Consider the following 144,179-nt stretch of genomic DNA (forward strand, 5'->3'; position numbering starts at 1 on the left):
TCGTAAAGAGAAGGAAGTTGTTGACGTATTCGCATTATTAATGCGAAAATGACAAGACACCACCGTTAATATAGTCATGTTGTTTAATTCGTATTTTATGTTTAAAAAAAAAAATATTAAACGTTTGCAGCTGCATATAAAAATGAAGAAGAAAACTATGCTAAATAAACCAACACTTAAAAAATTAAAATGAAAAAAAAATTTAGAAAAAAAATTAAAGGACTTTCTAAAAAAAAAAGAAAAATAATTTTTTTTTGTAAAATTTAAAAAACAAGTACTTATGTTCATGCGTGTACTCCACTCCTCTCATAAATATTTAAATAATTTTCGACATTTGATATGAGGTGTTGTTAGTTAAATGCATCGCCAAAAAGCATTTTCTACTTACGTATAATTATCACATACATACATATACAATATACATATCAAATAAGAAATGAATTATGTAAGCTCTCTAATATTTTCATACTCTAATGTTTTTATGGACTTCAAAAATTTTAATTACAATCATTTCTTTCACTCCATTCTATCGTTACAATGCGTTTTTAATATTAAATTGTAGAAGAAATTTTAACCAAACTAATTATAACTCCAAAGTTTCCTCTGACTCTTAAACATATGTGATCTCCATATAAAATATGGAGATACTAATTTTTACAATTTCAAACTCGACACCAGCATTTAAACCCAGTCTCCTCGAATCTAGTCCTAAATCTTCTAGTATATTTAACAATTTGAAAATTAAACAAATCTCTCAAAGTTCAAAATTAAAATTCTTAAAACTGCTGTTTAGAAAAATTTTGAAATTTTAAATTTTTGTTATACCGAAACTCTATTGTAAGTTGGAATGTATTGCATTAAACTTTACAAAAATTATAATAATTACGAGTATAACAATTATAACAGTTATGTTTGCCTTTTTCACAAAATTTAATTTTAATAAAGTAAATAGCTTTTTAATTTAGATTTATTTCGCATAAATTTAAGAAATTCCCATATTTTATATTGCATTTACAATAATATCTTAAGGTTGACAGAATAATAATTTTTTTTTCAAATGCATTTTCTTTTTCTTTTCTTATCCCTTTTTCATTTTTTGTTTTTAAACATAAATTTTATCTATCTTCAATTTTTATAGTGGCTTCTTCTAATTAATTTTTAAGATGATGATGACATTTTAAATGGGAATTTAATTTTCAAAAGCTATCATTCCCTTTTTATACCATTTTGACACAATTTTTTCCACTTAAACTTTAAGTTTTTTCTCTTAATTGATTTAGAAACACAGAAAAATAAAATAATATTTATTTTTGTATATGTATATCTGCTACATCTATATCTACTATATATATATATATATATATATATACATGTATATAGTATACGTACATATATATGTGTATGTATATATACGTATAAAAATTCATTTAATTAAAATCACATTGAATTAGTCATATTACTCCTTTAATATAGAAAAAGTTTATCTACTTAAAAAATGAAAAATACATATAGTTAGCAGGCTATATCACACCAAATACATAACTAGAATATAGAATAGAATATAGATAATCTCTCAACATATTATATAAAATATAAAAATTGCATAGAAAATGTCATCATTTTACCAAATTAATTTAAGTTTTCTGAAGTAGTTTTTATGAATTAAACGAGTGATAACAAAAAAAAATAAGCGCAAAAACTCAAATGGGAGTTGCTTGCTCACTTAAAAATAATTGAATGATTTTCTTTTAAGTAAAATTGGAATATGAATATTAATTAGAGAATAAACAAACACTTAATTTTTGTTTTTCACTTTAATTCTCGTACTTTTAATTATATTTAAAATGTAATTGTTTTGAGTAGGTTTTATAAGAATTAATTTAAATTAGGTGTTAGAAAAAAGGTTTTATACACATACATATATGTATACAATACAATGAAGATAATAAAACTTTAGATTCGCTTTTGAGGTTAGAATAGGAAGATCCACGTAGCTAGTAATTACATCTTTTGAAATTTTAAATCAATAAAAGCAATCAAATTTAGGAGAAACATTGATTGGTGTTAAGGCGAATTTTGTTTTGTAGATTGAATTATCTTTGACCTGGTTTTCTCAATATTTAAGAATTGATGTTATTCAAATTTCCTAAGAATGCCTCTGAACACTCATTGAAATGAATTCTCATCCAGAATTGGATTTTAACTTTATATGCAGAACACGAACCAATTCAGCAGATTTTTCGTTGACCTTTGAAAAGATAACTAAGTTTGAATGTGTCTCGACTCAAAAAATTAGTTAATTAACAAGTAAGTTTAGTAATTTGCGACTATATTTATATTCTAAATTTAAAGAACTATAAAACTGAGTCGTTTTTCACTTTTCGTACACAAAACGCAAAAAATTCTAAACTGGTATTCACAAAAATGTTTTTATTAATTTTAAATTCAACAAACAATATTACATAATAAATAACAATATACCATATTAATATAAGTATATATGCACGTACCGTATACAGATTTCTTTAATTAGCACAATTTTACAAATGTGTATTAATTTTTATTACAATAACGTAATCGCATCCATCTCATAAAATTAATTGTTGACATTTCTATTACATTAAACTGCATATATTTTAACTTTCATGTATATATAGGTTCATATATAATAAATGTAAATGCAAATGTATGAAAAGCGATGAAGTAGATCACGATTTTTCATTAAATTTATTTATCCTATATAAAACGCTCTTTAAACTTTTAATAAACACACATATGAAATTAATTCGCCATCATTATACATTTAAGTTACTTCATATTTTGTGACTGCTAACACACACAAACACAATTTTTGTAACATTTATGTATTTATTCAAAATTTTGTAGTTACTAACCCAGTACAATGAATATCATCTTAGTTTTTAAATTTTCTAATTTTGTACACACAATTTTTTTTTATATTCCTTTTATTCTAAAAATGATATGAGGGAGCAGAAAAAATAAGAATTTTAATAAAAATCATTTCGTTCATTTTTCGTTTTATTTTGTATTCTATTAATCGCATATTTGAGTACCTACATATGTATATATTAAGTATATGTCAATGTTCATATGTATATTTAAACACATACACTTATTCATTTGCACAAAATGTTATTAGGCTTCAAATAAAAAATACAAAGGCCAAAAATTTTCAAATAAAGAAAATAAAAATAATAAGAGAAAAAATTTGAACCCACCCTAAAATATTTAAGAGTGTTTGTATTCAGCTTTCATAAAATTCCTATGTTCTTTAGAAACGAAAACTCAGAAAAAAATAAAAGTTTTTTTTTCAGTACATGTGAGAAATTTTGTTTTAGACAGAAGTAGATCAATATTTTTGTGCTCAACATAAATGCCTTCCAACAAATATGTATAATTAGTTATGCTCAGCCATGTAAGTATATAGTTAGACTTTAGAAATCACAATGAAAATATGACATAAATTTTGAATTGTCAGGCTACTCAATATGTCAACATGTATGTAAATATGTACAAATTAAGTAAGTTAGTAATGAAATCATTTTATGTTCCTTATTATTTCTGCTTTATTTTCGCTTTGTTCACTGATTATTTCAAAAAATTATTTTTATCCAGCAAAAATTAATAGTAGCACCATATTAAACAAAATGTAAGGCACAAAACCCTCAACAATTTAAAATGTTGACATAAAATTGAAGAAACATGAAATAAATTCAAATAAAACAAGGAATCTCTGGTAATCAAAACAAGTAATTTCAAATATAAAATGTTTAATGTTCAAAATGGCATATTTACTATAAGACAACATGCAATTACTTGAGATATGAGTGCAAATTCCGTTACTCTTATACCATTTTATAATAATACACATTAATATACTCAATATCGTGGAAATTTTAAAATTAAAAAGAACGAAATTCGCATTAAATTATGCAATATTTTTGAAATTTATTTTGTGTTTTAAATTGTTGCCAATTTTCCAAGCTTTATGTTTAGAAAGGCTTTATACTTATGTAGATCAGTTAATTAAATACTAATTTCTTAAGTATTGAACAATGTGCAACTAAATCTTATTGATTATAACATTAAACAAAATTAAGACCTAATTTTGAAGGGTCACTTCAATTTACTGTGGTTTTTTCCATTATATGAAATGGGGTCTAATTCTAATATCTTTAGCTCTACTAGCATATTATTTTTAATAAAGAAAAATTTGCAAAATAATTAATTAGAAACTGAACATAAAAAAAGTAAAATTAAAGAGAATAGAATTATTAAAATAAGAAATAATATTCTTAAAACGTAAAAAAAATCATTGTATACGTTATTTGATTACAATTCAGTTAGTCTGGATATGTTCAGATTAATTCATGATTCAAGAATTATTTAAAATACTTTTGCTACACCAAACCAAAAATTAACTGTTAACAACCCTACTTAGTCAATCATTAATATTCTTATAGTAAAAGTAATCATGAATATTAAATATGTCTACATATGTCTGTGTATTACAAAAAAAAAATTAAAAAATTCCCAAAAAATTTCTTAATATTTATGCGATAGCTTAACATCATGGTTGACATTTCGTGACTTAATGAACCTTGCGTGTCATTAACTAATCAGAAAAATGAAAATCAGAAAAAAAAACAAAACAAGGTTCTAAAATTATAAAGAAGAAACTACATTAGAAAAAATTAGCGAACATAGAAAATTCTAATAAAAAAAAATAATAATTGTCGGACGTATAATCATTAGACTATACGTAAGTACCTATATTTATGAAATAATGAATAAATATTTGAAATTAAATGAGTTTTAGTTTTATGCTAAACCGCATCATGAATACAAGTACGTATAAACATGTGATTTACAAAGTACCGAACACTTAAGTATAATTAAGTTTATCATGTCTAGTTTAAGACGAGCAATTTATCTTTACAATATTAGAAACTGAAATAACTTAATAAAATCATAACTTTTCATAGAAATGAAAGAACATATGTACGTACTATATACATATATATGTATTATCAAAATTAAAGCACTTGTGACATAATAATTGTTTTACATTTTCATAGACTCAATGCTTAATATAAATAAAAGTGTCGTACAATAAAGCCTAAATATATCGCACCTATGAAATATCATAGTGACAACGTAATATACGAAAAAAGTGAAATAATGTTAAGATGAATTACGCATTCTAATGAACTTTACGTAGACAATTATTGATCAATTAAATAAATTATCTATAATCCAAGAAAATTTTCTGATTTGCCAACTTGTGAATAAATTTCTTTGCCATGATTTTAGTAAAATATCATTCCTGAAATTGAATGTATTTTAGTTATAGTAATAAAAAACCCCATCTCAATATGTGGCAGTCTCGAGGAGAAAAATTTTTTAATTAATTTTTCTGCCTTTAACTCGTTCATTTATCCATTTGTTCTGCAGTTGCATGAAGAAATTTCCATTAAGCTAAATGTGGCAGTCTTTTAATGTCTTAAAAATATTTTTTTTATAAACGTAAAAATCTTAAAATAAAATTTTTGGACATATAGCATTATTGTTTTACAGGTGCGATATAATGAATATTAAATTTGAAATTATTTTCTATTTCTATACATTCTAAGTACATACTTAAATATGTATATAAAATACAATACTTTACGTAAATTTACATATATATGTATATATATATACACATATACTCATACATATTTTGAAAAAGAAATTTAGAACTTAGGATTAGCGTTAGAATTTTAAAATTCTTTCAAATTCTAAATAAGTAATGTATTTGCTATATTCCATCCTATATACATATATAATATATAAATGTAGGTGTATGCATTTATATATTTTTACTTAAATGTTATACATACTCGTATATGTTGTCATACTTTTTCTACCAGACAGCAATCATAAAAAGCAACGACGAATAAGCCGTCAGTCAGTTGATCTAATCTAGTTATTTTAAATAGCAGTCAAAATGTTGGAGGTTTTGTTTTTAATTTTCTTCGTTTTTATATATTTTTTTTTATTTTTATTATTATTTTTTCATGGGACTAAATTATATTACAAGTATATCTAAGCTCTAAAATTATTTTTAGAAGGAAAACATGGTAGAAAAGAAAGTAAAATTCATAGCACACTTAATATAGTTGTATATTCAAATATTAGCAATATTTGTGTGTTTGCATATATTATGCAAGTATACTGAAAACATTGTATGTATATATATACACGTTTTTATATAATTAATAAGTGGTATTAAAGTTGAAACAAAATAACAGTAAAAGGTGTGAGGTGAAATAAATATGTTTTTAGTTCTTACGTTTTGCTACACAAATGTTGCAATGAACGGTGTACATATCAAAAGTAAAAACCATAAATAGTTAGTTAATAGGCAAATTCATATTATAAAATAAGAAAAATAACTATATAAATTTCAATAGACTATAGAAATTTCAATACAACTATGAGATTATTAGATTTAATTTTTCTTTTTTTTTCCGCTTTACATGTAATATTCTCATAATATAGATCAGAAACTTATGTAATACGGCACATTGCACACATTAGAACGATGAAGCATATATACGTCAATATTAGTCTTCTCTACTTACATATGTGCTTTACATATACATATGTATATATCATTTATATTAACTTACTTTGCGGTAGAATTTAATTGAAGCATGAACGTCTATACTCTAAAAAGAAAAGTCAATTTTACCCGTTGTATGATTGTCGTCTATTAAGCTTTGGCAAAAAGATGTTTTTCAAAATCTATTGAATTTTTGTTACAGATTGTGTGAGAAAATTATAGAAAAAACTCAATAACAATAACAATGCAAATTACTAAAAATACTTATTTGTATTTCTGAAAAAGTTACTTAAAAAAAGTTTGATTTTTGAGAAAATTTTGTTTATTGAAATTAAAGTTCTACATTTTTTTAATGAGAACAAAGCTTTAAAATTTGCAAAATGTTGAAAATTTTTCTCAAAATTTTTTTGAATTATAGGTATATGGTGAATCATAATTTACTTAAAATCAAAATGTAATTACATACGAACGCCGCAGTATATGCAAATATAAGATTTTCGAAGCAAAATATAAAATTTTTTATAAGGTTTTATAAGCATGAGATATTCACCAAATTCTCGAACTCACTTAAATTAGCAAATTATTTAGGAATTTGTAATTATATATAAGTATTAATTGTTTTTCACGCAATGGCAGTATTTTATTGCATTGACAGTATTTTAAAGTAAACTGTCACAAAAAAATTCGTCATATTTTTGACAAATTCGGTAACTTGTCACATTATTTTTTTCATTCGACAGATTTTTTCATGATTCCGCCATGAACTATAAATTTATTGTCTTTTATTTATTTTTAAACCTATTCCAATAATATTTATTTAAATTTAAGTCAAATTTCGAAATTTATCAGAAGTGTGGAAATTAAAATTGAGAAAACGCATTGTTATATTTTAGAATTTGAAATATTCATACGTAAATTTTCTAATAAGTTAATCGAATTTTTAAGTATTGAAACAAAAAGCAGAATTATTTATTAATTATTATCTTCGAAAAAAAAAATTGTCAGCTAAATGTACATTCTGTGTCAATGTCAATTCTATAATATGTTTGTAGGTCAATTTCAAATTATCAAATGTAACATTATAATCAAAATTCCTTCATAATAACAGAGACAATTTTAAAAATATTGTGTACTTATCAATTAAGTGCTCAATTATATTATTAAAAAATTTAAATATATTCCAAATTTAGAAAATTTTTTTAATAAATTTTAATTAAGTATGTTAAAAATTTAAGAGCTTTTTTTATAATTATTAAAAATAAATATCATTAAAATTAAATAAATTGTTATTTAAAAATTAATTACCATATTTGTTACAAATTCTTTCACATACCTGAAAATATACAAAAAAAAAAAAATCAAAAATTAGACAAATATTTTTTTAAATAAATGCAAAGAAATAAAGGTTTATTAAAAAAATTATTTTGAGTAGGTGAAAAAAAAACTTAAAAATATGCTCTTACAACTTAAATGTACTCAACCCTGTATAGTTAATAATAACATTTTAATAATTTTTATAAGAAGTCAATTAAATAATAATTGACAAAAAAAAAAAAAAATTCTCGAAAATGACATTTTAGTTTTCAAAAATTCAATCAACCATAGAAAACAAAAATACAACAAAAAACCTCGAAAACCTTATAGCGCAAGAAAATATAAGAAAAATTTAAAACAAGAATAAGAAACAAAAAACTATTGCAATTTTTCTTCACAGTAAATTTAACTGACCATAAAATACACGAAAAAAAAACAACAAAAATAAAATCCAAGTAATTTTTATTGACCTTATTAAACACAACAAGAACGAAACAACCAATTTTTTTTTATACAATCCAATTTATCAAAAAAAAACAAAAATAAACAAACAATCAAAATAACTTAAGAAATAACTCACCTTCAATTACAACTCTTCAACACAAGAATACCTACCAAGTAGATAAAAAGAAAAAGAAAAACATAAAAAGTGGCTACAAAATCAAAATAATCAACTTTGAAATTTATAAAAACAAAAAAAAAATAATAATAATAATGAAACTATATTGTAGCCGCGAAAAACCAACAAAAATAACAATAACTACAACAAAAAATAATGTTCAAGTACTCTAAGTACATATTTACAAAATGTACAAAAGTAATCAGAAGAAGTAATCATAAAAAAAAATTAAGTAAAATGTCAACATTTTCATTTAATTTAGTCATTTATCTATCGACAAACACGCAAACATATGCACATTCATTTCCAAATATGTACATATACATACATCAAATATACAAACATACATAAAAATATCCACATTGATAATTAATAAAATGTACAAAAATAAACATAGTACCTATAATAAGGTAATTTTACAATATTAACAGTTTCTTTTTACAATAATGTCCAATATAAATACACACACAAGTATATGTATATGGATATATATGAGTGTGTATATTTAATAAATCACGAATCGCGACCGCCATAATACCGCTATCATCATCATTCATATTTACAATATTTTCAAGTAAAAAAAATTTTAAGTGTAATTTTTATTTTTAATTTTTCAATTATTTTTTTTTTTTTGTTCTATTTTCGGTTATTGCCGCTAATAATGACGGCGACGACAACGACGACGTCGACCTTTGTTAACAAAGCATGAAAATTTTCTTATACAAAAAAAAACAAAAATAGCAAGAAAAATAATATTTTTAATTTTTTTAATTTTTTTTTTCCATTTTTTTTTGAAGCGCATGAATGCAAAACTCGGTCAATATTCACACATACATACATACTACATGCATACTTGTATGTACAACAGAACAATATAAAAAACAAAATACATATATTTTGCTCAATTTTTATATTACTTAATTTTGTTAATAAGACCATAATAAAAATAAAATTATATATAAAAAAAATAATAGTATAACAATAACAATATTAGTACAAGAAGGTACAATGACTTTAATGTCTCTCTGGCTCTGAATGCCTTTTAATCAAACACAAATGTAAGTAAACAAGTAAAGTATGTATGTATGAATTTTAATGAAGAAAATATAAAAAAAAAATTTTAACAAAATATAATTATAAAAAAAAATTTACAATTTCTTTACTTCAAATAAGTATGAGTATATAAGAAAAAGCCCTTGAAAAGCAAAAGTTTTCGGAAAATATTTTTATTTTTATTAAATTTTGTTTTTTTTTTATTATAACGTACACACATACAATTTTTGTTGTTTTATACATTTTGCAATATTCAACACGTTCTTTATTTTATAAAAAATAATATAAAACTACTTGATATTTGTATATATGTATGTATGTACTTGCACATACAATAAATATTATGCCATTGAACACGATTTTATATTACAGTTTTACTATTAATACCGCTTTAAAATATTTTATTACAATAGATTAAACAGTACTGTAAATATAAATAATATTATTGTATAATTTATATAATGTTGAAATAATTTCAGAAATACAGTAGAAATTATTTTTTTAAAAACTTTATAATTTTATGACAATACTGAATTCAAATTTTACTCTCCATTAATTTTAATTCATTCAAACAAAATAAATGGATCGAACAAAAACAAACACAGATCAAACAAAATTATATTAAACGATATTCGAACGAACATGTTTGATTAAACAAAATAAATCGATTTCATTAACGAACTTTATCATTTGTAAAATATTGTGTATAAAACACAATTTTAATATTCTACAAATATTAGTTATCACACTGAAATCAAACATGTTCAAATGAAATCAAAATTTCAGTTCAAAAGGATTAGTCATACAAATTCACAAGGAATTTGATTCATAAGGAATTCCGATTTTGCGCTTGCTATTTAATAAACTATTACCAAATTTTATTTTTTAAGGAAAACTAATAATATTTTTAAATTAAGTATGAAATAATAAATGTATTGCAAATCATTATTAACATACAGAGCGCAATATACATAAATTTATGTTACTTAATAAATGAGCTTCTAAAAAATATGCATTAATTTCAGCATCGGAAAAAACGGATTAAACTAGTTAGTAATATTAAATGTTTTTCAGTAATTTGACTAATATTTCATTATTTTAAAAATTTCGAAACATTGCAGTTCTACTGTATATAGAAGAATAAAAATTACTTTTGTAATTAGACAAGACGGAGTTGTTTTGCTCAGTACACTTTTTGTGCTCTTTTAAATTAATGTGCATAAATATTTGTGTATAAATATCATGTAGTTAAATAAAGAAGTATATTTGTTTGTATGATTGTTCGTATACTAAATGAATTAAAACAGCAGCTTAACCATAGAATTGAGCAATTTTTTTTTCTGATCCATGTTTTTGTCTTTATATTGCGGGTTAAAAATTTTCTTGTTTCTTTTTCTTCGTTTTAATTTTTTCCTTTTTGTTATTTGTTAAGTTATCAGTTCATTACCGCAAAGCTCAGCTCATATTTTAATGCAATTTTTTACTTTTAATCTTTATATATCTTTTTTTTTTCTTCTTTTTTTAAGTAGTCTGCAAAAATATTAAAAATTTCGTAATTATCTTAATGAGTTGTTGAGTTTCCTAATTTGTTTTTTTTTTCTGCTATTTAGAAGTTTGTTTTTAAATTGTGTTTTAACATTGAATTTTCAATAGTTTGTTTAAGAGAGAATGTTTATGACAACTAGTTATAAATTAGGTAAAGAAGTTGTAGTTAGCCACCCAACATTATTTTTAATGAAAATATGCAGGGTCAATAACTGAAAATATTCATATTTAAGAGAATTAAGAAATAAATTTGATAACAATTAAGTCATTTTTTGAAATTCTTTGAATTTATAAGTATTTGATTTTCTTTTTCAAAATTGCATCTGCTTGTAATCGACAAAATAATTTACTTATTATTTACAAAATTGATTATACATATTTATGTAATTACTATTTTGATTTGTGTGTTTTAAAAGTAGCAAAAAATAAACCTTAATTTTAAAGTATTTACGATAATTTATAGATATTTGCATATTTCTAGGAGCATCTGACTGAACTTTAGTTTAGAAGGCAAGCAAACATGTACACGCATTATAAATATGGGTAACATGCAAATCTCTTCGATTTTTAAAATTAAATTTAAATTATTGCATATTTTTAGGGATTATTGATTTATTGCGAGACACTAATATTTTTAGGGATTGGTTAAGACTAAGCATTTACAAACCCCTTTATTCCTTAAATATTCAATGTTTGCATATTTTTTAAGATTATTTTGTTTTTAAATTAAAATGGTTCAATACATAAAATCATGATATTTTATGTTATAGACTAAAGCTGTTACAAAATAATCTTAATTGAAAATATAATACAAAAAACAGCAAAAATAATTATAAATTTTAGCTAGACCCATGGCCAACAATTATTATTAAAATCAATTTACACATTTTACATCTAATTTACATATATGTATGTATTCATCTATACGAGTTAACTAAATAAAATTACAAGTTATTAAGCTAGACAAAATATAAAGTTGCGGTTTTAAATATGAAATACTATTCCAATTTTCTATTTTGTAAAAGGGTATTACATTTCATCAACATATGTACAAACATCATAATGATCTGTATAATGTAAATTATATAGTTTGATTAGTGGTTTTTGTTAATTAAAAAACCAAAAAGAATAACATGCAATAAATAATTACAAAAGTAATACAATAACAATAATATTATCACTATTATTTGATATCTTAATTTAAGATCTTTAGAATTACGAATGAATTTAATTTAAATTAATTGTACCTGTAAGTATGTACATACATATATAGATGATATGAAATAAGTATATTTATTTCAGTAATGATGTATTTAGTACGATGATCTCACAATTAACACACATATATATATATATATATATATATACAAGAGTAATTCAATATATATGTATTTGTTGATGTTCAACAAAATGTTGTAAATATGATCTTTTCGCTTCATAATGATCACAGTAATTATTTTAGATCTTGAATTTCTGTGAAAAATATGGCTATGTACATACTTATATATCTATGTATTTATAAAAATTATTTTGCAAATTGATTGCAATTGATTATTAACTATAACGCTTCAGAACTTGCAATGAAATCGTTCTATATGTACACCTATAATTCCAATTTTTTCAATTAAAATTAAAATTAAAATATTTACGTATAATTATAGAATAAAATCTGAGTTCACATATAAGCTAATCTCCTTTTGAGTTAAAAATTTCAAAAGACCCTTTTTTAGTTAATTTCCAAAAGCATTACGCATTCATTATAAAATAGTTTTCCATTCGAAAAGTAAGGCTCGTAGTTTCTTTTGTTTTACGAAATAACTTTTAAATTTTAAGTTATTTTAAAAAAATTACTTATATAGAAAAAATGTGGTTGTTAGCATACAAGTTGTAATCCTATTTCTGATAGAAAGTAACCACTTGCCAAAATACTATAATAACAACAAATACGAAAAAAACAAACAAGATTTTTAATTATTTTTATACTCGTATTTTCCTTTAATTTCTTTGTAAAATTCCAATTATTCGAAGAACTCTTCGAATTTCAAACAGTAAACAGAAATTTGCGCGCGCATTTTTTTCTTTTTTACTATTTAAATTTTCTTTTCCATTTCTTGTTTTTTTTTCATCGATTCCATCTTGAAAGATTTTTTTTTGCTTGGATTCTTTTTGTTACAGGATTGGCGTTTGTTTGTATAAATTCTTTAAACCGCTAAATTTTTTCTTCTTTAAAGAGAATAAAAATTTAAGAGATTTAAAAGAGAAATGCTCAAATAGAATTAATTTTTTTTTATTGTTTTATATAAAGCTAAATCTTAACGCAATTAATTTTAAGATATAGAATTATTTTTGCTGGTTTTGCTTTCCGAAATTGAAATTTAGAGTATAAGCTAAATGTTACAGAGCTATAAAGTAATTCCATTTCATAAAAATCAAGATTTTCAAGTCCTGATTCTAATTAATAATGCAGTTTTTTTTTTATTCCTACTTTGCTTCTGGGAGGAGCATAGGTCTGGTGTCCGATATTGTAGATAACCATGAACACCAGTTTCTTACGTCATTGAGTTTACTAGGTAGGTGACGAGCCTAATGTAATTAATTATGCAGTAGCACACGTTAATTCGAACATACTTAGGTTAGCCGTACCTATACAAAATATTCTACATTTTCTAACAATCTATCTACAACACAATATAGATTATGTGTTATGGCTACGCAGTATACATATAATAGTTATGTTCATCTTGTAAATAAATATGAATGTGAGTAAGTATATATCTCAAACATTATTATTATTATTATTATCAAGCGTCACAACATAATACCGGTTATATATGTAGTAATTTTATATTATCATTATTGTCGTTGTTTTTTTCTACATATACCCAACCAATATGATGACGATGACAATGATAATGATTACAATATTGACGATGATGATGATGATGATGTTTACTGATCTGAGATGCTGCTTACTGCTACAATTATTCATATTTTTATATTAATATAAAATATAGTAAATATTAATGATGATAAAAAAAAAACGCAGAATTTTTGTTTTTTTTTAATATATGCAAGTAACCCGGCAAAGTTAAGAGTGCACAAATAAGTATAATGAATATGTATATATATATATATGTATATATATGTACCTACGTATAAAATATACATAATTCTGTTTTCAATAGAGTGTAATTGAATAGGGTGTTTTTGTTTGTTTTAAAATACTTAAAGAACAAAGGGTCTAATATTTAAAGTAATACGGTATAAGTAAACAATTTTTTCTTTTACTTTACATATAAAAAATAATTATTAAAAGAAGTATTTGTATAAGAATTTTAATAGGTATGAGTTATTATAAAAAAATTATTATTGCGTGAATGAAATAAATTGTAAAAAATAAAATATTTAAATATAAAAATTGATATTAAGAGCTTAATAATGACCTGGAGTTTGACTACCCTAGCAAGTTAAAAAAAAAATGATGCCCACTCTTTTTCATTTAAATTGTAATTTAGCATTTATTTTTTTAAATTACTTTGCAAATACTTAAATAGTAATCATAATTTTTGAATTTTGCTTCACATAATCACATATGATGTACATAAGTGCATACAATCATACATGTTATTCAAAATATTTCTAAATTTTCTAAAGTTTAATTACATGTTAAGTAAATTTGTATGCGTAAATCAAGATATAAATGTATATAAAATTCAATAAAATGCCTGTTTAAAATTTAAAAATCTTCGAGTAATCTTAATTAAATTTTGTTTTTAGGTGACTTATAGTTGCGGAACTAAAACTCTCTTAAAGAGAGGATCTGCTCGCGCCACTTAGTAAAGTAATTTTAGCAGATAAATAATTTTATTTCATGACCCCTGTGATTCTCTAAGTTATCCGATCTGCATTTCGATTTCTTCGGCATGATTAAACTTACCATGCACAGTTTTAAAATGGATTCACCGCTTAGTCGTGTTTGAATCAATATCATATGCAAAAGTATTAACACTTTAACATTTTGAATTAAATTTAAAATGAATTAAGCTTTAGTCTACTATGATGTCAAAATAAGAATGTTTGTTTAGAATATGAAATATTAGTACTGCACAAACAACCTGTACACGTACATAATATATTTTATCTACACACAAGCACAAATATCATGATATACAAACAAAAAAATCTCTCTGTTCAAAACTTTTATAGCTTTGCTACCTAACTATTGTTTTTATTGTTATTTTTTCATTTTGATTTTATTTTCTTTGTTTTGTTCATTTTTATCAACTTTTTTAAATAAAAAAAAAAAAAACGTTTGTCCGTTCACTAAATAAATATAACAGTGTACAATATTTATATATGTATTTATATATATATCCATATATATAATGTATAATATTAGCACAACATCCGAAAAATACATGTAGTATAAACAACATTTGCTTTTTTTTTGTCGCTGCTATTACTTTTGTTTTGCTTCAATTCTGATTTTACTCCTCATTGCCTCTAGCAAGACACTGGAAGAACAACTTTTTTTTTTATATACATACATACATACATTATTTTTATGCTAAATTTTTTTTGTAGATGAAATTAAAGTGATATGACAAACATCAAGAGAGAATATCATCAATAATGATCAACATCATTAATATACATTCATCATCAGAATCATCTTTATAGAGTCGCAATAATTATATTGATATGTATAGAACTGTATATATGTACATATATATAAATACATACATACATACATAATAAATATAATTTTTTATATAAAGTTATTATTTTGGAGAGAAATATATTCAAATATATGGTATATTTTAATTTTAATATTGATGAATTATTATGAACTGAATTTGGATGTATAAACATACATAATGTATACGTAAGTAAGTATATTTAGTCATATAGTGTGATATATTTACATAGTATAGTTATATATTAGAAATATAATGATAAATCGTATTAGTTTTATATAAATAAAAATGTATACACAAGATATTAAAAAATATTGTGCAAAAAATAAATATTAAAATAAAATTCATAAACATTACACTCAGAAAAAATCTATAGTTACATATATCATGTTTTAAATACGTATATGGTCTCCTATTATGTTCATATGACAAAACTATAAATAAATTAGAGATAAGAAAAATTTGAACAATAAATAAAGACAAAAATCATTTTTGGAAAAATAATAAAATTAATTTTTCTTTTTATTTATTTATTTGTATGCATGTATGTGTCAATAGAAATTTACCATTAATACAATATATGTTTGTTTTAAAATGTATTATGTTACTTTTTTGTATACAATTATTTATTTAATAATTAAATTGTATTAGTATGCAGTCGCCAAAATCCATTTATCATACGTATGTATGTACGTAGGTAGGTATGTATTATGTATAATATAGTTTGTTTTTTCTAAATAAATGTATATTCTAAATTTAATATTGAAGGCCATTTTTATAATAATTTTATCATCGTAAGCAATAAATAATTAGATTACAGGAAATTATTATGTCTCTTATTAAAAATCAAAAATATTCAAAATTTAAATTTAAATAAGAAATCAAAAATACAAAAGAATTTTTTTTATATTTCATTTAATAAATTTGAAAATAAGCGTTTTTTAATTGCATGTAATTGGTTAATCGTAAATGATATCGTATACGGTATTAATAAATAATTTTTTTTTATTGAGAAAACTGATAACAATTGAATGTTCGTAAGGTTAAAATAAAATTTTTGTATTTTTTTTAATTAAATATTTAATTTTTTCAATGCAATCACGGGTTTTTTCTCAAAAAATATAGAATAAAATTTGCAACTTTAAAAAAAAATATATAGAATAATGATCAAATTCTGTATAGATTTTGGAAAACACCAGATATGCAATACGAAAAAAAAATTTTTCAGTCGAATATTGTACATTATACAAATATTTAATGACTCTACAATTGAAGCACCCGGGAAACAAAATCAAGTCTTGAAATATTTATTTTGTATTAAAAATTGAACTTTTTACAATAGCTATTTTTTAATGAATGCAAAAAACTACTGAATGAAAATTAAATAATTTTCGTCTTCTTTCACACGAATCCGTTACACTCAAATTCTTATTCTAACAATGTCATTTTACTGAATTTTTAATATTAAATGTAGGAAGAATACAATTTCCTAAAAATATTAATCAACTTTTGCCAAAAAAAAAATATTATTATAGAATAACATGAAATAAGGATAAGATATTATGTTGTTATTATGTAGAATATAGTGAAAATTGAAAATATAGAAAACAATTTTCTAAAATAATCAAAAATTACAAAATTATTTTTTGTATCAAAGGTTACTGCTTCGCCTTAGTACTCGTAATAAGAAATATTAAAAATCTTATTTAAGACATAAAATTTCTAATGTAATTAAATGTACATATACAATGCATACATATATACATATATGTATATGTATATAGAACGTAGTAATTAATATTCGAATGATTCACAACAAAATTTTTGAAATAGATTTTAAATTTAATAGTGGTTTTTTCTTAATAAATCCTTTATAAAATGGTATAAAAATATAAAAATCACTATAAAATTTAATTTTAAAAAAAAATTTAAAATTTAAAAAAACCAAATATAAATTTAATATGTTTGTTAACATTTTATATGATTTCCGTTTTAAAAATTAAATGTCACTTTCTGTCAGATGATTCATTAATATAAATTCACTGAATTTATGTGGCGCTTTTTTCAAAAAAAAAAAAAGAAAAAAAAAAAGAAATAATATTTCCAGAAAAAGTTGCAGATTTTTCTTTTTAAAAACGATAATAATAATAATAAAAAAAGCCCATTTAACAAAATAAAATAAAGTAAAAAATACAAATTATAACAAAGTATAAATAATGAAATGAAATACAGATTCCACCTATGTACGATGAATTAAAACCAAAAAAAAAATACGAAAAAAGAAAACAAATATACATATATACAAATAAAAAGGAAAAGAAATTGAAGATAAACAACCACACATACACATTCATTTATATATACATAGAAATCCCCATACATTTACAAATAATTGTACAGTCGAATCCGATTACATTGAAATTCAAATAAATTTTAATTTAAAATAACATGTTTAAAGCAATTTACTAAAAGTTTAATATTTATCAAACCTTGTCGACAAATCAAGGATAACACAATAAATCTGAACAAAATTTAAAACTGCAACTTGAGTGATATTAGAATCCTTACGAGTAATTATGTAAATGCCTATATACAGAGTTACGAAAAATTTTAGAACACAACATTTTTAAAACTTCACTTAAAACTAACTTATCGCAACTGATTATGAAGTTAGAGTTTTTCAGTATCAAGAGTCGATAATGGATTCTGTTTGATTTTATTAAAATTTTATGGAAGTTTCTAATATTCTCTCTTACTAGTAATTATGAAAAACTTTTTATTAACAATATTTAACCGAAAATCCTTCAGAATATTTGACACTATAATATTTATATTGTATTCAATATAATTTTGAAATAATACTTTTGGTAATTCAACGAATACCAATTCAAATTACTTGAATTTCACTGTAATCGTCATTCATAAACCAAATAAAACTACTTATAAAATTAAACTGAAAAAAAGTCTTGATTTTATATAAAAATATTTTAATGAAGATGGGTAAAAAAACAAAATGATTTATAGAGCAAAAAATTGATGTGATCAGTAAATAACCGATTTGATTCCAAATTTTTTTAATAATATGTGATTTTTATTTTTATAAACTCAACGAAATTGTAAAATTTACCATAATAAAAAAAAAACAGTTTCATAACGTATAAGAATACTCCACAGTCTCAAAAATTTTGAAAAATTTGTCATCTGATTCCATTAGTGTACAGAGCTCGAATATTCAAGAAAATTAATTGACTTTTTCATTACTTATTAATCTTATGTATACTACTAAAAACTGATTGACCACATTAAAAACGAATTCAATTGATTTCTAGGACAAAAGCTATCCCCATAACAACTGCAAGTTGGTTTCATTCGCAAACGAAAATCATCAAAATAATAAACGATCATTTCTGTTAAATGTAATAAACGATCAAACAAATTTGTACGATTTTTTGTAATTCTTCAACATAGCGCGAATCACTAATTATTATGTGAATATAAAATTTGATGCAAAAACAATACCTCCTTTATAGAATATAAGTAATATTGTTTTTGTATACAATATTCTTGTACAATACCGGCGGTCAAAAAGAAAAAATTACATACAAGGGAAATGCATACATACATAGAATTTATCCACTTACCACAAAATTGTATCATAAAAATGTGAAACAGTTTAGAACACCTTACGTTTATTTGAAATTCATCATATACATATTTAGATCATTATTGAGGAAAGTTGAAATTCGGCAAAGTTGTGATTTAATAGATAAATAAATTTAAGTTAAGTTCTTGCTTTTGTAATTTTAAAATCATTAATTTTAATCAGAGTACAATGTAATTGTTTTTATTAAAAAGTTTGATTTCTATAAAGAATATGAAGAGGAGGACATTCAGTTAAACGCAAATTCGTAACTCATCAAGTGTATGTATGTACACATATATATTAATGCAAATTATTTAAGTTTTTATAATAATTCATAACATAAAATCAGAATTGAGGAGCTCCGCGTACCTACATAAATACATACATACATATATTTCTTAATGATATTCTACATAGCATAAATAAGTATAATGTAAATAAAAAGGTGTCCTACATACCTATACTATTCCATATAAATCTGCGTATGTACATATATAATGCAGAATTATGAATACAAGAGCTTGTACATTAATAGTATAAAAATCACCACCCAACAAACGACACTTTACAAAAAAAAAAAAAAGAAAATAAAAAATAAAAAAAAAAAAAATAAAATTTCTATTTTATTTATATCCTCTCCAAATATATATATATATATGTGTGAATATGTATGTAGAGATGTATGCATACGAAATATTCTCTATAAATGTACATTTTTCCGGTGTATATATAGGTATCGCTATTTATAAATTAAAAACTGTAGATATTCGCTAAATATAGTCGCCTATATAAACTTACTATAATTTTATATACACATAACATGTGTATATAAGGTACAATAATAATAATAATAATAATCTTAGTAGATATATATATACATACATATGTACATATACTTGAGTTTGAGTATAAAATGAGTCTTTACAATATAATTCTCATTCTAAAAGAAACAAAAAACAAAACAAAAGAAATGCAAAACAACAAACAAAAAAATAAATGAAAAAAAAATCAAAAAGCACAGAACACATAAAAAAAGCAAAAACAATAACAACAACACTAAAATAAAGCAAAATTTTCAGATAAAATAGAAAATGAATTCTATGAAATCTAAGAAACAGCTTGAAAATTTATGAATTATATATGTTACGTACATACACACACACTCATATACGTTTATAACACAAATGTATGCACATACAGAAGAATTAAATTTATACATAAAAATCCATTGTTTTTTTTTTTTTTTTTTTTTATTAATTTTTTAACTATTATGCAAACGTCGTCATCATCTTTGAGTATTAAATTTAAAATTTTATATAAAATATACCTACAACAAGATCTATAATATATTATTACGTATCTAACTACAAATCTACAAACATCCATGCATACATTTAATAGCATACTTATAATATAATTCGCTTTTTATCATACACACAACCAACTACATATATAATCATATTGTATGTTACACACACCCTAATACTTCATTTGAAAGTATATACCTACATATATGTTGTATCTATAAAATATTTTAGTATTATACACAAATACAAATTTTAATATAAAAACAAAAAAAAAAGAAACGATAAAAAAAAAACATAGAAATAGTTTTTGCCATATGCACTGCGACATGCGGTAAGCCAAGGCCACCATCAGTTGTTTAGTCAAGTGTGGTATACAGCTATGTATATATCAAATATAAAAGTATGATATTATTGTATAATATACATGTATGATATGGAAGTACATATTATGTATATATAAAATACTAATGGAAAAAAATACTCAAATAAAATGAATACATATAATTTATAAAAATAGTTATAATGTTATATAAAAGTGTATATAAGTTTAAAAAAAAAAAACTAAAAAAATAGAACTTTTATAATAATATTATTAATGTATACGAAATATAACACAAAAAAAAAATGTATTATAAAAGAAAATAAAAATATTGTATGTAATTTTATAATACAAAACTTTTTGACACGGTATTTATTACAGGGCAATTTAATATACATATATGAGTACGTAATCTATGTAGACATGTATGTATTTTTGACATTATAGAATTGTATAAAAGATTTAAAATATGTAATGTAATAAATGTACCTTTAAGTAAAATTTTGACTAAAACTTCCATTTCTTTTCTCAAATTAGTTTAAATCTAAATAAATAGGTGCAATTAACTATAATTTATAATATATTATTAGTTTACCAACTAATGTTATGAGAGATTTTTCGGTTTTTGTGACCTTAAATTCCAATAATTCTAAACCTTACATGTGGATTGAAAGCACTTCTCTACATGCCGTACAGTGAGTTATATTTTATATGGTAATTATTGACATTTCGGATTTTCCAATCAAATTTATATGTAAATAATATTCTAAAAGGGAATAAAAAGCTCTAATAACTTTAAATTTACCAATTGTGAAAAAATTGAACTTGTAAAATAAGACAGGTTTAATACAGATTAAATGTAGAAAAACTTCGTACAGCACATGAACCTCTCCAACAAAGTTCAATTTTTAAGACTACTTTGATGGCCATGACTACTTTGAAAGCCCATATATAGTCAAAGTATATATGAAATGTCATGACTACTTTAAAAGCTCAAAGAAATCAAACATACGTCAAAACTTTTTGATCACTTCATATTTTCATTTTCCCAAATCTATTTTGAGTGACTAATTCATAATTATAAACTAAAAGCTTACAGTTTACTCTGCAGTATCCGTCTACCAACATTTTCTAATTTAAAAACTTGAGCCGAACACAACAAAATATAAAAATTATTCGAAACTTGAGCACACCAACAAAGGCGGAAATAAAATTCTTTGTCGCACATTATATCAAATGCCAAATGTTGTGCAAGTTATAAAAAGAGAGCCAAATTACTTTATATAAAAAGAGATTGTCCCAATTACATATGTACTTACATATTAGTAAGATAGAATTTTAAAACTGAAAAGCAAAACAAAAGTTAGAGACGACTGAAAATTTTTTTTTTCTCTTTTTCAAAAGTAACTTTTGAACTTTGAATAGGAAAAAAAAAATTTGAAATGAAACAAAACTTTTTTTTCAATTTTATTTTCAGTTTCTCTTGATTCTATTGTGTAAAAAATGCTTTAGTTTTTTTTTATTACGTTTTCCCCTCTCTCTCCCCCCCTTCAACTGACATGTACCTTTGTTACTTTCAGTTAGTCATCTATATTCAATTTTATATCTAATAGGTTGATTTTTATTTTCTGTTTTCCTTTTTAATTCTATTCTATTCTATTGCATGAATACTGTACTGAACAGTCCTGCAATATTTAGTACTTTAGATTTTACACAGAAAAGATACTTAAGTAAGTACTTATTTAAAAGAATTTTTGCTAGAAATTGACTAAGTATAATATAAAAATTTTGTGAAATTTTTTTTACATTTAAAATTTAAGACGGATCGCTCTTTACAAGTACAAATTATGAAACACAAGTTTTACTAGTTTTTTAACCTCATGGGGAACAATATCCCTTTCCAATGCTCCATACAGAACAAGGCATACATAGTCCAATGTTTAAAAAATCAAATTTGCTAGAAATCGCTGAAATTATAGCTAGAATTAGCTAGAGTTCTACATTTCTTGAAATATTTTTTATTTGCAACTAGACTATTGGCATTAAAATTAGTTTAAGAATCCAGTTGGTACTATTTTATTTAGTACTAACTTAAATTTTAGAAAAATGCACTACTTTTCAATATTTATTCAAAACATCACTGTTCTCTCATCAAATTTTATGTGCGTTTTTTTTTGTTTTCTTTTTAGTTTTTTTGTTGTCTTTTGTCTTGTTATAATAATACTGAAGTCAAAATGTCTACTTTGAAAATGAAAAAGAGCATTTTTAACGATATTAAATAATGCTCTATATAAAAATAGTTTTATCTACCTACCTACGTATATGTGCATAAGTATATAACAATAATACATTATGTACAATCATACATACATATATGAATATATTTACAAAATAAATAAATAATACATGGGAGAAAAAAATAAAAAGAAAAGCCTTTCTTTTTTTTTACTTGTCAAAGTATTGGTTCTGACAGATGACATTGTTCGTATAGAAGATATTGGCTTTCAGTAGATGTTATATAGAAAGAAAAAGACAGAAAAATCTAAAATAAAAAATTGTCAAAAATAATTTTTAGGCGAACAAAATAAACAAAAAATTATTTTTTTCCCATATATTTGACACTAAAATTATTTACGGTAAGCTACACAGAAAGCTTACTTTTGTTTCTAATGCAAAAAAATTAAAAATTATTTATACATACTCGTATAAATGAAAATCGAATAATACAAAAACTAACGAAATGGGGGAGGAAAAGACACAAAAAAAAGAAAAAGAAACAAACAACAACGGAATGCATTAAAAACTTTTATAATAAAACTTTTGACAAATTAAAATTAATTTGACAATCACTGAAAATTAAAATATCTAAATGAATATGTACAGAAAAATATATAGTTTTTATGTATTATATATACATGTGTGTGTTAATTTTCATATGAGAGCAATACACAATTCATATTATATTTTGAATTAGGGTGGGTCATTTAAAATGCAAAATTAATTATTCTATATTTTTTATTTTTGGATTGAATTAAAAATTTTTACGATAAAAGAATATTTTTAAATTCTATTGATATTGTATTCTATATTATGAATTAAGCACGTAAAGAGGTTAAAATAATTAAGTGTGAGGTGAGAATCAAAAAATTCTAATAAATTGATAAATATGTAATTATGTATGTCCGTTTTAATAAAATATTATTTAAAAAAATTATTCTGGAAAATTTTCTGTAATTATTGTTATTTACATAAGTTTTAGAAATATTTCGTGAGTAAATCATATTAAGCATATCAAATCAGTTCAGTCATATATACTATATTTTTCTCGATTGTCACGTCCTGAGTACAACCAAGTAAATTTTGCAAATAACGTATTCATTTCATATTTCTGGAAAAAAAAATTCATCAATATGCAAACGGTTAATGACTAAAAATTATTATCGCTTGTAATTTATATTAAGAGAGACATGTGATATTGAACTCTCCAATCTATCTTTCAGTGAGTGAAATAGTTTGATGGAAAATTTGGCTCATTTAACTCCAATCTATTTAAATACTTTTTTATAAAATTTTACAATACTTTTGTAAAATTCGTATATAATATACACAATTATCAAAATTGAAGGTGGTATGCAAAAATTTTAGAAAAAAAAAGAAATCAATTTCAAAATAAAATCTAAATATTGTACCTATACCCATTAGTTCTGAATTTGAATTGAACATCACAAATTGAAAAATGAAGTTTCCAAATGCAAAATAGAATTTTTATACACATTAATTTTTTTAACACACATAATTACTATGTACTCCTATGGGCACTCTAACGCATCAAATAAAACAAAATATATAAAAATATCAGCATATTTTTAGCCTAATTAATTAATCAGGAATACACTTAATGCGCTATTTTGAATCTCTTATGCTATATAAAGAAAAAAAAATGATACATTGTTGTACGAAATTTTATATTTTAATTACAAAAACTTAAGATATTGGAAGATGCTTATCTATACATTATTAAAAAATGCATATATGTACATATATATATATATATATATATTATGTACATTAACTGTAATATGTAAACTTGTATTCCACCAAGTTATTTGCATCATTATTGGGTATAACGTATACGTAGATACAAAGTTAAAGAGATCAGAAAAACAAAATAATTTAATTTGTCTAAAATTAGAAAAAAAAATATTTAAATTATTTAACGGCATTCCCCAAGTACACATGCACATTCATATACATGTATGTATGTATAAATATTGAAAAAATTCTATTTATGTATACTATTAATTCCAAAATAACAAAATTCTGCGATTCTACTTTTCTTATATTTATATTTGGTATATAAAGTACTTCAAAAAAAAAAAAATAGAAAAAATATAGAAAATTTCACGAATTCCAATCAAGGTATGTATAATATGTACATATACGCAATACGCACTATTTAAAATAATCAAAATAACAGAAAAATCGAAATAAACCAAAAACTCTCCACTAGGCCATTATTCACATTCCAAGAAAATTTTCTATTTTCCTTTTTTTTTCTATTTTCAAATTATTGAACTCAATTAGTGTTACCGAAGCATTTAAAGTATGCTTTCTTCCAGCTGTAGTTAAATTTTGTGTAGCGCTATCAAAAATAACAGAAAGACTGAATTTTCTAAAACAAAATAGTTAGTTTTTAAATAGACCTTTCACTAACAGGTTAAAATTTTAAATGATGCCACAAATCTAATAATAAAACTGATCAAATATTAATTTGATCAAACTCTGATTATAAACTACAATAAATTGATTTAATTGATTTAGATAAAATTAATTTCTATTAAAAAAACATCAAAATTTAGCAAATTTAAAATGAAATTTAATTGAGAAAAAAAATTATTTTAATATGCTAATTGCAGTGTTAAAAAAATAATTGGTAACACTACACATACATATTAGAAAATTGACCGCAAACAAATCGATATGTATTAAACCGTGTGCATGTACGAGTATAAGTATGTATGTAAATATTAAAATAATTTGAATAACACAACTGTGAATTTGAATATATGTATGTATTTTCATTTTGAAACGATGATTAAAATTTACGAATAAACAATTTTAATATAAACAATAAACAACAATAAAATAATTTCTGTATATGAAAACAATAATTATTTATGTATTTACAATAAAAAAAATATTATACTCGTATATATAAAATTAAAATACAACTACAAGTTCTATACATATCCATACAAACTTGTATGTAAAATTAAAGTAGATTAGTTCTAAAATACGTAGTGCGTACTTACAATATTTAAAAAAAAAACCTAGGTTAACTCCAGAAGGCCACGAAGTAACTTAATTTATTGGAAGTGTAGTTGAATGTTTCTAATTCTGTTTTACAATTGTGATTCGTGTAATGGAAGTTAGATTGTATTCTTAGTGAAAATTATGATTTTCTTTTAAATGATTAGTTTTTAAAGAAATTTAAGTAGTGAAATCAGGAGCCATACTATGTAATTCGATTTTCGTGAAACGCTTTTCGTATTCGAATACTATATACAGTGAGATCTCTATAAAATGAATACCTTATTTAACGAAAAATTTGTTTGACATAACGGAATTTTGTTTTCATTCTGAAAATCTTTTCAAATAATTTGAACAGAATTCATAAGATTTTAATCACTCATTATGAGTAAATGGCTGCTGTTAATTCTTAAAAATCTATGTAAATTAAAATTACATATTTTGAAATGTAAAGGGCCAAATAATCAATAAAAGAGAATGGAAAAAAGAATAATACAAATAATATAAATTTTAACCAATTATTTCAAAATGATTCTATTCAATAATCTACCAATTCATAATGAGAGTAACTGTAGTAACTAGTAACAAACGACCCTGTCGCGTCTACTGTCTACCAATGTCGTCTATACATTATTCAAAAATAAATGAGGGAAACAAAAGGTTTCTTTACTCATTTTTTTTCCATTTATTTTTTTTTTTTTGTACAAATTTTCCTTGATTTATAAAAAATTTTTCCTCTTCATTTTGTTAAATTATATTTTTTATTTATTACATACTTACCGACGTCTAGCCTATGGGCGCATATTTTTTATACAGTTTTTTTTTTTTGCTTATTTTTTGTTAAACATTATGAAAGTCTTGTAAACAAAAGTAAAAATAATAAAAAAAAAATTTGCGAAAAAAAAAATTTTTTAAAGAAGACGATTTAAAAAATGAAACTTTAATAGTTATGATTTATGAATAATAGTTAAAAGAAAATATAAGTAGGTAGACAGGTAGATAAACAAAAAAAAAACAGAACAAAAAAATTTTCATAATATTCTTTTTTTACAAGTAAATAGAAATAGGTGTTCATACTTAACTTTCTAACATCGTTCTTAGCTCTATATTAAAGGTTTGAGTAATTATTAATTGAATGGATGTGATAAAAGTAATTAAGTTTTATTTTTTAATTTAAATTTTATTCTACGCCATTTTTGTACACAGCTTGATAACAATGTTTTTAAAAATTGTAAGATACAGCAACTTAAGTATTTATTGACAATTAAATTCAATGAAATTCATGAGGTTTTGATTTGTAATTAAATATTTTATTTTGCAAATATTCTAGGCACCTAATGAGCTTTAATAAAAAAAATATCTGATATTTATTTTTAAAATAAATATTGCAATACTAAGTTGCCAACAAATTATTTTCAACAATAAATTTTTATATTAAACTGAAATTAACAACTTATTAAAATATTTAATAAAATAACACTTAATACAATTCAAAAACTTAATAGATGCGAAAATGTTAGAGCGTAATTCAGACAAATAAAATTAGTTTCTTCCAGTTGATCATCATGATGGTCAGAAATTTACTGAGGATGTTAAGAAAAGCTTCAATAATCTCTGTTTCACTTCAAATAAGAAAAACATAAAAAATTTCAATAGTCATGGAATATTCAGGGAGATTGTGTAGGAAAAACAATATAATCACCATCGTTTAATTCTAGAAGACTTTTAGAAAATGAAAAATTATATCGAAGTTCATATTCCAAGACATAATGACTTTGTAACAAAAACTTTAAAGGCTGGTAGTTTGTTCTAGCCTACCAAAAATTCAGCAATAATGCACAGATGTAAAAAAAAGACACAAATATCTACTAAACGTACGTACATAATTTCGTTTTCCTCCCCCATTTTTTATGAAAAATGGAAGAAAAATTTCAAATTACAAAGTTTTTCAAAATAATTTTTTTTTCAATATTTTTTATAAAAATTCTTTTTTCTTCATTAATGAAAAGAAATTTCATTTAAAGATGTCCACCCAAAAAATTAACAATAAAATAAATAAATAAAATCTGTGGCCTTAAGACAAAATCGATTAAGTCGATTTTCGAACAAATTAAGTTAAAAACATTTTTTTTTTTGACGTGTCTTAATTTAAAACTTGTCTCTATCGATTGATTTTTTGCAGTGCTGACTGAGATTAAGACTAGGTTGAAAATTTTAAAGTCTTCAGCAAAATTCTGTGTTTGTGCGTTTTCAAAAACGATAAGGTAAAATCGTATGTAAAATCAAGTCGAGAAGATTTTGGTTCAATTCTATTGTGCAATTTCATTTTTCATTGTATAGCCATTTAAATTTCACGGAAATTACTTAAAGATCTTTGCGCTTGATGACACTACAAATTCTGACTTTGGTAATTTTATTTACGTTTACAACAGAAATCTGTAGAAGAAAAAATTTTCTATGTCAAAAAAAAAAAATAAAAAATAAAATTTTAGTTACACCTCATGACTTTGGCAATCAATATAAAAATAACAATATCAAATTAAAATTAAAGGTAATCAAAGAAATACACCATTAAAAGAAAAACAAAAACAATAAAGAAAATTTCCAGAATCCATTAAAAGTTGTATGTCTCTTTTTCTCTTCTTTTTCACTTACATAGTGGATTAGTGAAGAAAGAACCTTCACAAACACATATGCACATATTTGTAACGTAACTTCAATTTGAATGACCCGAACCGTCTATATCAGATAATTTTTTTTTTAGTCTTATTTTATTTTTTTATTTACATGAGGTATTTATTAATGGTACGGATGGTTAAACTGGCAATAAGCCACAAAAATTATAAGAAAAAAAATTTATAAGGCATTTTTTAAATTTCTTAACTTAATATTTACTACATGATTGCTTTTTTTATAGGCCCATTACAAGAGGAACACAGCAGACAGCATATAAAAAAAAACAACAAAAAAGCAACAACAACCACAATAAGAACAGTAACGGCAAAGAAAAAAACACTCATGCTACTTAAAAATCCAAGCCAACAACAGCTTACAAAATCCAAGATGGAGCAAAAAAAAAGACAAGAAAAACAAAATGTAAAAGTAAAAAAAAAAAAATGTTTACAAAATCACATTTCCTATACAGACGAGGACGACGGCGACTAAAAATGATACGTTAGTCAGTTGGCTCACAATGCAGGAAAAAGATTGCCAACTTAGAGTTAAACAAGAGACTTTACAAATGAACACCACCGAAAAAATTTCCTTCTTCCGTGCAATTTCTATTTAAATCTTAGTATTAGTCTGGCTATAATCCGTTCTTTTCTGATTCTGTTTTCAACAAAATAAAGTTTACGCATTTTTAATCAAATTGAATAATATATTCAAAATAAATAAAAACTTTAAATATGTAGACCGGTTAATAATCATGATGTTAAGTATTGATTTAGTATGTAGTAAAGTAAAGAAAAGTGGACCTAGTTCTAGTAAAAAGGAAGACTTTATTTTATTCAATTATTTATCAATAAATTAGAAAATTATGTTAAATGGTATTACGGTCTTGTTATGGCAGAACCCTAATGATAACAAAGTCATTGCCCTTTTACCAAACAAGGAAATTTTCAAATAACCAGAACCAGGATGCTCAAAACTAGTTGAGTATAGGAATGAACCAAGGAGTTTTTGTAGAATTTAAAATCAAATAATGGCTTTTTCTATATTTTTACAAAAGGCAGATGGCAACTCATAGATGAATTATTGATAATGGGTTTTAGGGAATTATTTTTATTTTTTTAAATAAATGCTTCCCTGCATCAAAACTAACCTGATCGACTATACAAGTAACAGAAATAAAAGAAAAAAAAATCAAAAAAGAAAACGAATGATCCAAGTCACTTTTTTTTTTGTGAGAGGAGTCGGGCAAAAAAAAGAACCCCACGACCAACAAAAAATTTTTAGCTTGATCTTTATTTTAGTTCTTTTTCATTTATTTTAGTTCTTTTTCCTTAAAGATGAAAATTCATTTTGACCATTTGATAAAAACCATAACAAAAATATATAAAAAAAAAATTAAAAAAAAATTCAAAAAAAAAAAAAGTCGCAACATAACCTTTTAGAGGCAATAAAATAGCGCATTGCATGCCTGGATAAATTTTTAGGCGTTCGTTTTTAATTTTGATTTTTTTTTTTGCTTATTTATTTTTTTCTCGAATTTTAGTCTGTTTTTAAAGATTTATTTTAGATTTTTATTTACTTGTATATGTAGGTACTCAAAAGTAATGGCAATGATAACCATGAATTATCCACCTATACATATGTGTGTAAGTAGATTTTCTGTACGTTTATATTTACACTATTATTATTCTTCGTACCTTGAAAAGAAGAAAAAGTATGTGTTTTAAGTAAATATGTAATGCATTAGTGGACAGAGGATTTTAAAAAGTGGGTAATCTTCTACTGACAGGTAAATTTGGGATCGCGTAAATCATTTACATGTCACGCATCAAAGCGTGCGTTAAAAACGGAATATCTAGTTTTGTATTACGTATCACAATTTTATACATATATAGATACTCTATATATGTATGTAGATAAGTATGTACTACCCAATCGTTCCGAATTATATTAGAATTTTTTTGAAATTTTGCTTTTAACTTTACCCATACGGAATTTAAATTACCTGGGGCCTTACTATTTAATTCGATTTTCGTATACAAACTGATTTTTACTGCCTTATGAACACGAAAATCGAATTACATAGTAAAGTCCCTGAATTACAAATTACTCTGTACAAATACCTACACAAATTCATAGATGCACATACAAAACCACACAATATAACTTTTAAGCAATAGCAAACATTGGCAAACCAAAAATTTACAAAAAAAAAAGTAAGATTGAAAAGAATCATTAAAGACAAAAACAGCATTAAAACTTGAAAAAAAAGAGTGCACATAAGACAGGAAGAGTGTGTTGAGCTGCGGTATTAACAAAAAAACAAAAACAACAAAATTGGAGTAAAAGATAAAAAGAGAGAAAAAAAAATGTTATGAAATCTTTGACCTTTGTTAAATGCGTCATGAGCATGACACAAGGAAAAACTGAACACGAAACCTAAAAATGATTTTTTTTCTTGTTCTTTTTGTTTTTATTTACGTCTGCAACATTAATTTGTTTTTTTACATATTTTTTTTTTTTTTTGTTTTGCATTTAGGCTCTTGACTCTTTGTAAATAAAAACAGAAATACCAAAAGAAAAAAAAGAACAAAAATAACGTTTTCCTTTTGATTATACAATTTAACTATAGAATGGTACGAGAAAACTCCAGAACTGAACCTTAAAACAAAACATTGAAAATTTCACAACATGTGAGATTTTCAAAGATGAAGACAACTATCATGTCGACGACGACAACGTATAGTCGTCGTTGTTACCCGTCATTAAAATTATTACAGTCGTCTTCATCAATTCACTGTTGTGCACATTCATCAGTACACGCATATTCATTTTAAATAAACCAATTATCTTACTCAAGTTTTTTTTTTCGTTTTCAATTCACTTTATTCTGGTCATTGTTCGTTTTTTTTTTGGCCCTCTGCATTCTACAATACAAAATTTCAATTTAAATAATAAAAAAAAAATTTAATTTAAAAAAAATAAAACGCCGAATAAACAGAAAAAGAATCGCTTCAAGTTTGGTAAAATCAGAACTTGATTTCATTGAATTTTATAGAGGAAGATTTACAAATACATTCATGTAAGTAGGGATATGTGTAGATGGATGAATGACATTAGCATGCCAATTGCTTAAAATGTATATGTACCTTATATGCATACTCCTACAAAATATGCCGTACATTTAGTTTATGTATTGAAGAAAAATTTATGTATGTATGTATATATATATATACATAATAATTTGAAGTGAAAATAAAAGGGGGAGACACAGTGGTATTTTAAATAAAAACTAACAATCAAAATGAATTTTAAATATAATGGCAGTTATGTATGTATGTATGTATGTGGTAAGTATGAATAATTAAGAATATTATTATTGTAAACATACTTAAGTACGTGTATATGTAATTTTATGTAAATCAAATATAAGTATATACCAGTATATGTATACATAAATAAATTCATGCATATTCTTAGTCTACTTAAGGTCTTCTACCTTTTTATTAAAATTTTTTTTACCTTGCTTTTTGGTTTAGGTCATCTACATTATAAATAACTATAGATACATACATATGTACATATATCCACATATAATATTTAAATAGACTTTATTTAGTGTTGTAATTAAAAAGAAAAATGAAAAATAGTTATAAGAATAATTTGAATAATGAAAAGTGTATGTGATGGAAACGATTGTAATTATTCTTAAAATATAAATGAAGATTTTTAACATAATGATGTTCAAGACAATCATAAAGATAATGATTATACGATGGTATGATGATAATGAGAAAAATTATTATGATTTTTAGTACTTAATGATAACACAATCTGTATAATATTATATAAGAGTTATTGTATTCTAAAGAAAATTATAAAAGTGTTATACATTATATATGTAAGTATGCAATAGTGTAACTGTCTTCCTCTTTTTTTTCTTCTTTAATTTTCTCATTTTGTTCCATTTTCAAGCTAAGTATTTGAATATTCTAAGTATATATGTATATAGGCACCTAGATATTACATTTATGAGAATTTATGTATGTATGTACACATAAATTACTTCAGATTTGTGGGAGTTTTAATTAAATATAAAATAAATTTTCGAATGTTTATGTGATCAGACCATAAAATTGTAAGGAAATTATAAGAAAATTATGGCAATGAAAATACATACACATGTACATAAATAATTTGATAAGTGATAAGGTGCATAAAGAAATAATTTGTTAAATTTGAAGTATATATTAAAAACAAACAAACCTTGAACTTTTCTTTACAATTTATTTAATCCTATATAAAATGGTAGTATGAATTTTAAATCACAAAATGTGTGATCTTCAAATAATTCTATTAAAACATATTTTTTAATTAGTTATTACTTTAAATACTTCCTCTCACCTACAATTATCAGATAATTTTTGTCTTAACATATTTTACTAATTATATAAGTAATCTTAAACAATTCCAATAATTAAACATAAACTAGTGACTTTACTTAATATACTAAAGAAAACAATCAATATAGGTATCAAATCAATCAGTCTTAAAGGTTAATTAACGAAATAGAATTATAGCGAAATTTTGATTTTGACGTGTCCTCTGAGTAGGTTTCAACACCCCTTTGAAATCAAATATTGTTTGGATCAATTTGATCCAAAATTTTTATTCCCCCAAGAAGTATGCAACAGAGAAATGAAATAAAATATTTTGATTTTTAATCCTTAGACAAGTAAATGATATAGGATGTAATAAGAACATTTCATAAAAACTTTGTTTTAATCGATTATGCAGGATTATGCTTTTTTAATCGATTATGCAGGAACAGAATTAAATTAAAGTTCTTTAAGGAGGATGTATACGTATACCTGTATTATACAAATTATTCCGAATTTACATATTATTTACATACTTTGTATTTACGAATATTTGTTCAGAAAAATTTCCTTTAAAATTACTTCTATTTCCCAATTTTTATAAACGGCTATTATAGAAATTACAAAAAACTGACCTATAAAACTTATATATACAATGTCAAGTGCACAATGTAAATATGTATACACTCATATGACAAACCTTGTAAAATTACTACATTATAAATAAGTGCAATTAAAAGATTATATGCCCATCTAAATAATTATGTCTTTGGAATACACGTATATAAAAATATTATAGTAAAATTAATACATAAAATTTTCTACTATTTTAAGATTTTTCTTATTCTAAATTTCCTAAATAAATTTCCGAAATGAAATTTAACAATTTTATTAAAAGAACAACTTACAAGTTTTATATGTATTTTTAAAATAGTATTTATAAGTATGTATATATGTAAGTACAAATAAATAAATTAAAAGATATTTTCGCATATACCTATATAAAACAATCACATTTACATTTTATGCAAAGAATTTTTATTTTTCGTTTTCTTTATTTACTCAATATTGTAAATAAAAATCATCTCATACATATATTATATATATATATATATATATATACATATATGTATATATACATATTGCGCACCTCTATATACCTACATACTACATGTATATATAAGTATATATAATAAATTTTAGATAAAGATTACAATGCGCACGTAAGAATTTCACGGTTGACTGATGATAATAATAATGTGCAAGCCAGCAACATCAACTCATTATAGTGTGACGTAAAATACAAAACCAAAAAAAAAAAAAAACAAAGAGAAGCAAAACAAAAAAATGTCAAAACAATATGAGAAAATACAAAAAAAAAATGAGTAAAGAGACAAAACGAATCCTAAGAGAATGAAAACCTCAGATAGAAAAGTAAAATCAAAAAAAATCATAACAAAAAAAAAAAAAGTCGAATAGAATAAAAAATATTAAAAATAGAAAAATTTTGCTTTTGAAATTTTCTTCTCCATTTTTCTTTCTTTTTCTCTTTTTTTTTTGCATACAATTTTTAAATTTATTTCTGCATCAGTAGATTTATGTGCATACCTTAAGATGTACGTATATATGAACGTGTATATACCTACGATAGTTCTGATAATTGCAATTTCATCTAAACTTATTTAAGAAAATAATAAAAAAATCTATATAGAAAAAATATTTCAGCATAGAGAATATCACACATATCGCACAAGCAGGTATTTAAATTTGTAAGGCATAGTAAAATTGTCGCCATTATTTGTCGACATTCAATATCATTTATTGTCTACGTATTATACTACATTTGTACATACATATATACAAGAACATTAATAAAAATGCCATCATTACTTACTTAAACATACATATATGTTCATATATATATTTACATATACATACATATATAGACATGACTTTTTATAAAAATTTTCTTTTGTACATTATAAATTTTAAAAATTGTTTATAATGCGGATAATATAAGGGAAAATAAAGTAATAATTAGGTATGTCAGTTGTTGGAACATTAAAATTGAGTTGATTTAGGTAAATTAAAATGGTATTTGTTTATATTATAAATATTCTTTGATTACTACTTAGACAATACTTGTAAGAATAACATAACATAAGAATGTTAAATAAAAAATTTTATTAAATTGTTCAGAAATTATTTAATTAAGAATATAATTTTGAGAATATCAAAGAGGAAACATCAAGGAGATCAAGTTTATATTATTGAAATTTAGTAGTTGTATGAATATGCTGCCACATGATTTGCTAGATTCTTTGGCTCGCCGTGTTGTCAAATTAAAGTTATTCGAAAATATGAATTTTCAAGAATATAATTTAAATATTTTCTCCAGAATGTTTAAAAAAAATATCAGATTCTAAACACTTTAAGGAACATTAAAAAGGTAATTGATCAGAAAAAAAAATGAAACATACTTAACAGATTCTAAATTAATATAAAAATATACCCGATATCGAATCTAGTAATAAAGAAGTACGTATATGTAAATACATTAGTAAATTCCATAAGATTCATGTCCCGTCAATAAAAATTAGTTTCATAAATTCCCTTTATAAAAATTAGAATTTTTTTCAAAACAATATAATTCTTGAATTATTTGACATTTATTCTAATTGGAATACTATAGTTTTAATTGGATTCTAATTAGTATCCTATAGTTTTAATTGCAATCAATTAAAATCAATGGTTTAATCCCTTTTTTTCCCTCTAAATCTGGTAATATTTTTGTTTCCATAATTACCATTATAGTTTTCTATATTTTCCTTTTTCTTTTTACTCCTAATACGCCACTATTTAAAATAATTTCGGAATCATTAAGATGAAAATTCCATATATAAAGTTGAATTTAATGAAAAAAAAAAATAAAAAAATTTTTCAAACTTCTTTGATGTGGGTTATGCCATGATTCAGAACATGAATTTTTTCTATAATGCCATGATTTTTCTGCAATAAAATATGCTCTTTTTTTATGCATTTTTCTGTTTTTTTCCCCTTTTCTTTCCTACTTTTTGGTGCCTTACATATTCATTTTAATTCATTTCGGCAACAACAAGAATTAAAATGATGTCGTAACAATATGGGAGGTTGTTTTTTTTTTGTTTTTTTACATTTTGGGTTTGGTTTCTTCATTAAAAAGAAAAACAATATAAAATTTAAATAAATTAAATAAATAAATGTACATACATAATATTTATTTATTTTAACATAAAATTTAATGTTGTATAATCGCAACACACTAATTTTGTAAATTAGAAGGAAAAGAAAAAATGTCAAAGTGGGCATCATATACTTGTTAGGGGCTTTAATACTGTTTGAGATAAGAATATAAATTAGAATTGCAATTCATGGAAATTTTTTACACATGCACATACATAAATGAAAATTTTATTTAATAATTGTAGCTATAGTAGAAAATTTAACATAAATGCAAATTATAAGGAGTGTATAATTTAATACAGGACCTCTGAGTTTTGAACATACATGTGATTTGTAAGTTTTTTTTTAAATATTCATTCGAAATTTGATAAATCATTCTAACTGGCCTTATAATGTTAAATCGGTTATTGTCACAGAGCCTGCTAATTTCTCTGAATCAAAATATTGCATCGCAATAAATTCCTTTGGGTAACAAATGATATTATGTCAACTAGGTACATATATTGCACATGTTATACATAACATATTAACATATCATTCTGCATAAACTCTTTGGAAATGAAAATAAAAACCACCAACTCACAATATACACAGTTCTAAGCATTCTTATATAATATTCTAATCATGAAACATAATTGCAATTTTTACTAACAACACGACAACATAACAAAAATTGTTTCTAAACATCTTAATCCATAATTTTTCTATTTCTTGTTTTTTTTTTCAAATAAAAATATTTTATGTAAGTATGTAGGTATGTTGTTAAGTTATATTTGAATATTATAATCTTTGTATACGTAAGTTTGCACATAAATATTTTTATTTTTGACATAAACATACTGAAATATGAATAAGTAATACTAAAATATAAAATTTAAAAAATAAAGAAAAAAAAAATAAATAACATGTGCACTTACAATATAATTTAGAGAGAAAAATCACAAAAAGTCTAAATCAAGAAATAGAAAAGTCAAAAAATATAAAAAAAATTTTGTTAAATCTTTTTCTTTTTTATTAAAACAAGCAAAAAAAAAAAAGAGAAAAACAAAAATCGTTTTTCATTTTTTCATTTTTTAACTTGGCATTGTGCCAATTCTTTGTGCCATGCTTGCACAAAAACAGTAATTTATATAGTCACGCTGATACCATGCAATACCCATAATATTGCAATATACTAGCACACCCGCAATCATCTACATATTATAATCTAAAAAGTTAAAATATAAAATACAAATATATAGTGTGTATGTTTGTATATAAACGAATGAATATGTATACATGTACCCGTTTACAAACTTATAAGTACATAAAAGAAAAATGAGTGAACAGTAAAATGACACACGAAATAATAAAATTTAAAAATAAAACATACGAAATGAAAATTAAAAATATTATGGAATAGTTGGAAATGAAACACAATTGAACAAAATGAGAATATTAAAATTTTAAGTCTACTCAAAAATGTTATTATTCTAGCCTTAGCCTACAACAGTTCAACTTTGGTATAAAAAAAACTAAATACTCGTAGGTGTTAAGATGGGAACTGGACTTTAACTGGAGGTGTTAAGAAGGGAATTTGGTGTCCTGATTTTGAAATTTATTAACCAAATCTGATTCTAAATTATTTTAAAGCTTCAGTCCTCTAGAATTAAAGATAATAGAATTTCAAATTCAACTCAAGCAAAGAATTTCTTTAATATTATTTTAACTGCCTAAAACACTTTCACTTTTGTTAACCCGACTAGTTGAAGGTAATATAGTAAACCTTTTAACAAATTTTAAAAATTATTAAGTAGCGAATTTAATGCTATCTAGCACAATTGTGTTTAAAAAACCCATATACTTACAGCAATCCCTTCTTTGACCGTAACCTCTTAGCACATAATTTCGATTTTCATTTAAAGTAATTTTTACCTCGTTTAACGTTAAAAAAATAAAATCATTTAATATCTAACTTTTTTTTTAATTTTAAACTTCCCTCTATATGTACATATACTTACATACATTTTGTAAATTGTAGTTTAGGTAAGTATATAATTTTATATTTTACTTAAATTTTACTCAGCGTAATTTTACTTAAAGTAAAAATTTTCTCGGTCACAAAAATTACGATATAGGAGGAATTGCTGCATACACAATTGTTTACATTGTTTTTAAGTATATATACGCTAATTAAAAAACAGTAAATTTTTGTTAATAAATGTAAGTATACACATATACATATATATATATACGAAATTTAATAGCCTTTTTAAAAATTGTTTCAAAATTTTTAGTCAGTATTAAATTAAAACTATCAACTAAAGTGTTAAAATAAATATGTAGAATGTAAAATTTAAAGTTTTAAAAAATTGTGCAATTTTTTATGAATTACATTTCAACTAATTGAAGCCAGGTATTCATTATATAACTATTCATTATAAATATTAGATTAACAGAGATGTGCAGGTACGTCTATATAGGTAAGTAATATTGAACAAGACAAAAAAGAGACAGTTTACAAGCGCTAATTATACTACTTTTTCAATTTTTCTGCCCAAATAAATAGCATCAGGAATTTTGTTTGCTAACAAATTCATCAGAAAAAATTTTATGAAATTCATATTGAACATGTTGAAAATGAAATGCTACTCAAAACTTCATTTTATTTAATTTTAAATCAGCTGTTCAAAAAGCTTAGTATTTTCGTATTTTAAACAAAAAAATAAGAATTATGCAACATTAGTTAAATTTAAAAATTTAATAATTGTTATTTAATTAATTCAAATCTTTAAGATTAATTCTCTTCAATATTGCTATAAAATAAAAAAATAAAATCTTTTCGTCTTCATTCTTCTGACAGCTAAAATTAGCGCCTGAAATCTGATCAAGAAAAAAGATCACAAAAACCGTCATTTACAACAAAAATGTAAAGATTTTGAACTATCAAAAGAACATCAAAACTTTGTAAAAGATTTATTGAAAAAAGAACACTGAAATATACATATGTATATAGCAAAATGAGAAGAGAATTTTTGAAGATGACAGGGATTTAAAATAGACAACTCAGTACTGCTGTTGACATAAAAGAGAAGGTTAATGCTCATCTATCTATAATCAGAATTATTTTCTATAATCAGAACTAAATTTTAGAACTAAACTTTAATGAACACAATGATTTCAATCGCTATGTTTTACAAACAGAAAATTTCTTTAATTTTGAAGTTTTTATAGTTTCTTCCTATTATAAATACGAAAAAATACAATAATAAACAATTTATATGAAAGTAATAAAATTATTATAAAGCTTTAAACTTTGAATATTATGAGAATAATAATGGAAAGTGTTCTACGTGAGTATAAATATGTACAGGATGGTATAAAATAGATTTTTGCTCATTATATGTACATATGTATGTATTAAAAAAAAAAAGTTCCTCCGTCATTTATATACATTTGCATTCTCTAAATTTTAGAATATATGGGATATTAATCAAAAAATCCCATGTAAGGGCAAATATGAAAAGACACAATTCATAAATTTATCAAAGATGACTGAGGTATAGCTTGAAAATAAAAACAATATTTACTTGTGACCTAACAATTCGTTAACTTTTTTTAAGCACTTTAATCGGACCGCCTAGTTGCAGAGCATATAATAAATTTGCAGGAAAAATTGTTTTAACCTTTCTTTTCATCACCCTGTATAACGTAACAAATACATACATATGTACAGACATTTTTTAAACATGTCCAAGCTTGAAATATAACTGTAACCTAAATTTTTTTTTTTTCGTTATTTTTTCTCTTTTTTTTTTCGTTAACTTTTACTATTTTCATTTTTAATTTTTTATTAGCAAAGGTCAAGCTTTTTATTTACTCATTTATACTGTTCTATACAACTTATTGTACATAGAAACTAAACACAGAACTTGTATATACTTACATACATACATACTATATATAATTATATTATGTGAATATTAGTATTGTATATTTCATATTTTATTTATTTAAATTAGTTTATTTTTAGTTTCATTTTATTAAGTTTATTATCAAACTCATCTCTTAATTTTTTGTTTTAATTTTTGAAAATGATGGAAGAGACAAACAAAACAATATTATAATCTTAAATACACAGTTAATTTTCTACATATGTATGTATGTATATATACATATACATATGCATGTATGCAATACTGTGTAGATATCGCAATTTATAAATAGGTAGTAGATATGAAATTTAAAATGTTAATTGAATATAAAAATTTAAATAGAAAACAAACAAATAGAAACAAGAATAAAAAGAAAAATTAAATACAAAATTATTATTTTTATTATTTTTTTTAATTCAATAAATAAAATATTAGACTAGAGAACAGTGAGCAAATTTCAGGGCAATAAATTCTTAAAAAAAAAATAAAAATGCTATTTTAAAAGAAAATACCATAATATTAAATTATGATTTTTAGAAAGAAAGAAAAAATTAAAAAATATAATATTTAAAAACATAAATCACTAAAAAACATACGATATTAATAAATCTTATAAATATTATATTATGAATACATATGCATACATAAATATTAAAATTTAATAAGAAAATACTGAAATTAGTGCTGCCGTCTTGCTATTTTTTTTTTTTGAAGAAAATTTCGATACTTAATTCAATTACGTGATAACGTGATAAGTTAAAATACATGTTTGTTATTTTAGCTGAATTCTCACAATTCAAACTAATTTAGCTCTCTTTAATTTATTTTTCACGAGAGGCTAGAATTTTAAAAAAAATTTATACTCCCTCAAGGGGAATTTCCATTCAATGTCCGGACGTCCAGACAAAAGCATTTTAACACAACTGAAAAAATAATAATAAACCAAAAAGATTGATTACCACTAATGTCGAATATCGGACATATCTAATTTTTGTTACGAAACAAAAATTATTGATTTAAATTTTTCTTAACTCCAAAAAATGGATCAACGAACACACCAGCTGTTCCGGTTTTGAATGTATGAGTAAGTAGTACTTTTGCGAACGCAAAAGTTATTTAAGTTAGTTGTCAGTTTTGTTTATAATTTCAAAAAAATTGACATTAAGTTGTCAATAGATATCTTCCGGTTGTTTTCTTGCGGAAAAGAAGACATTTATACTTTTTTTATGAACTTTTATATATCATGTTTATTATGTAAGAAAAATACCGTGCTTCCAGAAATAATTCTTAAGCAAAGCTGAATGAACGAACTCACCCCTATTCTATTTTAAAGCGTAAAATCAAAAATACTTGCTTATGTTTTGGACAAGAACAAATGAAATGAATCAATTTTCTTCGCTTAGCAGTAAAAAAAAGTACAAAATATGTGTTATAAACTGATATACAAATTTATATTAATTGCAATTATATCAATTACATACATATTTATGATTTGCTAATAAATTTAGTTTAAAAACTCATTATACAAAATAAGCAAATAATGTTTTTTAGACTCATATTTAAACTTGTGTGCATATAAGTGTATATATATATGTATATGTAATATATAAATGAAAATTACTTATTTGACATTTTAAGTCTTCGGTTTATTTAAAAAGATTAATTACAAGAATTTTTATGCTTTAATGAATGTGCTTATAAGAGGAGTATGTTAAGGTATAGACGCACATAAATCATATAAATTTACTACATTAAAATATACATATTATGTGCATACATATGTATATATAGAATTTAGTGAGAATTATTAATATTTTACTATTGTAAATGTTTATAAAATTATTATTTATGTATGAAATTTTAAAAAAATGCAATCATAATTTCTTAGTAATAAAATTAAAAAATTAGTAAAATTTCAGAAAGTACTAATATATATATATATATATAAGAATGCCGACATATTTGCAAGTAATGTACAATATATCATTGTTATATTGTAGTATAATTAATAATATCTTCTACACAAATAAAGATTTGTACAGAAATGTTTAAATAAATTTTTGATTATTGAAAAAATATTTTAAAATTTTCAAATTTGTTATATTTATCAATATTTTAAATTATATTTAAGCTATGGGAATAAAAAATTCTCCACACCACTCTTTTCACTTTTGCGGAAATTCTGTAATATATATAAGTATATAAGAGTTTTTAAGCCGTAAATTTGAATAACAAAACAACATACACTAATTTTGACTAGCACTTTAAAGTTTATATAGACTGGTGTAATCAGTCCTTTGCGAAGATTGATATATACTCGTACATATACATATAAATAAGTCATTCAATATATTTCTTAAAATTAAATTTATTGCTTAAGAAATTTTAAAAACCCTCAACAAAGTTGTAACATAATTGAAGAGGTAAGTGGAAAGGGGTTAACTAACATTTTGACGAAAATCGAGCTTTTCGGATAGAACACAATTAAATTTCTTATATTTCAACTCTGATTACTCTTATAGTTAGAAACTTAATATAGGACGAGATTGACAGTGAACAATTTGTTAATAAAAAAATGTGTCACAATGTAAATGTAAATTAACCCTTTACCTGTCCATTTACCTCTTCAATTCTTTTCATAAAATGATTCAATGCAATTCAAATGTTAAATTGGCGATAATGAAAAGTTTTTTTAAAAGTAAATATTTAATTTGCTACAAATGTAAATTGTTACTTGTTGTTGTAAACTGTAAATTGGCGTATTCGAATCAAATATAATTCTTGTATGAAACAAATAATTTTTTCTTATATTACTACAAAATACGTAAATTTAAAACTTATAAATCATGCCACCTAAAAAGTAGCATAATTCAAATTAAAAATATACAAAACGCACGGTTATGATATAAGAAGAATTAAAAGCAAAATTGCATTAGCCAAATTCCAAAATAATACCGGAATTATGGAAAACGTACAAGTAGTTCTAGCGAATTATAGTAAAGCAAAAACCAAATTTGTATAAAATATAATTCAAATGAAATCTTGCAACACTGCCTATTATTAAAATTTATGAGTAAGTATGTAAAGCAAAATAAATTATTAAATAAAAACTGAAAAGAAAAAAAAAAATAAAATAAATTTTTTTTTTCATCACAATTCAAAAATAATAAATGACAAGAAAAATAAAAATTCCACAATTATTTTCTACTTTTTCCATTTATTTTTTTTTTTTTTGCGAACGTTTTCTTCCCTATTTGAAAACACTCATCAAAATATCCCAAAAATTTTCATTTTCTTTATATGCATACATAAGCTATATATGATTAAATAAGAAAAACCAAACATTAAAATGCTTAGGAAAACTTTAAAGAAAATTTTAAAATAAAAATTTTTAATAGCAATCATATGACAACTGAAGTAGAAACCGGTACAAAAATGTACCTGAAAAATTTTGATTGAATAAGGAGCAAAATGCATTCTTAGATTATATTTTTATTGTTATACGTATATGTATTTTATTTACATAGAGACACAACCAAGATACAACAATTCTAAAACTATGAATAATCATAAATTTATTTTATCAAGTAATGCCGCAAACAAAATTTATAAAATCGCTTCAATTATAAATTCAATAGCGTGCATTTACTTTAAATTTGACGATAATTTTATGCTACACAAGTAATTAACTAGAAGGGTTTATATAGAAGTGAATAGAAAAATTTTCTTTTTTCATAGTAAAACGGATGTTAATTCCGATTTTAATAAATTTTACAAAAAAAAAAAGAAAAATGAGAATTGACTAAAATATACAAATATGGACCTTACAGTTGACCTATATATTTTTATATTTCTATAAGAAACTGTTTTTTCAGAAAGCTTAGCAGTTCTTCAACTTTACTTATCAAAATTTTTATTCGATTCACTATAATGACTTTTATATTTTGTACCTTAGTTCGGATAGTAATCCTAATCACTTTCAAAATATCTCAATATGAAAAATGTTGCAACCCAACGTCCCACCCCCAATCAACCCATCCTTCCGCGCCACACGCATTTACATTACAAATATGAAGTTTATTTATTCATTTTGAAGATATAGATACCTTAAATATACTATTGTATGTTAAAAAAAACATGTGCTAATTCGATAATTATCCAAAAAACATAAACTGTCAACTCTTGTATATAAAAACAACTTCTTACATACAGACATATTTACGTGTGCGTATGTATGTCCATTAAAATACTTATTTACTTTTAAATTTAACATAAATAACGTGATCATTCCATTTAAATGAAAATATAATATATGTATGTAAGTATATATATATATATATATATATATATATTAGCAATAATCATAAAAAAATATAAAGAAAATTTGAAAAAATCGCGAAAAACCCCCAACTTATTTTTTTTTTTTTGTTTTCGGAAAACACACATTTTTTTTTTTTGCAAATATAAAATGCTTTTCTTTTATTTTTTTTGTTTTTCGGAAAATACACATTTTTTCTTTTTATTTTTGCAAATATAAAATGTAGGTACATACATCCATATATACACACACATACAAGTGTTACATAAAAAATCTACCAAAAAAAAAGACATTTCTATAATTCTAAAATCGCTAAGAAAAAAAAAACAAGAATTTTAGTTGACTGAAAAATTATAAAAACGACAAATGAAATTAAAAATGGCACTCTCCCATTCTATATAAGATTCTCTGATTCTTAGGGGCTATAAATATAAAATATTTGAAATTTTGCCAAAAAAAAAAAAAAATTAAAAATGAAAATCATACAAAAATTTTTTTTTTTAAAGAAAAACTAAGAAAAAATTTTCTTTTCTATAAAAATTTAAAATAAAAAAAAAATAATAAAAATTTCTAACGAAAATTTTTGACTCACGATGACGTGTCGTTTCAGTTTTTACTCTTCTGTTTTTATTGTCAAAAAAAAAAAATTTTTTTTTTTTTGAGGGCATACTTGTGGGAAATGCCGAATAATTCAAGGATTAAAAAAAAATAAATACAAACATAATTAAATATAATGTGTAAAAATTATGTACACATACATACATACATATAGGCATATAGGCAGAGATATATACGAATATTATGAGATTGTATTTGTCAAATATTTTTATGAAATTAAAGTCTACTGACCTCTATGGAATAGAACAAAAATTGAAAAAAATTAAAAAAAGAATTTTAAATAGTTTTTAAGTTGAAAATTTTAAAATAGTTTTAGTGCTGACAGCTATTTTTATTTTAAAAATTTTAAAAATATTTACAAAAAAAAGAGCAATATTAAGTTGCAAAGAAAAAAAATGGTTTGTAAAAAAGTACTTTTAATTTATTCAGTAATTATTATTAAAAGAATGATATTTGTAAAATCACATTTGTTCTCAATGATTACAAGATTAAAAATATAACACAAATAGAACACAAATTTACAACATAAAAAAATTGTAAATTTTAAAGAATTTTGCATATTTTTAGGCGTCATAGATTTGTGACTATAAAAGCGATAATTTATTCCTTGTAATTACGTAAATTTCTTATTCATTATAAATAAAACACTTACAAATATGCAAAAGCGACTTCTTTTTTCGAGACCTGTGCTACATAAACCTGTTTTTCAATTTTCTTAGAAGAAAAGAGTTTTTAAAAAAAAATTTGGAAACAATTTTAATATCAAAAGTAATATAATACGTTACTTATGTATAATAGGGTTTGCTATAAAAAGCAAAATGTACGGCAATATCTAATTTTTGTTTGAGCTTTGGTGATCATATACAGGTATTTCAAAGATATTTATAATTTGCCGAAATTTCGAAGTTCGAATAGATGAACACATTATTCATACTAGTAATTTGAAATTAGTATTTTGTTTGAATTTCTGTTTTACAAATTGAATATATTTTGGCACAATAAACTTTTCTAAAATTCGTTTTTAATTACAGACAGACAGCCAATATTCAAATATGTAATTAATAATATGGCAATTTTTAGAAATTTAAATGTTATACTAAAAACAATGAAATATGAATGCTATTTTGAAAATTTTTAATAAAATCTCTATAAAGAATTTTTTTTCAAAAATTTCATTTTTAAAATGCCTTTGGGAGTTTTTCGTATATATGTACGTATATATTTATATTTACATTTTAATTCTTAAACTTAATTCTCTTAATCGTTATTTAGATAAATTATTTATTACTATCCCTTATGAAATATTAAAATTAATTAATATTTTAATAATTGATTTTAAAATAAAAAATCTGAATAATTATAAGCATTATAAAAGTTAGCCAAGCTCCCATTAAGTTAATATTATTAGTGTAATAGGTATAATACTTATTAATTAAACAACTACACGTTGTATCAGCAATCCAGTCCACACTAATGGACTGAATACGAACAGTACGAACAATACCTATTTATATATGTATATGTTCTTGTAATTGTGTGTTTCGAATAGAAGATTGTATGTATTGTATGCATCTCAATAAAAACAATAAGTAATCATGTGGATTATAGCATAAAACAATGTGAAGAACAATTCGTCGGCAATTTCTTCATATCTCTTGTAAATCAGTTGGTAGAGCATCCGCCTAGAAAACAGTAGTTCGAGTCCAATTCGAGGAGAAAATTTTTTCTAATTTTTTTAACTTCAACTCGTTATTTTGATTACATCATTCGTCCGTTCTGCAGTTGTTGAAGAAGTTTCCATTGAGTTAATTTTCATTATTAGAAATTTTATTAAAATTTAATATATTTAAAATTTTCTGTTTTATATATATGATGCATATGATAATTAATTATATAAAAAAAATACAGATTCATAATATGTGTCTATATATACATATGCATAATGTGATGTACATATGCATAATATACGTAAGATGCTAAACATTTAATACAAGTAAATAAGGAAAATTAATTTGAATGAACAAGGTCTCACAATTTTCACATACTACTAAAATACTAAATGATATGTTTAATAATGCAAATCTTTCATCTAAAAATAATTAGTTACACCCATTAGATCACTAAATTTATACTGGAGTGAATTAATTTTAATTTTCAAGTATGACTCGGTAACATGCCGTAAATCATCAAAAAAGAATTGAAACTTTCAGAAATACAAAAAAAAAAAATTCAATATTTTTATGGTTACAATGAAGGTTATTAAAACATGCGAATAACGTGATTAAAATACACTTGCAATATGGGTAAAGAAAAAAAAAAAAAAACAAAAGTTTAAATTTTTTTTTTTCTTTTCCAGCATCATCTTTTGCCCTTCTGCAACTAAAACTGAATCACAATCACTTTATAATATTTTTATAGTTAAGATTATTAGGTACCTTTTTTTTTCTTTTAAATGTTATTGTTTTCCACTTGATTATCTTTTTAAGGTTTCTTAAGAAAAAAATAACAAAAAAAAATTTAACAGCAGCACGGTGAATGAACTGAAATGACTCTGACTCTGACATAAATACATTAAATAATCAAAATCCAAAAAAAAAATGAATTTTTATCAAGTTCAGGTTTTTTTTTTTTCTTCTTTTGTGATTTTTATTGTGTATAGAGCATAGAGTTTAGGCCATTTTTAGAGCACACTACTTGCTAATACATATACAATTTTTTAACAAAAGCATACATATATGTGAATATTTTAATTGATAAGTAAATTTTAAATATTTTCTACTGAAATGTTAAAAAAATGCACTTAAGTACTCACCTACCTTACTAATATCTTTGTTTTTTTTTTTTATTTGTTTAAGCAATTTTGTAAAATTTCAAAAAGGTTACCATACCATTTACAAAAAATTTGTTACTAAAAAATTAAAAATTGTCTAATGATTTTTATAATAACAAAGACTTTTGTATGAAATATAATTGCACAAAATAATTTTGACCATGATAAAATCAAACAAAACTTTTGAATAAGGTTTGAACATGTTCTTGTTAAGTAAGGTTTGAAAACCAATTTCTAATCATTTTTAATATTGGAGAATAAAGTATTTTTTAATTATTAAAAAAAAAAATATTTTATAAAATATTTGGAACAAATTCTTAGCTCTAACATTTAAAATAACATTTTGGAACAATTTAATTGAATTTGGTTTGATACTACACCATTTTATCATTATATCTAACTTGTTGCTCAAAATGGAATATATCCGGAACTATATATAGAAGAAGGTCAATTCGAGAACGCAAGACAAACCGATAGCAAATTGCAATCAACACAAAATCTAAAATTAATTTCACAATAGAATAGCTGCATCTTAGAAGTGTTATATCAATTACAAAATGTATGCAGTTTTAAATTATTTGACGCTTCAATTGGTAAAAGTATTGCGAACTGGTAAAAGTATATTGTTGCGTTGATTCTTTTAAATTCAAACTCAAATAATATAACAGGCTTATACAGCTCCTCAAAGAAAGTAAAAAAATTATATAAAATAAATAATAAATGAGAAAAAAAAACATTCAAATCAAAATAATTTTTAAATTTATGTACCAAAAATTAAAACAATTAGTAAGATATAAGTATAACAGTTGACGTAATTTAACAATTTGAATTGAAGTTAATTTTAATAAACTTTCTTTATATAAAAAAAAATCAAGTCATTTACAAATGAAATTAATGTTATACTAACTCAAAATAAAAGTGAAAATTATAAAATTTGGCCATATAAAGCTCCCAATTTCATTGTAGAACACACATATATACACACAAAAAAACAAGTTTTAATTATCTACAACATTATCATAACTTATTTAAACTGGCATAAAAATCAAAACAAAGCAAAAAATTCTTTGATTTCTCATTTTTAATATTTTCATATTATTTTTAAATAAAAGCCGTCCTTCATTCGGTTACTGTTATAAAATATCAAATTCTATACACACAAAAAAAAAAAGTATAATAAAATATTATAAAAGAAAAAAAAAAACCACCGATTTCGCTGACGATACATCAAAACCATTAAAAATGCATAAAAAATAAAAATGTTTTTTTTTTGTGCTTTTAATTTAAAATTAATAAAAAAAAAATCTTACAATTTTTATACAAAAATATGAAAATTGTAGAAAAAAAAAACTGCAACTCATTAAAATTCATTTTGGAATCCCATATACACAGTTATCATTGTCGGTAAATTTAAACTTATAAAAAAAAAAACACTCAATTCATAATGTTACTATGTATAACAAAAAAAAAATATAAAACATAAGGCGAGTGTAACATTATCAAAGTTAGAAACTAAGATCGAATTTAGTTGATATTTTTATTAACTTTGACATAAAACTCTTGAAATAATTCAATGTTATTCAAAAAAATTATTACAATCTCTAATTAGATCAAACATAAAATTTTTAATTTTCATAATTCAAAACTAGTAATTATAAGTTTTTTAGATTTTGTCAAATTTCACCGATCTTTAAATTTTATAAAAACTTATATAATAAGTTAAAATAAGATTTTTATTTTTAACTTTAAAATTTTTTACGACACAAAATTGAAATTAGTTTTACCAATTAAGTTCTATCAGAAACTTAATGCGTGTCAAATTACAATTTGTCCATTAAATATTGAAAATTTATAGTTATAATTCTAGCCAGAAGCTATGAGCTATAGTAAATAGTACTTGTGATCAGAAAAGGCCAACAATATAAAATGATAAATTTATTTTATTTAGCAATGTAACTCAAATATTTAATAAAATAAATTATTTAAGTTTTTCATTACAAGATACTCAATCAATATAGACGCTATTGTGCTCAATTAATTACTGAGCCGCTTAATCAAAAAATTTTAATAGGACTTTGAAATAATGACTTTTTCGAAAAATTTTTAAAATGAATTTTTAACTTTATCAAACATTTCTCAATTATTGATATATACATACATATATAGGAGAGATAATATATTATTTAATAAAGATGACTAAAATTAAAATGTAATTGGACATTCTTCATTTATTTTAATCTTAGTCGAATACCTTAAGCAATGAAAATTCAAATCTAATTATAGTTTATCCTGCTCCAATGAAACCAACACATAAATATGGAATACAAATACGGAAAGTAATGATATTCATCTACTAATAATTTTTAAATAATGACGCCATATTTATAAGGCATTTGAATTAAAATCTGAAGTTTAAATTGTATAAAACAAAAATTTGTAAATTTCTAATTGATAAAATAATTTAAGATTAGCTTAACAATAGTTTCCGCATGCATACAATTAATTCAACAAAATTCATTACCAATTTGATTATGTAGAACCCGCTTAAGATAAATAAGTATACACATATATATATTAATATTTATTTAATTTGATCCAAACCCAATAGGTCAATGCCCAAAACTGTAGATTTATTGAACTTTATTCGAGCTCTTGAATTTTTTGTTTTGCTTTTCGTTATTTTTGTTCTTCTCTCTTTTACTTTTCATTTTAATTTTAGTTATTCGTTTTTTTTTTTTTTTTTGGTTTTTAATTTTTTATTATTATTTTATTGACCAAAAACTATACGTATATACATTAGAGGTGCTAGGCTATTCATATAAAAGTTAACATGTGTATTAATTATATTATGTATAAATATAATGTGTATGTACTACATGCATAAAATTTTGAAGATGGTGGTCAAATATTTAATTTCATTTTTATAGTATTATTAAAGTTTTTTTTTTTACTTTTCAATTTTAATTTTATGTTAATATTTGTATAAATGTTGTGTATCTTCGCATAAATTATTGTGTGATATGCAAAATATACATGTGTAGATATGTATGCTTATGTACGTTTATTTAGTTTTAATGTTCGTACTAAAATTTCATACTAAAAACAAAAAAAAAAATTATGTATACTAAGTAGTACATGTATAAGTGTGTATACATAATATATTATGTAAAAGATGCGGCAAGGCGTAGTGATTAAATGCAATCAATCAAAAATATATATATATTTTATTAATATTAAAAAGCAGTTTTAATTAAAATTGAATAAATTTAAAATTGATTAATAATAAATTAATGTTTCGGTACATAAAGGTACATTATAGTTGAAATAATTAATTCTGGATTTTTAGGTTAAATAGAAAAATAAATATAAAATATTTTTAGTTGAAAATAATTAGGTACACTCAATAATTATTTCAATCGTAATTTGGAGAACAAATTTGGTTTGATGAACTTTATTTTTTCAATGAATTGATCTCTTTCTGATAATCAGTTCACATAAAGTACTAAACAACTCTTTTAATGTTATATATCGACTGAAAGGTAAACCTAGTCAGATAAGTATATTGTGATATTACTAGATTCCTCTGATACCATCCTTGTACAAAAAAGCCTATGGTTTGTTCGACAAGTTTTCTGCAGAAGAAACGTCTCAAAAACCACTTGCTCATAAAAATGGAACACAAACAAAAAAAAATGGTATATCTTCTTTCTACTTCATCTGAAGAGTCACCGTAAACATTTTTAATGGGTTAACCGTTTCCTATGGTTATATTAGACGTTCTAACTCTTTTATTTGCCATATTCCAATTTCTTTTGGTTGAAAAGATAGCAATCCTATAAATTTTGCCCTAATTACAATTTTCTAATATCTATCTTGCTCTATGCTCATATCTAGTCTTGATCACAATTTCTTAAACGGGCTGCATTGTACATTGCCGCTTTTACATTCTGCCATAGCTCATAATTATTCACCAGGCCACATAGTAATTATCAAAATTAAAAAAATGTTAAATATATGTTTAGGATTTTTAAAGTTTATTCTTTTAACATTTTAAATAAATATTAACATAAATTATTGCAATCCATTTTTTTTTTTTTAATTAATACAAATTCATTAGAGCAAAAATATGAGGTAAAAAAAAAAATTGAAAATATTTGCTTTTTGAATGGTACTTGTTGTTTTTGTTTTAGTTGGCAATGGTGCCATAATTGTATGAATATTCTGGGTTATTAACATTTGAATCGTAGCTATACGACTAAGATATTATGAAAAAACAAAATCCGAGTAAAACGATATAAAAAGCTATGAAAAATTAAAAACCAAAAGAATTTGGAGAACAAAAATAAATTTCTCCGGATTTTTTGTTTTTCTATTTTTCAAGTTTTTAATTTGAACAAAGGACCGAATAAAAAAATATTTTGAATACTTTTACTTCTTTATTATTCAGAAATTAATTCTGAAATTTCCATTTCATCCTGAATTTTCCATTTTGTTTTCTTTTTTTATTTCATATTTTTGTTTTAATTTTAAACTTTTGTTTTTACTATTTTTTTTTTTCTTAATTTGATTTTATTACAGGCATGACTTTGTACAATGTCGAATGCATTTTAACTAAAATTTTTCATTCTATTTTTTTGTCCCTCCTTCATTTTATACTCTCTGGCAACCCCCTGCCCCCACTTCCACATTCTTGTACTTATAGTTATCCTCACTGTGCTATATCATTGCAAAAACGATAAAAACAAAATGTTTTTTTTTTTTTTCATTTTTTCTTTTTTGTTTGTCTTTCAAACGAGGCTATAAAAAAGAAGTCCTTAATATAAGTAAAAAAAATCATAATAATAAATAATAAAAAAAATTAGCAGAATATAAAAATGGTACTGAAAAGATTATTGTACTTTAGAAAACAAAAAAATTATAGTTGGTCCGATTTACTTAAGGATATTATTATTGTTTAAAATTAAAATTATTTGCGCAGAGAGTAGTATATATATGAACTATTCTTATGACCCTGCTATAGATTATAAATCGAATACTGGGGTACGACAAAATTTGTGTGTGTGTTGTATGAGTGTCACGTTTTATAATAACAAGAATGTGAGATACAAAATGAGCTTGTAATAATCAGAAATTTTAAATTCTTCTGGCAACAAAAAACTAAAAAATATTTAAGCAAACTTACTGCACTCACTGTGTGTTATAAATCAATCCGCCAACTTCACTATACTACAATCTACATTCATTTAATGTATGTATGTATATAAAAATAAAAAAGAACAAGAAAAAAATATAGTATACCATCTATACCATATCCCTATTCAACATAACTTATATAACTTTGAATTATATATACATTTACATAAAATAATGGTTTGTATACAAATTATTGTCGTATCATATACAATTGCATATCATATGGCAGAAATTACAAGATATTCCAGAAAAATGGGCAAAGTATTCTTTTATTAATTTTTCTTTACTTATGATTGGCAATATTTTAGCATTAAAACTGAATAAATTTCGGAATTTCCTGACACTTTTAACATTTTAGAAATTCATATTGCTTGAATTCAGATTGGAAATAAAAAGATCTACAATATGTTCATGACAATATTTTAATCTGAAGATTTCTAATTCGAATGAAGAATAAAAATTGAGTTTGTAACAATATTCAACGAAATCAAATTTCATTATTATCACGAATTTTAGAGCATTTTTGTATTCCTCCACTTTTCTTGTATACTTTGTGTAGTTCAAATTGCAGTTATGTAAATGAAAAACTAAAATTTCTATGTATAATTCAGTTACACGTTATATATCTATAAGCATTTATTTATTTATTATATTTTTCTATTCTATATTTATTAAATAATTTATATACCAATTCTAGACTTGCATCAGACTCGATAAAATATAAGTTCTATAAAGAAATTATAACAAAATTCTTAAAAAAACAAGAACAAAATATATAAAAATATTTATTGCATATAGCTGTGGCTGATAAGTATAATATTTTTATTTATTTACATTTACATGTACGTAAATATGCATCTTATACATTTACATTATACAACTTTGAAAAGTTATGTATTTGCATTCGATACAACATATAACACGTAAACACAGTAACACCTCGTTTAATTCAGAATAAGTGAGTAATGTAAACAGTTATGTCATTAAAGTAAATTTTATTCTATTCATAATAATAATTGTAGTGGTAGAACGCGAAAGTTTAAGTTAATTCCCTGTTCATGGGCTCCATAATATCGATTAGTATAGATCTTGATTTAATTTTCCAGAAGTTGAAAAATAATTCAAGCTTGTCCATCACAAATTTAATTTTTAACAGATTAATAAAGAAGTGCATAATTTCAAAGCAAACGTCGTCTTATAAGTTTAATAATACATATTTGATACAAATTAATGATATGAAAATCTAAACACAAAATATCTTACTAAGCGAGATATTACTGTACACGTAAATTCAGTAAAATTATTATGTGCTCTTACGTATACTCTTAATATATATAATATACTTGTACAAATGAAACTCTGCATATTACTTATGTATAATTTATAACCTTTAAAATTTAAAATAATAATGATGATGATGATGATGACGATGGCAACGATGATTTTAAGTTTTAACTATGAAAATGCATTGCAATAATATTACGTAGCTCAATGTACACATAATTTTTATATACGTACATATACATACGAGTATAACATGTAATAATGTTAAAATGGAAACATTACACGTAAATTTGTGTGTAATTCCTTCATTTGTAATACACATAATGTATGTATATATTCACAAAATTTAAGCATGATATTTTACGAACTGTTATACACACAAATATAAAAATTTCGTACATAAATACTGTACAGTGAATGTTAGGTTACTGTCATTAGAATAATAAAAAAAAAAAAAAAAAGAAAAATGAAAAATTTTATCGTACAGATAGAGCACAGACACATTGGAAAGGATAATTCATACTTATAGAGGAGAAGCAAGGCAAAAAGAAAAAAAACAGCAGACTGACAGTGACTGCATCTCTTCTTTATCTTTCTCTCTCTTTCACATTATTTTTTATTTTAATTTTTTTTTCTTTTTTTTTTTTTTTTGTAAAAGAAAAGTGCAATAAACCAGTGAATATTGCAAAAAAAAGGGTACATTTTAAAAATTAAGAAATGTAAAACAACTGACTGTGTGACGTGTAATGAAGCAAACAAAAAATTCAAAAGCATGTTAGGTATAAAAAAAAATTATTTTGTGCACTTGTAATTTTTAGCTTTTTCATTATATTCAAATACGTGCATTAAATTGATAAAATTTTTCGAGAATTTTAAATGTTATAAAAGTACATATAAGGAAATTTTAATTAAGAGGAGTATAAGAGTAACTAACATATCGAACTTGAAAAATTTCCCTTTACAAGGTGAAAAATAATCACAATTTTTTGATGTTCAGGACGGAACAGAACCGCAACGGAGTCTTACACAAAATGTAATTTGACTTGCCCATATACCGAAGGATAAAATCAACTAACATGTATATATATATTTAACGTTATTTATTAATTCGGGCCACCAAATTAAAAAAAAAAATTAAACACCGCAGGCGATTGAAACAATAGCAGGGTTGTGGCGCTAGCGATATCACGAAAAATTAACAGAAAAATTGTAAAATATTGTTTAATTAAAATCTTTAAAGATAGCCAAACGACTTCGAGAATCGGCAATATTATTATAACAATAGTAATGATATAAAAAGTATAGTTAATAGCTTTATAATTAAGTAATTATTTTTAGGAAATAATTAAAAAGTAACACTAATAGAACACGTGATTTTCATAAAATTTCAACCAAAAAAAGGCTAAAATAATTTTGCACGAGGTAAACTAAAATTACAGAAATGTATGGCAACTATCATGAAACTCGGAAAATTACGATGAATCTATTCTTCTATTCTTCTATTCCTGTATATGCATAGATTACATAATATGTTCCATATTAAAATAGCGGCTTCTCATTTTCTCCACATTTGCCCATTTCCAACATGCTTATACGAGGGTCACTATTTATATTTCGGGTCTAGCAATAAAAAACAAACATTTATCATTGGAAATGGTTTTATTGTTTTTCAAAATATTCCCCATGAAGATCAATACACTTTTGCATGCGCTGAAACCAATTTTCGTAGCACTTTTTCCACTCCGATTGAGACACCTCCAAAACATGGTTTTTGAACGCATCGACTGCTTCTTCAGGTGTTGAAAATCGTTGTCCACGCATTTTTTTTTTGATGTGAGGGAATAAGAAGAAGTCATTGGGTGCTAAATCAGGACTGTACGGCGGATGACCCATCAATTCGACATTTTGAGTGCTCAAATAGTCCGTTGTTTCAGCTGATTTGTGAGAGCTTGCATTGTCATGATGAAGAATGATTCGCCGGCGCTTGTTTGTTTTCCTTATTTCTTCGAAAACTTTCGGCAAACAGATGGTGGTGTACCATTCAGAATTGACCGTCCTACGTTCCACTAAAGGTACTGTGGCCACATGACCGGTTATACCAAAAAAAAACGCGATCATTTGCTTCGATGTGCTTCTTCCACGAACAACTTTTGTTGGATTTGGCTCGTCTTGGAACACCCATACGGTCGATTGCTGTTTCGTTTCGGGCTCATATGCATAGATCCATGATTCATCACCTGTGACTATCTTATAAACGTCTTTTGACGCACCGCGATTGAATTTTTTCAACATTTCTTTGCTCCAATCAACACGAGCCTTCTTTTGTGCAATCGTCAAATTTTTTGGGATCCATCGACAACACACCTTTTTCACGGCAAGATGTTCATGCAATATCTTATGTACGCTGGTGGAACTAATGCCCAAGGATGCCTCAATCTCACAGTATGTCACATGCCGGTCCATCATTATCATTTCGCGCACAGCATCGATGGTTTCCGGCAAAACGACCGAAATTGGCCGACCTTCACGAAATTCATCCTGGAGCGAACGGCGTCCGAAACCAAACTCTTGGTACCAGCGATTTACAGTGGTTTTTGATGGTGCTTCATCACCAAAAGTCGAAACAAGTTGATCGAGACACTCTTGTCTCGATAATCCGCGCCGAAAATCGTAAAAAATCATCGCACGAAAATTTTCACGGGACAATTCCATTTTTTGACCGAGATGAATTTTTCAAGTCACTGTAAACAAAACAATTCGCGCTCGAATGACAAAACGTTCTGAGTGAAGTTGTCCTAAAAAATGTCAAACTTTCCAATGGAAGTGTCAGATTGCACCTGGCAGGACTAGTATTGCCAGGACCTGAAATATAAATAGTGACCCTCGTATATGTATATACAGAATAGTTTCAAAATTGAAATTAAAATTTCTAAAGATAATTTTTTTTTTTTAATTTAGAATAAAATTAAATAGAAAATACTTATAAAGAATTTATTTACTAATCTTATAAGGATTATTTGACGCGCTAATCTCTGGGATCAATTCCGAAATTTAAGTATAAAAGTAAGTATATCAAATTTTATTAGGAACGAGATCATTATATAGCTACTTATAATAAACAAATACATAATATCAGTTCTTGGCAAAATGATCATTAGAAAAGAAAATCAATTTAAATTGTTAAATAAATTATTTTTAAAAATAATTAAATTTAGAATAAGTATATGTGTATAATATATACTTATCAAATTAATTGATTAAATTTATTTGGAACTTATTCAGGTGGAATAGACCATTTATAAATCATGGCATTAAAAATATTTTCACCTATATGTAATTGGAAAATGATTAGTAAAATTGATTATTTTTTGGCAAACATCAATTTCACTCAATCTTAACATGATTGTAACCATTATATACGAATTATTTAATGAATAATTTAATTATTTTTTTTGTTAATTATTCTAATTTTATCTTAATTTGCACCTTACTGAAAATTTATAAAATTCTTTTCTTTACTTTTTATTGAAATACTCATTGTATACGCGAATAACTCTATAATGAGTATAATAATTTTATTTTACTAAATATTCTACTCATATATTTAAAGAGCACTAGTATTTAGTTAAGTATATATATAGTTAAAAATTTATATAACATAAAATTAATATTGCATTTGATTCCATTTTTGAAGAAGTTAACTAACACAATAAGTAGCAATGTATATACTTATACTCGTGGATTGTATTTATGAAAAGATATTTCACTATAACAACATATAGTAAATTTATTGTCTACCCCTCTATATTGGAATAAAAGTCAATGAAATTTCACAGTTTTCTAATATCATAAGTAAAATCTTGTACATTAGGGATGGTAACAAAGAACATCTTACAATAAATTCTATTTAAAATTAAAATCAAAGAAATTGTTTGACATATATACATTTGTATATATATATATATATGCACTAAAATTTTTTACTGTAACATAAATAACAGAAAAAGACAAAAAGATTATTCCAGAAAAGGAGAATCCGAATTATTTAAAATAACTGTAATATCAATAAAAATAACTGAAAATTTAAGTATGTATAATAAAAATATAAATTCGTATATTAGTTTTTAAAGTTAAATGCTTAGAAATGATGTTATAAATTTGTTACCACTTTTGTAATATTAATAAAAAAAAAACATATGACATCCAGTTTAACTTAATGGAAATTTCTTCATGCAACTGCAGAACAGATGGATAACGTAATCAAAGGAACGAGTTAAAGGCAGAAAAATTAATTAAAAAATTTTTCACCTCGGACTGGACTCGAACCAGTGACCTACCGCTTTCTAGGCGGACGCTCTACCAACTGAGCTACAGAGGCATGAAGAAATTGCCGACGAAATGTGACATCCAGATTATCTTGCATGTAATTATATTCTATTATGTAAACATGTATATGTGTACGTTTACTTGTTCTTATTAATATTATTGAGTTCGAAGACTTCATTTATAAGATTCATAAGAATGCCATCAGTCACATGTCATTATTATACTTGCCAATTCATTCAGAAAAAAAAAATTCTGTTTTTTGCTTTAATACTTAAGTATAGATTAAATTAAATAGCCTGATTTGAAGCATGTTTCCGTACTAAATCAATAAAACTATTGCTTAAATTGCAAATAAAACTATATTGCTATACGGAATTCAGTAATTAAAATTCATAAACTAAATCTATAATTACATAATTCAGCAATTACAATTCATTAGCTGAATTATTTATTTACGCCATATATTATGTATTAAAGTGTTGAAGTCCGGAATGTTACGTAAAACACGATATATAATTTGTTAACAAAATTATTTTGACAACATTTCCTTAATTATAGAATTCCTCATTGTCTGTCAGTTCCGACATAATATAATATGGTTCTTGTAATTTTTCCGAAATTTAATGCTTAACTGGGGAATTTCTAATATCGATATCTTTCTTAAATCTAAGAAAATTCGCAATACAAAAATACTTAATATTTCTGGTGACTATATCAATCCCTTACATTCAATTTTGAAAAACAAAAAAATAATAATAATAATAAAAATATCACAAATTTAAACAACATACAATTTATAGTTAATTCTTATTGCTAAAATTTTATTAGAAATAGTTTTAGTGATAACGCCATTTACGATTCATTCCCATATACGATAGTATTGCGTTACTGGCTAAGCAATAAATTTATTTAGTAAGTATTGTCGTTTTTAATGTGCACAACATTTGTTCATAAATGCTATTTACTATATTTGTAGATGGTTACATTTTATACACAGAATTACAGTAAGTAAGTATAATAAACTTTTATAATTTCTTCAATGTAAAAATATACAATAGTTATTCCTTTGTCTAACATAAAAAGGACATTCATGAATCAAAAGAATTATTTGAACGGGTGCAATATAAAGTTTATTTACTAGTTCGTACTTATATATATATATATACACTGGTGTGTGTGTATATGAGATTGTAAAGTTCATTTTTCTTCATATATGAGAATTTTTATATATTCCATGTCACAGAAAAAAAAAGACGGTTAAACTATAATAATATTGGATTTTTAGAATTTAAAATTTATTATTTTTTTTTGTATTTTGATTCTTGTATTTTTTTATGGTTTTGTTTCAATTCTCATTCAACTCTTAAATTTTATTATTTTTTTTTTTTCTTATATTTGGTAAAGTACAGTAATAAAGTAAAAAATTAAAGTTAAATGAATAAAAAAAAAAACTGGAAATACTTATTCCTCAGACAAAGGATTCCAATGTATTTGTAAAAAAAAAAAAATCGAACTATTAACAGGACATTTACATTTCTTTTTATTAATTTTTTCTTTCTTTTCTTGTATAAGAAAATCCATTTTAATGAAATTAGATTTGTTAAATAAAAGCAGAGAACAGATAAAAATTGAAATAAAAAAAATTAAATTCAAATAAAGTGTTCATGAGGTCAAAACAGTCAAAGAAGAAATTAAAAGTTAATTTAAAAGCTAAAAAGGTGGTTAAGTAAAATTAATTTTTGTATATTACATAAGTATGTACATACGTTTGTAAGTATGTAAGGTTTCTAGTCAAATCAAGAAATTTAATCTTAAACGATTTGCTTTTATTCAATTTAATTAATGACAATATTTTTCATAGATCAGTGTTTTTTTTTCTCTCATTTCCATTAAGATTTTCAAGAATTATAAATTTTATCAATTTTGTAAATTTAAAAGAGAAATACTTTAGTATTTCAAATATTTTGAAAATTTAAAAAATCAGCATTAAATTTTGGGTTCAATTCAGCAATTAATTTCAAAAAACAAATTATTTTTTAATCACAATATGCACTATTAATCGGGACGTAAATTATTCGAACAGAAAATCTGATCCTAACCATAAATAAATGATGTCAATTAAAAATTTAAAAAAAATTTTTGGAAAAATTGTGTTTTAAGGCCACTAATGGTTAATTTCTTATTCTATAAATTATTTAACGAATATTTTTGATCTAAGTACACATCGAGAAAGTACAAGTTTACTTGCAAAAAATTTTCAATCTCTTTTTTGTCCAAAAGGAAAAAAATAACTGATTCGGGTCCTGGAGTGGGTGAACAAAAATTTTTCATTTAAATTTTACGGCTTTTATACTTCGTTCTTTGAATTTTTGTCATCTAACTACGTTAAAAAATATAATTTAGCATTAATTAAGTATGCAGTTTCAAAACTTTTAAGATTCTGCAATATTAACTGTTCTGCTTAGATCTTCTTTTTAATTTACTCATATTGCAGTAAATAATGAAAATGTTAAGGGTACATAAGAAAATACATAGGTTTTGAAAGAAAATTTGTTATATGCACTAAAATTGCTAATGAACTGTTCCTTACAATATTTTACAATTATTAATATACAAAATTAGATAAAATTAATTAAATTTTATAAAATATAATTGGGTTGCCGCCATTATATAAATTATTAAAGTCAAAACAAAGTTAACCAAATTCTGTACTTTTAGTTTAACAAAAATTTTTATTTTCATTATTTACTTATTTCAATAAAATTACTTTGAAATTCATAAAATTGTAATTGTGTTTGAAGCATCGTTCCAGGTATTTATTTAAAATTGCAATAGTTCTTAATATAGTTATAAAACTTATGACTTTTATTAAGAATTAAGTGCATGTTTTCTATGTGCAGTAAATAGTTAGAAAAATCATGTAATCGAAGAGTACCTATGCTTGTATAAAAAATTAAAATTTTTAAATTTATTAAATAACACTAAATTAATTTTCAAATAATATTTCAACAAAATTCATTTACACAATTAAAAATAAATAATTCCTTTTTATATACACCATTAAAAATTATATTGAATTGGAATTTGCACTTTATTAAAGATAAGATAAAAAAAAGTGTTCCTATCTTCATTATAAAATTTATCACAGAGAGATTAAGTTTCATAATGTCAATTTATAGTTTCGTGTTTACGTCATTGTTTTCATAATTTCATAAGAATTGAAAGCATAGTAGTTTAGAATCAATTGTTGTTTTTAAACCTACACCTTTTACATTTAATTTCTATAAATTTTTCATAACCACAAGATCAATTTGTTGAATTAAGCTTGAAAATTTCTGTAAAAGAAAAAGAGAAAACTTTTACATTTTTTTTAAAATCTTGCAAGTTTTCTAGATTCTTAAATATTGTCTCTGCTCTCTTTAAAAATTATTATTAAATTATACATTCTCTTATAATTATAATTCTTATTCTCTAAATTATAATTTAATAATTCTTCTTATAATCTAAATTATAATTCTTAGCAAACAAATTACAAATCTTTTGTAATTTCTAGTAATTGAGAAAAATTATAATTTTAATTACTTTAATTGCTTGTAAAACCAACAAATTGTAAAATTTTTCTATAGTTAACTTTAACACTCCATCTTTCAATATAGGTGCAATTTAGTTCAGTAATTTACTTGAAGTAAATTGTACAACTTAATTCAAAAGTTTGTGGCATTAATTGTAAGTTAGGAACAAATAAGTTTTTTAAGAGTTTAATGGTAGAAAAAAAATACGAAAATTTTTTCTCTTTTTTGTCATTCTTATTAAAATTTTAAGCGTTTTTAATTTGGACAAAAATTTGAATCATCTTGAAAAGTAAGATTTTCAATAATATTTTACAAAAGACAATAAGATCATGTAATTACAGCATATAGGTGTAAACAGATGAATGTAAAGCCAAAAAATTTTCATATTTTCCTCTATAGTTAAATGATAATTGAACAATGAAATTGATGTTAATGCCAAACATCAATGAAAATTCGTTCTAAAATTTCTAATTTTATAGTGTTCAATAATAATATTAAAAATGTTTGCTATATGTACTCGTAATAGTCACAGAAAATATTCTAAAACTAATAAGTATTATAAAACGCCATAATCCAAGCTATAATTTTTCTTAAGAGAAAAGCTTATAGTTTTGATTCTAAAATTAGGAATTTTTATAGTTATAATTCTATATTTGTATAGGTCCATTAATTGGAATAATTAATACTATAAATAATTTGAATTATAAGCACTTGAAAATTCTTTAATTTTTTTTTTAATATTTTTTTGAATAGAAAACGGTCAATGACTTCTTTATAATTCCGTACATTCTATTATGGTACGCAGCAGCAGCAATGGGTATACATACCACCATACACCTTATCATCAACCTATTATTGAGATTATTTGAAAGAGAAAAGAAAAAAAATCCTTTTCGTAGACCTACACAACTTCTTTTATATTTGTTTTTTGTTAATTTTTTTTTCTTCTTGTTATTAAATAGCCACATATTGGTGCATTTTCCTTTCCTTTTTTTTGATTTTTGATTTTAATGAATTTTTTTTCTGCTCTAATTCCATAACTAATGGGTAATAACTCATTTTTCTCAGTGAATCAGTGTTCGATTTTGTTTGTGTTCCTTGCTTTATTTTCTAACTTTATTACAAAAAAGTTTTGATATTCCAATTACTCTTTTACACACACAAATCACAACAATCAACGTCAGTATATAGTTACCCTTAACTTGGTTCTTTTTCTCTATGAGCAATATTATTTACTGTTGAAATACTCGGTTATATCTGCTTAAAAATTTGTTCTTTATACATATTATGTACTTACACTGTATTAGATATACATATTATGTGTGTGTGTAAAATTAAATTAAATATATTTATGTACATGTATAATGTATGTGCATAAGAATTGTTAATATTGCAACATTCATTACATAAATTCAATGATAAAAATCTAATTAAAATAGAAAACAAGTTCAGAACTTAAACTTTATTAGCCAACAAATGAACTGTAACTAACTTTGGTAGAATATTTTTTTTCTTGTTTTTCTTCTGATTTTATTCATAATATATACATAGTACATGTATATGAATGGTGGTTGGTTATGTTTTTATGGTATTAAAAGAAGAGCGAAAATTTCAATAATAAAAAGCAAAAAAAAAATAAAGTAACTAACTAACTAACTAAACTGTGAATTTTATTCACTCTTACAATGAATGTTAAAATTTATATATAATGTACATACATATATACTATAGGTATGAAGGTATGGAGCTAAATTCCATGTTCAAATTAATAAATTTAAAATAAAAATGAAAGAAAAAGTTATTTTAGGAATTGACTAGTTTTATAGAACAATTTTTTTTTTCTTTTGTTGTAACCGAATGAAAATATGAATAAGAAGTATCCAATGTAATTCATTAGTACCATTATATATGTAAGTTTAAGGGAAAATAACCATATTATAAGTTTATTTATTACAATCTCCTTTGACTTCAATTATTAAATGAGTTCAATATAAAAATGTTAATTTTTCAAATACATTTTTTTTTTTAATTAAAACAAAGTAATTTTACTTAATTTTATAATTTTCGTTATTTTTTTTTTCTTAAATAAAGTGTAAACCCACACGCAAATACCATAAATATTAAAATATTTTTTTTTTGAGTTTAAAATTCTCATTTATAGAGCAAATGGTGGTAAATTATAAAATTAGTATTAATTTTAAAATATTTATAAGAAGACAATTCTGTTCATTTATTTGATCTGCAATATTCCATAGTGTAAATAAAACGTTAATGTATGGGATCTACGTATGATATTGTAAGTGCACATTGAAAAGAACACTCATACGTACTTGATTCGGAAAAAAAAAATTTATTTCAATGAGAGAAAAACGTTTCCCACAATTCATATCTAAAATGTTTTATTTTATATTAGTATACTAGTTATGTGTTCCTAAAACCCGATATGTATTTCCAAAATTGCAAATTTTTAGCAAGATAAAAAATCTTGAATACATACTGTAACTAAGTAGTTCATTTTATTTTAATTAAATAAAGTTTTGTGGTTATTCTCACCAAATTTGGACATAACAAAGATTTCACAGTTTGCATTTAATTTCCATTATTGAACTCCAGACTTACATATATATCTCATAATACTATTATATTTTCTTAATTATTTTTGAAGATGCTCCTATGCTTCCACATGAAAGAGATGTAAGAAAGAATAACTAATTTTTATGAATAAACCTTAGAACTAGTTTTTTTTTAATTATACAAGTAAAAATTAAAAAATTAAGGAAATATGCTTTTTACGAACCCTTAACTAAATTTAAATTTTTTTTGTCTCAAACTTCAAAAATTTTTCAATCAATATAGTTAATAATCATCTATCTACTACTTATTCAACAAGAGTACTAAGAACAAAAAAAAATTCATAATAGGTGCAATACACTTTTCATTTTATATGAAAAAAGAACTTGTAAGAGTAAGTATGTGCGCAATTTTATGTGTAACTGAAAACTTTGAATTTATTTATTTATATATATATATGTTCTTATTATATACATCTGATGACAGAAAGTGGTATGTACCATCATCGAATTCATTTATTAAAACAAAAAAGAAAAAAAAAATGTTTGTTGAAATGAAAAGAAAAACTGGAAAAATATAAAAAAAAAAGGAAGAAGAAGAAAAATAAAATGAAGAGCATAGAAAGCATAAAAATCATACGTGATACAATTTTATGTACATAGCACACAATAAGTGTAACCGTTTTAAGTATAAATTTTCATAAATTTTATATTTTATATAATTTGTAAAAAATAAATCCATGCGGTGTCATAGAATGTGTCAAACTCAAGAAACTTTTTAATTTTCTAGAAATTCTTGAGGTACATACGACACTTGGCATATATATATGTATGATATATATACAATACTTAAGAGATTCATAATTCCTATTATAAAACCTTTAGCTTTTTAGAAATTTTGAAAATTCAATGGAAATTAAATGACGCGAAGCACGTCGATAAGCTTTTCATAAAAATTTTTTAATTTTCAAATTTACCATTTCGCAAACATATGTTTGTTTAAATAATATTCAGGTATTCGTAATAATTTAAAATAAGTATGCAATAATTTCATGATGGCAACACTAAAATATATAATATTATGTATACATAAATACTTTGAATTGAAATAGTTACTCGTACATAATTAGATGGAATTAAATATGAGAATACACATAGTATCCAAAAAGATAAAAATACCGGACATATATACAAATGAACATATCCACATATAGTCACGAACACGTATACATGAATATTTTTTATGCATTCGATGATCATATTAAAAAGTTATACCAAGTAAAAGTGATGCATTTATCAGTCAGAATTGAATTTTTCTTTTTTGTTTTTCTTCTTTTATCTTTTTTTTATTTTTACTTTTTCATTTTCGCTTTTTATTTTATAATACTTACTCTTACTTAATTCAGTTCATCATTGTTTTTTTATCATCTTATATATGTACGTATGTACATTAAAGTATTGCATCATTTCTCTAACTTTTATATTAAATATATCTTCACTTACTTGTACAGAATGTAGTTACATAAATTATATAAAACCTTATATAGGCATTATGCAAACATTTATATATAAGTCTATATATGCACGCATATGAAGATGTATATACATGTATGTATAAATAAGTTAGAATAGAGATTGTTCTTTAAGTCCTGTACATCGATTCAATGACTTTTTAAATATCATATACTGTGAAATACTTCTCTATAAAGTTAAAACTGAGATATGAAATGAAAAGAACAAAAATTATTCATATTAGAGTTAGATGTAATAATATACAGTGTTGTCAGCTTTACTCATTATAATTAAGAATATACAATGGAAAAAGTTGAAAGAAGCTGTCGAAAAATTTTATAAGTTCAAAATTTTAGTCAAAATGTTATAACAATACATAAAATTTCTAGTATATTCTAGCATATATAAATTTATTTTATCCAGGGCTGATAAAGAGTAATAATATTAATACAGTATGCCTAAAAGAATATGACCCAGAAATGGGTTAATATTTTTTTAAGAAATATATTATATATAAATAACAGAGCCAAGAGTAATATTATGGGTACATATGCAGTTTTCGTATTGGTAAATGCTATAAATTTTGAAAAGTTTTACTTTTCTAGCTTTTCACATCTTGATAATCCCAATAAATTTTTTGTTGAAAGAATTTTATCCCCTTGCTTAAAATGGGGATAAAAACAGAACGTGTAAATATCACAGTTTAAGAATTAGAATATAACCATGGCAACACCAATTTTTTAAAAAATTTAATAAATTTTGATTCCTATTTAATATTAAAATTTAATTTAAAAAATTTTCATATTTATATGCAATATAAATGAATGAAAATATATAAAAGTTTTGAAAAAGGAAGGTAATTTTGTTTTTAGTTTTTCAAATAAAAAGAACAAAAATAAATTCTTGAATCCATAGTATATGGAGTACATATATTATATATGTAAGTATTTACTCCTATCACTGAATAACATCACACAATTATAGAGAAATGTGCAATCACATAGCTAGTATTTCTCTTAAAAACTTTGTATGCGAAAAAAGAGTCTCTTATTCGTTTTAATATTTATTCGTTTCTTTTGATCTCCATTACTAATAATAAGAATTAATATACTAACATTCTTGAGTTCAATAATCGTTTATTGACAGTATATGTATATGTATATATGTATATATTTCGTATACATATACAAAATTTGTATGTTTTTTTTTGTATTATGAAGATGCACATGAGTAATAAATAGAATTAAAAAAATTGAGTCAATGACTTTGTTTGATTAAACTTTGATGTGAATTCAAAGATTTTACAGTCTTTTAATAAAGTTGAAAACTTTTTGGTTTTCAATAGTGTTAAATGTTAATTTTAAATAGAGCTTAGTGTTAGTATTAAAATATTTGTCTTAATAATTATTTATAAAAGAAAAAAATTAAAATTCTTAACCGTACTAGAGATTCTACAAGGGTTTCAGAATAGTATGAAAAATTAAGTGATAACACCTCAAATCAATTTTTTTATTTTTTTCTGCAAAGCATTTCTGCAGTTCACTATTGAATCTGACGCTGAATTTTCAAAATAAAGAAATGACATATAATTACAAAGGCCTAAAACAAATTCAGCTATCAAAATTAGTGACCGCCATACACCACAAAATTATCTTATTTTCGAAAATTTTTTCATCAACCTGTGAATTATCAAATTAAAACTGTTTGCTCTTTCTAAGTTTATATGTCATTTAATATCTTCAATTACTTATTTTTTTAATTTTATTTAAAATTGGATTAAAGTTCGATATGTTTTGAATTTGTGGATTTTATTCGATGAAAAAAAAAGTAGAACGCCATTAAATTCGAATGAAATAAAGAAAATTTTATGTTCGAGCCCTACTCTTCAAGTGCTTGAAGATAAAACTAGTAAATTTACTTGCTTAACAAAACTATTTAAGTAATTCATAAAATATAATTCGAAAACTCAGTTACAGTCTTGTAGTGTACATAAGCGTCCGATATCAAAATTTTTGTGTCTACAATTTTCAATCGTCTTCTTCTACATTTTTTTTTGTATTACCAAGTTCTTTATTTTCAGAAATGAAAACGCCAAACCAATTTATGCTCTATGAACTTTTAAAAGCATAACAGCTTATACTCTTACGAAACAACAAAAATAATAGCAAAAAAAAAAAATTATTACATTGATGATCTCATAAACATAAAAGCAAAACGTGCACGATTTTCATTTTTTGTTTTTGTTTTTTTCTTCAGTACACCTTAACACTATTTCTATTTTTTTTTTTTTTACTTTTATTGCCATTGTTGTTCTTCTTTTTTATTATTATTGTTGCTGTTATTATTCTTATTATCGCTTGTTGTAAGTGTTTAGAGCATTCACGCGCTGCTGCTGTCTATGTAGTTACAGAAAAAAAAACCTTGAAAATATTTTTTGTAAAGAGAATTAAAAAAAAAAACAACAACAACAATAATGATAAAATAAAAATCCAAAAATAAAACAAAATTGTTTAAAAGTGATGCAACAACCTATCCATCTTTATAGAAGATTATGGACTCACCAGACGAACATTCGTTCAAAAATAAAAAAAAAAAGCACAACAATAATATTTACAACAAAAAACGATAAAGAAACAAACAAAAAAAAAAGAATTACATCGACACCAAAACGTCTGGAGATGGAGTGAAAGTGTCATTGAACGGACTGAGCTTAGCAATCGGCTAAACAAAAAAAAACAAAAAATTAAATAAAAATATAAAACATAAAATAAATAAAAATATTAAAAGTAAATAATAAAAGAAAGAGAAGGAAGATCTCGTAAAAAAAACAACAATAATAAAAAAAGAGAATTGAACTAAATTGTGCAGATGCATGTGAAGTAAAAATTGGAGAAAAAGAAGATATTGGAAATTTTATTGAAAAATTAGGAAATACTTAGGCACAATTTTTGAGCGATCGGAGGAGGATCGGAAATTATTATATATGTGAATAAATTTAAGTAAAAAATATATCATGTAAGTATAATATGTATAAGTACCATTCAAGTGAAAAATATTGTTATTTAATTTTAAGATGTTCTTTAGGCATTCGGTAACACATACTCGTAAATATTGAAGAAAATGTTTTGATTTTCACTGCACCATGTAAAATTAAATTCAAATTCAGGAATTTAAAATTTAAATATTGAGTCATAAAGAAAATCTGAACTAAAATTGTAAATACCGGAACTGTACGTATACCTAAAAAATATTATAAAACGAAATGAATCTTTAAATTTAAACATTTTAATTAAGAACAACTTGGCATGATTTAATAAATTAGAAAATGCTAACACATCAGAAGACGGCTGAATGAAATACAAGTGTGGGGTCCGAAAAATATTAAGATGAGAAAATATTAACAAAAATTTGTTTATTTAATTTCGTGGAAACAATTTCAGCACATTTTAAACTAAATTTAGAGAAAGTACATCTATATCAAAGTCATTTGACTTAGTAGTTTACTTCAAATTGATCGTTAATTAAAACAGGATTTATATGAAATTTTAACATTTTCTAGATATCAATAAATATTTTATTAGATCAAAATATTTTTGCGCTTTTAATTTGTTTTCCTACATTTACTTGGTTATAATAAGTACTATGTATGTAATAGTTAGTAAATGTACATTTTTTTGGGGAAACCGTAGCCCTTCACCAAATTTTTATGTTTAAACCGAACCAAAGTATCAATTCATTTTTTCATTCAAAAAATATAAGTACCTATAGTCATCAAGAGATTAGTATTTTAATTAAGCTAAAAAATTTTTCTTATTAAATTCCGCCCAAAAATATGCAATTTTAAATAAAATTAATTTTTATAAAAGCCGGTTGAAAATTTTTAATACTTAAAGAACTAACTTCATATAGTTGGTCCATTATTTTACCTTTATATAATGTTAAAGATCCATAAAAATGTTTAATTGCTGACTTGAATTATTAAAATTTGTGCTAATTTTTAAACTATTCATTGATCTACTGAATTTTTATTACCAATTTTTTTAAAAAATTTAGTTCATAATATATTTTTTGTCAAATTTTTTATAAACGGCAAACTTTAATATTTTATTATCCCATAATATAATCTAATTGTACACATACACTGTCTTGTGTGTATCTTATTGAATTTTGATATTTTTTTGGGTATAACAAAATAAAATTATCAATTTTATGAACTGATAGAATTTTGAAATTTATTTTGATTTCCCACAAACCTCTCAAATTTTAAATATTCTTTCGAAATCTATTCGTAAATATGTAGATATATCGTGAATATTCCGTACATAATTTCTTATTGGTATGATCGATAATTCTGAATAGAAATATATTTATTTATGTATATGTATGTAAAATTTTTTCTATAGAATTTATTTATTTTTCTAAAAATTCCAATTTAAAATTTTTAAAATGGCCATTCATTGTAATTAGGCGGAAATTTTTAAAAATTCTCAAGAAAAAATAAAAATTACCTAGTTCTTCATAATACATACGTATACCTACCGTTTAGTACTTAATTATTAAAATGAAATTAAGTAAATATGCAAAAGAAGAAAATAAAAAAAGAATAAAGCGGAAATTTTCTATATGTGACCCTTTGATTCTCTTTGATCATTTTTATATAGAATTTACGATTAAAATCGTTATAAAAATTAAATATCTAAATCATTTCATTCGGTTTTTGGGGATTCTTTTTCTTCTATATTTTTTTATTCTTTTTTATGTGAATAGATGGGTAGGCTTAATTTCTTTGTAAAGTTGTGTACAGTAGATCAGGTAAAAAATAGTTAATTTTTAATATCCAAACTGTCAGGTACAAAATTTTTATTAAAACGGCATAAATTAAAGCTTTTTTTTCCTGTCAAATACGTTAAATTCGAAACCTATTTGTTTCGGTGCTAGTTAAATTAGTAATAAAGAGAAATAATAAATTTTTAAAATTTAATTATTAACATCTTTTAAAATATTTTCATTTAAACCTTTTTTGAAATTATACATAAAATCTTGTACGATGTACGCGTATTTGAACAATGCTAACAACTAAAATTCTGTCAAAGTTATAAAATAAAATGACAGATTAACAGATTTTCCATTGTTACGTACGTTGTTGACCACGAATAGATTCGTAAGGTCCAAAATTAAATATTTTTATATACTGTAACCGAATATCGTCACATTTTTCAAATACCGTTATATGAATACAGAGCTCTGTTTTTAAGTCATTAACAGAGCTTGTATTCATATAGCTTTAGTGAAAACTACACTTTAGTATTTAAATTTTATTGCGGAAGTTCAAGAAAGGTAACCGTAAATTTGAGCTCGAGGAGGAAAAGAGAGAGTTGCAAAAAAAAAATTTGTCCAAATAAAATAACAAATTTATTAATGTCGATTAACTATGAAAACTTAAGACAGATTATAAGTATTTGCCATGTAGGTACAAGACAACTTAAAGTACAGCGTCCGTTGCCTTTTCATGTAGAATTAAAAAATTACTGTCTCAACTCCTACATGAGAAGAGATTCTTCTAGGTTCTTCTAACTAAGCTGTCGAAAACTGTGTGCGAAAATAATTTTTAGATTTTCCGATTTGAAAATTAAAACTTTAAAATATTCTATTAGAATTAAACACAAGTAGACCAAAATAATGTCGCTAACTCATTATCGAACTCAGTACTATTTGATAGACTTTACCAGTTATACCAGTTAGTCATGAAAACTTTCTAAGAAAATTCTGTTAAATTTTTTTAATATTAGAATTATTTTTTCATACAATAAATGAGTGTAGAATACAAAAAAACATAAATCAAAAATTTTAGAAAATAATTTTTAAATCCCCAAAAGTAAAATAAAAATCTTTACTCTTATTGCATTCTTGTAATAAAAAAAATAAAAAATTAAGTAGTCTTTTTTTCCCAATTTCATAAAAACTCACAGAATGCAGCGATTTATCATTTTTTTTTTTAATATTTATTAATAAAATTTTTCTATTGTTCATTTAAAATATAATTATGGTATAATTAATTGATTTACGACTTTAAGATTATACAAAGAAAAAATGGAGAAAAAGAAGAGCTGCGGACCGTTAAAAGCTAAGAAAAAGTATTACAAAAACAAGGAAATATAGAAGCACGAACACTAAATCTCTAATAAGTGCTTAAGAGAATCAAGAATATTCCAAAATAATAAATAAAAATAAAATTTAATTGGGGAAAAACTGTGATTATAAAAACGCCAACCAACAAAAAAAAAAAAAGAAATAAAAATCTATCTACTTATAATTTTAGAACAGTTGTGCTTTATTCTTTGATTGTTGAATGAATATACAACAATCACATAAGGTCGCATTGGAATTAATGTTTATTTAACCTCTATAATTATAGCGTTTTATTATTTTAAGTAAATTTTAGTTTGAGAATAAAATAATAAAATAAAAAGCAATGCTGCATTATTATGATTTATTTGGATTTTCTTTTTTATTTCTTTAAATTAATTTATTAACACACATTTATCGTGGTTTTAAACTCTATTTAATATCATTTTATTGATTTAATTATTAAATAATAAAAGTTAGAAATTAACAACTGTTATACATACGTAATAAATGTTTGTTTTATTAATTTACAATTACTTAAGCTTAATTTCGAAATATAAAATTGCTTGTTAATTAAACAGGGTAAAGAGAGAAATTATTATATAAGCATTTTACAAATCCCAAGTTTTTGCTGTGAAACTTCTCCAGTTTCTAGATCTTTGAATAATATGTGAACAGCTCGCAATCCGGAAATTGAATTTATTAAAAATGTTTTAAATTTAAATAATTCAAAATTAATAAAAGAATTTAAGTGAAGCTCTTTTGGGCATACAAAATGAATTTGATTATTATAAACATATAAAAATAAAAACGATAATAAAATCAGCATAGGTTTATAAAATTAAAATCATGATTTTTGGGAAATCATCTACCTAACTAATTATACGCAAAATTTTTATAAAAATAATCATACAGCATTTTATTTTATGGCACTTGTTCCCTGGATTCCAAAAAAGAAAGAAACAAAATTGAATCTCTTTTTTATCGGACACTTTATGTATAATTCGTCCTTTTTTATAAACGAGTATTGACAAGGACGGCACTTTAAAAATGTTCGTATTTAGTTGCTAAATCGTTATATGTACATACACAAAGAAATCATAATTCGAAATTGGCATCTTGCAATTGAGCGTAAATGTGAAGAACAAAAAATAATTTTTTTTCCCCGATTTATCCGATTATATCGATTTCATAATTCGAATATAAATCCGAAATTGAAAACGGCAGTAAAACTTCAATTCAAAATGAAGAGCAAGCTTTATTTAAAACAAAAATGTCAATTACATAAGCTGGAAAACACAGGAAATAAGAACATATGAGCTGAATAGTATACCAATACAAAATTACTCTAGTATGTAAGTTGAAAATTATAAAGGAAACTTCGAAATTAATGCATCAAATTACATTAGTTTTGAAATTTTCGAATTTTTACAGTGAATTTCAATATTTTAAAGTTATTAATTTGAAGCTTTCTACGCTTACAGCCTCTCGATTAATTAATGTTACAGTATTTCTTTTTGCATAACCCGAGGGGTATTTATTACATAATATGTATGTAAGTGTTAAATTTCATTATAATAAAACTAAATTTTCTAAATTTTAATAATTAAATGAAAAACATTTAATTTAATTGTTTATTAATATTTTTAATTTGGTAGAGAGGAGAGGTTCTTCAAAAAAATCCATTTAAGTTTTTTATATTCTTAATTATTTCTAAATTACATTAGTATATAGCTAATACATACTTAAGCATTTATAAATATTTTACTTATGCATTTTAATTTAAATTGCTGCATAGTTTATCATTAATTTAATTAATGTTTTATAGAAGAAAGGACACCCGAAGAAAAAAATGAGCCTTATTTTTTTCGAAATCCAAACAAATAAAATAATTTCTTCAACTTCATCCTTCTATTATAACATAGTTAGTTACTCATTCAGTTACGTATAAAAAATTTGCATGATTTTTTTTTTATTTTTGTGTAAATTTTGTTTACTTTTATCCTTATACCTATTTTTTCTTCCTTTTAAATTCCATTCAGCAAACAACAAAAAAAAAATACGTTTTCCTGCTCTTATATAACCTGATTGTACCTTTTCTTTAGTGTTAATTTCCTGTTTTTGTGTAATTTAATTTTTTTCTACTGTTTTTTTTTTTGTTCAAATTTCAATTCATATACGAATTTTTTACATTTTTTACCCTCGATATTTTTTGTTTCCTTGTTTTCTGCCTTTTTTTTATTCGACTTGAGTTAGTTGGTTTTTTGTTTACCCTTCATTTCATTTGCTTAAAAATATATTTATTTTTTTTTTCTTGTTTGTTATTATTTACCATTCCTACACTTTTGACGATACAAGAGAATTTTATTTTTTTGTTTTTATGTAAAAACTTTAGAATAATAACAATAATAATAAAATGTAATAAGGATATTGTATTGTAGTAAGAGAGTATATAGTTCCAAAAATAAAAATACATGAAAAGTAAAAAATAAACAACAGAAAATTTTGTAATCAAAAATGAAATGAGAATGTGTACACGAAAATATATATATAGATGTATTCGTATATATATATATATATATATATATATACGAATACAAAATAAAATATGGAATCATGGCATTAAGATATTTTTTGTTATACCCTGTCAAGGTCGTATTGAAAGCAAAAAATAATAATAATAATAATAATTCAAGGAAGATTTTGTTTATTATTAAGGTTCAGATGTTTTTATTATGATTTGTTTTTTTTTCGCAGGATTTCAATTTTATAAAAGTAGGACGGAAAAAAAAGTAAATAAGTATAAGTAAAAATTGAAAATAACAAACATTCTTTTTCTTTTTTAGATTTGCAATAAACAAAGAAAAACAAATAATATGTGATAAACAAAAAAAATTCATCAAAAAAAAAATACAGTTAAAATTCCATTGAATATGTTAATAATATTCCCGAAGGAGACGATTTTTTTAATGTCGTATAACATTCTTGCATACGTTACATATATGACATAAGGAGTTACAATGCAAGCTTAAGTAAGCATACAAGTTATCCTTGTTAGACCTATAGCATGTGCTTACAATGTTGCTTTTCTTTTAAGTTTTCAAGTTTTTTGGAAGAAGAAAAATAAAATTAACAATAAATTTAAGTAATCCAAAAAAATTTTCTCACAACTAAAAACTTTGTACGGCATGACATCGTTCAAAAACAATAACAGAAAAAAAAACCGTTAAAATTAATACTATTTTAAGAGGGGTTCAAAAAGGATTTTATAAATTTGTTATGTAAAAAATTCTAAAATTAGTGTGAAAAATATGAATATTTTTTTTTTTTACATTGAGTGCCTTTGGGATCATTTATTATTGAAGAAAATTATTTAACTTCGTTAGAAATCGTAAAAACAAATTTTTCAATTAAAAATTCTTTATATACAAATTTGGGGTGAAAATGCACAGAAACCTGAAAGGATGCCACTATAACTATTAAAATGAGTATTTTGTTGTCGCTATTTGCATTTTACGGAAAGTCTGATTTCAAAATTTCGTTAACATGGATTTGTAACCCAAATTTCGGCTTATTGGTTACAGTTGCTGAATTGTAATTTAATACTATTAAATGTATAATACGGCAATTTAAAACTCAAATACTTAATATGCAAAATCAAAAATGGAATGTTTTCGTTACACAGTATTAAATCGACATATCAAAACCGAAACTAAATCAGAAGGTATGGACAAAAATTTCGATAGATTCTACAATGTTGACAACGTCAGAAATACAACACTAAATAAATATGTCACTATTAACACTGTCAAAACACTTTTGGCATTTTAGAATGTGATATGACGCATCTGATATGTAATAAATTGTACATTTCTAAAGAGACGCAAAATATATACATATATAAAAAAAAGAACATTCTATAGCCAAAATGTAAATATCAAAAATCCAGAAAAAAAAAAAACATTTTATTTATAATTTGTGGAAAAATTTAATTAACTTTCACTTACCTTTCTTTTAATAGCTGCCATTTGTAATTCAGCATTCATAATTTCCTGTTGTTCAATTTCTTTTAAATCATCAAGCATTTTTGTATATTTATCTCGATTATCTTCATCTAATGCAACATGTAAATAATCACGCCAATTACGTGAATCAAAACCCCAATGACATGTACGATTTTCATGTAAACGATGTACATGTCCAACAAATTTTTGTGGTGAAAATAAACCTTTACATTCACAACATCTTATACATGATGGCTTTTGAAATGAATATAAATCTGGTATACATATACCTTCACATTTACCAAAACAACGATGATATACTTTAAATGATGTAGCACCTTTTGGAATGTCAATATTACAACGACCAATATCAGAACGATGTAATAATGCTGCACATAATCTTTCAGCATCAGTACGTGTTATTAAACCAGATGCTTTAACATCATCTGGTAATATTTTTGCCCCTTTAAATTTCATTAATTGATCTGGTGAACATTGTGAACAAAATATTCTGAGATCATCAAATATATGATTAATTTGATCTAATGTAAAATCAGTTAATACATTATTTAAAAATTGTGGTAAACATAAACGCATTTCACCACCTAATAAAAAACAACCAATTGGTTTACCCTCTAATTCAGTATGTAATAATTCACCACAACCAGTATCTGGTGCTGTTAATATTGGTTGTGGTATTTCTGGTGGTAATGGTGGTTGTACAATTACATTATGCATCATATTATCCGATGTATCATTACAATCTAATGGCTCCGGTGAGCTAAGAATTTCTTTTTTAATTGTAATACCACTTGTTGTATTAATTGATGATAATATTGATGCTGATGATGATGATGCTGTTGATGATGTTGATAATATATTTGTATTATTTTTTGTATTAGATCCATTATGATTAAGATTTATATTATTACTATTACTACCGTTATTATTATTATTAATTAATAAATTACAATTATTTGTATTGCTATTATTATTATTATTTAAATGATTATTTTGTGATGGAATCGCTAATACAGTTGCTGATCCCGTTGTTACTGTAGCCGTTAAATGATTATTTAAATGATGTGTTGATAAATGATGTTGTGTTGCAACTGATGGCAATGATTGTCCAGGACCTTGAAGGCTTTTTGTGGCACTATTCTGATAAGTTTTTAATACAGTTCGAAGATGAGGTGTCACAAATTCTGTCATTTTGAGTTCGAACAAAAATTTTTTAAAAAATTAATTTTTAATATCGCGCACACTTTTTCAAAACCACTTTAAAAAAAAAAAAACGAAAACGAAAACAAAAAAAAAAATCACAAGATTAAAAATTTTTTTTATTTTCTTTCTGATTTATTATTTTTCCTTTTTTTTTTGGATTTATTTGTGTTCCTCTAAAAATTTTTATTTTAATTTAAAAAGATTTTTGAAATTTATTTTCAATTTTATTTGAGTGAATTTCAAAAGGAAACTTTGCCTTGCTTGGATTTTCTTTTTTTAATTTTTTTGATTCAATTTTAAATTTTTGGTTTTAGGTAATATTTTTTGTGATTTTTTTAATTATTATTCAATTAAAATTAATAATTTATTCATCATTTTGTTTTTGTAAATATTTTGAAAAATTTTATAAATTTTTTTATTGTTGGTTGTTGTTTTTTTATTAATTTAATCAATAATTATAAATTTTAAGAATGAAACCAAAACAAAAGAGGTTTTTAATTTTTATTCACAAATAACATTTTGAATACACTTGTATAATATTAAAATTTGAAATTATTCAATTATTTTGTGTAGAAATTAAAAAAATAACAAAATATTTTTGTAAAAATTCTTTCTCTTTAAAATTCCTCAAGAGTTAAGAAAATTCACATGTGTTATGCCTCTTTTTTTTTATTTTATTTTCCACAGATGCATGAAGTGGGTGTGTGTTCAATATGAAAATATTAACGCGGTGTTTTTCATATGTTTTACACTTTTATGTTTTTGAAATGTTGTTTTTTTTTCTTGCAAAATTTGATTTCTCAAAATTTTTTTGTTTTTAAAATTCTCTTTTACTTTTTATTTTAAATTTAACACAAATTTAATAAATATCATAATTGTGAGTTAAATACTTGTATATATATATAACAAATATATATATATATACATTATATTTCTATGTAAGTAAGTATGTGTAAATAAATATTTAAAATATTTAAATACGTCTTGTTTTCTGTTAATTTACTTTTGTTGACATTTGTATACGCGGTCACATAAACAAAATGACACTAGAGAGTTTGACAGGTTAATAATTTTCAAAATGTTTTTTTTTGTTTGTTTTTTTTTTTGTGTTTCTCTAATATTATTCTAAAAATTTCATTTTATAATTATTATTGTTTTTTTTTTTTTGGTTTTTTTTGCGTTTATTTTGGCTGATTGTCAGCTTTTTTGTGTAGAATCATTTTTACATTTTCATTTTTATTTTAATTTTTGTTTTTTTTTTTGAAATCTTATTCACAATTTTAAAATTAAATTTTATTATTAAGTGATTATTTTCTTCTTTTTATTTTTTGCTTATTTCATTTATGTTTTATTGAATTTTATCTGAATTTTTGGCGAAAAACTAACAAACACATAGACACCCTTATATACTTTCATCGTGAAGTAAATATGTGTGTAGGTGTGTGTATTGTAACTTTGATTTTGTTGTAAAATTAAAAAGAGGAAGAATATTTTTATTTTTCTTTTTAAATATTTGAAACCCTTATTGGTAATTATTACTTATTAATTTTTTAATTTTTATTTCTAATATTAATATTGTAATTAAATTTTAAATCTTAATATAATTTTTTATAATTAATTTTTTTTTAATTATATTTGTGTATAACACTTTTTATTTTATTTTATTTTTTGTTTACTATAAAACGTATTTTTTTTTCTCTTTTTTTTTTTTGTTATTTGTTACACATTTTTTGTTTTAATTATTAATTATTCTAAGCAATATTGTATAAAAAAAATTAATATATATATATATAAAAATATTATTAACTATTTAATATTAAAAATTTTAATTATACTTTGTAATTTATTAAAAAAAAACAGCTATGTAAAAATGAATTTAATATAATTATGTAAGTAAAATTTTTCGGTTCTTATGAAAATAATTGGGATATAACGGTTTTGCATTAAAAAAAACCTCTTATACTTAATTAAAATTTTAAAATAAATATACCTATGTATATATCTATATATATTTTTTTAATAATTAGCACTTTTCCAGTAAGCCATCCCGGCATATTATGACTTTCATTAAGAATTTTTTATAAATTTTCATTAAAAATAGAAAATAATTTTAAAATTAATTTTAAATACACTAATATAAATTTAAATCAATTTCTGAAATATATAATTAAGTAAATAAGTACTTGAAATTCATAATTTTAATTAGTCAAATTATGAGTGTCTAAAATAAGTTAAGAGTTAAAAAAAAGGTGCAAATTTAATAAAGTTAATAAACCTTTATACAAGCGCGATTAAAATGCTTTTAATTAAGTTTGAATGTTATAATTTTTCTTATAGTTTAAGATAATTTTTTGGTAAATAAAATATTCAATAAAAAAATCACCTCTTAAACCTTTTTAAACTTTTCTGCTACAATATAATTTTTGGGCCAGTAGAATTCCTAAAATCTCCTTCGTTTTTATTAAAATTTTGAGAATTAATTTTGTTTTTATATTGATTTCTAACAAAATATTTAGGTAATTGATTTCTACTTATATAATTACAATTATAATTAGAATATTCAATTTTAATTGCACAGCAATGACTATACTTAATTTCTGTTCCTTTTGAAGAAATATTACAAAAATTTCAAATTAGATTTCTTAATTCTAATTTAATTTTTTGGTTTTACTTATTTTATAGCTTATCAGCATTGTCTTTTTTAATTTTTGCATCTTTCAATTTCTAATTTTAATTATTTTATTTATTAATTTCCCTTATTTCAATAAATAAATATAAATTATAAATAAAATGTTACTTAAATATTAAAAATCATAAAAATTGAATGTATGAAAAGAATTCCAATTTTTTTGTAATTTTACGTATTTTTTTGGTGTTTTTCTTATACTTAATTATTTTGCGATTTCATTTCCATTATAATTTTGGAAATAATTAAAATATCAAGAGAAAACGAAATATTTTTATATATTTTTTTTTTTTATTTTAGATTTCCGTTTCATTTTCTTTGCATTTTTCTTAATATTTTCTTTTATTATTTATTTAATTTTTTTGTTTATATAAAACGATTTTTTCTTGTTTCTTTTTTTTCAATTATTTCTGTTCTTTCTCTATCGGTGTTCGGTATTTATAAATACAAGTAACTAACTAAGTATAAGAAAAACATTTTTATATATAAGTGAAATTATAAACACACAAAAATTTAATAAAAAACAAAAAAGAAAATTAAAAATTCTTACGCAATAACATTTTTTTTTAATATTCATTTTTAAATACAATAATAATAATATTTTGAGTCCATCTATAATTTATGCATATAAATAAAATATTTGCATAACTATAACTATAAAATATTATATTAAATGGTCAAATAGTATTTTTAATATTATATATTATTTAAAACTGAATTATTTTCATTTCATTTATTCGAATAAAATTAAATAGGTACTTATTTCAAAATTTCAATTAAAGAAAATAAAATACAAAAATTATTAAAAATGAATATTATAAATAACGGAGTAAGTGATTAGATATTTCAAAGAAATCGGAATGTGAAATAAATTCTCAATTCTATAACTGACTGAAAATTAAAGAAGAAAAAGATTTTTCTTTACATTTAAGATTCAAACAAAGGCGAAATTAGCACAATGTCACATATAATCAAAATTTTTTTAAGAATATTGTCACATGATTTAAAATTATTCATTTTATAATTCGATAGCGTGCAAATGTAAAATAAATGCTAGCAGCGCAAGTAACGTTTTCTTTATTGGTAATGCAGATTTGCATTAAATAAATTATCTAAAATAAATAACTTTTGTTTGGTTAACCTATGGCAAACAAAGTATGATGATTGAAGAAATAAGATTAACCCAAAATTCATGTGATACAATTCTCAGTTACATGTGACACAATTTATAACTTATGAGCGACATATTCTAATTAAAAATTTATTAGTTAAGTAGTGTTGTTTGTAAATTGTTAACTATTAATTTGGGATTTGAATGACATGGTTTATCAAAAAAATTCATTTTTTTTTTTTGATTTGTTAAATGAAATTCAAAATTAATAATAAATTTCATAAATGAATATTTTCTGATATGACGTTATAATAGATGTAATATGGCCAAATGTCAAAAATAGCTTATAAATACCGAAAACTAAATGATATTAAAATCTCTTTTACTATCAAAATTCTATTATTTTTTTTAATACTTCTTTAGAATAAAATTTATATTAAACCAATTTTTTTGTTTTTTTTTCTTAAAAATTAAATAGAAAACTTTATTCACTTTATAAATTAAAATTTTATTATATAGAATTTAATTAGTCTAAGTTTTGATATGCAATTACCATAACAAATCTAATTTAGATAGGCCAAGGCTTAGACCAAGTGTAAAATAAATTGTTATATGAATATACCATATTGACCAGTTAGTTTTTGACAAAGAAAGAGTTTTCAGAATTTTTAAAAAAACCTACATAATCAGTCAAAAAATAATAATTACAGATGTTTCATAAAAAATTGCAATTTTTTCAGTAAAAGTAAGAGCATTTCTTGAATAAGTAAATTATTTCTTGTGTTTTACAACAACTTAAATAAATTTTTTTATAATTCAATTTTGTTTTATTTATTTGAGAATTTTAATCTGTTATGTTTCTTATACAAGTAATATAACTAAAAAATCTTATATGATTATTGAAATTTGTGTTTCAAATGAATCCTAAAAGCCACATAAAAATCACCAAGTGAAAACTAGATAAATAAATTAATAAGTAATTGTCTAAAATTTAATTTGTTTTCCTTTGTTACAGATAAAAGCAGTAATATTCATAATTTTTTCAAACTAAATTTAGAAATTTTACTGATTTTATGAAATTTTATGGTAATTTCTTCTGCAAATATAAGTAATTAATATTCTTATATTTTCCGAATTACTTAAAGAACATTACCTACCTCACTTAAAATGCGAAAAGAAAACATTAATTATATAACACTTATGATAAATTTTATGATTATGATAAACTTTAGAAAGAAAAATTATTAAAAAAAAAAATTAATATTCAAGATTTTAATTAAATAAATAAAATATTTTTTTTTGTCCTTCCATTCTTTACAATATTGAAATAAGTAACCTACCTAGACCCTACATTGAATTTTTATAATTCACATTATTATTTCACTTACAATATTCATACAAGTATTATATTCTACCGTAAAGTATTTGTTAAACAATAAGTATTCACTATTTTTGCTGTTCTCTAATTTTTATTAATAAATAAATAAATGTTAATAATTTTTTTAACAGAATAAAAAAATTAAGTATTTATTAATTTGTTTTAATAATTGAAGAGGTAAATGGACAAAGCGGTTAACTTACATTTACATTGTGACACATTTTTTCATAAACAAATTGTAAAAATATTAATTTTTTATTGTTACTTATCTCCTATGTGCACTGTCAATCTCGTCTTCTATTAAGTTTTCAGCTATAAGAGTAATCACAGTTGAAATATATGAAATTTAATGATGTTCTATCCGAAAAGCTCGATTTTCGTCAAAATTTTACTTAACCCCCTTATTCACTTACTTCTTCAATTATTAATTAAATAATTCCTCAAGTAAAAATAAGGGATTATTCCAAAAAATAAGGGATTTTAATGAATTTTATATTTAATTTTTATTTTTAATTGTGCATGCTAAGACCTACGTAATTATTTACATCAATTTGTACACATTTACATACACATATGGACACTAAATGCTATTTCGATTGAATTTACATTTTTAAATAATTGCACATTTTTTTGTTTTTTTTTTTTTTTTTTTGTTGAAATTATAAATTTAAATTAAAAATGTAATCAATATATTTATTTTTTTGAAAAATTTTAAATTATAAGTATAAGTAGGTACAAAAAGTATATCCCAAATTGTACATAGGTAAGTATATATATTATTTTTCTGTTTTTTTTTTATTAAATATAATGCATATAATGTATGTATACAAAAAATATAATTTTTTTAAGAATAGTTATTAAAAAGAATTTTTTTAAAAAAAATTTATTTTACTTGAGTATATACATACATACATATATATGCATACATATATTTACACGCTTTTCATTTTGTTTTTCTTGTTTTTTTGAAAAATTCACATTTCATTTCTCACTTTTATAATAATAATATTTATGAAAAAAAAAAATTATTTAAATATTTTTTTTTCTATTTTAAATGTACAATATATTTATGTATAATGAAATTTATATACATATGTACATACATATGTAAAGTACATAATATTTATAAATTCAATATTTTATGAATATTGTATTTATTCTTATATTTTTATATAATACATACGTATATACATAATATATAAATATATACATATCTACGTATAGAGTACATATAAAATATTTTCTTTATTATTCCAATTTTTTTATTTTTTGCATTTTTTTCTTGTGTTCTTTTTTTTTTTCTTATTGGTGCAAATTACCCGGTTTTGAATATTTTAATAATATGAAAACAACCACACACTACACATATGCATGCGAAAAATGAAACGAAAAAAAAAAAAAAAGCTTAGTTAAAAATAGGATTGCGATTTTTTTTTTATTCTTATTTTTGCATTTATTTTTTTTTTTTTGTTTTTTGATTTTTATTTTTATGTATATATTATTGTACACATACAATATATACATGACATGCAGAAGAGATAGAAAGATGTATAACAATATTAAGTGTACTAATATTATTTTAGATTATACACACATATATATGTATATAACATTATGTATACGATGTTTTAAATAAAAAAATAAAAAATAAAAATTTAGAGAACGCGTTCGCGTCGCCAATTTCTTCTTCTATAAGTAAAAATAAAAAAAAAAAAAACACTTTTTAATATATTGTGTATAAAAGTTTTCTTTCTAAATAAACATTTATTATTATATACAAATTATTTTATATTTAATCCACATAAATAAGAATTTTTTCCATTTTTTATTATATACACATTTATAAATACATATTTGTGTGTATGTATTTTATTATGTATTTTTTTATTTTTTTCTCGGAACAAAAGGAAATTTTTTTCTTTTGTTTTTTTTTTTGCGAAAAATTACATACATATGTACATACAAATTTTAAATGACAATTAAATGACAAATGGATTTTAATGAAAACAATTTAATTTTTTTTCTCTCTTTTTTTTGCAACTTAATTTATACTTTACTTTATAGATTTAGTAAAATAATATATTCTTATATTTATTTTTTGAATTAAAAATATTAAATGTAAATAACTTTTTATTATTTTTCTTTTTATTTTTTAATTATAAAAAACATATATAAAAAATATTATTAATTTTTTAGCACATTATTCATTTGAAATTATTTCTCTTCTTTATATTTATACATACACATAATTTTATATTTTAATTGTATATATGCACATTTTTTTTCTTCTTTTTTATAAATATATAATACATAATAATATAAAATTCTATATTATATATACATTTATATATGAACAGAAAAATATATTAAATTAAAAAAAAAAAAAAAAAACAAATAAATATTCTTTACACATTTAGCTAAGCTAAAAAAAAAAAAAATTATTATTTTTTGTGTGTATATGTCTTAAAACGCTTTAACGCGAAATAATATTAAATTGTATACCGTCGACGACCTTCACAATTTGAAGTTACACTGGAAACTAAAAAAGATGCTGCAAATGAATATTTTTAAAAAAAAAAAAATAAATAAATACTTATATATTATACAATTTTCATGTATGTACATAAATTATATTTAATATATATATTTGTGTATGTATCCGCGTATATAAAGAAAAAAAAAATTTTTAACAAACACAACTCATACAATATTGTCTATCTACACTAAGAAAATTTTTAAATACATACTTATTTACATATTTATGTATGCAATATAATGACATATATGCAAAAAAAAAACAAAAAGTGAGAACGAATAAATAAAAAATATAAGAATATTTTTTGACATTTGAAATGATTACTTTCATAACAATTTATGATTACTATTTTAGTAATCAATTTTCATTGAGTTCAATAAAAATAAAATTATTTAAATCAGCTGTCGCCAAAATGCGGCCCATGGACAGCATGCGGTTCACCACTCTGTTTGCAAAATAAAAAAATATTCCATTGTGACTTTTATAATTTGAAAAATTTTTTTCAAAAAAATTTTAAGAACTCAAATATACATAATATAAATATAGGTACATAAAAATCCATACAAATTTGTTATTTGTCAAAACAAAATAATCAATAAAGTCAGTTGAAAATGTCTTTTCTTCTTGTAAGTAGATAAAATAAGAAATTCGAGTGGCTTATGCTTATACTGTTAGTACATATTTATTCATAGCCTACAAAAGTTTGCCAACGGTTGATCTAAATTATTTGAAAAGAAATCATCAATTATTTATAATTTAAATATTTTTATAAATTACATAATTTTAATTTATAAATTTATAAAAATTACCTTTCAAGTCATTATTTTAATTCATTTATATTAATACTAAATATAAAAAATAATTATATATGAAATAAAATTGAAAATGTCAATACAAATTTCAATTACATTCCAATTAGATACTATATTTTAATAAAAACTCAGATATAAAATATTTGCGCTGCTCTTTTTCCACTTCTAGGGTAAATATGAATAAAAAATTAATTTATCAATTTGTTTTTAGAAAGATGTTTTTTTAATATTTTTTATATAGTTTAATATCTTAATTTCCATTTATACTTATTTAAATTATAAAAAAGTACTCGTTTGATTACAAAATGAATTAATACTTTAAAACAGTACATATTTCATTTATTGAGAAGTATTTACATGTAGTATCTCACCGTATTATAAATGTCAGAAACATTCTTATAAGAAGTCAAAAATTGACACAAAAACATTTCAAATGTCAAAATATGACAATTCATAAATTTTTATACCCTACATAATATTGTTTTGAAAAATTTTTCATTTCAATAATCAAAATCTATTGATAGTATATTGTATATGTGCTATATTATTATATTATGGTAAACTGTCATATAATATCAAAATGAAATCACCCAAAATTGAATTAAAAAAAAATTGTAAACCACTTTTAAGAAAAAACTACTTCAAATACGATGCAAAATTTTTTTTAAAAAATTAATCTATTCCATATATAATACTTACATAATTATATCATTTAACTTATTCTGTTTTGTCACGAGCAGTTCCTGTTACAATTCTTCGAAAATCAGGTTTAGTGTGTTATTATGCGAAAATTCTGCACAGAACTGATTATAAATTGTACAGCTGCGGTAACAAGTCACTGCGACTGGCATATAAGTATCTATTGTGTCCCCTAAGATCTATTTTATTATGACAATATTTACATTGTTTGTTTTGTCAGTTTTTAATTGTGACATTTATTGCAAACAGCCAATTCTTATTGGCAGAGCTATTTTTTTTTTAATTTCATCACAATGTAGTTCTTCATAAATGAAACCTATTTTTGTAAGGGCTGCAAAGATTAACTCTACCTTTGTGTTGCAAATTTTGAAAAATAATCTGAAATATGAAGAAAAAAGATCTGAATAAAAAGAAAAAATAGAGATGAAGTTTGAAGACGGTAAAAAATTTGTATTTTACTTTTCGAAAGATAAAAAGTTTCTCTTGAATAACATTTTGACATTTTAAGTAACTGTTGCTGTCGCAGTAATGTACACAGTCATAAGCTTAAAATTATAAACGTAATCTTGACGCAAAGATGTACTTAAAATCTCGACAGTTCCAGGTTTGGCATGATGAAATAACAACATGTATTTGGAAGTTGCGTCGTTATTTCCATGTTGGAATTAAAATAATAAATAATGTTTAATAAAAGTATTAAATAATAGAAGACTGTCTTTGCTTCTGTCTGTGATAATTTTGAATTTGTTAAGTTGTTCCACTGAGAGAGAATCAGACGAAAAAATGGGAAGATTTTTAATTTTAAAAATTAACTTTCTTTTCATAGGTTACAACAATCCTTAATTTATACTTTTTTAACTTCTATTAAATCAGTTTATAAATTTTGTTATTATTATTTAAATGCTGCAGCGTTGTTATTTTGATCTAAGTGTTGCAGCGTAAAACGTATAAAGTATTGTGTTTACATCGTGAAACGATTTTGAAATTTAAATTGTCAAAATCGCATGTTTTGACATTCGCCTACATTTTCATTTGACAACTTATATTAAAACAACTTATATTGAATGCCTTATAATGAAACCTGTTGAAGATAGAAATGTAACAGCATAAATTTGGGAGAAATATGTATGGTACATATAAATAATTTTTTTTATAATAAATTCACAAAAGAATTTTAACTTGGGGGATATTTGGAGGATACTTGGAGTTTTGATAATCGTATAAAATGAAAATAAATATGTTGCGCACTTTTAAAATTTGATAGAAAATTTGCAAATCTCTGAAAGAATTGAAATTTTGTAAGGTCATATACAAAGTGGCTGAGTCGTGTTGCAAATCGCTAAAATTTCCAAATGTCCAGATTCCATTATATTTGTATCTACATTAAAAGGTAAACTTAACATAATTTTAAAAGGCAAATATAAATAATATTTTTTAGGTAAAATATTTATCATTGACTTGAAGATAATTTAACAAACCAATAAAAACAAGTCATGTATTACTACCTTTTGATGGAAATAATGCATTGTCTGCGTCTTAGGACATCGCTATGAGATTTGACTACTGCATAAGCAACGCATCGTTTTGATGATCACACAAAAAAAGTAATTATTGAAATTACTGCATAAAGATTTAGATCAGGAATTCATTGTGCTTGGCCCCTCGAGCTACATATGTTAAGGTCGCTTAAATTGTTTTGCAAAAAGACACCAAATATTAAGCAGGTTAAATGATTGTAATGGTACAGCTTGAAGTATGAAAAGCTGCTGTTGAGGTTTGAATAATGGAAAAAACCTTGAACGAGCAAGCAAAAAAAAATTATCAACTACATTATTTGTTCCACCAAGCCATTGGACCATCCATTTAAATATCGGATCTATCCATTTAAATATCTGTTGAAGAACAAATATGGGAAGTAGTTCCTACAAGTACAAAAAGTCTTTCAAAATGATGCCTTTCATTATAGTAGTCAACTAATGGATAAACTTTCTGGTTATTTGAATTGGTATAAGGATATACAAGATTTTCGTGGCATTTTAAGAAGAACTCTAAACATTAGCTGTTGTACACATTGCTTTTTAGATAAAGAAAGAGATAGATAGTTATCTTAATGCTAATTGATATTTATTAATATTGTTTTTTATTTAATGGAAAAAATTTGCGACTTTGTAGCCCTAAATCGATTTAAATATGGTGTGGCGAAATAAAGTAGTAAAATAAGTAAAATAATTTAAGAGAAATATGAAAGTAATACAATAAAATAATAAAAGTTTTGTTCCCACTCGGTAAAAACAAAATGTATCCAAAATGTATCCAGCATCTTAAAATAGCATTACTATAATAAGTCGTCTTTATGTACAAATTAACCCATAATTAATATTATTAATATTATTCCGCAATATGAGTTTTGTTATTTATAGTAAATTCTTTAAGAAATCACATACAACTTTTATTATATTTTTATTTGCAAAAGTTAAGGTAAGAAAAACATATGCATATTATGTTGTGTAGTTGTTGAACTATGCGGTAAAGACAATTCACCATGAAAACGGACAAATTTTAAAAAATATGTACACCCAATGCATTTTCTATTACACCTAGCTTACAATAAAATATTTCTGGTACGTTCTTGCATAAATGTTTTAGATATGAATTCAGGAAGAGGCAGTTAATAAAGTATCTTTTTTACTTCTAAAAAATTCGGAAACCTGCTTAGAAAAGCCAGCAAATAACATTTATTGAAGATAAAGCAACTTCGCGATTTAATATTAGCAGCATTTTAACTGTTTTGTAATATCTATTTAGAGTTTGAAAAAAAATGTGTCCATATTTCAGCAAAATTTTAAAATGTAGCCAATTTCGGTATTTTAGCAGATTTGAGTATCTTTGTATCCAAGCTCAAATTTAAAGCAAAAATGTATCCAAATGGATACAATTGTATTCTAGTGGGAACGCTGCAAAACTATAAACTAAAAAAGAGAAAAGAAACATGGTAGATTTAACTGCTTACATAAATCAAGCATGGTCAATAAATCAAAACTACAAAATCTTCAAATGTAGCATGTTCGACAAATCTCTATTCCAAAACAAGAAATTTCGAAATCGCTAGCATACTTGAAGTTCTAAAGCATTTTTCTAAATGTTGCAAAAATGATTTAAGTTTAAACAAAAATCCCATGTATGTACATATGTAGTTATGATTTAAAATTGAGTACATTTTGATAGTACAAAACTGAATTTATGACTCATGTTGATCAGCCTTAAAGACTGTTTTAAACCCTTTCAAATTTTACCGTCTTTAAAATATCAGACCCACTTCTGTAAAATTTGTAATAAATAATCCCAGATAAATTCCAACAACTTACTTAGAGTTGTAATTAAAATTGAAATTTTTTTTTGAGATGTGCTCTATTGTGTGGTACAAAACAGAATGAAAAACAAATACAAAAACATTTACCCAAATGTTTTTTTCAAACAATGATAAGAGCTATGCTCAAATCTGCGAACATTATTTAAAGCGCCAAAGAATACATATGCACATAGCATACATAGTATGTTTAAATGTACGAAAATACTTTACACTATCGCATACAAATCAAAAATAATGTAGGGAACTTGTTTTTTTTTTTTTTTGCCAAATCAAAGTAAATGAAATATAAATTCAGACTTTCAATCTGGAAATTTTGTTTATGTCACTCACCTACGTAAATAAAGCTATACAAAGGCATAACTTTATTATAGGAACTATATTAATGCTGTCAGAAATTTTTAAAGAATACAATTATCTGCAGTGAATCATAGTAAATATATTTTTACTGTTCATTGTTATTGTTATAATAGGAGTCAAAAGCTTTATCAAACAGAAATACAAAAATATAAACTTCATAATGTTAACAGAAAAAAAAACCAAAATTTCTTTTTTTTGGAATTCGAAAGTTTCTTAATATTTATAGTTGAAACTTAATTTCAACAAATACTGAACATTTACTTGGGCAACATCGTAGACAATATATTCGTTATACAAAAGAGATGACTTTAGTTTATCATCCGTAATTGGTTTTCCAAGCGGTATTTCAACACCATCTTCTCGGAATATAGACTCTTTGGGGTTAGGATGAGTCCGACCAACACCTTTGCAACTATGTTTATTTTTCGGCAAATTAGTTATGTAATTTGCATTCGTTAATTCATACATATCTCCAAGCGCTACTTCTGATAACAACATAAGACCAACGTTATTTTGTTTACTAGTGAAACAATAATTCGCTGACTTGGATGACATATCTGCGAAATAAATACCTTTACCAAACATGTAACCAGTTGAAGGTGCTTCTGGTGGTGCAATTTTTAAGCCTAAAGAAGTAAAACAATAAAAGTTTTGATTTCACTATCCTAATAACAACAAAATTTTTTTTTCTTACCGTGGGACAAAATACCGGCAAAGTTTGTTAGTCTTGATCCATGCCACAATAACTTACGATTATGTAATTTTTTGAATGGCTTAAAGCGACGTAATTCACCTTTCCTAACAACTTTGAATATGTCCACAACTTCTAGATCATACATACGATGTGTTTCTGCATGAGTATTCTGAACATATTTGCATAATGTTTCAAATTCTTCCGAATTTTTATCAAGTGGTTCCATTTCTGTGTTAAGTTGTTCATAATGTTTGTCAATAGGATTAACTTCACTATCTTTTTCACCTTCTTTACCCTTTTCACCTTTAATATAAAATATTCAGCGCTATATTTTTAAAATTCAAAAAAAAAAAATAAGTTATTTACCTTTTATCAAATTGTAAGCAAACTCTATTTCTAGCAAATTATCCAAAGTATCACTGTGGTGTTTAATCTGTTCAGCTGTATCTAATATGGGAGGATTGTTTACTCCAAAGTTATGAGGAATTAATGTGTAATAACGATTTGTAGCATCAATAAATTGTGAATTTGTCCCCCCTTCACTTATAAGTTTGGATAATTCTGTCAAAACTTTATAAGCATTTTGAATTTGTTTTTGACTTAATTTTCCCAATGGCATTTTATCCATATCTAAATCAAATTCAAGCATAACTTTTTTCATTGCATCAACATCAAATATTAATTTAATGAGATCCTGAACTGGAGTTGGAAGTTTTGATTTAATGTGATGTTCTGTATTTAATTTCGCTGTTTCCTCATTTCCATAATCAACATCGATCGGATACATAAAACCAGCAATCTGTGAAAGAAAATCCGTATTATACTTTTGCCTTTTATCAACATTTTTTTTTATTTCATTTAACTAACTTTTTGGAAATTATGACGATCATAGAAATCATTGCCAGTTTTTTCTTTATATAAAACTTCAAAACTATGCAACGCTTCAAGAAGATTGTTGCAAGATTCAAGTTTGGTTCCACCGATGGTTGTTCCAATGCGACCCCAACTTCTGAATACGAAGTATCTAAAATCATAATTTCAAATATTTTTACTATAATGTTTTATGGATTTTACTAAAGTTTTTAATTCAATATTTTCATTTAAACTCAGAACAAGATAATACTTACTGATGACCATGGTCACTTTCGAGGACTTGTACTTTATAATAAGAATTTTTATTCTTTTGTATGTCAGTTAAACCCAAAACTGCATTATAAATATTGTCACCTTTTTTGTATACATGAGTACTATCTTGCAAACCCGAATCAGGATCCACAGCGGAGCCCCCTTTCAATTTCAAGGTTACTGATTTGGGTATTGATTTTGTGTACATGCTTTTTGATTTATTTTCACTCCTAAGTTGTTCTTCGTGAGCTAAACGAGGACTTGGATCTGTGCCCCAGTCACACAATGTTTTACTGGAAATAAATGAAATAGCCCCAGTATTGTCTTCTTTAACTATGTGTAAATATTCTACTGGAACAATATGAATCCCAAGCTCTTTAGCTTTTAACATTTTTTTCCCCATTTTCTCAACCTCTTTTTCTTCAGAAATAATTATTGTAGTTTTTTCATTTATAGACTTCGTAATGCTCCCACCTAATTTTTCCACCAATTTCTTAATTTTATCTTCTTCATCTTTGAGGCCATGAATAGCAACCTTAAAATTATATAAAGGCGGCCGTTCTCGCTTTACTTTGGGGCCAGTACTATTACAACAATACAAAAATTTTATTGAATTAAAAAAGGGAATTACTGTAATAAGCACTGTACCTTAGATCCTCTTCTTTTTTTGCCAACTTCACTAAAGTTGCAGCACTTGGAGCCACATACTTTACGAGACGGATTGTTGGTTTTTCCTTATATTTTTGAAGCTTTTTATATTTTTCCTTAATATGATCTGGTATCTTGCATTGAAGCTTTTCGGGCTCTTTAACAAATGTTGCACATTTCGTCCACTCTGTTAAATTTCCGTTGCATAAATAACCAGTTTTGTTAAAATGTAACTGGCCACTATTGCAAACAGTGCATGGTTTCAACGCTCCAAATGCTAACATGTCAGCAACTTGATTAAAAAGCTTTCCCGTATCATTTGCAACTGGCTCTTGACTGTTGTATGCTAACAAATCTAAACAATCATTTTTAGTCATAACTTTTGTAACAACTTCATAATATTTATCATAAATTTTCTGTTGCTTTTCAAGATTTTTTTCAAATTCGGCATCCGCAGCTTCATCTTTTGGTTCAAGTTTAGCTTTCTTAACTTCTGGGATCTCTTCTTGCTTGACTTTTCTATAAAAAAAAATAAATAAAAAAATAAATAAGAAAAGATTGTGAAATAAAATTTACTTCAATTTTTCTTTCACAAGCTTCTGATCTTCTTTAGATAAATTCCCAAATCCAGGTAGAAATTCCCCTGATTCAAAGTAGCCTAGATCATTTCTACATTGTACAAAACAATCAACATGATGCCACAATGGTTGTCCGCCATATTTTGCTCCCACTTCAGTATCAAAAACAGTTTTTTGAATACGAACATCACCTTTTGTTATTATTTGTTCACACCCTCGACATGTTGCTCTGGAGGATTTGGAATACTCAACGCCAAAATCTTTTAACGCAGCAATTTCAGCTGCCGAGCGTTTTTTACCTTTCCCAGATTTCGGCATCACAACAGCAGCACCACCAAGTTCAGCTGGTGATATAAACATAAATATTTAAAAATCGATTTTTTAAAACTTAGATGTGACTTACATATTTTTTCTCTAATCCTTTTTTGATCAGCTAATTTAATATTATTAAAGTTAGCAATGTCACCCTCCGATCCAGGGCGTTGCTTATTAAAAAAGCAATGCTCATGGTACCAATTAGGCTGCTTTCCATCAAATTTCCATGACTGAAAATTTCAAGTATAAAAATTTGTTGTGAAATATTTAAAAGTGTAGAAGAATCCCTTTCATATTTAAATAAAATAGCATTTTAGTAACTAACTATGAAATTATATTATAACTACAAATGTAGTTACCTGAACCATCACTGCAAGTCTCAAAGACCCTTGACCAATGCCGGTTTTGCATCCTTTGCAGCTGGCTCTTCCTGTTTTAGCATATTCAATTTTGAATGGTAAATCTTTTTCGTCGATATCCATTTCTTTTAAAAACGCAAACACTAGACAAAATACACAATTTTACAAAACTTTAACAACTTATATTTGAATTTAAAAACGCGCAAATATATAATATATATTCAAGGCTTTATCAGCTTTTCTTGCTTTCTTCTTTAATTTTTGAAATTCAAATGCAATGTAAACCCATACGCGGTTGTTTTAAATATGACAAATGACATTTTACAATTTTTTTGCAAATTGGTACCTACCCAGCGCTGCTATCGTTTGCAGTACATTTATAAATAAATGTAGGTGATAAAAATTTATAAATGCTTCACGAGACAAAAATTATTCAGTTGAATTCTATTAAATAATAACAAAAAACTTTGACACTAGTTTTTAAATAAGTGAGTTATTTTTGACAACTTCAATATATACCATAAAATTAATACAATTAAAAAAAAGAAGAATTATTTTTAGTAAATAAAGCACGCTTACGGTGCTAAGTTTGTCATTTTTTACTTAGATAACTGAGTTAAAATTTAATATGATCTCGTGAAGTAACCTTACGAATATTTCAAGCCAGTTTTAACAAAAATCATTTAAATCCCGGTTATGAAACGTTAATTGTGGTTTATTTCATGTTTGCATCTTTGCCAACTCTTTCAACAATATCAGGAGCCCTACAATGTAAATCGATCTTCCTGAAACGTTTTTCGTAAAAATGGTAAGGCAACACCAATCAATTGCATGGTATGTCCGCTATGCAATATTCCGCTATATTCGATTTTCGTACTTCCAGAAAATGAAAGACTTTACCATATAAATTGATTCGTACTACCTTACCATTTTGTCGAATACGAAAATCGTTTCACGCTAGTCGAATTACATAGTAAGGCCCGAAGTTTTAAATACTTTTCTCCTTACAAAGTTAGAAAGAAAACTACGATAAAACTAAAAAAATTGTAATGCCAATAAAAAAGTCTATTTGCAAAAAATGTCAAAATTAAAAAATGGCAAAACAAAAAGAAAATATTGTCAAAGCAAAAATTGACAAACAGTACCAATTTTTTGCTGCCAATTCTGTTGGAGTACTAGTGCACTACAAACTAAAATGGACTTGCTTTTACAATCTGAGCTGCTACAATCCAACAGCAGTTCTAATTTAAAACGGTAAACATTGATTTAACCATTGACTATGTAGTTCTAATTTTTACAAGGTAAATTACAAAAATGTTGCTTTTACCTAAAAAAATGTTATTATACTACAGTTCAAATAAATTGTGATTGTCTAGAAGTTTTAAAAGTTATATTATCAACTTAAAAAAGAAAAAATTATATTATTATTCACAATGTTAAATTGCTTGAAGGCTACACTTCAAGTTCTCCCAAAAAATTGTTTAAATCGAAGATCCGTGTACCTTATAGCTTATTACATTCAAGTTATTTCAAATTTTAGCGCCTGGCCCCCGTTGGTATCTAAAGAGAGCGACGATAAAGAGGATTTAAAAAGAAACCTTTATTTGAAATTAATTTTTGTAGGTTATGTTTTGCTTAAATAGAACAATTTTGGCGCTTGTAATCAACTCAAAATTATTAATACCTACTTTCTTACTATCTGAATGAAAGGTAGATCAGAAATTCAATCCGAATGAATTTTTGTTTAGGTTGCATCGCTGTTCTTCTATGTACTCGTTCCCTTACAGCTGATGTTTTTCATGTTTTTTTAAAGGAAAACTTCGAATTTTGTATTAATTACTAGATAGTGTAACAATTAGTAAGGAAATTTTGGATATTATTATTAATATTTGACTAATTGATAATTTATAGTTGAATAATAATTGATTATAAATGTGTTTCAATAATTTAGCAAAAAAAAAACTCAATTCTACTAGTTTAGTAATATCTACTAAGAGTATATATGTACATATGTATATGTGAAAAATTACATCTGGAAGCTAACCCCTTTTCTTATATTAAAAACAATATCATGTGTTTTTCATTGTGCATATTATGTAACTCTTCAGTAACAGTTCCTATTTTTTTACATTAACCGTTTAGGTTATTTATTTGGATATGTATATGCTTACATTCTATCCTCTATCACAACAGTGCTCGGTTTTTAATAAAACTTATTATTATCAGACATTGTTGTTTTAAAATGACGAATGTCGCTTTAAGAGCAATTTAAAAAATAAAATAATATGGTAGGACTACAATTTCCAACTAAACAAAAATTCTTTTAGTTCACATAGCACTTACCTAGTGCAATGTTGCCAAGTTTAATAGTATCAGGCTCTCATAAAGTGAAAAAAGTAAGTAATTTTAATTTAATAGTGAATTGTATTGCAGTTAAGAACATTTTTCTCAAATGAGTGTTGGTGGACGTGATACAACACTACATTTGCGCCAGAGCAAATATAAACATAAACTCTTATAATGTAAAGATGTATGTGAACTCAAGTTTTTTGTATTCATCATCGTAACAATGTTTGGAATATACGTATAACATATATGTATGCGGTTCTCCAACTAAGAGAGAATTATTTTTTAAGCTACATGCAATACATATGTATTACTTGATACATATTTGATCAGACCTGAACTTTAGGAGAATTAAAGAGACCACTATTGATTCTTTTTATAAAAATTTTATAATTCAATATCAGTTTTTTGAAAATTTTTCACGAAATATTTTTGATTTATATTTCATGAATATTTTTTAAGCTTAAAAGTAAAAACATATTAAAATAATTACACTTTATATTGTTAAAGAATTGTTTTAAGTGGTTTTTTGTTGAATTTAATAGAAAAATGATTTTGAGGCGGGAATCAAAAAAAAAATGTTCAAAAACCAATTTAAAATTAGAGCGAAAAGTTGTTTCTTCGGTTTTTTTTTAACGGAAATAAAAATAAAACATGAACAATACAATGGTAGACAAAACATATAACAGTGCCTGTGTTGGTGTGCTTAAAAATCTCTGTAATGTAAAATGGAATCGAATACTTTCGCATGGTTTGGCCATGCTATTCTGGCCATTCAGAGAGAGAAATCAATTAGGTACATAAAAAAGCAACATGTAAAATTACATGCTGATAAGTGGAAAAATATGTGTACGCAAATATTTTGCCAAAATTTGTGGTGAGAAAACATTTAGAGTTCAATGCAAAGTGTAGTTTGAAATGAAAGTGGGAACTTTCAATTCTAATGGATTTTAATAAATAATAACAGATTACGTAGCGGAGAATCATTTAAGTATTTCAAATTAACAATGGAAAATTTTTTTCAAAAAAACGGATGAAATTTACATTTTTCTATGTAAAGTTATAATGTCGTAACACTTGTAACCACCCAACAATAAGAATCTTACTTTATTCGTATGATCTGATTCAAAAGTTTGTCAATTACATATTAATATTTTAACAACAACTGTGTGCCGTACGCCATACACAAACTTTTTTTTTTAATGATAAAAGTCGATGTGTTTTATGTTTGGATCAGGTAATCATAATTTTATACTACAATTTTCTGGAATACTCGCATGCAATGTGTTATACATTGAATATACATATTGTGATTTGTGGAATCATACATGCAAAAATAATGATAAAAATACATATACATATGTCAATTAATTTGAAAGTATATTTGTGTTGTACAATTTTATCAATAAGGGACTGATGTTCTGAAAAAAGTAGATTTCAAAAATTGAAACAAAATTTGGTATGTGATTGTAGATATTTCAATGCTGATGAGTAAAATGAATTTGCTGTTACATATTCTATTTATGTACATAGATAATGTGTAAATGTGCTGTTTTCAACGTTTGCACGTAGAAACTTTTCAACACATTGAAAATGCGACACGACGTTTTTTGTGGAAAAGTATTTAATATTTTTTTTTTAATGTGTCAATTTCACTCAAAACGCTTCATTTTCGATTATTTCTTACACTCGAGTTGCTCGACATTTGAAATACCACATTGCAAACAATATGGCACCGACAACGACAAATGCCACATAAGTGACGTTAAAATTATAAAAGGCTCAATATGATTAAAATAATTGATAAAAATATGGTGGATGTTTGTATAAAACGTCAAAAAACAATGAAACACATTTTTAGTTCCAGCAACGTTCGCTTTGTATCGGGAATTTAATACGCACGCGATTGCCGCGCGGCGTTTCTGATTTGTATCTATTTGAATATATTTAATCAACCGCATACTGCATTTATTAGTCTTAAGCGCTAGTAAAAAATTTTTACAATGTTTTGTGAAATGAAAATTGCCAAAATTTTTTGGCTGTTTTGTCAAAACAGTTATAAACGCAAACATGCATATCAATAACTGCAATCTTATAATTTGAAAGCTGTTATATCGAAGAAATGCAATTATATACTTATATATAAAATTTTCAAACTATTATAAAAATGTTTTTTCTTTTACAATATAAAATTAAAGGGGTCAGTCTTAACTACGGTTAAGAAGAACTAATATAAGAATAAACAGTTTTTCAGTATTTTTGATTAAAAAAATTGAAATTTGAAGTAAAAAATGTAAAAATAAATTCATTGCTACTATATTTGTGAATTTACTATAAAATAAGTTTTTTCTGTATAAACTTAATAAGTTTAAAATATTTTTGAGAAAAATTTTTAACAATTTTATACTTATTTTGAAATGATATAATTTTAATAATGGAACTGATTATTAAATAATATAATTGATATTATGCTTATTTTTAATTTTTAAAAGACTTTTTTTATGGTTATTTTATCCAATTTTATCCAATAAAAAAAATTTTAGCCATATATTTGAAATTAAAATCGACCTAAAACACTGATATTTTCATTGACAACCTTCTACTTACAAAAAAAATGACAATTGTAATAACAATAATGACATAATATAAAAATGTATTTATCTTCCTTCTACATTCATATATGTATTATGGAAGCATGTATACATATATGTATGTACATATGTAAATAATTTTTTTTTGGTTTATTAGGCAAACTGTCACTTTATTAAACGGAGAAAAAATTGACACAAAATTAAAAGCAATAAATTTTTTTTTCGAAACGCGGTTAAAACGTCAATTGGTAATAAAATTTTGTGCAGTGTGCAAAAATTTTTATAATTCTACTATTATATAAAATTCTATTGGTTTCATCTTATAATATACCATAGTCAATATAGTATTCTGGAATTAAGATTAACCAATTATAAACATATGGATTATGTAATTTTTTTTTTGTGATCTGTACAGTTTTTGCGTTGTTTTTACCTAGTGTGTATAATACATACATAGATAAGTATATGTATATTTTGTTAAATATTTTTACGAGAGAATAACTTGTACACAAGAACTTATTCAATCAAAAACAACCAGTTGTTATTTAAAGTTAATCAGTACTTGTTTCATCAAAAATATACGTACTATATACTAAATGTATTTAAAAAATCTATAAAATTCAACCATTTAATAATTTGAAAAAAAAATTTAAATAAATGGATAAATCATGAAATTTGCGTTTTTGAAAATTTGTATGGCTTTCCCCGGAATTGTAATTTTACGAGTTGGAAAATACATTTGCACTTACATATATAAGTACATATTTTTATTACTTATTTAGTACAAAACGCTTTAAGAAAAACTTATTCAAAAACATTTTTTGTTTTTGTTTTAAATAAAAAACATAACCTATATACGTATATATGTATGTATATTGTAGATTACGTACGACAAATAATAATATGAATGGAACTCATTTTATACAACTTGCTTTTTATAATAAAGTATAAATACACGCGAAAGTATTTGAACATTAGAAACATGATTTGTTGTGCTGCTCAGCTGCTGCTAAAGATAACATCATCTGCTTCTAGCTTCTGGCACAAGAATGTGTAGAAACACGCTGTTGTACCAAGGCGCGCGTCAAGTAACAGATAATCAGAAAAAATCACAAGCAAATTATTAAAATTTTCGAAATTCTTTACGAAAAATTTATTTTATACGTTGTGTCTATTACATATTGTTGCTTTTTTTTTTTTATTTTGCTTTGAATTGAAATTCTTTCTATCAATGAAATACTAACACATTATAAAAATACAACACACTACGAAAGATGTTCTCTCAACTCTATTCGTTTTTAATTTTTTTAATTTGTCATTCTCTCAACGTTTTTTATTGCATATGAATTCATTTGTATTTAAAAAAAAATGTGTGTGTTATGCATGCTAGTGTATTGAATAATTTCTACATTTTGAATTTACGAGACTGGACATAGAGCGATAAAGAAAATAAAGAAATAGCCTACTGTTTATAGCTATTTTTGTCGTATAGTACAGTTATATTTAACAGCAATTATATGTATGTACATGCATCTTTTGTGTGGTTCAATTCCCCAGCAACTCTTAGTTCTTTTGAAGATTTTAGTATCTTACTAAAAAAACTCAGTTAAGCTTATATTATAAAATGCAAGTATGTGCAATGTCTACAATGTTTTTTTATGTAATTAAGAAAATTAAATTCCGTGAAAAGATTTAGAATTTCAAATTTATTAGAAATTATGTTATCAATCTAAACCAATATACATATGTATGTATATGCGTACGTATTACGGGGTCAAAATTTTTCAAAAGATATCAAATATTATTTAATTCGTATTTAGTTAAATATTTTATAGGAAAGAGTTTACAAAACAAGTCATAAAACATGCTAAGGCAAATTAGAAATTAGAAATCCAAGATCTGATTACAAACTTTGTGTTTAAAATAAATTGTGTCATATATACCAATTAATAATGATGCTAGGGATATTTAGTATAACACCTTAATATAATATGACTGGAAAATAAGAGTAATAAGAAGTATTTTTCATTAAGTTCTAAGAAAATTAATTTTCTATAAATCTACATTTGTTGCACACATACACATTTTGTACATCGATATAATTTTATGTACCTACATATGCAAAGGTATAAAGCACATCGATTAGATACTAGTTAAGAGCAGTTGCATATAACTAAGAGTGTTTGTCTATCTACACAGTTATTTAACAAAAATTGTACTACTTTAATTTGTTATAAAACGTGCTTCTAAAGCAATTAAATTTTATTATGTACTAATTATTAACTTTTGAAGAGACCAGATGTTTTAGATTTTCTTTTCATCGCTGGGCAATTAAGGATACTTTAATATATCTAATTATATGTATAGTCAGTGAAATAGAAAAGAAAAATAATCAATGAATAAATTTAAGTAGAATACTCGTAAATAGAAAAAAGTAAACTATTTAGATTATTAGGAAGATTATTAGGATTGGAAGTTTGTGTAAGGAAATTTTTAATAAATAATTATAGAATAAACGAAAGAAGAAAATTAACATTTTTTTCTAGAGAAGCTCACATGAAAGTCAGGATATGAATTCTAAACAATTCTATATATGATTGCAAATGGTTCATCAATATTTTGTTATATTGTGTTTCATTTACGTGTTCAAACTATTCATGAGTAGACAAAACAGAGCACAGTTACACTACCTCAAACCAATGCTTAGATGATCTGGTTGATTAAAAATGATTTCTGTACCGCTTTGAGAAAAGTAAATTTAAATACAACATTATTATCAAATAATGAGATTTTAGTACTTTAAATGCAAATGTTTCATCATCTGATTGGTATATGTAGTAAAGGTTTCTTTAATCTTTAATATCAGCTATATACAAGTCATATTGCGACCCTTTTTGCAAGCTAAAATATTTAGTCATCTCTTACATTTTGCAATGTGTCGTACATGGTCAAAATTGCCCATGTTATGTTTTCAAATAGTGTTAAACAGGCACTCGCACCACTTGTTTGCATTATTTGGACAATGTCAAAAACAAATAATGATGACGTGTGATAAAATGTAAGCGTGTGTGATGATGGGAAGAAAATTAGAATTGTGAACAATTAAAAAAATTAAATAATATTTTTAATTAAATAATTATAATATTTTTTTAAAATAGTAGATGCATACATATGGATTTAAAACATTGAGAACGACATTCATCCAAAATTTTTCAAACTATTTTTAAATTTTTTTATTATCACACAAATTATTTTTATAATGAATCATTCAATTTTAGAATAAGTGCTTTCTTTTTGTGAGAAAATATCTTTTTTAGAATTCATTAAAAATATATTACGTACATATGTATGTGAGTGTATATGCATATTTTTAAAAATATTTAAAAATATTTATTTAAATATATGAGTAGATGATTTTATTCTGACAAATTATAGCCGTAATAGCTATTTGGCAATAATTTAATTGGATGAATATCTTTCTTGAAGTGTATTTAAGTATCTCAAAAAAAAAAAAAACAGAAAACAATAATAATATTATAAAGAAAAATTAACAAAAAAAAAAAATAAAATAAATACGTAAATTAATTTTTTAGCCATATGGCTGACCCACAAAATGCTTATTTTCGGCCAATAAAAATGTTCTTTTTTCTCTTTTCTTTGCCTTTTTTTCTTTAAATACTCTTAGTTTTTTAAATATTTTATTTTTTTTTTTTCATTTTTAAATTACCTAAATACTTTTTAGAATTTATTACAGTAGTCACAACACATTTGTATTTGAAAAGAAAAAACAAAAATACCAAAAATTCTGCTAAATTTTTTTACTCTTATGATTCGATGTCGGAGAAAATGTGTGTAATTAATTCAGGAAAGTATAAATTTTAACTCCAACAATTTCGACAATAATTATTTAAAAAAATTTTCTTTTGTTTCTCTAATATTATTTTTTTCTAATTTTCTTTTTGCCTTCTTATTATGTTTAGGAAATGATTACTTAGTGGTGTTAATTTCTTTCTAAAGTGTGCTATAAAAAGTTGTGGGCTTCGTATATTAATATGCATATGTATATATACTTATTGTACGTATCTGCTGACAGTAATTTGTAGGTGGGAAAATTCGATTTAGTGAAAAATATTATTGAAAATAAATCAGAAAAAGAATATTTTAAAAAATAATTATAAATAACATTTTGTGCTATATACATATATATGTACATATGTACCCGTATGAATGTACACGGATGCGTGGTGTTTATATGTGTACTCTTAAGTTATTTAATTTTGAGGAAATAATAAAATATTTTTATTTTAGTAAATAAAAACCAAAAAAAAAATAGTCAAAAAATGTAGTAAGAATGTTTTTTTTTTCTTGAAATTTTTCTGTTTTGGTTTCCTTTTGTTAAGAAACACTTTTGTTTTATTAATTTTGTTTTTAAGATTTTCGTTGTTTATTTTTTCCGGAATTTGATTATTTTAATTTTGTAAGAGTTTTTAAATTAATTTTCTTAAGGAAATATATTTTCCTTTATTTTTAAATTTTTCTACAATATATTCTATATTTACGGTTTCCACATACGATGTCCAATAAAATAAGATTATATTATAGATTTTTTTTTGGAATTTTAGGCATTTTCATAAACACAAAATTTGGCGACATATAATAAAAACTGCTCTATATACATTTATGTTCATAAATAAAGTGTGGCTAATCTAGTTTGCTTCTAAACATTGCTAAATTATCAGTAATATACTGAAATTACTATGAGAAGCGTATAGCTATAATATCGAAGCTGTTTCAGCATCAAGTTAGAAGCCATATATACTATCAGTTAGGCGGTCGGAAATGAGTAAAATTTTTATTCGGAACATAGTGTCAAATCGGTTAACATTTTTCGGAAACGTTATTTTGCTTAAAAAAATTGAATTTTAAGAATTTAACTAAAATTCAATACTTTTTAGGGGTACTTCTAGAAAAATAAATTACCGAAGATGGCCGGATTACTCGAATGATCAATTGATATCATCCTGCTAACCTTTTCTAGGGGCCAGTTTTTTGATTCCGTCCTGCTTATTTTGCTACTGGAATTCCAGGACTGCTTAAGAAATCGAGTTTTTCTAGTAAAAAAAAAAGTGGAAAAAAGTAAAACGATTGGAATTTTCACAAAAATCTAGAATGATTATTTTCACCAAAAGTTAATAATATTTTATAATTGTTGCACCTTAAATTAATAAAAAGCAAAAATAGTGGTTTTTTTTTAAGTTAAATTTTTTGTTAAAGTCTTCAAAATCTTGAAATTCAAATGTTTTTTTGCTATATCTCCAGCACTATAATAGAGTTTTTAACGTTTAATATCTTAAATTTTTTTTGTTTTCCTTCTTCACTCCTAGGAGGAGTATAGGGCTAGTGCATGATGTCATGCACTAGTTTCATAGCGTCATAAAGTTAACTAGGTAGGTGACTAGCCTGCCGTAATATCTTAAATTAAAGACTGGGAAAAATTGTGCAAAAAGCGTTTTTGAAGTTTTAAAAAATATCATAAGAAATTGTCGGATTGAGAATGATTGTATTCTCAAAAAAAATGTAAAACGTAATATCTCTAAGCGTAAAGGCTCTTTCGTATAATAAGCGTAATTATTCAAAAGCTGTCTGTTTGAAGCATTTGCGGAAATTATACGCAAAAAAACTTAGATATGTTAAAATTTTGCAAAATTTTCTTAAAATCCCTGTAGTTCCGAAATGGTTATACGATGTGATACTATGTTCCAAACAAAAATTATGCTTATAATCGACTGTCTATCCAATGATATATTGGTCCTACCTTGTTGCTGAACAATCCGGTATATGAACTGTTTTGTTTTTACATCAACTTATGTGTTTCCAGTATTGCATCTTGCAATTATTATTTTGCAGTATTGCGTTTATGAAAATATCTTATATTTCATTTAATTGGCTTTATATTATTGTAATTTTAAATTATCAATGCATAATAGTATTAATTCTTTAGTTTGTACTGCTTTACTGTTTTAATGCTTTTTCTGGCTTAAAAAATATTCATACATACATATAGTTATATAGGTATATTTATTATATTTAATTTGTATCTGTATATGCATCCGGTGATTTGATGGTCCAGCCGAAAAATATTGAAAATCTATGTATAATATAAGAAGAAAATAAGAAAAACAAAAATTAATCAGACATTGGAAACAATAATCCAAAATTTTAATACGAGTATATTAAAAACGTTTGGCTTTTAGCGATTTTTTTTTCATCTTATTATTATTTTAGTTCTTTGTTTTAATATCGGATTTAATATGTGTATTCCAAATTTTGTTTTTTTTCGGAATTTCTATCATTAACAGGTTTCATCGATAGGCTATAATAATTTTTTTTATGCATTTTGCATATACCTAAACATATGTTTTTTTTTTTTTTGTTTTTTAGTACCCCAGGGTGAAATTAAATAATCTTGTTCGTTTCTACTTTTTTTTCATATTATTTTATATTTTAATGTAATGTGACTTTTAGTTTGGAGTGTGGGAAAATGCTTCTGGAATCTAAAAAAACAAAAAAAAAAAAAAATTTTAAAAATAAAAGGGTATATAGAATGAGAATCGATTCAATTTTAATATTATAATCGAAGTTTTTCTTTATAATGAGATAAAACAGATACACCGAATTATCAATCAATTTCAAGCTTAGCGTATAATATTGTTATATTTTTGTTTGTATATTTTGTATACCATGCAATTTTATGTAAACTATAGATATTAATGCAAACTGCATTACATTTGTACAAGAAGGGTGGTCATGTGATGGTATCAAATTTTATATTTATTTCGAGTTTTTAAAGGAAACGCTTTTGTTTGTGATTGAGAAATGTAAATAGACTATTTTTGGTGAAATGTGGCTAGCTATCTTTCTTTGCATTTAGGTATTTTCAATTTTGACTGAACTAAATTTATATTTGATTTTACATTGATCATGTGAGAGATTGAAAAAAATTTATGGGGTATATTAGATCTCAGTAACTGGATTTTTACTACGAGTTCAATTCATACTCGTATTTGCTTATATGAAAAAAATTTATTAAATAATCGAATAATATAATAAATTTCATGAAATTGATAGTATATTTCAAGTGAGGCCGTTAAAATAGGGAATTAAAAAAAATTTCAGAGGTAACAGAACTCGTAAACCAACCGTTCAATAGGATCTCATTTAACATATTGTTCAATAGAAACTAATTAATTGATTTTCCTGAAATTGTCTTTTTAATTAATTCTTCAAGTTTTAATATAAAAATGGAGGTAACTGGCGAACTTTTCAGTGAAATCGGATCCTAGATAAGGAAAACCTCTGATAAAAATAAAATTTACAATTTTTTATTTTTAATTGTTTATTAAGTAGCTTTCTAGGAATTGAGATATTAAGAGGTGTAACAAGTTTCTCTTAACTAAAAAATGCATTTTGTGATCGTTTATTTGCTGACCACATCAATTTTTGTTTTTATAAAAAAGAAAATTGCATGTTTTAGATCTTGGATATTTTGTTTTTATTTCTAACTCGGGGGCAGAAAGAACATAATAAAAAGAATAAAACGAAAATAATAAAAATCATGTTTGCATTTAAAATATTCTAATTTTGATTCTCATTTTCTCTTCTACTGGTGCTTTCATTTATGTACCTTTTAAATATAAAATTTCTTTTGAACATCTTACTCGAATTCTTAAAATTCACATATGTATATGTATGTATAATAAAGTATCTTTAAATTTATTGTGAAAAGTAAAAATATTTTTTCATTTAAAAATTATTAAAACAGGAATGATTATACAATATTTTAGCTTATACAATATAATAAGAAAATTAACAAATCAGCGAAAATATATATGCATATATTTTATATGTATGTATGTTGCATATGATTACTATCGTCCATTAAAACTACTTTTCTCAATATTTTTCTTAAATTTAAAAATTTCAAGTAAATTATAGAATATTCGGAAGAAGATTCTTAAAACACATGCCTCTACATTCTGTTTAAAAAATATAAAATCATTATATCCTTCATTTAACCTTTCATTTTTTTTATTATTATTATCCTTAAGGCAATCACTTTGTAATACCATCCATTTTTTTTATTTTCTTATATACCGTATATACAGTATTAAAGGATTGAGAACTAAAATATTCCAATTTTCCTCTTTGCATTTAATCAATGAGGAAAATTATAAAAAATTTTTATGAATCATGCTCAAAAACAAAAAATCAAAAAAAAAAAGCAGGATTTGTGAATAAAAATTATACTGTTTCATAAAATAATTGAACTTAAAGGATTAATCGAATTAAAAATTAATGTGGAAAAAAATACAGGGGTGAATCAAAAATAATTTGTGAGGCCTGAAGCTAAGATTTTTTTTTTTTTAAGAGTTAATCAGTTTAAATGAATGAAAACTAAGAACATATTAGATGAATTAAAATTATAGCTGAATAATTCGGAAAGATGTGAAAAATTGTATATATATATGTTTAAAAATTGTTTCAAATATATATGATTAATTAATATAGACAACCAGAATTGAATTTGAATAAAATTTCAATTAAATCACATGCAACATCATATTAAATTAAAAGAATAGCGTAATTTAGTCGTGACGCGAGTGATTAAGGGTAAGCGAATATCAGAAGTTATAGTACTAAATTTTCAATTAAAAAAAATTATTAAACATTTTGTATTATACATGGTAACGTATATATAAATAAGTATAGCAGTCTTCTGTACAGCTGTTGATTACGTATGTTACTCTTACGTGTGAGTATGATTGAATTGTTACCTTACTGTCAAATTACTCTGTAAAAACCATTTTGTTTAATTTAAATTTTTCTTTTTTGCTTCTGAGCAGAATTGTAGGTTATTGAATGTTTATGAAAATGAAATTTAAATTAGCAGCTTCTGAATCCTTTTTAATTGAATGTTCTAAATTCAAAGTTTTATCATGCATGTGCACATTATACATATATGAAGTATGAACAATAATCAATTTTTGTGTTTCATACATTCATAATTAAAATTATCTGTATTTACATAGAAATATAATTACCATGACATTCATATTTTACTATAATTTCTAATCAATAAAATTTATTCCCTATTATTTTGTATGCTCTTGAAATTTTCTTTAATATGTATATACACACACATATGTATATAATAATAAAATGAATTCAATTAGAGCATATCCTTTATTATATATATACATATATAAAAATTGACATGACATAACCATTTGTCAATAAATTTAACAGATAAATAATTACATATAGATAATATTAAGTTTCCTGTTTTACAATAAAAATGCCATTACAAAACATACTTCAGTTCTTATATTATTATTATTATTTTTTTTATTATTAACTAGTTTGACACGTGGCTTTTATTGTTGCTTGCTTCAATTCTATAAACACGTACCTACGCACGAGTATAGTATGTATTTTATTATTCACCTTTAATTTTATATATGTATAAGAAAACATATGTTTTTTTGTTTTTTTTTGTTCTTTGTTGCCTTTTTATAGTTCTATTTCCCCTACTTCCTATTTGTATAAAATAATAATGATTATTACATGTTTATAACGTGATATGAATAAAACAACGTGTGCATTCAGAGGAGAAAAGGTGTATATTTCCCTTCGTTTTCTTATATGTATGTTTAATATTACAAAATACATATGTATGTTTCATGCATATATACGTTCATATGTTTGTTTAGAGATATTATATACATACATATATTTAAGTACCTATATGTATACCATGTCATTTTATATAAGAAATATTTTTCAGCTTTTATTTTGTTTCCTAAACGCATTTTGATGATTTCAACAACAAGGGATTTTACAGTTATAACATTAATATGATCTCTAGATGTCAATTTTATATTGTAAGAAGTTAAATGTACACTCACACATACATGAATATCTATATTATAATAATTTTCATTTGTTTTTTAAAATTTTAGGCTCGGTTTTGTTGTTTCATTGAACATCTTTAAATACATATGTTTTGAGTATATATATATAAAAGTACCATTAAATAGCATATAACCAGAATGTAGTTAAATAACCCTAAGGATATCACATTTTTTTTTTTTACTTAAATTGCTTATGTCATGCAATTTACAATATGTAAGTAGCTTATATTTCAGATGTGAGAATTTTAAAATTTAAATATCGTAAAATAATTATTATAAAAATATCCCCCATATTGAAATATCAAAAATTGGTATAATATTTATGCACTTGTTCCATAGTAATTTTATATGTACATACATTGTTGAGTTTGACGTGATCATACCTAATTTAGTTTGATATTAAGTGTTATTGTTTTCTTATTTTTTTGGTCGAAATTTTGTTGAGTTGGGTGTAGTTTTTTAAATAAGTGTAAATATTTTATGAATAATTATTTTAATTGTAATTTAGAGGTGAATTTATGTATGCAATAATATGAAATAAAATATAAAAATTTTATTCTTTAATTATTTTAATTCAATTTTTGGTTAGCAGTTTTTTAAATGAAATAGGTCTTATATAGTATGAATGACAGAATTGTTCAAGTAATTATTACAAATGACGGCCACACAAATTATGATTAATATTTAATTTATTTTTAATATACAGGGTGATTCTGAAAGTTATACAACAACATATATCATTCATTAAAAGATCAAAAATGGCTAAAAGTTTTGTTCCGGACTGGGTGGTAAATCTCAAGGGTTCCTGAGTTTCAGAGATTTTAACGAATTTTCAAGTAATTTTTACTTATCCGAGTTTTTTTGATTATAACTTCGGTGATGAAAAAGATAGAAACTTCAAACAAACAAGTTCAGAAAGTGTTAGAAAAGCACTTAAAATAGAAATACTTGATTTTGTATTAAGTGTAACTTCGGAATACCAAGCATTCGAACTTTAGAGAAAATAAATTTTTCCCTTGATTTTTTCAGTTTTTTCTAACTAGATAATTTTATAGAATTTTCCCAAGCTGCTTAAGCTTCAATTTAAGTCCTCAAAAATTAAAAAATTTTTATTTTATAATTATTATCTTTAATTTTTAAACGAAATATTATACAAACTTTTTTAAATGAAAAACAAAAATTAAATTTGAAAAATTTGAAATTTTTGAAGAGAAAAAGTAGAATTTTCATTTTGGAAAAACAAAAAAAAATCTAGTAATCAAAAATTTTTTTTCGAAACTTTTCTTTGTAAAGAAAATTGATAGGTTTTTAATTTTTGCCAATTTTTATAAGAAATGGTACCTATATGGTTTGAAATTTTTAAATGCATTTTTCTCAGATTGAGTGCAATTTAAAAATTTGAAAAAAATATTTTCGAAATCTAGGCACCATTTGGCATCTAAAGTTATTAAAATTATCCAGCTCGAGCGAATTTTTAAAGACATGCCATATAAATTTTGACATTTATTTTAATAGAAAAACAATTTTTTTAAATAGGAAAATTTAATTTTTTTGAACAAAATGGAGTATGTGGTATTAACATTATGAAGCTAATAAATAAATAAAAAGTATAATTTAACGGGATTAATAAATTTCAAACATATTTTTACAAAAACTAAATTGACATACGGTTGATGCAATTAAAGAGGTGTTCCAATAAAGGAATTAATTTAAAATATGCGATTGAATTGAAATAGACTTGAAAGAAGAAAAATATGAATTTCTGCCGAATTAGGTGAATTTCATAAGAGAATTTGGTGTTCGTTTTGAGAAATTTGTAAATTTTTTGATAAGGAATATAAACTTGAATTTAATTTTAGTTTTATCAACATCTGGTTTGATTTTAATTGAATTTGTTGCTCACAATATTTGTGGTTTTTGTACTATATCTTCTGTAACATAAAATTGTTTTTAATGTTTGAGGACTTAAATTAAAGCTTATGCAACTAGGCAAAATTCTGTAAAAAAAATGTCAAGGTTTTGAAGGTACATAAAATACAGAATCAAGCAGCATGTCTATTTTAAGCCCTTTACTAGGTCTTTCAGAAACTGTTTGTTAGAAGTTCCTATCTTCTTCAGAATGGAAGTTATAATCCAAAAACCTTGAATAAGTAAAAATTTCTTGAAAATTCATTAAAATCCCTGGAACTCGGAAACCCTTGACATTTGGCACTCAGTTCGGAGCAAAAGGTTTGCTCATTTTCGATCTTCTAATCAATGGTATATTTTCTTGTATTACTGTCTGAATCACCCTGTATATGTAGACAATATTTACGTAGTTAATTTTGACAAGTTTCTAGGTGCTTTTGTAGTAATTTTTTTATGTCGTCCAAATTCCAAATAATATTTTCTGCAAAACAAAATATATATATATATATATATATATATATATGTATATATATATATGGTGTTAGTGAAATAAAAGCATATAGCATTAGTGGCTAATCATGTTGTAGTGTAGAGCGTAATTGAAAGAGAAAAACAAAAATTGTTGAAATAATGGTAAAATAACAAATTTTTTCTTTAACAAGCTACTATTTATTATTAACATTAATGCTAAATTAAGCTGCTGTTTATTGCGATCAACTCTTTGTTAAATGTTGAAATACTCTTAAACTCTAAAACAATCTAATAATTTACAAAATCTACAGAATAATTGATGACGCGGTTGCCATTTTTCGTGAACATCATAGTTATATCGGGAAGACATGAAGCAATATGAAGCGAAATGGATGGTATATTGGAGTGGACAAATTCTTTTCTCCTAAAATAATTTTGTTCCCGAAGGCGTAATATTTTCCAACATTAATGTCATCCAGCCTACTTTTCAAATTATTTGATAATAACTCAGAATTTTTCAAATAAGAAAATACTAAAGATGTAAAAGTATAAGCAAGAAAAATAAAGTGGTGAATATGTCAAAAAATCAGTATGTCACGTTGCCCCTTCATCATTACAATGTTATTTCAAGAAAATAAACTGATGAGTGTACATCACCTTCGTAAATAAGTTTTCCTTTGATTTTTTATTTTGTACTTTACAATTAAATTTTGCATAATATTATAAATTAAAAAAAAAAAAAACAATTCTTAAAACACAATGTATAAAATGCGAAATCACAGAGCGTACAAGTTATAAAAGTCACAATAAAATATTAAGGAATGGTTAAGTAAAATAGAAAATTTAAAGAGGACATTTTATCAAATTCCATTTTATATTAATGAACAAAATATTATAAGAAAAATAAAATGTAGACCATAAACAATACATGAGAGTATTTTCTACTTAATTGCCTTTTAAAATTAAAATAATTATCCCAATTATAGACCACAAAAAATCCATTTATTTGGTTGACGAAAGGTTATGCTTTTCTTTTCTTTTTTTCCTTTTGTGTTTTTTTTTTTTTACTATATTTGAATTCGCTTTTATTTAAATGATTCGAGATTTACCATTAATTGTTAAAAATGAAAATATAATAACGCATGCACCATGTGATTTAATATCATCATAAGTTCAAAACTCTCATATTCTACTTTTATTCGCTTTTAAGTGTCTGCGATGATGTACTATTATTGTTTATTAAAAAAAAATTTTTTTTTTTTAATATTTTCTTTATTTGTAATATTGTCTGTGCGATTTTAATGAAAATTAAAGGTATACTAGTCCTATTCTAAAGTTTATAATCTCTTAAATACGAATTTCATTTAAGAAAATTTCATTAGAGGCAGAAATTTTGGGAAAAAAGAAAGTGTACAAATATTTTAATAATTTTATCATAGTTATTAAGAATTTTTATAAGAATTTTTATCATAGTTTCTATTTAAGAAATAAGGAAGGATTTCTTGTGGTTGATCAAAGCAATTTAACAATATTTTATTTTGTATATAAAACGATACAATATTTATAGGGTTCAACTATGGAAGTGAAATGTAACCGACTCGTCTTTAATGAGTCAATTCAAAAAAGTCGGCATTATAGATAAATGATAATAAATAAGATAATAATAGCTATTATCGACTCAAATCGATTTGACTGATAAACCGGAATCCGATTCCATTGAGTTTTTATTAAATTGAATTTAAAAGTGTTAGGCAAACTCTTTATAAGGACTGTATAATATTGGGTGTATACTAATTGGTTGGATTTTTTTTAATATAATGTGTACCACAATAAGTATAGTATATTTGCTGGCTAAGTATATGCAATAAAAATTTGCTTACTAGAAATATGCAAGAAAACAAATTACCAATGCCATTTATAATAATGCCGGTACAGGTTTCGATATACTAAACCTGTTTTATCGAGATATTATACTTTATCGTGCTTGGATTCGAGTTCGGTTCGGTTCGACTTCAAATTTAAATTGAGATATTGGTTGAATTATTTTTTAAGAAAAATTTTTTTTATTGTCAACGTAGAGAAAATTTTTGACTTTACAATTTTTTCTGCAGCGTAACAATACGAGTGAAAATTACCAAAATCAAAACAATATTAGGTAACATAAGTACGGGTCTAATAATTTTGTGAAATATAAAATTCTTCAAAGGCTTCAAATTCAATTGATAATTGTGTAATATAAAATTCAATTATAATAAAATTTTTCATGTAATTTATTGAAAAACTTCAAATTAGGAGGTCATTTAGGGTTCAGATTTTGTTCAGGCTTAAAATTATATTTTTAAAAACTTTTGAATAAAATGTTGAAAATTTTAAAATTTGTTTTTCCTCCACTCTAAAAGACAAATATGTCTCAATATGGGGTAGTTTCTTTATAAATATCCTACAGTTTTTCTTTTTCGTTTATAATATCCTGAATCACAAATCAGATAAGCAAAAATTTAAAGATAAGAAAAAAAAAACCCCGAAAAGAAAAAGAAAAAATTCTTAAGCATAATTTAGCTAATTTGATCATGACATTATCCATTTACAATAATTTTTATATTACTGTCATTTTTATTATCCTCTTGTTCGCGCTCTGTTTCACTTGATTTAAATAATTCAAAATAATGAAGAGAATATAAAAGAAATTTATGTTGTTTTATTTAATTTTGTTTTTATTTTTTGTTTTTGTTTTTATTTTGATTTTTTTTCACTTTTCTTTGGAATTAAGTCACAGAACTTTTATAACAAATAATCCAATTTTCGAAAGGGGATTCTCAAATTTATAATAATAATGTAGGTGTAAAATGTGATATATATATGTATATATATATATATATAAACGTATTTAAAGATGACTGACCATGAGTTGATAAAATATGAAATTTTTTGTTTTTTTGTATATGAAAGGGTGAAATATTTATTTTATATAAAAAAAAATGTCTTATTGGATTGATATTTTTTTTTTAAAGACAAAAAAAAACATATTTTTTTGTTCTTCTGGGCTATACAATCAATTAAATTAAAAATAGAGGACAAAAGTATAAATTCAATTAAAAATGAAAAAAAAAAATAATAATTTAAAACTAATAGTACTGAATTATTTAATTCTTTTGTTTTATATTTCGTTTAAAAACTTGTTCCTTTTAATCGAAAAGATTAATAAAATCACTCCTACAAAATTGCAGGGAAAATAAGGTGATGGTTAATTGGGATTGTAATAAAGTATTTCTACTTAATTTTTCGTTATTTAAAATTTAAGCTCTTTCTTGTTAATTTTAAATATGTCTGTTAATATATTTGAAGATACGATTAAAATATTGGAATAATCTGGATTAAGTTCATTCTATATATTAGTTATTTCGGAAGTAGAAATTTAAAAATATTGGTTTAGAATTGGAATTGTCGGCATTAATATTTTGTGCATTAATTTTTTATTAAACTGGTTATGTTACAACTATGAAAATTGTCTTTTTTATTGGCTTTGTCTTAATTAACTTGTTTTTAAAAAATGTAGTCAATTAAAGCAATGGTTTATTCATTTTTCCACAATTCTAAATCTAAGAATTAAAAATTATTTGTTTTTTTGATATAATTCTCTTGTTAATATTTTATATTGCACATGTTTAGGAGTTTTTAAAGTAATACATAATTTGAAAAAAAAAACTACTTACATAAAGGTTTAATCCTTTCCTTTAATAATAGATTACTAAAAAATTATTACTTTTATGGGGTCATACTGTATGAGCAGGCAATTAAATCTGATTAATTCGAATCCGTACTCTATTTTCTTATTTTATTTTTTATTTTACTTCACTCCTAAGAGTATTATAGGGCTGGTGCATGATATTGTAGACCAGGCGTCATTGAGTTTATTAGGTAGGTAATTTGTCCCCGATAAAAAATTATCGACAATTTTGAAAATATTTTGGCAAAGGGACTCGCAAAAAATTTTATTCTTGCAATATAAAATCTTCATCGACATTAAATAAATTATTAAAATTTGGATTTTTTTTAAGTCGAAAGGAAAATGACTTATTAGAATTTTTTTATTAATTCTGAACATTTATCTAAGATTATTCAAATATAGAATATGTGAATTCTCGTCATTCTGCGAGTGCTGATTTTATTTCTGCAAATGTCCGAAACATCTACAGGTACAACACAATAAGTTTTTACTTAAAGGAAGTAGGTAAAATTGCATACTAAGAAATAATTTTGTTTTCACATTTCAGTCTTCTATCTCTAGTACTTCTATCTCTAGTACTTCTATCTCAGTCTTCTAATAGTATGCTCTAGTTTTAAAAAAGAATCGATAGATTTATAGTTTGATGAAAATTCCTAAAACCTGAATCACCTTTCAAAATAAACTCCACAACCATTTCAAATCAAATTTTTATAGTGGAGTGTGATTTGAAATCATAATGATTGTTGTGTGTTAAAAATTTACACACTTGAGAGCTACCATTAAAAACTATTTAAATAATGTGACAATAAAGAAAGTAAATGAAAAAAACGGTGACTGAAAATAAGCTCTTAAATATCGTTAAATAAGCTCTTGTTATAATTTCTAAGAAAATAAAAAAAATTTTGTGGATTCTTCTAAATTTAATTTAATAGTTTTTTAAAATCTTTCTGGTCTATAAAATATTTTCAATTTCATCATTTTTTATATAAAATTTTTTGTTTTTTTTCTAGCAAATTTTCAAAAATTTTCAAAAAATTTGATTTTGTTTTTCTTAATAACTTCCGACTTTTAATTTCAAGAGAGAAAAAAATTCTTTTCTACTCTTCTGCCAATATATTTCAGATTTCTTAAAAAAAAAAAGGAATCGAAAACAAGAAAATAAAAAAAAAAACTATAAGAAAAAAAAATTTTTCATGAACTCAATTTTTAAATAAGTAGCTCGTTCGCCCCCAAATAATGACGGCGAGAAGACAATAACGGTGTTAACAATAAAAAATAAATAAAAGCACAAGCAAAAAAAAAATAATAAAGAAAAAATTATGGCTGGTAATAATTTTTGTTCATGGTGACGATTTGACTTGATTAACCAAAGCACGCCCATTCAAAAATATAAATATTTTTTTTTTTTTTCATTTTTTCACTTATATACATTTTATTTTTTTTTTTTGGATCTCGCGATCATTTATGTAGAAAAAAACAAAACTGAAAAAAAAAAATCGCACATCTGTCACATCAGTTCGCATTTGTATCTTTATCATTTTATATTTTGTTGGCTAGACATTACGCAGTATTTGACCACAATGTAAACAATATACAAACATTTATTCTATGAGTATAACAATATATTTATTTTATACAATACCCTGCCATTTGCATTATTATTGTACCAAATAGTATGTGAAAATATGAAAAATCAGTGTTTACATTGAGAACAAAATTAAAATATAGTGCAAAAGAACATGTAGTAGGGCTATAAAGAAATATTGCAAAAATTGTATCTTGAGTTTAGTTCTACGAGTATAATGCAGTACTGGGGCTCGTCAATCATTTCAAAAATTATTGTCTAGGTTGATTTGATTTTTTATCTAGATCATTCATTATTAACATGCCCAACACTTCAATCTTCAAAGAAATTTTTCATTATTTGCACTGCTTGTTGTGCCTAAAAGTCAAGCAATTTTACTCTGGTTAACAGCAAAAAGAATTTATTTTCGAAAAATTTTTGACAAAATTTTGATTTTTTTTTCGTATTTTTCGAGTTTATTATTGAATTTTTATTCTATATTGTTTGCATTCTACACTGTGAATGTGTGTGATGACTTTGAAGTATATTTTGGTTTTTCGTTAATCTTTAGGTAGGTAAATTTTGTGATCCAATAATGACACTTTTTTATTTTCTGTTTAAATTTTCTACAAATTCAAATGAGAAAAATGAAATTTATATGTGCGTTCGTAATATAAAAAAATTAAAAATTATTTATGAGGGTCCATTAAGCTAAATTTATTAGCACGGTCAGAAGTGCAAAGCCTTATTGCATCGAAACGATTATTTAAATTGTACGTTTTAAATTTTTATTTGATTTTTTTTTTGTTGTCAATGATTTTTTTTTTTGTTTAATGGTGTATGAATGCAGAATATTCAAAATTAAAATGTCTTAATTTTTCAAAGAATACAGTAAATTGGATTTGTTTAATCGCATTTTTTTAAAATTTCAAATTTTTTTAAAGCTATTTATTGCAATTATATTGAAATATACTTGTAAATGTATGAAAGTATGTAAATATGTCGGTTGGTTTTTAATTGGTTTTTATTAAAAATAAACTCATTGTTGTGATTACTCTGCCACAAAATAAGTACGAAAATCGGAAAGCTAAATTGTTAAATTTTAATTATAAATCGTTAAAATTCTTAATGAATAAAGGAAAAACGTTGACAGTAAAAAAGGGAAAAGTGTTCCCCTTATATGATGTTTTGTTCTTAATAATATTTTATTTACATTATTCTCTTAATATAAAATATTGTTTTATTGCATATATTTAGGAGGAAATTAAAATTTACATACAGCATAAGCATTTACTAAATATTATGTTATATAGTTGAATTAGGCAGCTAATTAGGCGATTTATTAAAATGTATATACTATGTACATTTATTCATATTATTATAATTATATTTCATTATAGGAGACCCGATATTTTTTACGGGCCGCATTGTGTATACAATAAGGTAGGTTATGCGATGGCAACAAATTTTGCATATCGAGTTTTCTGTGGGAACGCACTTCTCCATGGTAGGGAAGTGTAAATAAAATATTTTAAACAATCTGTCGGTCAGGGCTAGGAAACTGCTCTAAAAGCCGATTTTACATTTTTTACCATATCTACGAAACGGATTGATGAAATTTCTTGAAATTTAATATTTGAGCTCTGTTTATTACCAGAAGTTACTGACAAACTTTTCGTATAATTCGGACGGCAAAAAATTAAACGTTCCTAAAAGCGAAATTCACATTTTTTTAGGTATGTTGACTAAAGCTTATTAGTGTCCTTAAAATTGTAAAGAAGTGTTTAAAACGTATTTTCAGTATTTGCTGGAATATTTTTACTAATCTAGACAATGTATATCGCGGTCGGTTATTTGCTGGCCACATGAGATTTTTTTAATATTGTTGAAGTTTTTGTTTAATAAAGATATCAATTTTTAATAATTGCCTAAAACTGATATGTTACTAATGTGGGCAAGTTACAAAGTCCCGAAGAATAATAAATTTATTCTACAAAAATATTTCATTTATTAATTAAAATCTCATAAAATTTTTTCAATTCGAAGTTGTAAAACTTGGCGTGAAAAAAACTTTGCGGAATAAAAATATCACATGATAAACGCACTATACACACATAATATATGTGCATTGTATATTGTATGCAGAAACACTTTGCTATAATTACCTTCATATTTCAATTTTTAAATAATTTTTAAATCAAAATTGAATTTCTAAAGAAAAAATCAAAATTTTAATAGCATTAACATAAATTACAAATGCTTATAATATGATGACTCTCCTTTATATATCCAATCATATTATATAGATACGTACATAACATAATGTACGTATACTGTAATATATCAAGTGCAATAAAATTCTTGAAAAAAAAATCTAAATTATAATCTTATATGAAAACAAAGATGCACACCTGTTCTACAATTTAGGTGTTTTCTTTTTCATTAATAAACCTATACAATATTAGATTTTTTTATTTTTGTTTTATTTTAAAATTTTAAATTCCTTTACAAATGCTTAAAATGTGCTCACAAGCCACCATTTATTAAATGTATATAGAAATATATTAACCTGCTGTAGTAAAACCATGATAAAGTGCTCTTATAATATACATTTGCTGGAAAATATTGAAATATATGTAAGAATGTATTACATACCTATACGTATAAACCTTATCACACCTTATTAAATTGAATTCAGACCCAAGTTAAGAGCATAAAAAGAAAATTTAAGATAAAAAACATTCAATCAGTAACTACCATTTCTTAGCGTGTCGTCTTTTAATGTTTCAGCGTTTTTGTTTTTTTTTTAAATTCTTAGAAACCAATCTATTGTTTAAGAAAAATATCATCCAATCCTTAAAAAGACGATTATTTAAATTCTTTTAATATTTATACCAAAAAGTCTGGGTAAAGAGCAGTGATTCTCAATTAATTTTCATTTTAAAGTTAAAAATGATTTTATGGTAGGGTGACACTAACGAAATGTACAAAAATACTCGTATTTAAGTATTATAGCTCAAAGATCTAATTTCATGGTACGCAAATTATTTTTGTAACAAATGAAGTTTTTGAAAATTATTTAATTTGCGCCCTAACAAATTGAAATTTCATTACTTTTCCATTAAAGCCTGTATGTGTTTTCTAAATTTTTTTGAACAAAGATTGGAAAAAAAAGCTAGGTTGATCGAAAAGGAGTTTCTCAATTATTTGTATAATTGTAATATTTGGAAAAAACGATATTAAATCAGGATCTAACGTCAATTTGAATTATTTAGCAATTAGAACAGTTTTGATGGAAGATCCAAATTGACATTAGATCTTCATTAATGTGGACGCCTTTTGAATTAATACTACACTCATTTTATAAATGAAAGTGAAATGAAAACTGAAGAATTTCGATGGCATTCTAAAATTTCAAATAAGAATTCACTTTCAACTTAATTAAATGAAATAAATTATAAACTGTTTCTTAATATTATGTTTCGAGGAGCATAGATTGAAAATCGCTGATGGACTTTGGATTTAAAATATGTAATTATGTATATAAACGTTGCCCTTTTGTATTATAAAAAGTCATACCCGTATATTTATAACACTTTTTACATATTACCTTTGAAAAAGAACTGTTTACCAATTATTTCAAATACAAAACAACCAAAAATTTGAATTTAAAAAGAGAAAATGAGAAAAGGTGTTTGTATATTGGCGCCAGTTGCTCTCAGGGGCGTCAGGAATATGATGAAAGTTGTTCATAAACTATGAAAAATGTATACAATATTTCGTCAAATATTAAAACTGTAAGGTATTAAGTAAAATGTAAAGATTTCATGATTTAATCGTTTATGAATCATCACAATAAAATGTAATGATACCTGTTTGAACTGTCATGTATCCTCTCTTAAATATATATGTATATTACTTGTTCATATATATATATATGCAAGGATATTATATGAATTTATTAATTATGAAAACGTGATAAATTGAATTATTTGAGAATGTTCATTAAAATTTATTTGAAATTTTTGCAAAATCACATATAAATAATCGCCGATAACTCATAGCCAAAATAACATTGAAATAAGTTTAATGAGGAAAGTGCAGTCAACCAGAAAAGAGATTATTATTTCTAAAAGAAATTTTAAGTAGTTTCTAATTAACGTAATAAAATTTAGAATTTTCCATGGACAACTTATTTTTAAAGGGAGGCGAAAAATGCAAGGTCAAAATTCAAATATTTTAATTAAATTTAAATTTTTGTTGCAGTTAATTTTTTATCAAAATATTTATCAAAATATTATCAAGTTCATTATAAGAGTTTAAAATAAAAACTGAAGTAATTTTCATTTGCTATTATTTTGTTATTAAAAACTTATCTAAGCTCCGGAATAATATCTCCAAATTTTTCGATTAATTTCGAATTATAAGCGTTCTGTCAGTCAGACTTTATCTACTTTGTAAATGTCAGGAAAATGACATAATTACGGTGGTGGAGAGAATGGTTCTTCAGAAAATGTAAGGATTTTAAAATATTTTATAATATGAGATGAAAACAACCATAATCATATGTGCATCCCGCACATTGTGAATGAATTAAAGGGTCTGGGGGGACATAACTAAAAAGTGCAAAATAAAAAATCCTCTCATAAGCAATAACCTGGATTGTGGGAACAAGGACCGAAAATATTTTATTTTTCGATTGGTATGGTGAACGAATAACGAGTGAAAGAATTATTTTTTTGATTTTATTATAGTTTCATTTTTTTAGAAATATTTGGTGTGATACAAATATAAAACAGATTCGAAAAATTTCTTTTTAAAACAGTTAAAATGTTGTAAAACGGGTCACGTTATTCAAATATATAAGTGTGTATGTATAAAAGGAAGGTAGAAATTGTAAACAATAAAATGAAACAAATTTTAAATCAATGTTAATGCTGATGGTGATGATGATCAAATATACACGATTTTTGTAAATTTAATTCTTCTTCTTCTTCTACTTGATTAAATAAACTTTAAAAGCGAACAGCAGCTTACCGTTTTATTTTCTATTTGTATAATAAAATAAAATTGCTGTTAGCGTTTGTAGCACATTTGATTTCATGGGAAATTTTTAATATGACAATAGAAACTATGTATGTAAGCATGTAATTTTGTTTGGTATTAAAATTTAATATTAAAGAATTTGATAACAAATTGAATGGCGAATGCGAATAGAGTAATATTTATCGTGAATATATTAAGTGTCCTCATTAAAATGTTAGGCTTCTACAACGGCTAATATTAATGTATACATAATTCATTTAACAGGCGAAAAGTCGCAGTATTACATCTGATTCTCAGTTGGTCTTGAAAATTCTTAATATAGTCAAATGTTGTATATAATAATGCTAAAATAAGAGCAATAATCCTTGACATCCAAATAAGACTTCGACATTCTAAAATAGAAACCAATTTGTGAGAGCATTCAACATGCTGTCATGTTTTTATTTGAAATCATTTTACTTTCATATAAATTGAAAGATTTTGGGCTGTTTTGAAATGTTTATTTTTAAGAGAATTCAAACGGTAAATATCTGTGTAAGAGATATTTTAATTTATTCTTGACTTAAGCAGACTCATACACTTATATCGGCTCTGATTTTGCAAACTCTTTTTCCAGCATTCGTTTTGTACTTCAGCCTAATGGTCTTTTCAAACAAAAGTGAAAATGTATAAGATCTACGATTCAAAACGTTAATGTCATTAATTTTTACTGTCGTCTGTCATTAGCTTTCTGGTTTTACGGAATTATTCTACAACGATTACAGAATTCTTTTTTAATTCTTTGTTGAATCATTTCGCATGGTACGATTTCTGTCCTTTTGAAATTGTAATAATTGCATATATACAAAGTGTTTTTTTCTTTGCTAAAATTTGTGTTAAAAGTATAACATTAATCATTTTAAATATACGAGTCATTGTTTTTTCCCATATATTCTAGAATTTTAAATTATTTTCGTGTTGTAATCCACCTGTGTACCTACCTTCTGGCGCCTACTCATTTTATACACTTTTCTTTTAAAAATGAAATCATTATTATTTTATGTTGATATTGCACAGTAGTTGTTCTTTATGATTCTTTCCTTTTTTTCAAATCCTTAAAAAGAAAAAGGAGAAAATTAAAAAAAATTTGTTTATCATTTCGTTTTCAGTTTTGTTTTACTTTTATTTTTTTTAATCTTTTTTGATTTTTAATTTTATTATTTTGTTGTTTTGAATTTTTGCAAAAAGTCCAATTTCTTATATGTGAGAACATACATACGTACTTGCATATATGCGAGAAAATTCAATATGAACTCATACATAATATTTTCAAAAATTATTATGGGACTTTAAGGTGCCATTTGATGTTATATTTACAATTTCAATGTTAACGGTACCTAAGGGAAGTATAATTTCCGAAAGTAAGTGTAAGTGGTTATATCTATGTATAACTTGCTACTATTTTGTACAATAAATCTGGAAACAATGAAAATAAATGTTAAAATTCTTCTTTTTAAAATTATCCTTAGAAGTACGAGTATATATCAAATCCTTAAATGTTTCAATTTCTTTTGTTTTCGAAATTGGTTAATATTATAGCAAATCAAAAGTGTAAATAACTAAAATGCTCTTAGAATTTTTTTTTTGTTTTCTTTATTTATCATTGTAGTTTTTTCGTTTAAACCTCTTGGTTTTTTTCAATATCATTTTGAATCTCTTTATAGAAACCAGTTTGTATTTCGAAATCCCAGTAATATTTTTGTATCACAAATAATTTTAACAATTTACACACCCATGCAGACTTTTTTTTCCAGTACGTCTTCGAAAATTTTAATTCTGTTTGTAATATGATTAGAGTGCCTAAAAAATCGTTTATATGTTGAAATTTTAATCTAATTTTACTATCGGAAATTTGTAATACGGTTTTATTTTTTTTTGCATACTTTTAGGGATATCGCATAATTATATTGAAACTATTATGAGTTGATATGAAAATTCTGAAAGTTTTTACCATGTTTCTATGCAAGGATACCATAAATATTTTATACAAAATTCTGAAAATTTTTCTTCATACGTTGAGCATCTAGAAGGGCACAAGAATTGGTCTTAGCCTGATCTTATGTTGAAAATAGTAAATGAGTCTCATGTTTAAAATAAAAATATTTTCTTCTTTACTAATACAACATTGTAGTTGTGAAATTAATATGCAATGTGCTTATTACACTAATAATTTTAACTTCAAATAGTAGATTACATGTAGCAACTCAATGGAAACAAATACTTAGTAATCATGTGGATTACAGTATAAAGCAATATAAAGAACATTTCGTCGACAATTTCTTCATACCTCTGTAGTTCAGTTGGTAGAGCGTCCGCCTAGAAAGCGGTAAGTCACTGGTTCGAGTCCAGTTCGAGGAGAAAAATTTTTTTGCCTTTAACTCGTTCCTTTGATTACGTCATCCATCTGTTCTGCAGTTGTATGAAGAAATTTATATTAAGTTAATATTTTTTTCTCTTTCATTCACAGAATTTATGCAAACATTTAAAGAGTAACTTTTATTCTGAAATAATTAAACGTACAAAATTCCGACTTATGGGTGACAAGAACAACTTCTTCTATATTTTTCAATTTATTATTATTGTTTTGTTTGTGTTGTTAATGATTTAGTTTTATGTTAAAATTTTGTATTTTATTTGCGAATATTTTGAATCCCGTTTGTACATGGTATATGTGTATACATAAATAGTTCTATACATACATACATAACATATTTGTGCAAAACTACAACTTTATAAGTAACTACTTATATTTGAAACCTTTAATTTTTGTTTTTTTTTTCATATAGCATACTTTCGATGAATCAAACAACACTACCATAAGTTCAATTCCTGACAAAAAAATATTGTAAGAAAATAAAACTAAAATAAAACTAAAAAAAAAAAGGAAAAAATAAGAAAACAAAAGACTTACAAAAAGGAAAGGGAATAAAGCATAAAAATTAAATAAATTGCGATAACCATAGAGAAAGCATACTGGCGCCAGAATCACTGTAGGTGTTTAAAAAAGGAGTTGATATCTATGTGATATCAGTGTATATATGCATACATATGTGTGTATGTATTTTAGTATTTTTTGCGTTGAAAACAAAAAAACAAAACGTTAAAGATAAAAATTTATGATTTTAATGTAATTTTCGAATTCTTTTAATTTTCTTTTTGTTTTTTATTCTACAAAAGTTTAGGTGCATTGAAAAATTCTTGTCAACAAAATTGCGAAATTTCAGTGACGACATGTAAGTACGTTTGTATGTATGCATGTTTTCACTTACGTATTGCAGAAATTTCTTTATATTTTTGTAAAAAAAGAAACAACTGGCATATTCGGATGTTTTGCGAGTAAAAAAAAATTTTATTATTCTAAAATAGAAATTTACAAATGTACTCGTATATGTGTGCAGATCTAGATACTTATATAGATTTCATGTACTTACTATTATATTTAATAAAAATTCACTTAATATGGAAAAATATGTTAAAATTTTATTTAAAACATAAATCGTATACACTAAATTTTATTTGCTGTTGCACACACCTCAGAAGTAACATTTGAATTGCCGTGTGAATGTTATACTTAATTTTAGATATTCCAGATTTACATACTGCAATTTTGTCGCGAGAATATATTTTGTTGCTAATAATGTATGTGTTCCTTTCTTTAGAATATTAGAATGGCCATAATATTAATAAATAATTCATTACGTTATTTACATCTGGCTTTTTCAGTGACTGTAGAGCCCTTTTATGATATTGGTATATACAGGATGATTCTGAGAGGTATACAACAATATATACCATTGGTTAGAAAATCGAAAATGGGTAAAACTTTTGTTCCGGAATCGGTGCCTAATCTCGAGAGTTTCTGAGTTCTAGGGATTTTAACGAATTTTCACGAAATTTTTACTTATCCAAGTTTTTTGGATTATAACATCCATTTTTAAAAAGATAAGAACTTCAAACAAACAGTTTCTGAAAGACTTAGTAAGGGGCGTAAAATAGACATGCTGCTTGGTTCGATATTTTATGTACCTTTGGAAAAATCAAATTTTTCGCTTGTTTTATTTTTTCAGTTTTTTATAATTTTTAGCAATTTCGCAAGAAATTTTTTAAAACCTTGAATTTTTTTTAATGGAATTTTTCCAAGCTATTTAAGCTTTAATTTAAGCCCCTCAAATTTAAAAAGAAATTTTTATTTATTAAAGGTCCTATTTTTCAATATTTTTGATTTTTATTCATGTATTGATTTGATTGCGCTGTAATTATCAACTACAATTAATTTTTGGTGACAATAGTCACTCGAAAAAACAGTTATTAAAAGCCGTTATTATAAAAAAATATGAAATGTAACTTTTTATTGAAATGTAACAAATAATGGCAAAATTGAAACGAAATTTTATACAAACTTTTAATTTGAAAAACAAAAATTGATTTTAAAAAATTTGAAATTTTTGAAAAGAAAAACTAGAATTTTGTATTACGAAAACAAAAAAAAAATCTAGTAATCAAAAATTTTTTTTCGAAACTTTTCTTGGTAAAGAAAATTTTTAGGTTTTTAATTTTTGCCAGTTTTTATAAGAAATGGTACCTATATGGTTTGAAATTTTTAAATGCATTTTTCTCAGATTGGGTGCAATTTGAAAATTTGAAAAAAATATTTTCGAAATCTAGACACCATTTGGCATCTGAAGTTGTTAAAATTATCCAGCTCGAGCGAATTTTTAAAGACATGCGATATAAATTTTGACATTTATTTTAATAGAAAAACAATTTTTTTAAATAGGAAAATTTAATTTTTTTGAACAAAATGGAGTATGTAAAGGATATGGTATTAACATTATGAAGCTAATAAATAATTAAAAAGTAATTTAACGGGATTACGAGTAATAAATTTCAAAACTGTTTATTTAAAGTTCCTATCTTCTTCAGAATGGAACTTATAATCCAAAAACCTTGAATAAGTAAAAATTTCGTGAAAATTCGTTAAAATCCGGAACAAAAGTTTTAGCCATTTTTGATCTTCTAACCAATGGTATATGTTGTTGTATAACTTTCTGAATCACCTTGTATATAAAATTAAGCTTAAAAACAACATTGGTTTTGTTCCGATCTAGTGTGTGTTTACGTTTTGAATACTCGTATAGAATTTGCAAATCAAAATTTCCGTTTGGTTTTGAAACAATTTCAGCTTAAAGAGAATTTGTTGCTGTTAATTTCGTACCATAGAGGAAATTATCACCAAAATGACATGAAAATTCCTCGGGTGAGAGAAAATTTTGGTTCATAAAAATTTTCTATGGGGTCAGTAATACGAAGGAAAAATCTATTCATGAGGCAATAAGCCACAAGATAGCTCGTGTTAAGAAAAATTTCGTTTTACGGGAGTTCGTGTTATGTGAGGTTTGACTGAATTTATTTGTAAATACACTTCAATAAAATTATGTCATAAAGTTTCAAAAATTCATTATATAATATAACAATATTTATTAGGTAGGAGTCTCTTTATTTTCCTTTAAAAAATTGTCAATAGAGTATTACAGAAAAAATTATGATAAGTAACGCGATATTTCGCAAAAGAACAATTAAAATTATAAAAACTTTTAAAAAATAAAAATCATGTCAAATTTAAAAATTGCGGATTCACTAAACGAATTTTGTGCAAATTTTAATTATCATTTCGCGCCATCTTAAGAAATTTCCTAAAAGCAACTTTGTAATAATTTCATTAAAATCAGTTCGTTACGCAATTTAGATGTTAATTTTCAATTTAATTTTTCCATTTATTAAAATTTAAAAAACTATAATAGAGCCAGAAAGAAAAAGCAGCATGCAAACGCACATAAAAATATCAACATAGAATTTTTCATTTAAAATACTCTAAAATTCATTTTTTACTTCTTTTTTTTATAAATAAAAACAAAAACAATAAAAATTTTAAGAATGTGATATGCTTTAAAAACTAAACCAAACCATCTGAATTTAACAATACAATCTTTTGTCACGAATGTCTTTTGTGTTCTCTTCATTTTTAAAAATACTTTTACATATTGAAATTTTTTTTTTTGGCGCGACTGTTGTTAGCCACAATAGCGAGAATTGACAGCTTGCATATGTGCTTAAATATTTCGTCAATATTATAAAACCAAAAAACCGAAAGAAAAATAACAAGAAAAATAAAGAAAAAACAAAAAAACTATTTTTGTTTACGGTTGAAATGCACTGGCATGGTGTCAGGTGACAAAATACTGCTGTAGTTTCTTCTCATTTATTATTTTTTTTTTTCGTTATTTTTAAGTTGTTGCGTCCGAGCAGGTCAATTATTTACCACCATCAACGTTTTTTCCCTATCAAAAAATAAAATTCTTTTTGTGTTTTTTTTTTGTAGATTACTTTTATCGCAAATTGCATTTGTAATGTAAATACCTGTTGGCAAGGTGGTAAAAATTTTTACCAACTATCTTTTATAAATTATTTTTTTAATTAATTATAATTTTTTTTTTTTGGGTATTTAGTTAGGGGAGAACAAAAAAAGTGGATTGTAATTTTTGTAATCGGTTATCAATAATTTCTCATTAATTTTTGGAAATGAAATGAAGATCTCAAATTGCAAGTATAAGATGAACAGCTTGTCTACATTTATAAGATAAAGTTGATTTTTTATTTCAATTTTACTTGTAGTGTGATGAAATTTTAATTAAATGTAAAATTTGCATATTTTTCGTACTAACATTGTGTATTTGTTGATATGATATGCAAGGTTCTAAGTTTAAAAATTTTATTAGTTCCAAAAATTTTTAATTTAATTTGTAGTCGAATTATTTTATTAGGTATCGAGCAATATAATTAATGAAAGGTATGCAAACTAGAAATAGAAAAATATTTCTGTACAGGGTCACGTGTGTTACGTTATCGGGGGTGATTCCTTGAAACTATTTTCAATGTGGGCCATCCATATAGAACTTTTTTTACGATAATTGATGTTTTTCTGAGATTTTAATAAAATTTTATCTTTCAAGAGGATATTTTAAGAGAAACGGTATGTCCCGCATTACCTATCGACATTGCAGTTAGGAAATAGGTAGTACTGTTAACTGAGAAAATGGCTTGCGAACAACACATTCCATTTGCGTCAAGAGCTTCGATGCTGTTATGGATATTTTAAGTAATTGACCTGATATGATTTTCTTTCTAAGAAAGGTCTGGAAGAATATTATTACTGCACACTTGAATAGAAATCCAGGCAATTCAAAGAAGTAAACAAATAGTTGAAAACTAAAAATTTCATGTCTGTCTGAGTTCTAAAATTATAATCAAGTTACTATTTATTGATATTTCATGTCCTTTTCTAATACGCGATTAGAAAAGATTTTTAGAAAAAATTATTTTATCATAATAAATTAAAAATGATTTCATAAAAAAATATTTTGTGCTTAAGTGTATGGAATGTGTAATTTCTTGATATTAAAAGTAGGGATTGAATTTACATCATTCAGCAGAAGGTTTATTAATATGAAGTGAACTGAATTGATATATGGCATTAGCCGTATTACGAACGAAGATCAGATTGAAAAATATCGATGTAGTTCTTTAAATGAAGACGGAAAATGAATGGATTAAAAAGAAAAATTCTTTCTCATTAAAAGCAATTGAAAGCATCTGTTAAACTATTTAAAATTATGTGAATCAATGTTTTAAGATGTAAAATAAAAATCAGTAGAAATATTTGTTTAGTTAACTTTAGGATATAGATTACAAATTCAAATCTCATTTGACAAATTTCTTTAATAGCACTAACAAATTTTTAAAAGTACAACTTACAAGACATTCTTATATCTACTATATCATAAAAATAAGTACAAAAACTATAGAAATGACTGTTCAATGAAATATTGAAGTCAATGTGGGAATTATGTTTAATGGCCATTTGTTTTGAGGCCGTATTATCATTCAGATACTGACTAACATGATCTATTTGTTCTAAAATATATTTTTGTTCAATTGAATTTTTTTGATCGTCATTAAACAGCCTCTTTCATTTTATATTAAACACGTGAACTTGAGAAAAATTAACAGAAGTTCGTCAACTCCATTATTATTTAATTTACATAATATGATTTTCGTTTCGATCTCCTCATTCATATTCGTAATTACAAACGAAGAAATAAATTTATGATTATGAGCCTTAATAAATTACAAAAATTAATGACTTTGCACCGATTTCTTTAATCAATTCCATCAGTGCTGGAAATATCAGATTTTTCACATCTGTTTTCAATGCACTAAAAAATTATTACTTTATAATAAAACGCGACTTTACATGCACTCATAAATTAAAAACTTTCGTTAAAAATTATGAATAATTCGAATATGATTTTTATGTATGCTGTTTATGCAATAAGTATCCCATTCATAATACCAAAGAATTGTAATTTAATGTATACAATATATTTCAGGAAGTTATTTTCCTCACTATGAACTTCTCACAAATTACCTTGTAGTAAATTTTTTCGGAGTTTGGTAGGAAGAAAATAATTGCTCTATTGACGGTCCTCGCAGATGTGCACATAAGTGTATATGAGGAACTGAATGTTTTTGTAAAGTCTATAGAGAAGTGTCAGACTCATCTGATCGAATAATGGTTGCAAGACAGCCAGAATTTTGGCTAAATTCTTTATTTCCGTCTGAGCAATGCTACAAAAAGAGCTATTTGGTGGAAGAATATGATTTCCGTTAGCCGTCCTACTAGCTCCTATTAGGACTGACTGTCATTCATTATTCAATTCCGAAAAGCAAATATTTTCATATTGGTTGACATTGAAGATTCATTGTTGTTTTCATTGTTGATTACTGGTTATGCCATTAAAGGTCCGTTATTGAATGTCCTAAGGTTGACTCTTTTTACTAAAACAACAATTTTTTAATATTTTTCATTTATTTTTCTTAAACAGATTTATTTTTATATGAAAGGATTAATGGTTTTAAGCGTAGTAATTGAAAATTATACTTGAATCACCATTCTAAATGCATTCCATACTGCATTTATCTTGAAAATGAAGAAAAAAAAAAAATTATTTTTTATTACTGTTTCTCATTATTTTTACTACTCGTACATTCCTACATACATATACATACTAATATAAAATAAATACTTATCATGACGACAATGTTGGCTTCCACATTCTATTTTAAAAATTTCAACAATGGAAAATGAAATTAATAGAACTGAAAAGAAATTTGAAAATCTGCAAAAGATTAAAATTATTTCACCGCCTACGAAAATATCAAAATTCCATTCCATTTCATACTTATGTAAGCATATGATGATACACCATCATAAAGATGAAGATGTTTGGAAAAAAAAATATTACATATGAAGTGAGTTTATGAACTTTTTTTAGAAAATACAAATTGTTTTAGTGCTGTTCAGCTCAATTGTTTCATTTAATTAATATTTAAATGGATTTTTCTTTATGTTGATTTTTTTTTTTCAAAAACTAATAAAAAATATTGATAAACAGTTGCTAGTAAATGAATATATGCATATAAATGCATTAAATGGTCCCAGATTGTGTTCAGATGTGCATGATCAGAAAAATATTATCAGAGAAAGCATCTGTGAAATAATTTAATATTTTTCGTTTTCTTTTATTAATTATGTATGCCTGTGAAACGCAGAATTTCTAATGATAAATTTGTTTATTTATTTGGAAAAAATTTTCAGATTGTAAACAATTTAGGTATGGGTTTTAATCTTATTGGAGATTAAGTTCGATTAATTTATGGTCGTAATTAATTCAAGTAAATGTTGGAAAGAAATTTAAATGTAAATCATGAAAATTATAACGAATTATGAATTTAGTTTTATTGAAATAGTGTTCAAAAAAGTATAGCCAATATGGCGATTACAATAATCACTCTATCAGAAGATCTTAAGAAAGGCGTCTCATATAAGAAAGAGGATTTAAATCGAACAGAGAGTGTAAAACAAGCCTAATTTATTGGAAACTGCTACATTAAATTTAGATAATTTTTAAATTTTGTTCCGAAATCGATTTATTTGATTTAAAATTAATTACCGAGTTCTGGCGACGGAAAAATTTAAAAATGAAACTCAGATTTTGTAACAATGTTAGAAATTCGACCAAATGCAATGAAAAATATATTGATACAAATGTTTATAAATTCGTGTGATTTATATGAACGCAAGGAATGTAAATATTGTCATAACGATCAAAATCAAATCTTAACAAGCCATCCATTACCTTTAAGCACTGCCCTGGTAAGTATAACCAGGGTAGTACTTTAAATTGGATTTTTCGTAGTTCTCAATCTAGTAATTTTGAGAAATTTTTGTTATTTTTAAAAATAAACGCAGCTCATATATAAAAATAAACTTATTACCATCAAACACAAATTTAAAAGTAGAAAAATCAATAGCGTAAATTTTGGAAAAAAAAAGAAATAAAAATTTTTGTATGTCAGGCCATTAATTAATTTCAAATTAAAGAGATTGATTTATTTTTTCTGATATTTCTGCATTATAACCCATTTGATTTGAGGAAATTTTAAATTGATGAATGCCATAGTTTGAAACAATCACAATAATAATAAGGAAAAGAAATCAAATTTTGGTTTTACAATTTTGAGTGACAAATAAAATGTAGGTATACTATGTGTGTACGAATGTATATTTAAAAAAATGTGTTCAATAAATCGAACTTATAATAGTTGTAATTTTTATTCAATTTAACGCCATCATTTTGTCAACTTGCATGTACATAAACTGTACATAATATGAGAATCCAATTGAATTAGGAAAATTTATATGTTATGTGTGTGAATATAGTCATATTATAAATAAATGTCATTTGGAAATCAAAAGTTTAAATTAGTGATTTTTTATATTTAAATTTTACAATGTAATTTGTTACAACACCATCATAATATTGTGTACGATTAGACGGAAAGTATTTTATATGCCTGTAATTTAATAAACAATATTTTTATTTAAGAATATTTCTTTTTTTTATATATTAAATTATTCTTTTGTTGAATTTTGGTAAAAATGTAGGTACTGTATATACATATATATACAAAACAAATGTATATGTAGACTATAAACTCAGATTTATACACGGGAATGTGAAATAAGTATGAAAACATGTTAAACATTCGCTTTAATGCAAAATGAAATATTGAATGGGAAGAAAAACTTTTTGATAATACACACAAACTAAATTGTTTTAAGTACAAAATATCGATTTTTTGAAAAAAAGAGTATGTGTATTGCTCTTCAAATATATTTTACGCAGAAAAAACACACTAATTTTAATTTTTGCCTTGAAAACAGCTTTAAGAACGACAAACAATACGTATAACTTGGAAATTATTGTAATGCATTGAAAGAAGAAGAAAAAGAAAATATCGAACTTTTCTGAGATCATTTAAGCAACTATTACTTAAAATTTTAAAAATAGTAAGTCTAACGTCAGCCATTGAAGTCACCGTTATATAGGTGTGTTATCTGAGAAAAAGAGTGGCGTAATCAGGTTGCTTCTGACAACATCGAAGCTGTTATGGATAATTGTCAGACAGATTTTTTTTAAATTGACAAATTTAAAAAATTTAATTTAAAAAAAAATTTCAAAAAATACTTAAAAATACTTAAAAATACTAAAGCCCAAAATCTATTTAATTTGAATTCAAATCCTATTTTAATTTTGAATTCGAAATTCCGGTTCGTCGCCATTCAATTCCAAAAATAATTTATTGGTATCTTGGAGACTATAAATTAAATAGCAATCGAATTTTGCAAAAAATGGTTAAATTACTATAATATTTTGATAAAATTTTATTATCGCGCAAGGTCTTACAATAAGTGCCATTTTGACATGCCGGACAATATTCAAACTCTATGCAAACGGCTTCCGACATGGGGCCGTTATAGATACTTTATAAACTCTTTTTCAGATATCATACTGCTTTTGGAAAGCGATCATAACGAGTATTACAGAATTTAGAGGTTCAGTTGTATTTTTCCTCTTTCCTTAAATTAAGACTTAAAATATTTTCAATTTGAGGGTATATTACAGAAGTACATAACTTTTTGTGTATATATAAATAAATGTTTTTAATTACATTAAATAAGATTGATGTGAAAATCCCTTATGTTTTTTTTTTACTTTATATTATACAATAATTTTAACTTATTGTAAATAAATTATGAACATTATGATGTTTTTTTTTCTTATATTAATGACTACAAGCACTTGCTTTATTAAAAAAGAAAAAGAGGCAAGAAAAGAATAAAAAATAAAAATTGTAATTTGTTTTATTTTGCAGATGTGCAAAAAATTAGATTAATATATAGAAGTTTTAATTACATAAAATTAAGCGAATCATATAGCCGTGACACGTTGAAAATTAAAATAATTATTTATGTTGGAAACGTATGGAATTAATTTTGAAAATTTAATATGATAATTGAAAAACATTATTATTCCATCTTTGAAAAAAAAAATATTTATAGGCGAGATAAATTTGAGATTATTTACTTGAGGAAAATAATTTAATATTTAAATTTTAAATTGTTCTTACAAGAAAATTTTGTATTTATCTGGAATGATTGTTGCTTAATGGAATTATACTCGATTACTTTTACCACCATTTTATAACATAATCTAGAACTAGCATACTTGTTTTCCTATAATGTACCGCCGCGTATGTCTCCTGAAATATATGTTTACCAGAAAAGGCATAATTGTTGAAATATTAACTGCAAAAATAGAAATAGTTCTATTTTTCTATTTTCGGTCAGAATGTTTTAAGGTACGTAAGTAGAGTTTTAAATAAATTATGCATCTGTAGAATGTTTTTAAATACATTTAACCATTTTTACTGGAAAAACTGTGAGAGATAGAGGAAAATGTTATATGGATTAGCTTTCATAACTCATTGTAGCGCATCGAAAAAAGAAAAATAATACAAATTTTCAAGAAATTTCGAGTTTTTATAAAAATAAATTTAAAAAAAAAAAACAAAAATTCTATGTTTGACGAGTTTTATCTTCAAAATTGTGGCTCAAGTTGTTTCAATTGATTGTAAGACCGAATATAAGGAGCAATAAATCGCCTGTAAAAAAGCCACCAATGTTTACTCTATGTCGCATGGTTCTGAATTTATAAGTATTTATATGCAGAAAAAATCTGCTAACTTTTTTTTAAACAGGCTGTAGCTCGGAAACGAACGAGTATTTTCAGTTTTTTCTTATACAAGAAAATTGCTATTTTAACTAATTCTTTTTCTTTGAATGACAATTCTTAATTATTATTCAAATAAAAATTTTAAATATATTCAAAATTTTACTGTAAGCACTGTTTTGCGAATTTTCATGAAAAGAATAATAGTTATTAGTATTAATAATGGTTATTAAACCTACAAATATGTTCTTATATTATTTATTTACTTATATGAAAGCACATGTTTTACCAAGCCATGTGCGTACTTTTGAAATTTACAATAAAATTTGCAAAAATTTTCATTGTCATTATAAAACAATATAGAAAATTAAATGTTGTTTTCTGTATTATTGCCCGCGGTCTATTTACAATACTTTATAATATAATAAGTACGTAATAAGTATTCAAGAGTATATCTCATTAACTTGTATATGACAAAATTAAAAAGAATGAATTGGAAATTATAAAATTGGCAACAATAATTTATTAATTTCAATTAAATAAAAATAGAGAATAAAAAAATTATTTTTCCATTTGCTTTTTCTTCATAGGTGTATTTATAAGAATAAAACTATGCAATATTAAATGGCCAATTAATAGGTTATTTATTGTGCAAGAAAGTTCATCAAACAAACAAACAAAAACAATTGATTTAATTTTAAATATAAAATTTTCTCATAAAATTTCAGTCTATTTAAAATTTCTATATCTCATATCTTTAAGACTCAAAAAGGATGTAGAAATTTTTTTAAAGAGGAACACATTAAAAACTTACTATACTGCCTACTTGAAAATAGTGAAAATAATTTTGCAGCATACAATAGTATCTGAAGGTATCCAAAAGGTTAATTAAACAACTTCTCATAATATTCAATAATATTATTAAGTGTTTGTTTTATATATATATACAAAAACCAATATACATACCATTACCATGTAGTAAAAACGATGAGATGAAGATAAGGTAATAAAAAAAAAATTAATATTGAAACTAAAAATCAACATGAAATTAAAATTTTACAATAATAAAAATTTAAAATCACAGCAGGTAATAAGATCTTTCATATCTCGTTCGATAATAATGGTGTAAACGATTCGAAAGGTTAATTTATATACTTCATATTTTATATATTGTGTATTAAATTCTTATTATGACACGGAAATGTTCAATGTTCACATATGCAACAAATGAAATAAAAAAAAATTTTCTTTCTGCTTAAGTAAATTTAAATTTTATAGCCAATCAAAAATACGCCAGATATAATATTTTATGAGGTTGACAGATGAAAAAGCAGAAAAACTTTGTGGTGTTGCAAAATTCGAATGAATTAATTTTTTTTAATTATATTTTGTATAAGTATATTTTCAAATGAATTTCAAAACATATGTGTTCAAGGTATATAAATATGAAATAAAAAGAACACCTGTTTTGAATTCAAATGAAATTTTTAAATTTATTTTACAGTATAAAATTTAAAAGAATATTATCATTGAAAGGTAGGTAACCTTTTAAAAATTTGAAAAATTTTTTAAATATTTGAAATATTTTCTTAGTATTTTACAGCAATTTAAAACAAGAAATCTTAATTTAAAAGAGTAAAGATTTGCGAAAACTCTAATATTTCTCTATGTCTTCCAACATCGCTAATAAAATAAAGTCAATTGAAATCACCATTCTCGAAATGATAATATGATTGAGGAGAGGAGCTGTTTCAGTGTTCGAAAATACTGTTATTCAAAATAACAACAAAATTTTTGGATTCTTTTATTCTTTAATTTTATTTTAAGGAAATGACAGTAGAATTGTGTTGATTTTTTCTCTGTGTATGGAAAATGTTAAACGAAATTCAAGAATTTTCAAGTTATTCAAATGTAAGTTAATATTTGTGTTCTAAAATAGCTTGTATTAAATATTTAACTTTTTGTATTTACTGAAATGTCATAATATTGAATTTTCAAAGACAGTTTGTGTCAAAAATACAAGGACATAGGCATTTGATTACTTAAAACAGTTTGTTTTAAAATTAATAACTAATTTGCATCTCATTGAGAAAATTTCCATTAAAAATAAACTCAGAAAATAAATAATAATCTCTCTTTATTTGAAATTCTATTATGAATGTGTCAATATGTGCCTCTTTCTCACAAATGTTTCTCAGAATGTCAAATATTTCTTGAATGGTTTTTTGTTTCACTTATCTAAAATATTTCTTTTGATTTTTGTTATTTTTGATAATTTAAATTTTTTTTTTTCAAAATGTTATGTAAATGCATACGGACATAGACCATTTTTTAAAGGGAATTTGTACATATTAATGAATTAAAATGAATGAATTTTGGATATACGAGTAAGAATTTCTAAAAAAAAAATTAAAATATTTTTTTTTTAAATTCAAACGAAACCGAACATATGCGGGTCCAGTTTCTATTATTTATGTATCGCTTCAAAATATCTACATATTTACATGTATGTAAAAATATGTCAAATCAGAATGTAAAATATTTAAGTGATTTTAATAAATAATCAATTTAATAAGGTTTCAGCAGTTCAGCAGTTGTTTATGGGAAAGGCAATTATAAAGATTAAAAAAAAGATGAAACATAAAAATAGAAATTAAACTAAATTGAATTTTGAATGTCACAACCGCTGAGATTAGTTATTAGTTTCACTGTCATTATTATCATTAACATTCCTGTCTGTTTAAATGTAACCGAATGATTTGTAATTAAAAATGCTATGATAAATTTCTGATTACTATTTAGAATTTCAGATACAGATAAGGTTTTTGAAGTATTCCATATTTTTCAATGTTAAGTTCAGAACTAATTTAACTGTTTTTAATCTTTAGCTCGCCTGCTTATTTCGTATATCGGTTCACTAATTCTGATATCTGCAAAATAAATGCAGATTCGAAATAAATGCAAATTCATTTAAATTAATATCAATGATTTTGTTTAAGTTTTCGAACAATTTTCAAGTTTTACAACACAAAATACTCAAGTTTTACACAAACGAGTCTAGTAATAAATAGTGCAATTTTTTTTGAGAGTTGAAATTACTCAGGGTTTAGAAATTGTATGGGCCATATGATTTGAATGATTTTTTATGAATGATTTTATGTGGAAACGTTGTCTGGCCCCAACTAGAATAAATTTAAGAATTATTAAATCCGTGTTGTAAATGTTCGTCTTTTCTTAATATTTTTTATCCTAGCCTAAGGCTAATTTAAAGACTATATCTTTGCCAATATTTGGAAAATATTTTATGTCAAAATTCTGTTTATTGATTTTATTTCCATTAATCTAAAAGCAGAATTTTTTTATGCATTTAAATTCAGATATCCTAGAGTAGAGCAATAATCAAGTTTATTCCTACATCCTGGTTTTTCCATTAACATTTTTAGATTTATTGTATAAAATGCACATGTACACATATGTACTTAAAAATGTAAATTTTGCTGAATCATTTCCATTCTTATCAACTCTTCAAGGGTACGCTTTTTTTGTTTTTGTTTTTTTTTGTGATTTATTTGAATTTTTTTCTTCCTAAACACTTACTATATGGTTTGCAAACACAAATGGTCGAGGACTCAAGTGTATTTTCAAGTGGTTATGCTATGATTTTTTTCTTTTTTTTTTGCTGTTGTTGATAAAGTGGTATGATAGTGTTTTTTGTTCATATGTAGCATTAGAAACTCGACTTTTAAATATAGTATCAGCCAGTTTCTCTACATTAAAACATATACATAATTTGTATGTACATATAGCATTTTCAAAATTATATGTTGTGTGCATTCCAAGGATTCCTATAACTGTTAACTTAAGTAATTGATATACAAACATATGTACATATATAGGGGTTAAAGTGATACTGATAAAAAATATACATATCTATAGGTTGAAAATACCCCACTATATATTATATGGTTAATAATGAAACAGAAAAAGAATTAAATTTCAATCTTTAATAAAAATATATATTGTAACTAAAGGCTCATATGGGTATCCGGTGAATTTTTTAAAATTAATATTGTTAAATAAGAAATACATGGAATGTATGCATTTGATATTGTAATTGAAAACGATTTGAATTTCTTTGGAATTTGTAGTGTTAGAAAATTTTTTATGCGATAAAAAAAATTAAGAAGAAATCAAGAGATTATGTAACTTTGTATATAATTATACAATTATGTATTTACTCAATACGTTTGATATATTTTCATATCACATAAATGAAGATAAAGACGGGAGAAGTAACTATAGTAACCGAAAATGTAGTCAGTCACATACGGAATTATTTCTATAGAATTCCGGTTACATTCAGGAATATTTGTTAAAGTAAATTTTTTGGAAAATACCAGTATTTGTTTATATAAATTGAAATTTCTGCTTTGCATACTTGTGAGTTTATTTTAAGTCAGTGAGACCTTTAAAATGTCTTTAACATAGGATCGTCCATTTTATGAAAATTGTTGAACTTAAATAGTATAAACGATAGCTGCTGAACAGCTTCGGATGTAATTTACACGTCAAAATTTTAAGAGCTACAAAGTCCTCAAACTTCACTAGAACAAGTTAAGTAGAAGGGTAGATATACTGAAATATTCATAGGAGCAATGTATGAGAACTCTAAGCAAACTTCCAAAAAAAAAGGTATCACACAGTTGACAAGTTTATCTCTTTCTTTTTTCGTTTATTTTTGAAGATCCCTTTTTTTGGCTGAGAATTTTTTGGTTAATAGAGAAATTAAAACAACTGGTAATCTTTTCATTCTATCATTATATCATTATAAATTAATTATTTCAGAAAAAGAAGAAGAGTAAAAAGCAACTGGATTTTTAATGGTTACACTTTTGGTAGAAAGGTATGCTATATTATGTAATAAGTATTTGAATTATTTAAGGATATAAAGGACTAGCTATTACGGTTAACAGGTGATAGAATTTATTTCTTTTATATCATGTTTACTTACCTTTTATACATGTATACCTTCAATTTCGTTTTAATCTTTACACATTTAAATATATATATATATATAAACATACGTAAATACATATTATGTGTATGTATGTATTTAAAGAATTGGATATCGCATCTTTAAAAATGAAAATTTTTGTTTAACAAGTGTTTTGCAGTCGTCTCATTCATCAAGGGTGTTCGTAAATTCCAGATGTGAATTCAAAAACAACAAAAAAGAAGAGAAAATATTTTTGGTTTTATATAATAAGGGGAGAATGAGGTAGCAAAATAACAAAATTGTTAAAATTATTATAAAACGCAAGTCTTTCCTTAATTTTGTTTTTTTTTTCTTTCGGTACTTTTCATTTATTTTGGAGAAATAATAAAACTTTTATATCGTATTTCAAAAATTAATTATTATACATTTGTTTCAGCTGTTGTTAAACAGAAAAAAAAATGGTGGATTATTTAAATATAAAATATATGAAAACAAAAAAAAAAATATTGTCGGGTCTTCTTAGAATATTTTTGCGTATATTAATTACGTTCGGTTTTGTATAATTAATTTGAATCTAACGGTTTCACCCGATTACTCGAGTTTATTGGCATAGAAGAAAGAGGCTGAGAACTCATTTCTTTATGGTAAGTTAGATAGCACGCTTCTACACAGCTTGTACTTAAACTTGCTTCAGATAACCGTTACTATCTCAAAAGCGTATACAGCTTTCATTAGGCAAAATAAATCATATTGTAATAATTCATATTAAATTTTCAGACCAATTATTGGACCGAATATAATAAAAAGGGAAAAAATAATATAGATTTGATCTCAGCTTTTCTTGTTAGCTATGTACACCATATAAAGCTACAAATTTAAAAGGATAATATTTTGCGGTTTGAAATTGTGACTAATGATCTAATCAATATTTAAGAATCAAACTAAAATATTACAATTACTATTTTGTGAATAATTAAATTAAGTAATTATTTTACCATTTAGGTTCTAGAACTAGAAATTTTTTATGTATCTGTGCGTTTAATGGAAAAAAATCATACATTTTTTCTCGGCTTACATTTATAAATTCCTAAGTTTACTTCTTGCTAGAATTTTTTATAATTATTTAGGTTAATTAGGTGATTTATAAGGTAGCATCTTATATTCAAAGTAAGCATTTGCAGCGAGCGCCGGAAAGCAGGGACGCTATTGAAATCTAAAAAAAAAAAAATGAAATTTTCAAAATTTAAAATTTTTTGTTTCTATTTATAGCGAAATTAACTTGATACCATGTACTTATATACAAACATTGCCAAACAAAAAGGTGAAACTTTAAATTTGTGACTAATCTTGCATTCAATATTGAAGGGGAGATGCGAGCGCCCTTTATGAAAACCTTGTACGACGCCGATCAAATAAGAATCGGACAGCAACGCATAACATGCATATGCATACACGCATAAACATTGGAATGCTGTTTAATACGAGTGTGTTCATCTCTTACGCGGAAAAGAAATTTACCCACTAATTTGATAGATGAGAAAAGGGATTTTGACACAATATGTAGTTGAAATTTGAAATAAGCATTATAATTTGAGAGATGAAGAAAACAATTTGACAGATGGTGTTTTAAGTATTAATTTTTATTTATGCCAATTTAAATATTTCAGTGTTTTTTTTGTGGATTTGTAAGTAAAATTTTTAAATTTATTTTCTAACTATTTATCTTAATTAATAAAAAATTCTAATATTCAAAATTAATCTTAATTGCTCACAATAGTAGACACTTTTTCACTTGTTTCCACTACTGGAAATGCCGTACCTATGTATGTAAGTTACAGGGAAAGCAATTAGACAGTTCGCATTAGATAGTAATGCCATCAGGATTAAATTGTCGCACGTAATAGTCATATATTATTTAAAATAACATTATAAATTAATATTTAAATATTTTATGTACCATCTATAATAAATTCTAATATTTTATCTCATCTGTAGCTATAAGTCATAATTTCTTAACAATAATATTGCGACATGATTTAGTGCTAAATATTTTATTTACTCCCTTTCGAATTTTTTTGTTTTTGTTATTTACATATTTTCATTTTTACCGACCGTATTGTGTATACAATAGGTAGGTTATGTGATGGCAACAAATTTTGCATATCGAGATTTCAGTGGGAATGCACTTCTCCGTAGTAGAGAAGTGTAAATAAACTATTTTTAGCAACCTGTCGGTCCGTCGGTCTGTCGGTCTGCCGGTCTGTGTGTGCACGCGTGTACCTCAAGTTCTGCTGAACCGATTTTGATGAAATTTTGTATATAAGTTTATTTCCACCATGGCACGGTTTGATCAACTTTTGGGATATATCAGGCCTCGGGAACTGCACTTTTTAGCGGGCCTGTTTTACATTTTTGACCATTTTGAAGAAAATATTCAACCGATTTGCTTGAAATTTCATATATAAGCTTTGCTCGACCGTCCGCGAAAATTCCTATGTTTTGGAAGAAATCAGGCCTTAGCAACTTGGCATTTACTACGGGTCAAATATACATTTTTGCGTATATAAAGAGAAATAATCAACCGATTTCATTGAAATTTAATATTTAAATTCTTCTTATAGAAACAATGAACATATAAATTTTTTGGAAAGATCAGGGCTCGAAATCTGATCTGCGGGCCGATTTTACATTTTTCACAATATCTACGGAACGAATTGATGAAATTTCTTGAAATTTGATATTTGAGTTCTGGTTGTTACCGAAACTAACTGGCGAGCATTTCAGGGAATTCGGGTAGCAAAAAGCGAAACTCTACTAAGAGCCAAATTTACATTTTTCTAGGTATGTTAATTATAAGCTTACTAATGTCCTAAAAATTGGAAAGAAATATTTAACAGACATTTTTATAATATTCTGTAACAATTTCACTTAACTAGACAATACACATCGCGGTCTGTTATGTGCTGACCACATCTGATTTTTGTTGTATACGGAAAGATTAGAAAATAAAATAATGCAGCATGTTTTATTCCTCTTTCAAGTAAAATATATTCACGGTGTTCTAAATGAGTCACGTTTTACAAACAGATTTATTTAGTTTAAATGTAACACAAGTGTTCACTTTATGGTCATCATTGACAAAACTCAAAAATAAAAAATAAATGCTTTTATTTTTTTTTCCTTTCCTCTTCTTTTCAGTGAAAACTAAATAATTATCTTAGGATAACACTAAAATTAATATTATGACATCTCTAAATATATAGTATATATATGTATATTTTTTGATGTACATATGTATGTGCCTGCGCTTGTTTATTATCTTGTGTATTGCGATGCGGTGAAGAGTATTTTAATGAATGATGACATTCAATTACATCTTGTATTAAAAAAGAGAATGATGGTGAGTTTATGGTACATATTAAATGATTTGTTTAGTTGATTGTTATAAGCAATGTGTTA

General features: G+C 24.1%; 2 protein-coding genes and 1 non-coding gene across 3 annotated transcripts; all 3 read right to left on the reverse strand.

Annotated features, from left to right (window-relative positions):
- Positions 1–7,805: 7,805 nt before the first annotated feature.
- LOC129615138 (ski oncogene-like) lies at positions 7,806–85,921 on the reverse strand. Its single transcript, XM_055530215.1, has 3 exons — positions 85,785–85,921; positions 76,980–79,951; positions 7,806–7,961 (listed from the first exon to the last, which is right to left on the reverse strand). The coding sequence occupies exons 2-3, from the start codon at positions 78,186–78,188 to the stop codon at positions 7,926–7,928; spliced, it is 1,245 nt and encodes a 414-aa protein (XP_055386190.1). The 5' UTR covers positions 78,189–79,951; positions 85,785–85,921; the 3' UTR covers positions 7,806–7,925.
- On the reverse strand, positions 59,172–59,244 carry Trnas-aga (transfer RNA serine (anticodon AGA)). The gene has a single exon. It is a non-coding gene; the product is annotated as a tRNA-Ser (tRNA).
- Positions 85,922–91,214: 5,293 nt separating the features above from the next.
- On the reverse strand, positions 91,215–95,163 carry LOC129615102 (poly [ADP-ribose] polymerase). Its single transcript, XM_055530170.1, has 9 exons — positions 94,869–95,163; positions 94,598–94,739; positions 94,193–94,538; positions 93,617–94,135; positions 92,971–93,552; positions 92,711–92,867; positions 92,210–92,642; positions 91,844–92,146; positions 91,215–91,775 (listed from the first exon to the last, which is right to left on the reverse strand). Exons 1-9 carry the CDS (start codon positions 94,989–94,991, stop codon positions 91,363–91,365), a joined length of 3,018 nt encoding a protein of 1,005 aa, XP_055386145.1. The 5' UTR covers positions 94,992–95,163; the 3' UTR covers positions 91,215–91,362.
- Between the last annotated feature and the right edge of the window lie 49,016 nt (positions 95,164–144,179).

Source organism: Condylostylus longicornis, unplaced genomic scaffold (assembly GCF_029603195.1).
Source record: "Condylostylus longicornis isolate FDR11 unplaced genomic scaffold, ASM2960319v2 ptg000135l, whole genome shotgun sequence".
Classification (NCBI taxonomy): domain Eukaryota; kingdom Metazoa; phylum Arthropoda; class Insecta; order Diptera; family Dolichopodidae; genus Condylostylus; species Condylostylus longicornis.

What these genes read in the sequence shown, in the direction of transcription:
- LOC129615138 (XM_055530215.1), bottom strand. Translation starts at nt 78,188, where the DNA reads ATGACAGAATTTGTGACACCTCATCTTCGAACTGTATTAAAAACTTAT. An exon ending in TGGCAGCTATTAAAAGAAAG is followed by an intron (nt 7,962 to 76,979) that starts GTAAGTGAAAGT and finishes GTATATTTTCAG; the next exon opens with GTATGTGAAAGAATTTGTAA.
- LOC129615102 (XM_055530170.1), bottom strand. Translation starts at nt 94,991, where the DNA reads ATGGATATCGACGAAAAAGATTTACCATTCAAAATTGAATATGCTAAA. An exon ending in CTTGTGAAAGAAAAATTGAA is followed by an intron (nt 94,136 to 94,192) that starts GTAAATTTTATT and finishes TTTTTTTTATAG; the next exon opens with AAAAGTCAAGCAAGAAGAGA. An exon ending in ATCGTCATAATTTCCAAAAA is followed by an intron (nt 92,643 to 92,710) that starts GTTAGTTAAATG and finishes TTTCTTTCACAG; the next exon opens with ATTGCTGGTTTTATGTATCC.